General features: G+C 30.8%; 1 long non-coding RNA gene and 1 other non-coding gene across 3 annotated transcripts; one reads left to right on the forward strand and one right to left on the reverse strand.

The window, feature by feature from the left end:
* The first annotated feature begins 26,695 nt into the window (after positions 1 to 26,695).
* Positions 26,696 to 102,259, forward strand: LOC148284524 (uncharacterized). Of its 2 annotated transcripts, none has more exons than XR_015824608.1 (3): positions 26,696 to 27,051; positions 32,556 to 32,955; positions 102,155 to 102,259. It is a non-coding gene; the product is annotated as an uncharacterized LOC148284524 (long non-coding RNA). The 2 variants fall into 2 exon arrangements; XR_015824609.1 differs by lacking the exons at positions 26,696 to 27,051; positions 32,556 to 32,955 and adding exons at positions 59,450 to 59,779; positions 90,182 to 90,391.
* TRNAS-ACU (transfer RNA serine (anticodon ACU)) lies at positions 71,979 to 72,051 on the reverse strand. Its single transcript has one exon. It is a non-coding gene; the product is annotated as a tRNA-Ser (tRNA).
* Positions 102,260 to 127,711: the final 25,452 nt, after the last annotated feature.

A 127,711-nucleotide genomic window follows, 5' to 3' on the forward strand; every position in this document is an offset into this window, starting at 1 on the left:
AGAGAAACTAGGCGTTAGAAAGTTACTACTGTAAAATATAAATTTCGTTATTATATTTTTTCCATCTCTTTTACTATCTTTCTGAGAGAACGTATCGAGAGTCAGCCTTGTAATCGCTCAGTACTACCTCAGCATATTAATGCCAACGATCGTTGAGCATATCGTTTTGGCAATGGTTAAAAGTCATATAAAATCATATACAAGCGAGCTTCTTTTTTAACCTCAACTTATTTCTCATGTTCTAATAGTGAATTTTTTACAACTTGTTGAAAATGGCTACAAAATTAAAATATTTGGAATCATAGAAACACAAATATTTATGTTATTAAGGTTTAAAAAAACTTTATTTTTTATATTCATTGTTCAATAAGTACACTTATATTCACTACACATTGTCACATACATACAATACTTACACACCCATACACATATACACACACCCCTACAAACACACACACACCCTCACCCACCCTAACATGTACAATAATAACACTGATACACTAAAACAAGTACATAGCATAAATATAATCATGTTATAGTGAAAGTTATCTTCATAATGTAATTGAAACACATTTTATATATTTATTTCTACCGAGATATTGAAATCATTGTATGAATACAAAAATAAAAATAAAATATACATATATTTCTAACTTAAACTATAACTGTAAATAAATCGATCCATGGGGCACAAGTCCATAGACTCAAAGTTTGAGAAACTTGATAAAAACTGTATCTTAATTTTTTTTTAAGGAACTTGTCATATTTTTAATTAATAATTTGGGATAAATAATAAATAATAATGATATAAATTTTATTAAAAATATTATTTTGTTGGCAAATTTTTTAATTACATTTTTTTAATCCACGGACTTCTTCCCTTTTAGCATCTAAATATTTTTCTAATGAAACAAAAAAATTGGAATCATGGTTTATTATTTTTCAGAAAAAAGGAATACAATTCGGCGTTTATAATATCAAGTCCACTTCCTACAGTTAGAATAAATAATAGTTATCATTTATTTTCTATCATCTCGTCAACACCGTGATCACATTCGACTGTCTAGATTAGCAGAATTTTGTTTAAGCTTTCTAGTCAGATTCTTCTCTTAATCCATGTTGAAATGATTTTAATATCCTGCAGCGTGTCACGTTGGATTGTTAAGGTAAAACTATTAAACTGACAGCTGTCGTGTTGCCAGGACACTCATAAAGTGTTGCCACTAAATAAAACGTTTTATTCTTATTCCAAGTTATAAATGAACTTGTCAATGGACTAATCTTCTTTTAATATGGAAAGATTTAAGATTCAATATTGAATGAGGACCAAAAGATGTGTATTTTTTTAGTAATCTTACATAAAAATGTCGAAATCACCAAAAGTGTGACTTGTATTTTTTTCACATGGATCGATTTAAATAGCGTCTTAATTTCCAACCACCCATGCGCTCTGTAGTTGCAGAACATATAATGTAGATACTATTTGTAAACAATTTTTTATTCGTTTGAATTCAAACACTTTTTTGTTACATGTAAATGGGGTCTAGATTTCTAACCGTCCAACAGCATACGATTTAACTAATCTAAAGAGACCAATGTCCTGAATTGGAATTTTAAAATATTACTTTTCCTTAATATGACTATGCCGTTCAATATTTCCTTCAAATGGTTATGCACATAAAACTATTTTTTTGCGCCATAATCTCTTCAAAAGCAATGAGAGAAGTTACCGTTTCAATTGCATGTAGCCGGCATCCACTAGGGGTGATCATGAACGTTAACTATGGGCATGCATAACTGTGTTTTATGTAACTTTAAGTACTTTTTAGTGATAAATTTTTCAACTCAAGATTATGATTGATTGATTGTTGCATTTTAAATCATCAAAATATTCGTGAAAATATTCGTCAATCCTGTCATAAAAAACACCATTTTCAAAACACTGAAAATAGCATAATTTAATTTCGGATACTTCTAAAGTATAAAGTTAGGCTGAGTCGAGACATGAACAAAATCTCAACATATCATTGCATCATTAATATTTGTTGAAGATATAATTATTTCGTGTGATTATTAGCGATTTTTTTTATTTTTTTTAATCATGTTCCCGCGGCGAATGATAAAAATGGAACTTATTATTACTTTGACTCGCGAACTTGTATGTTAACTTTTACACAAAGAATAAAATCTTAGTGCATAAAACAAAGATAATAAGACATTTTGTCATACCAATAGGACAAGTAATGTCCGAAAAGGCTTAAGATGTTGACAACCAAGAAATTAAGAAGGTGAGATTGAGTCACACATCAAAAACTTCGCGGGTTCGTATGAATTGTGGTTGAATAAAATATGTTTGAATGTGATCTGATCGCTTAATTTCATTGTAGCGAAAAATGCCTAGGAAAAGCAGTAAAAAATATTTTACTATGGTAAAAACATTTTTAAAATGAAAATAAATTGAGCAGAATCAACAAAATTATGTTTTATTTGCTGGCACATCTATAATCTGTCACTTTGAGCCATTTAAAATGCCACAAGTCTGATTTTTGTCCAGCTAGATTGATCAAATCGTATACTGTGCGTAAAAAAAATATGCCTTAAGAGTTTTCCAGTGTAAATAAATACCCCTATAGATAAGGACATTATTACAGTACAAGAGTGAACAAGTATACTTGTAAGTAGATACTAACTAAAATTAATATGCGATCAAAGTTTAGCTAATAGTCTTATAGTTACCGAACTTAAGCAAATATTTCACTGATACTATTATCTGCTATTTGAATTTACGTATGTTTATGATACAAATTTACAAGTACCACATTGAAGTAGAATCAACATTATAACTTAACTTTGTTAATCTATTATCTATTACGTAATAATGTGTGTGGTATATTTGCTAAGACTATTATACCCTTCGTAAATAAATCGGGTTGTGGTCCCATGGCTAGTACCTCGGACTCGCGGCTCAAAGGTCCGAGGTTCAAACCCCACTATACCCGAACTTATTTCGCATTTTCCAATAGTAAGTTATTTACAACTCGTTGAAAATGGCCCTCAAAATTAAATATATGAATACATCATAAGAACGCAATTTATTTTTTTTTGTAATATATTATTTTTTTGTAGATGATTTTTTATATTATATTATATTATTCTTTGAATTTATTAAGCATCATTTAATGAAATTAAAAATAAAAAAAACACATGAATAAAATAAGGTCCTTCCTAAACACAGGAATTTCCTAGCTAGTCGGGACCTGAAACAAATAAACTCTGTACATTTTAAAACTGTGAAATACTAAATAAATAAATAAATGTATGGATGATTATAGTACCTACCTTAAGGCAGGATAATATTGCCATGTCGTGTTATGGGGTAGTGTGTTGGGGAGGTATCTGGCTCATATTACATCAGCTGTGTATTTTTATATTTGATAGAAATGGAAACGTTACCTAAAGAAATGGTACCGACCCACGACAATTTATTTTGCCATTACATTCTACAGAGTTATCTCAACGATTTAGAGAATAGATGGGTTTTTCGAAACATTACTTTACTCTCACAGTTTTGAACTTCTGCCAGGAGAGCATTCCATGCCGTATGGCAAATGGGTAACCTATGACACGCGTGTCAGAGGTGATACGCCAAGATATTTTGAGTGACACGCGTCGTTTACGAACTATATTCTCTCAAGAAAGAGCGATGTGCTTTATTTGTTTGCTAGGCTTACTTCGTTTCTCTTTCAACATGATGTGTAGTAGGTCAATTTTTCTCAAAGTGAACGATAATGCCCCTTGTGGGCGCTGAAGTCCTTCAGAGGGGCGGTAGAAGGCCCAGAGTGTGGGAGCGTTAGAGCAGTCTAGGAGGGCGATGGCTGATTTTAAAAAAGTTTAAAAAAAGTATTTTTGTCATATTTAAAAAATAATAATTTCTTTCTTATTTATTTGTAAATTCTTGCTTTATGTTGACAAACTCGTTTAAATGCATCAGGCTCTTCTTTTTACTTAAAAAAAAAACGTAACGTAGGCATTCAGGGAGACTTATGTAGAGAAATCGTGTATATTTATCGATTGCTCACTCTTTCTTGTCCTAGATTTGAACTAAAATCACATGAAGAAAAAATGTACAAAGAAAGTAGATTCGTTGAAATGGCATTGCTGACCAGAGTATCTCGCAGGACTCTATAATAGCTGCGGGTGGAGGTGGGGTTTCTCCCTCATCTTTCACATAAGATAAGTTTAAAAGTGTTTTCTTTTGGTTTTAATAAAAATGAATGCGTTTTAATTTCTTTTTTCAAAGAAGCTCTTTTAAAATGAAAACTGAAATTCAGAAATAGCATGAAGCATGTTTAAAAATAATTATTGGAATAGCTGTTTTTAAAATATGAAATTGAAGGGATGTTTTAAAAAAATGGAGGGCTTTAGAAAATTTTTCATTCTCAAAGTGGGCGGTGATTAACAAAAGTTTTAGAACCTTTGATGTAGCTGATCTAAGCATAAGATATCTATCAGCTATTTCATCAAAAATACATAATTTTTTCAAATGTTTTAGAGTAGCATCATGCAGTGACATATTCAAAGACCAACGGAGTTTCCACTCTTTGTGGAAAACTTAGTCGTTGTAATTCCCGAAGTAATGGAGTTATATGAATGAAATCAGAGATTTAAAAAAAAAATGCAGTGGCGTTTAATGCCCCAGTTCTTAATAACATATTTACTTTTTTGTTATAGAAATAAATAAATGAAAAATTCAGGGCATTTCATGCCACTCAGTTGAAACACACTGTGTTTACAAATAGTTTTTACATGGATATATTTATGTAATACGTATTTGCCAAATAGAACAAGCTAACAAATAACAGGAAAAAGCCGGTAAGAAATTACGGTGAAAGGGGTCATAACCGGAACAAAGAACTATTTACGAGCGATCAGGATTTTATTAGACGTACAATTAACTTTGATTTACTGTCTACGTCCATTTATAACTATCATAAAACGTACTTTAGTAAAGACTTCTAGATTTAAAACTGTACTGGAAAACTTCTGTTAAACAACGCTTGTTGGAATCTTTAGTGAAAGTTATGCCTAATATCTGTCTGGGGTGATGAACTCTTAAAACAGGGGCATTCTCGTACATTTATTTTCCTAAATTACCCTGTCTGGTTCTGAGATTCCCAAAATGTTGCTCTCTTTCTTTTTCGTTTGTTTTATTTCTCAACAAACATATGGAGAATTAAACTTTTCAAATTAAATTTATGTTAAATACAAAAACTCACAGGAAACTCGAGCTGACGAGGCGTTGATTGAAAAAAATCAACCCTTTATAGATCTTGTTTATTTTACTTTCGGTCATTTTGATGGTGATTAATTAAATTAAATAATTGTAGAACAAGTTTGTTTTTAACCACTTATTTTTTGTTTTTTCTACAGACGGGTTTCAAAGCGACATAAGCTTCTTTTAAGCAAAGTATAACTAACGAATGTTTTCTATCCTATTTTATTTCAACAGTGATTACTAAATATTATATAGATTACATATCAGAGACAAACAGTGGTTTATTTTATGTGTGATCTACAAAAAATGTTCATTCATTTATGCCTACATGTAAGTACATAATATAAGAGTGATATAAAATTAAATAGCTATTTTTTCTGTGGTTCTGTGGAAATCAACTCAAAGGACAATTTATTATTATTGACTTCACTATATACGTAGCTTTATCCTACACTATTTTAATGCAACACTTGTTTAAGTTTATTGAAAAATACCCCAATGGCATTCATCAGATATTTACATAATTGAAACGTCAACATTGAGCACTGGCCGATTTCGTTTAAAATGCCAAATACTGCCAAAAATGGCAATTTCGAACGCCACTATCCAGTATCAACGGTATCCTTTCTAAGAAAAATAGTCCTTCAGAAATAATATTCAAAATACTAGTTTCCAAATGAAGAATCTTCAAATAATATTTGTAATCTGCAAGTTTGTTTTGTCAGGGAAATCGAATATAGAGTGAATTATTTTATAAAGAACTATTGGGTCATCACAATCACTTTTTTAATTTCTAAGATTTTCAAGTTGTCTAATTTTAATATTTTATTTTCAACGTGAAGAATTTTTAATCCAGTGTCTTTATTAAAATTAAGATTTTTCCCATCTGATGTTTTGCGAATTTAGAAAAATGATTGTTATTTAGGCACTTTAAGTGTTCTTTTACTCTTATATTTTATTTTATTTTATTTTATTGAAATAAACGGCACTTAGTGCCTTTTACATATTAGTTACAAATACAATTAAATATACATACATGTAAGCATAATTATAAGTAATACAGAGCATTTAAAACAATATGAATAATTTAGAAAGTCTAAGAAATATAAACTTTATAAAATAATAAAATATTACCAGTTGTAGAATTATGGATAAAAAAAGATAATTTGGTATTAGAAATACTTTGAACCAATTTAAAAAATAACTAAGAAGCAAATTTTGAATAACATTAAAAAATATATATATACAAATATGTATATGTATTATTATTGAAAACTAATATTTAGGTAAATAGTATATGTTTATGTATAAAAATATATAATGATGTAAAAAAAATGATAAAGAGAAATATTTTTTACTTATAAAATAATTAAGAAAAGAAACGAAAAAAGAAAAAAAAAACACTAATAAAGAAGTTATTAAAGTTATTAAAGTTTCTTTTAGTTTTTCTAATGTAGATTGAATCGCAACCATTACAATTTAATTGGTATATCTCTGATTTATTATATTTAAGGACCTTATCTTTGTGATTTTTTAACAATGTTTCTATATTATTGATTTGGTGGACGACGTTAGTGCTTCAAATACAAACTTTTTTTTTTATCTAAATTTGTTGCAACTGAAAGGGAAACTATCTTTGAAAGGGAAATAGAGAATTCTAGGCACAAGTGTTTAGGCAGTGCTTCAAAAATAAAAAATCAGCCATTTTACGTGATTAAATTGATCTGCGTTGTAATTAATGGAAAAACAATTTCAAAATATTTCTGATAACGAAGTTTCTGTGTATTCAAAAATAATATTTCTTTGCTGATATGCAACGTGGCATTAAAGCCGGTTAAGTTAGGTTAAATAAATTAAAAATTAATTTTAAACTTATGATAGCATAAGCAGACACTTTTCACATATCCTTTGGGTGTAGCCTCAACAACCTGTATTTTTTTATCTCTGTATACGAGTATATATTTACTGACATCTCGTCAAGGAAGTTAAGGAATAATTCGTGGTCAGGGCCTTTTTTCTATTTTTCTTGCAGTAAATTTTTCTTCTCAAGACTTTGCTTACCTCCCATTGGAATTATCTCAAATTTGCAAAATGTTTCAGCAACGTCGAGTCTGAAGTCAGCAGAATTAATAAATTTACCTGCATGATTGTTAATTTTTTGTATTACCAAAAATATCACATTCAAGTTGACTTACTTCCGATATATTAATATCTGCACGAAAACATCACATCCTCAAAATTAATATTGAAAAATATTATTTTAATCATGGTTAACTTATACAGCGCCATTTTCGAAATGTTGGTAAATTCAACTGAAACTTTTAAATTTGTAATTTAAGTGAAACAATTTATTTTGTTATCAGATGCTACGGATTTATTGAAATGACGTAGAGAACAAGTGGGTTTTAAGTTTTTCCGAGACAACACTACACTCTCACAGCCTCGCACCTCTGCTGGGAGAGCATTCCATGCCGTAGGGCCTGCGACTACAAATGCGCTTTCATTGAATTTAGTGCGCAGTTTGCGTAGAGGTATAATAACTTTTCCTCTCGCCGTAGACGTGGCTGATCTAAGCGTAAGACGCCTGTCAGCTAGTTCTTCTGGAATGCATAGTTCCCTTAGATACTCCAGAGCAGAGTTGTGGAGTGACATATATATATATAACCCAACAGAATTTGTATTTCACCCTCTGTAGAAAACGTAGCCAGTGTAATTCCTGAGGTAGTGTAGTGATATGACTGAATATATAAATTCCGAAAATAAGCCTCACTACGGGCATTGAATACAGACAGTGGGCGAGTCATTCATGGGTAGACTTACGTGGATACCATTACAATAATCGACTCTAGACACTACAAACCCATTTATTAATTGACGAGTGGCATCAAACGGGAAATTATACGTAATAAAATAATATGTATGATCTATATAATATTACATGTTATTTTATTTTTATTTTCCCTTTTGCTAGAGTCGTATTTATCGCAAAGGAATCTGAATTTTTTTCACAAAATATTTTTGGGTTAAGTAATGGGTCCGTTCGGATGGGAATGGATCTTTGTGATATAATGTGGAACAACCGGTATTAAAGTATTGTAATGACACCTAAATTAATGTATAAATATAATATATTTGGAGATGTTTTGAGTGTATATGAAAATGTACGTATGTTACCCCTGCTCAGCACAGATTTTCTAGTGAGTGTGGAAAAATTCACAGGCATAAGACGTTTCTGGTTTTATCCCTTGAACCTGTCTTTATTGTATTAATTAACAATATGAACATACTATGCAATGATTAATTAAAAGTAAATAAATCAATCAATTGTCTGCATCTTTAATGTGGGGATATTATTAACATGTCAACATCGTTACTAAAAAGAAATTAAGTCTTAGGTGTTAATGGATTATTGCTAGATAAAGTAATTTTCAAGGTTTTTTCGAGATGAAGCATGATCAATATTCTGGCGTCATAAGAAAGAAGGACGCATCTTACATTTTTTTCGAAAATGAGTTAAATACATATTCGGAATCAAATCAAAAATACTCATCTACTAAAAATACATCTTTCTTCCTAAAATAACCACAACCCTCTTATTTTCACGAATAAATGAGACTAAACTGCAAAAAGTTTTAAAGAATACTAAATATAAAAGGCTGTTCTGACTTATCTAATTATTAAAGGCTGATTAAAATACTTATTTTTTCTTCTATTCCGTTTTTAAAAACATTTGAAATGAATGTACCTACTCGTTTTCAATTAAATTTAAGATCTGCTGGTAATTACAGTTAATTGATTATTAGGTTCGCGTTACTAGTTTGTAAAACAGTAAATGGCCGTTAACGTCTGTTTTATTTAGTTGAGTAGAATCAATTTGCATATCAACACTTAGAAAGAAAGGCGGTTACTTAATTACTAAATAAAAAGGGCGTTTCGCTAGAAACGTCTTTTCATTGAAGTATAACATATTTTCTTGAATTTTTTTGTATTTTTTTTACTAAAAAGAAGAAGAAAATGTCAATTTTTAAATATATAACGTGAATTTTTTAAAAATTAATATATATACTCCGTTAGGGCAAACCATAGTACATACTGTCGCATAATAATATACTTAATTTTTGTAGTATTTTTCACAAAGCGAATTTTTCAATCTCCGAGTTATAAAATATTTATTTTCTCCGTTTTTTGTTATGTGTAGAAACGTCCTTCTTTCTTATGACGGCAGTATTAAATGGCAAGAAAAAAAATCGATTTTAATCATAGTTTTTTTTACGTGAAATAAATAATATATTCTTTTTACACAAACTTTTCCCACCCCTGTTGTAACGTTAATACATTTCAATAAAATAACTTTTAATTATAAATTAATAAACATTAAATAATATATTATTGTTTTATTCTTATTAATATATTTTTTTAGTTATAAATTATTTCAGAATATTGTTGAGTTATAAGTTCGATAGTATTTATAAACGGGAAAAGGAATTCAATTGGAAAAAAACAAAAGTTTAATCCATTGCACTGTCTAGCCGTAGCAACAGACCAGAACACGGGTGTCAATGACTGCCGCAGGATGCAAGTTTCTCGGGGTACTTACCCCGGGTGCAGATATAGAATGTAGAGTAACGAGCAGCAGAGTGCAAATTCTAGGGTGCAATAATAGTGCAACAACCCTCTATTATACTATTCGCGATATATATTTTTTTGTTTTAGTCATTAAAACCGTATTAAAAAACATATTTAGCTGTGTGAAAACGAAAAACGCTTCTCAGACCTCTAATTCGGAGTCCGTAACAATATCCAATTCGAATTTCATTTCTTTCATTGTTGATGTTGATCTTGCTGCAAATTTGTCCAAAAAAATATATTTAATTAAAAATATATTTAATAAGAAACTTTTGAATTTGTGATTAAATTACAACAGTTTATTTTGTTATCACATGCTACGGATATGTTAATACTGTGGTGAAAGTGTACAGTGAAATTTTCTTAATAGTTTAATTGGTGGTCTGACAAAGAGACAGGTACGTCTCGAAACCAGTAGACATGGAAGTCAGTCAGTACTTATATACGAATATTTAATAACATTTAGTAATGTGTTTGACCACAAAATTAATACTTTAAATATTAATCATATATTTATTTTACAGAAACAAACAGTCAACAATGATCGAATAACATAATGAAGATAAGGTTTAGAGACAGACCAGCAAAGTTTCTAAATAAAAACCATACTTTTAAAACTGTGGTACAACAAAATTGTGTGTTTATGTGTATTTGTATGAGAGTTTGTGTAGTGTTGTGAGGGTGTGTATTTGTGTGGGAGTAAGTGTTCAGGTGTGTGTAAGCGTGACCATCATTAAATACCAATTGGGAGCGTACCGCAGTCAGAAAAAATAATTTTTCATTTATTTTTAAATAAATTAAGGGGCATGTTAAATATACCAATAAATGAAAAAATAAATATTTAATTTGAGCAAGAACGATAGAGGAAAGAGTGTTGTGCATAGTTAGTGCCACAGACTGGCGGATGGAATAAATACTTTTTTCTTGTCACGCAAAAAGGGACATTAAAATTAATATTTGGGAGTAGGTTAAAAGAGTCTACTTTATTATTTAATTATTTGAATAAATACCATATTTCAGGTATAATGCGTTTATTTTCAAGCGTAAAAAATCCATTGTAAAATTAATAACGTTTTAGTTAATAACAGAACAAATTTAAATAAGTACCAATTCAATATTTTTAATGGCTTTAAAACATTCTTCTCGTTATTATCTTTAGTATTCAGATAAAAATTGGAAAATTAAGCCTACGGCAATCTATATACCGATATGATAGTGTACACCACTAAAAAGATTAGGGATCTTGTATTTATTTATTTATTTATTTATTCACACTCTTTATCAAAATACAATTCCATGTTCACTTTGCCCAGCTAACAAGGGTACATACCCCGTTCCAAGCTAGGCAATTACATTTTTATATATTATAATAGTGAACAAATTAATATAGAGCACAGACAAACAAAATATAAACTTATTCGGATACACATTTTGATTCATATACATACAGACATACACATATATACACACGTATATATATATAGACATATATACACATGTACATACACACACACGTACATACACCCATGCGCATACATATACATACATTCATAAAAACATAGACAATTTATTTATGCGAAAATTCATGGTTGTCATCTATAAATATATATTTTTTTAATTATTCCTTATTTCTTATATTTTAGTTTTGACATCCTACTGGATTCTGGACCTTACTAGGTTCTCCAATCCGTGGCATGCATCAACTTTTCTGACGACCAATGTCATGTATTATCTGTGATGTTCATATTGTTCATGTATTACATATAGAAAAATAGGTTGTTGATAGTAAATGAGTTTATTTAACAACTCCTGGGAGTATAATATGTACTTTTTGCATTTCGTAGCATACATATTAAAAAAATATTTTTATTCTTTATTATATTATGCCAGGTACGCTCTTGTTTGCCTATTACGCATCCTTAACATTGTAATATAAAAACATTGTATTAACATTTCGTTTAAAAATCTTTGTTTTCTAACGAGTTATTTTATTTATCTCGATTCACATTTCTGTCAAATACTTTTTTTTACAATTGCACCAACAATTCTATTATTATTGAACACTACGATTACTAGTTATTATTGAACTCTATGATTAATTTAACGAGATACTCATCATCAGTCTCTAATACGCACCTTATGGTACATAGGACACTTCATTTACATCTCGTTCACTATCATCATCTTCATCTATCCATGTCCGCTCCCTAGCTAGAGCAGATGGTATCCACAAAGAGCCTCTATGCATCTGTGTCGGCCGCAAACTCCCAAGTCAGGTTCTCGCCCCGAAGTTCTGACATAAACTGCCGGCGAACTGTCAGCAGTGGACGTCCAAGACGTCGAGAACCTGATGCCTTGTAAAGTAGGCAAGCGTGGTTAAGGCTCTCAGGAGGCATCCGCATTATATGGACTAACCAACCGTATCGCCTCCGCTTGACGACAGTTGTCACCTGAGTTTGCTGCGTTTGTTCTCTTATTACCTCATTCCTCACAAAGTCAAACCACCGCAAATCATAAATTTTTCTGAGACACCTATTCTCAAAATTCTGAATTTTTCTATTTTGGGCTCTACTGAGGTGCCACGATTCGCATCCGTAGAGGAGAATAGGTGTAATGCAGGCGTTATATAGGCGGCATTTGATCACTATAGATGACTATAAAAGCTTCGGTGCTAGTCAAGAGACTGTAAAATATTTTGTCAAATAAATATTGCCCTTCAACCTTGTCGGAAATCAACCAATGATCTAACGGCGCATCAATCATCACTCAATTTCCTTTTTCGGTATTTTTACCAGGAAATAGCCATTGAGTCGCACTCGTGTAGGATTTGAGAATCACAATTTAAATTTTTTTTAAATTCTTTTCTTTTGCCGTTTGTTTTTTCCAATTTTTACTCTTCCTCTCATTATTCTACAGTTCAAATTCTACGTATACGAATACGCGACCCCTTTACTAGCGGAAAAATGGCTGGCGACCGTTCTCATTTCCCGGCCAACTTTTGCCTTGTTTAGGAAGGTTGCAGTAGCGAGCAATGCCATGATTAAATTAAAATAAGGACCTGGGGAGGGGAGGTAGCGCCTTATTTCTTGATGTCTCGCACTATCCCCACTCAGGATGTAAGTTTTTCATCCAGTATTTTTTACTTTTGCATTGCTTGTTCCGGCGACCCAGGGGTTAAACAACACTGTTTTACCCATAAAGTGTAGATCTTACTTTTTATTTTGATCAATGTTAAGTTTACAATAATTTAATAAAATACGTATTTTATTTTATTCAGAAAACATACAGTCATACATAATAAGTATTAAAAACAAAAAAAATTTGACATAAAAAGACCAATTAAGTTTTCACAAATTATGCAAAAGATGTTAACATTAAATGTGACAAAAAAATGAATAAATAAGAAATTCAAGTGAGAAAAGAATAACTGTTAACATTTGCGTAAGGTTATCTATCGTTGGTAATAAATTAAAATACCGAATGCACTATATATTTCTACTAAACAAACAAACCACTACGCCGTTTCCCCGTAGGGGTAGGCAGAGAGGATAGAACGCCATATTACTCTATCTTTGCATACAGACCACGCTTCCTCTACATTCATACATCTTCTCATGCACGCACGCCGATTATTCCTACTTTTGGCATGTTCATCTTCAAGTATTTAATGGGCTTTACCGTGCCATGTTTTTCTCGGTTTTATTCGTTTTCTGCATCCATCAACATTCGCATAGTAGATCCTTTTAGCCATTTTTTCGCTGTCCATTCGCTCTACATGTCCAAACCAACGCAGCACCCCTTTCTTGATTCTGTCGATAAAGCATATCTTGAATTTGAATTTGAATCGTTTTACCACACATTCGCCTGAGGGATCGCATTTCGACAGCATTTAACCTACTTTCATCATCATTTTTCCAATTCCATACTTCGCTCCTATACATTAGAGTTGGCACTGGAACTCCATTGTGAACTTTCTTATTTCTAGTGGGTATACAAAATGTCGACTTATATGTAGCCAGGTATGCAGTTAGTAAGAAAACTACTTTCTACTTTGCAATAAACCCACTTTCTATAAATATAAAATGAATATATCAAATAAACATATGTATAAAAAGTGCTTAAATAAAAGAAACAAATAAATCTTCTTTGATCTATATGGGGCAGACTCTATTATATTACAAAAATAACAAAGATCTAGAATATTTCATAGTCCCTGGACTAGTACCTGAAGCATGAGACTGATAATCTTACCTTCATGTAAAAAAAATGATCAAGATACGCTGCAATTTTTGTACCAATGCAGTGCCCTATGCATCATTAAGTACGGAAAGAGAATGATGATGATGATGAAGTAGTTATATACAATAAATCAATTGACTAATCAGTAAAACAGTTCAACAAATCTCGACAAAAGATTTTAACGACACTTTAACTTTTCGACCTGTAGTTTTAAATGACTTAAGCTAAGGTTAACTAGGACAGCGGTGCCCGTATCTTAACGGCCGTAGTGAACGGTGATGCGGTGGACAGCCGTCGCAACGGTGACTAGAGAGTGGTTTCCTGGGAAATCGGTGTTAATCAATGTTATAAAAACCGTTTTCCTAGGAAACCACTCTCTAGTCACCGTTACAACGGCTGTCCACCGCATCACCGTTCACTACGGTGGCCTCCGTGGTGTAGTGGTCAAGACGCTTGACTCACGCACGGAAGGTTCCGGGTTCGATTCCCGGTGAGAACACAAAAATTAAAATGTGATTTTTCTCAAGCCTGGGCGCTCTGTGATGTAATTCACCACTGTAATTAGGCCTCCTGGCCTGTTGTGGTGCAAAAGAAAATGTAAAAAAATGTAAAAAAAACTACGGCCGTTAAGATACGGGCACCGCTGTCCTAAGAAACCCTAGCTTTACTTTAAATTTACCGGCGTCAAATTACGGAGAAAATAATAAGCTGCTTGTAAAAAAAAATATAGCTAATACTGGAAGAAATCACACGAAAAATTGACATTTTGAGTGTCACGGTTGTGGAATTAAGACCCGCATTTTAAAGAAGAATAATAATGTAGATTATGGCTATTTTATCCGCGTTTGCCTACCTAGCAAGACATTGTCACAAAAAAATATCAGCCTCGGTAAATATAATGTTATATTGGTCGCATATTCTAGGCATAGTAGATTGTTTGTAATAGTTTGTTGACGCGTTTTCTGTGTAAAACAGAAGATTTTGTCTTGTCGGTCTAGATGGCACACGGAATAGAAGTCTTTCAAACAGATTAGGAGAATCAATTTTATTATTTATTAATTTGAATAAAAATAACTAGTCTGACATTATTCTTCGATTTTTAAAAGGGTTTATTTCATGGTACTGCATACTTTCAGCATGTTTAGAGAAGTTAATGTTTAACCGGTAGTCGACCGTTTAAACACTACATTCTTTTTTTATTAACAAATTACAACAGGGATGGAGAATACCTTAAATAAAGGAATATGGAAGTCAAGGCATTTACAGGGCTTATGACCTGTCATTGGCTAGTTTAAGTGGCCACTTTACACACTGTGTAACATTCACCATTTTGCTTATGTTTAAACATCTATATTTCTTCAATTCTTCCATCTGTTGATTTTAGTGAAGTCAATGAGCTGAAACCTTTATTGTTGTGAAGAGATTCATCTGACTGAATTATTTCACATACTAGGCAACGCCTGATAACTATTTTTCAATTTTTAATTTTTAAACTTCTTCTTGGACCAGTTGGTTTCATCACAATATTTGAGTTTGTCCAAATGTTCATAGACAAAAGACTGGATTTCACCCCCTCGGAGGTCATTAAGATTAGTCATTAAGATTTTTATGTTATTTGGTATTAAAAACTTGTTCTGAAAAATAAAAAGCTTTTTATTCGATAAATCAAAAAATGTCACCAGCCAAAAACTCAATGATAGTCGTAGAAAGATCCAATCATCCAAATATCTATTTTTGAAAGTGCGCATTACGAAATTAAGCTCTACCTTACTATAAATAGCAAAGGGGTGGGAGATTACTCAATCGGTTCGTTCATTTTCCTCCAGAAATTGTGGTAATTTGAAATTCTGTAATGAAGAGGCAGTAAATAATCTCAGAGTTGGATCGTCTCGTTAGTATCGTATTCTTGTATGTTGCAAACAAAATCGTAATAAAAGGTTTGCTTTCCTATTCATTTTCTTCTTAATATCTCTCAAAGTCATATGAATAATTCACTATTTTGAGAAATAAAATACATACACATTCGTTAACGGTGACCTTTATAAAACCTACCCTCATACTTTACAACTTAACCTTAACCTTAATATTATTTTCGATAATTCTTATCTTTATATATATATATAATATATATATATAATTCTGTACGTGTGATGTCACTGAGCTCCTTCTAAACGGCTTAACCGATTTACGTGCGGTTTTCAGAGAAACATAGATCTTTGCGCTATGCGTATTTGTAGATATTAAAATCTTCAATCTAATATGTAAAAGAGATGTAAAGAGCATAAATGTTTTATTCATCGATCTACCAGGGTTACATTTGAGAAGAATGCATTTACAAAAAGTGAAAAGATGTTGGTTTTTTGTGTATAAAAAAGTTTATTTTTGAATGTTTACAAACAGCATTTGTTTTTTGTGGATCTCAATCAAATTCTTTATAATTCCTACCCATTTATTTCTTTATACTGGATTTATGATAATACTAAAATAATATTAATAAATTCAACACATTTAAAAAATCGTATCCCTACATAAGTACACCACTATGTTGGTGAGAAGACCGGGGTTTGACGTTTGCAAAAAGAATGCCATATTTGAAAAAATATTTATATTATGTTTTGGAATTCAACCATAAACAAGTACCTATCTACTTGAATTCAATATTTGAATATGAAAAATTTTTAGTTTTGGAATTTAATCAAAAACGAGTATTTAGGTACCTACTTATCAATAAAAAGACTTTTGCCAACGTTCGGGCAGGACAACGTCTGTCGGGTCCGCTAAGTATTTATAATTAACAACAACGAGTTACAGAATAAAACGTTCCATTTTTCATCTGCCTGTATTCAGATACAAAACTCAATGTGAGGATAGTACAATCTACTGTCCTCAATTTCAATTTATTATCTGCTTGTGAGACAATAATGTACTTTCCTCACCTTCAGTTTTATCTTTAAATGCTGGAGTAATTGCAAAGTTTTTTTTTATTGCTTGTTTTTGTGCGTTGTAATTTCTAAGAAGATATGTTTATTCACGCAATATAATACTTTTTGATTGGATTAAGGTAAGTCTTAAATAAATCAAAAAATTGGTAATTTTTCACGTACTAAATGAGGTACAAAAATTACATTCAGGCTCTTAAAAGTAAGATGTAATATATTTAAAGCATTTGAAAAGAGTTTACACTTTGTTAAACGTTTTTTTATCAATATTTTTAAACTATTTAAAAATAAAAACATTGTCAAGAATGTTTTAAGTAAGTCCATATTTTATTTTTGAAAACATTTTTGAAAAGGGAATGTGTTGACAATTACAAGGCTTATGACCTGTCAAATGGCTGGGTTAAGTGGGCACTTTGTGAAGCAAAAGTGGAGTGCCTTATGTAAGAGCCGAGACGAGCATAATCGATGATATCGAGATGCAGAAGTAAAAACAATAGGAACTATTTTTAGAAAGACCACCCAGATTATGCAGATGACATAGACCTGATCTCTAGAATGATCCCGGGATTTAAAGATTATATCTAAAGGGCGAGTGGCCTGAAAAATGCTAAAATGTGATATTTTGATGAGATATATTTAAAGTACTTGAAGTAGCTCTAGCCAAATTTTTAAATTTTAAATTAATTTATTTATTCATGTATATGTACATTACAAAATGGAATATCTTAATTCATACATATATAAAGTATTAAAATAATTAGGTAAAAAAAGGTATATTTAAAAAAAAACACATTTACTTATTTATTTATTTAATAGCAGAATTATACATTTTTACAATTTAAAAAAAAAAAAATCACTTGTTATATTTTTACTAAAACTAAAATCCCACCAAGCCACTTTTTGTAGCTTGTTGGTGAAGATTATATTTATACTGACTTAATAATATTATTTACATTCATAAAAACAATGAATAACATATAAAAATTAACAGCCGGAAAGATCAGAATAAACATGTTTATACAAATAATAATATATAAATTTATTTTTTAAATACAAGAAAATATATGAAAAAATAAAATATTTACACCTAAGCTACTCTTCATATATAAACTCTTGATCGAGTAGCCACTCTCTTATTTTGCTCTTGTTACAATGTGAGTTAAATTTAAGTTCTTTTGGTAATAAATTAAAAATTCTAGGTACTAAATATTTTAGAGTTCTATTTCCATATTTATTACATACTTTTGGTACTACCAAGCCATCATTAGACGTGAAGCGTGTATTATGGTTATGTTTGAGAGGAAACTTGAATGTATTACTATGAAATTGTTCCAAAATGATGCAAAGCCACAGTAGTCCTCGAACAGGCAGAGTTTTGATTGTTTTGTACAGGAGATCATTATTACTTCTTTGTTCGTAAATCTCTGCAGGTACAATTCGCTTTACTATAGAATACTGTAGACCCTGGATCATTTTAATATTAGTTTTAGTCGATTAGTTTACATAATATCCCAAGAATAATATGTTTAAAAAGTAAGAGAATCTTGCTCCGAAAAACTCCCTCAGAGACGTGAAAAATGTCAATGTCCAAAGTGATATTGTTCAACTTAGAGATAGCCCTTCCAACAAGCATAACCATTGGCAGGTTGGTCCTGTATATTGAAATGTGAAACAGTCTATGCTGATGCTGTCTAGGGTATAAAAGGGAATAAAAGGAACAGGAAAGGAACAGGAACAGGAACATAAAAGCTAATGCTCCGCATAATTTCAGGGTTGTCAATAATACCGCGCAACAATCGAAAGAAGTGCGTTGTTAAATACACATTCCTTCTAGTCTTCAAACTGCTGTTACTAAGCATACCCTGAAGGAACTCAGTGGGATAAAGCCATGGATAAGGATAGTGGACGTCTTTAGCACTGAGTCCACAAAACTTTTTCAAACAAAAAAAACGGTATTTTAAGTATATTTACAAATAATCGCACAATGGGGGAATCGTTAAAAATAATTAGGAAAAGTAGAAACATGCAGCATTTGAGACTTCTTCACATCTCTAGTAGTAGCAGGAATGTAATTTAATAATACAGAAAATAAAATATTGCAATTCCTAAGTTTACGGGCCTTCTTTTTCTAACGGACTTTCATCATATTAAGATGCTATGATGTGCAAAAATATACACGTCGCGTGTAATGAAAAAAATATTTAATAGCACTGCAATTATTGTGAAAAAAAGTACAGATATATTTTATTTTATGTAAATAGAATAATTTATCTGTATATGGAATAATGAGATAAATTGTACCAGTTTTGACAAACTTCAGCTAGTGTTGTGTTTTTATCAAACCAAATCATCGAAAGAGTAAAAAGTTTCTATAGATACATTTCTCTTTACTAGTATATCTTTTACCAAGTATTTTTGTTTTTACTGTGTATTTTTATGGGTTTCTAAATATTTTTAAAACTATTTCATTTACTACATTTTTTATTATGTTTTATTACTATGTATTCTACTATATTTTTGACTATATTATTACTATGTCTACTACGTTTTATTAAAAAATATGTATTGATTTCTGTTATTTTTTAAATATATTTTTTTATTGTCTTAGAACAAGGTAAATAACCCTAGTTAGACAGTCAAAGCAACTTTGTATAAATGTGTATTTTTTTATTACGTTAGAGTGAGATGGATGTATGACGAACGAACGAACTTACGAAAAGAAATTGTGACAGAATAAGCCTACTGTTTTTTTTTTTCGCATGAATGGTTGCTTTATAAGTTTATCAAATATGAGTTTTTTTAAATATTTTATTGTATTGTAAAAAATTCCCCCGTAAATGATAATATTTTTTAAACATTATTATTAAATAATTCTAAATAAAACGATGTTTTCTTATTTTTGTTTCGTTCCCGTAAAAATGTCCATTAAATACATAAATATATTCATTTCTATTGTTGTGTGTTTTCTCGGAATTGGTGACCGTAGTTCTCTGTATACCTGTGCACGTAAATCGTAAAATAAGTCATGTAAATACGAAAACCAAATTCCATTTTAATTATGCATTAAAATGAAATATGCGTTGTTACTTAAAAATCTCTATGAGCTTGAATAGAAATAGGATATTATAATAAGTCAATTAAAAACGAGTCAATCTTTAACTGTAACTATGTATGATTTATTTTTTTAAATACATGCATTTAAAAAAAAAATTGAAAACTCGATATAGAACGAGCATGGAATTTAAATTTCGAAAGTTTAAGTATTTAAATGATTAGGGTAATTCAATTTTATTCTAAGTTAGAAATTATTTATAAGGTTTCTATTTAAAGCACTAACTTTGTGGTTATTCATTATAATAAAATAAATAAAACGACTTTGTTTTTAACCACTAATTTTTATTTTTCACCGACCGGTTTCAAAGCAAACAAGCTTCTTTGTCATACGTAAACCTTGACAAAGAAGCTTGTTTGCTTTGAAACCGGTCGGTGAAAAATAAAAATTAGTGGTTAAAAACAAAGTTGTTTTATTTATTTTAAATAAAGAAATTATTTATTTGACAGGTAAATATCTATGCAACCCAGGGTGCAACGTGAAACAGTGTGTGTTAAAAAATTGCAATTGTATGCGTTAGTAGTTAGGAACCATTTTGACGAAATTTATTCTCACACGCACAAGTGATGTGCCCTTAAAGCTAGAAATGGCTGTAAGTGACGTAGGTCTTTAAATAAATACATCTAAGGCTAAATATATGTTAGCAAGGAAGTCACAAATAAACTATGCACAGCAGGCAATTGACGCTAGGTCACACTACATAGACAATGTCAACTCCTTTAAATATTTAAGTACTGAAATAACTAATGATAAAAATTATAGTACCGAGATGAGAGCACGGCTATGGGCAGCAAACATATGTTATTATGGCTTGTTTAAATATCTGGGATCCAAATTGCTCTATAGAAAAACTAAGACCATTATTTACAAAACTCTCCTCGGACCGTCATTGCATATGATGCCAAATGTTGGGTTATGACCAAAAGATATAAGATCATGGTATTCGTATTTATAAGAAAAATATTAAGGAATATATTTGTTGCTATCAATCAAAATGAAGTGTGGAGGAGAATGTTTAATGATGAATTAGAGGCACTATATAGCAAACTCAACATTGCACAATTCATAAAAATAAGAAGATTACAATGGTTGGGCCATGTGCACAAAATGAATGATAATCGTACCCCAAAAAATATTCGTTATATCACTCCGGAAGGCAGATGGAGCGGAGGCAAATCAAAATAAAGATGGCTGGATAATGTGGAAAGGGACATTAGAGCAATTGGCCTCACGAACTGGAGAAGAGTCGCAGGGTGCAGTCAGGAATCGAGACATTCTGGAGAAAGTAGGGGCCTACAACTGGCTGTAGTGCCACTGCTATTGATGATAATGTATCCTTTGTAGACTCTTGTTACACCACAGCCACACAAGAGTTAATATAAAAAATATAATGTGTGTCAAGCAGTTGTTTGTGAAGTCAGCCCTGTTTCACAGAACTAAAAGTAATCAACAATGGCTCCAGTAAAACAGATATACAATATGTGCTCGGGCTAAAAATTATGTGACCTCTGGTGCAAGAAGTGGCTTAGCCCAAAACTGGACAGTTATCTGAAAGCCGTGACAGTTTCAGCATGTTTAAGGTCAATGTAAACACGTGCGTTGCTGCATAGGACTAAAAAAAGAATTATCACTTTTTCAGGTTACGCTGTGAACCAAATATTAAAATTCATTTTTGTCATTCTTCTTTTGATACTTAATATATTAAAATATTTCTTTTTTGCTTCCACTTTCCATTATGTTGTATCCAAACCCAAACACGGGGCTCTTGGCGTTATAGAGTTAGGAATACGTTTTACTGTTTTGTAATACGTGTATTTGTATGAATAAATAAATTTAAAAATACATATTTAATCAAGACATTTTTTTATTGAACATAATTTTCATGTAAAGCAAAAATCATAAAATCAGAGTTTACCATGCTCATTTGTACGGTTATTTAAGTATCTGGGCCGCGATTATAAGCTCTATCTTTATCGGTTCATACCGAAAGAGTATAAAGTAAAACCGATATTTATGTACAAAAATGTGTAAGTATCTTTGTTTTAAATTAAAAACATCTTCGTCGATAACTTGCACTTAAACATGTTTAGAAAAAAAAATAAGTATTCTATTTTTCATGTAGAAAACTTATTTTACTTTGAAGACAAAATTGACGATAAATGTTAACTTCCGATTATAATACGGCCTCCATACAAACATATTAAGCTTATCGGGAAATAAATACTTCCAAGTAGTTGTTCTTTTTTATTTTAAATGAAAATATAAAAGTAATATTAATTGTCTTTTGAAGTAAACTGTACCACACGCTATACTATCTTACCTTACATTGACTGATGTAATCTGACTTTCTATATTTCTTATAATCATTTTTATATAACGCAGACTACTTTATCGAGTCAAAGTATGATATAATGATAGATAACAATTCATTTATATTGTTTAACCAAACACCATGATTTACGAATTTATAGTTTACTCATTGAGTTTACTCTGTACATCTGATAAATAAACACATCTTCATTCATCAATGAGCTCTAAAGCTTTACTACGCGGCCTACCGTAGTACGTATTAGTGAGTAGGGAGCAATGTCCTGTCGCAGGGTAAACATTGGCTTCTTGCCAAACTCTAAATAACCCCACAAAAATCGCACATTTACACCCAAAAAGAGACAAACCAACCCCATAATATGATTATCAAGTACATATATTAGAAAATACCCCTTTGTGATCGCACCCCGCAGGTTGTGTGACAATTCAAAACGTCTGGATCAGTTGTTGTTTTGTACAAAACGTTCTATTGAAAAAAAATTACTTTGAATTATTCATAAACTTTACGGCTGTGAAAAATACGCCGGTTGATTTTTTTTTTATTTTGAATAATGTTTGTTTTTTTCTTATTATGATCACATTGAACGCATAAATAAAGATCATTGTTCAATAAAAGTATTCAGAAGCACGCTTTGAATATTTTTGTAAACATGTGAAGCAATATTTTTTTGGTATTTTTCTGTCGTATTTTATTTTATTGTACTAAATGTTTGCGAAAGATAAATAATGTTCTGAATTTCTTTTGAATGAAAAAACTGTTTTGTGAATCCTGTAAATCTATGGTTTATTTACTCAATCCGTTTAAGCATACATGTTTAAAATGTATGGTATGAAATCGTTTTTTTTTGCATATTATTACAAATAATTGTTTACCGTGCGCCTGCAGACATTGGATAAAACTGAGCATCAGACCTTATTTCCTCTTAAGATTAATCATTATTAAGTATACTTACAAATCTTTACTTCACAATTCTTTTATGTAACTACAAAAACAGGTTCGGTGTCCGTAAATAAAACCATCGAGCTATTAATACACATAGACGCACTTGGAACCCTCTAAAATTATAACAGTTAACTCCTGCCCAAACGCTCAGTCTTGCCCTACGCGTATTTAGTCATTCTTCAACCACCAGCCGGGTTTTGACGTGCACTTGACATTTGATTCGAAACGAAAACGCCTGATTGTGTCGTGAAAGCATGTAAAAACCTTTCAAATAAACGTAAAAAAGATGGTGTAACTTTTCATTGATAAGTAGGTACCAAGGTATTTGTTTATGATCGAATTCCAAAAGTTTAGATAATTTATTTTCAAATATAGAATTATTTTTGCTAATGTTTCTTACCAACGGGGGTTGAAAATGTATTAAATGTCATTTAAAATTATTTTAGCACTGCTAAAAATCTAGTAAAATGAAATAAATGCGTAGAAATTATAAGGAATTCAAAGAAAAAATCTGATTGGGATGCATAAGAAACCAATGTTATTTGTAAACATTAAAATACAAACTTTTTGACATTCGAAAAAATAACACCCTGTCAATTTTTTTTTAGACCGACTATCTCACCTTCATGTAACGAAAATCATCAAGATGCGCTGTGATTGGTGTAGCACTGCAGTACCCTATGCACTATTAGGTGCAAAAAGGGAATGATGATGACATACCTAATTTATATTTGATACATTCAGCTTGTATTATATAAATACAACATATAATTTCTTTTTTTGGTCGATTAGAAGGAATTGCCATTTGACAATAAGCCCACCAATTTAAAAATGTACATGCACTAAAAGTTAAACAAATAAATATATTAGTCAGAGCCATTATTGCGGATTCATAAATAACATCCGTTTTATGTCGTTCTTATTTACTTACACGTTTTCTTGTCAACGTAATAAATCCTTCAGGAAGATAGTGGCTGACCTTTTTTGGCTTTCCTCAATACCGAAAATAAATTGTTTGATAATACGCAACAGTTTCTCCTGTCGCAACTGCCTATGGTAAAACACTATATTATTATGTTGTTAGGCATAATTATGGAATTTTTCTTATTTTTTGAAAATGTAACCAAAAATTACCTATTTTAATTAATATTTGAAACTATTTTTATGTTTATTGTATCGTTTCAAAATTTTATGAATGAATTTGATAACAAATAAACTATTACAATTATTTTCTAGAAAAATATTTGTACGTATATCGCTTTTATTATTTTTTAAAACTGTTTTTGTTTATACATATATGTTATATATATATATATATATATAGATTATTTAGGTACCAACTTATATAATCAGGAGCATAATAATATAAACAATGTATATGAATGGCTTCGCACGGGTTGTGCCCAGTGAGATGTTAATATAGAAATGAAAAAAAAATATTCGAAAAAATATTTTGCCTTTAACTGTTTTTGTTGTTGATTAATTAAAAAAAAATATCTGACTTGATGTTCCAAATTTGTTGATGCGAATCAAAAAAATATTAAATGGAAATAATATCATATAAATATTATGAGTAAATTATCATTTTTTTATTTTTTTGAGACGTGGATAAAATTCAGACAACCTGGAAAAGGTTGTTATACAATTATGTTGGGAGAAATATTTTTTTATTAATATTTACTGATAGTAAAATTAATTTATCCGCTTTGTGGGCTAATATTTAGCTAGTTTGCCAGCCATACAATTGGTTTCGGGTTCAATTTCCGACATGGTTGACAGTAAATATTTATTAAATATGTTTTCCCTTTACAATATTTTATAGTCCCCGGTCTGGCACATGAATCGTACAAATGATGTAATTACACTGAGTTTGATAAACCAATGCATTATTATATGCGCTTTTTGATGGGGATAAATAAATAATAAAAAGAATGCAATTGAATTGAAAAGCGGTTATGAATGGCTTTTATCTATTGAATTTCATTGATCAACAACTGGTTTTTTTTTTTTTTTTAAAGAAATGTTTGCGTTCTTATGATTTATCCAAATATTTAATTTTGAAGGCCATTTTCAAAGAGTTGTAAATAACTCACTATTAGAAAATGGAATCAAGTTGGGGTAGAGTGGGATTCGAACCACAGACTTGTAATCCGTGAGTCCAAGACACTAGCCACAGGACCACAACCCGATCACTCCTTTGACATCGTCTAATTCATAATAATAGGTCGACAAAAATAATCAACCTGTCATTTATTCCAGTGTCTTACAATTGTTCCGTATTTGAATTAAAAATATATTTATTTTTCAAAAGAAAACTTCAAAACAATACTTTCGATGTTTTGTTATGGAGCGTCTACCAGGGGTGCAGGAGGCTGTAGGAGGCTATAATGGTAGGGTGAGCTGTAGGGAACGTTCGCGCACTATTCCGTCACGCCGTCCCGACGCGCCGATCGATAGCGTCATATCAGGACGGGCGCCGCCGCCGCGCGTACGCGGGAACGCGAGGATTTTCTCACGAATACTCATAAACATAAAGGGAAAATCTTTAGTACGGATATTTTGACACAAAAAAAAAAACATTAGTATTTTTTTCCCTCTGTTCAATTATTGTAAACTTACAAGAACTAGATGGTCATCATAATGTATCAACATCAATATATCTGTTGAATAATTAAAAATGAATTATTTAACGTCGACATTATTTACATTTTTGGAACTATTCATTTTCAATAACAATCATTCCGACTTGCCAAACTCTTCGTATATTGGACCTATTCCCGATCGAACAATTTATAATATCAGAGTTTTTTTATGCCATTTTCTCTTCAATATATGTGTATGTGTAAATAAATAAATACTAGCCAGCACCTTTTTTTCACTAAGTTAATAGGTTTTAAATTTTTTTTTTTTTCAGAATTTTTTTTCTACTGTGCGTATAAAATGCGTCGTACGTACAAAACATGTAATTAAGCACTTTTTACATGTTTATTTATATTATGGAAACAAAAGGTCAACAATAATTCATTACACATTTCAGATACGGTTTAAAGACGGACTAGCGAAGTAACGAAGTAATTATCATAAATGATGTGTTTGTGCGAAATAATATAAAAACCTTTTTTTTTGCTTTTTTTTTCAATTATTACCTTTATATTATTTTCTTTATCGCCGCAGAGTTCTCCTCCCTTATTTCCTCCCTTGTTGAAGCGAAGCGTTTTGGTCCGCGTCGCCCCAGTATACATCGGGACATGTCCGTAACCGGACTAGGGATCCTACAAAGATCATTTCCAACCGACCTTCAGTGACTAAAATGCCAAACGTCACAGAAAAAATCACTCTTCCATCTCAAAAACTAAACAAAACATATAACTTCGCTATTTGAAATCTAGAAAAATATCTTTCGCACCGGTTCAATGTTCAAAACAAAATGTTGTATTAAAACTTTTAACTTTGTTTCTTTGGTCTAAATTATCCTGTTTTATTTTTGTAAGTCGTATTTTTCTCCAAGTATTTTGTGTTATTCTGACTTTTTAAGCACATGAAAAGCTCTGGATTTATGGGGGAAAGTGACATTTCATCGAGTTAACAGGTATGCAAATTTAAGGTCAATTTGTATCGCTTTTAAATCTATTTTTAGATAGACTTTAGACAAAATATCCAGTATTTTTATTGATACAATGTATACAAAAGTGTTTCAAATTATAATGACAAGTTGAAATCATTCTTAGGGTTTTAAATTATACTTAAACAATGCAGATTTTAAATGATTTAATAAATAATCAAAAAACAATTTCGAACCGATGTTTATATTTTGATTAAATATTAAAATGTAAAATTTTTGTTTGATTTTTCTTAAAGACTTTTCATCGTAAAATAATTACCGTGTTTTTATCATAGGAGACACAATAAAATATTTGTTCACACTTCCACTAATTTATTAGTACTTTTAATTTTGAAAATACGTCATTTATAACTCTAAGTCAGTTGAAATATATTGCAACGGAGATCGTGGATTATTATTCATTTTTATTTATATTTATGAAAATTTATGTACACCCAAAAGAAAAAAAAAATCAATCTACGTTTTATAATAAAATTAACTTTTATTAGTGCAGAAGATAAGTGATTACTAAAAAAAAGCGGCGATATAATTGACAGCAAAGTAACAACATTACATTCGCCAATTTAAAAAAGACTAACGTAGATAAATAATTATCATTGTAAAGTAATATTTATGAAAACGTTTTTTTTTATGTTTCTGGGGTTTTTTATATTCAATGTTCTTTTACAGAAGCAGTCTATTGAGCAATAAAGACAAAATTATACGGTGAAAGTACCGAGTCGATGGCCATTGAAGGGCCATTTGGTTTTTCATTTCCAAGAAACAGTCATGGCACTAAAGTTCTTAATTTCGGCAATTCACAACCATCACCTGCAATTGAATGCCTTAAAATATGTTCCATAGTTGTTTATTATCGGTAATACCAAATCATATTAATTTAAAGAAATGTTAATATTTTGGAACTTAAATAATTTTAGAAACTCCATATGCGATGTTTCCTATTTTAAAGATTGAATGATTAATTAATTATTAGGGAGCCAGAACAATAAATATAATTAAGTTCAATAAATGACATTTCTTAAGCCACCAGTTACATTTTGTAAAATTGTCATTTGGATAAAAGTATTTAAAATACGAATATGAAATACAATTTTATATTATTATCTACTGATTTTTTCATGTCGGTTTGCTTCGCAACGCGTAACTGGTTAAATAAATTTGTAGATCGTATAACTTGTCCGCCTCGTTGTCAAATGGTCAGCGCGTTTGCACCGAGCAAAACTGCTCGAAAGATTCCTTTGTAATCTTTGAATCTTTGTGCTGAAAAGGGGTACACCAAAAGTACATAATATGCAGTTTATTAGATTGAGAGAAAGAGGAGGGAAGTGCTTTCTTCACTGACTGGGATTAAATCGATTGGACATGATCAATAAGCTGAAACGGTTACATTTTTTTTTAAAGCCTTGTAATTATTTTTGGAAGCCACCAGATCTGTGTATCCGATAAGACCTATAACAGGGCCGCGGATAGTAGCGAGAAGTTACATTCGGTAATCATAGGAAGTGGAAAGAGACTGTTAGGTAGTGGGCACTCTTTGCATGCTTTTTTACCCTAATCGTAAGGGCAGAAGGGTAAATGTTAAGCAGCACGTACGTTAATAACTTTAACCAGCCAACGAAAGGTAGTAAAAAAACTATTGTTTTTTTTAAAATTGGTTATGAATGCCTTTAAAAAGTAGTTTTTACACCTGTGTTTTTTTTTCAATGCAAATTGGAGTGTTTTCTTTTTTTAGTGTCGAAAATATTCATATAGTCGTAGTAATGTGTATCTCATTATGTTTTGCGTGAGCCAAGCTGCTAACTTCTCACACCGAGGGTATCCTATATTATTTATTGTCTAACTTCATAATATCACAGAGTACGCAACGTTTTCCAACCCTCTTTGACAGTTTGAAGTACATTCTTGGCGTAGTCATTTTAATAGTCGTGCCATCACAATTTACTATGAAAACGACGCGCCATACAAACATGTGTAAATTAAACGTTAGAGACAAATTCTCGATGGTAAATTAGTGTAATATTAATTATTTTTTACAGTTTAAAAAAACATTAACTTTATTATATTGTTGATGATCTCATTTAATTGGGGTAGTAATTATTTATTACTCGCAGTGGATTTTGCAAGGAAATAATAATACATTTTATTTAAATTTTATTTTCACTCGCGCAAATATTTAAATTTTGAAATTGAATATTCGCATTAACCCTTTTAAGACCTCAATATATTCATGTTAATTTTAAAAATAAAAAAATAATTTCTATTTTGTATTTAAAGGATCAAACCAACTGACACAAGAGGAAGTATATAAATTATAGTTCTTCTGATAAATGCTTTCAATCGTTGCTTAGTAGGTAAAATAATTCAGTCAGATGAATTTGTGAATGAAGGTTTCAGCTCAGTAATTTTATCAAAATCAACATTGAAAGCATCCACCACATACCCGAATTCGTTTTAGACACTAAATGTCTGTCTCCGAATTCACTCATACATGCAAGATTTTTTTTTTTCATTACGAATTGATTATATTTCTTCCTCTGCCAACCGATTTCAGTAAGAAAAACACCGAACAAATATTTACATTTGCAATTTTCAATGCCCCTTTTACTGTCGCTCTAAACCCCCCTTCATTATCAACAAAGCAAAGAAAAGGGGAAGTATAAATAAATTTAATTTTAAAATTTAACGAACAACTCGGTTGGCACAAGAAGAAATATAATTGATACGTGATGAAAAAAAACTGCTCACTTGTATCAGTGAATCCAAAGACATGCAGTCTCTAAAACGAAATGTAGAAATAAGTAGTTGAGGGTTTGATTGGAGTTCCTACCCCAATTAAAAATTAACAGAGAAGACACGGGATTGCTGTTTGATGCGTATTTATTACATGGCGAATAAATAATAAATTATGTCGGACAAGTGTTACGTCGATGATGAGTTGAAGTAACTGTACTTGAAGTACATGCTGGAACTGAGTGACGTCGTCGAGCTGGTCTCTGACGAGAACTAAACTTGTTGGGCTGACTAACTGAACGAACTGACTGACGTTAGCTGCCTCCTGTGGTCTTTTTATAGACGACGTTCCTTTGTAGTTCATTTCTTCATGGTAGGGACGATGTGAATGTACTGTAGAACGATGCCCTCTGATTTCATGTACAATATTCATAGAGTTGCATTATACGTATGTATTGGATTCGATAGAAAATTATGATATGGCATCGTCGGTCATTAGTCTACTTCAAGTGAACTAATTTAACACGTGTGTGTCATCGATTATGGACTATGGACCCTACAGCACCCCCCTTCCAGTGAGGTGAACTCTCGATACATGAAGTTTTTCTCTTGATAACTTATTGAAGATTGCTTTCTTTTTGTAAGACACTAGTATCTTGGTGCGAAGTACTGCTGATGTAAGTTATTCAGTTAATGTGATGACAGAGCGGTTCTTGAAATCGTTGTCGATTTTGAGTCATTCCATGAGTGTTGACGACGCTGAAAATCAAGGTGTTGCACTCTGGTGTGAATAAACTGTTGAAATGTGCAGCGTTGCAGTGTTTGAAATAATTGTCCATCGCAAAAATAAAACAATGCACAATGGAAATTATTGATTTTATTTTTTGTGCAAACGTAAGTGAATTGTTATCACTAAAATTTGAATACAGAAGTCAACCGTTGATTTATATCCAGCTGTTGTTTGTCAAGTGGTCAATACCAAAAAATATCTCACTGTAGATTGACAGGTATCTACAGGGTGAGAGGATGCATTTTTTGTGGCAATAAGTAGTCCTTGTTGGAGAACGAAGAGTTTCAGGGCAAACCAAATATTTGAATGCGTTATGAACATTCTTCCCATGACTTGCAAAGGTTGGATATGATGCTTGCAGGATGCTTGATTAAATTTTCGTGTTGATAAGATGGTTGTTGGTACGTCGATTGTTGCAAACAATGCCGTCATGGCGCGACATTGTTAAACATTGCTGTGCAGAATCGGCGTAGATGAGCAAGTTCTGCGTAGCTTGGCGTAGATCAGTGAATTTGACGTAGCTGTGCGAGAACAGTGTAGATGAGCAAGCTCGGCGTAGCTGTGTGAGAACGGCGTAGATAGGCGAGATCGGCGTAGATGAGTCAGCGTAGAGAAGCAAGTTCAGTGTAATTGAGCGTGTTCGTTGCGGTTGAGCGAAATCAGTCAAACTAGGCGAGATTTGAGAAGACGAGCATAATCGGCGTAGTTGTGTGAGATTTTCGTTTTACATGTTGTCTTCTGTCGTCTAACTTGATACTCCGTAGATGATGCGTAGAGTGCAGTGTTTCCAAACGCGTCGTTGAAAAAGGCTTCTGCACCGTTGAGTTGAGTGTCCCACTGGATACCATCCTGGTATCACGGCGGGTACGTCGGGGTCACCAATGTAGAATTTAGGTTGTTGGGTGTGATGATCCCGTCTCAGTTGATGATGGACAAAGGAGACGTGGTTGCGGTTCGAATGCTGATTTATTACATGTCTAAAAAGATACAGCACTTGGTTGTATAGCACGAGCGTAGCGACAATGATGGGTTGAAGAGACTGCACTTGAACTACATGCCGGAACTGAGCGACGTCGTCGAGCTGATCTGACGTGAACTGAACTTGTTGGGCTGACTAACTGAACGAGCTGATTGACGTTGGCTGCATCTTGTGGTCTCTTTATAGACAACGTTCCTTTGTAGTTCATTTCTTCATGGTAGGGACGATGTGAATGTACTGCAGAACGATGCCCTCTGATTTCATGTGCAATACTCATAGAGTTGCATCAAACGTACATATTGGATAGAAAAAACGACATTGCATCGTCGGTCATTAGTCTACTTCTAGTGAACTAATTTCACAGGCGTGTGTCATCGATTATGAACTATGGACCCTACAAGAATATTATCATTTAGAAAGAAAACAGGAATTTACTCTAAAACAAATGAGCCTGTCAGAATTCATATTTCAAACTGATAAATTAACTTTTCTGTCTAATGCCGACTACTGACATAAACAAAAAGAAAATAAAGACGTACTTTGATATAACTACGATTTCCAATAGTAAAAAAAATCTGTGATTTTTAATTTTGATAACTACGTCAATAAATTAATATAAAATTTCATTTGCACGTATATATATGTATTTTTTTAATATTTAAATATACACCCGGTCCAAAAGGATTAAATTAATTGACATCACATCGAAATGTAGCGAATTTATTGCCTGGCTAAAATGACTTATTCAATTCATTTAGAGCAATTTTGCTCAAGAAAATTGGATTACTCTGTAAAGGAAAGCAAATTGAATTAGTACAAAATAAATAATAATACCACGAGAACGTACGCCTTTTATTCACTATACTTAATATATGTATGAAAAATGTATCAAATCGATCTGCAAATGCAATATGCAAAATAAGAATCTTTTTTTATTGTTATTAATTGTATTTTTTTCTTTCATTGTTTCAGAAACCAAGACAAAATAAATTGTTTTTAGTATAAAATAATACATAAATATAATATCATTCCTGTAGAGTCATGCGTGAATAAATTCGCTTTGAGTGAAAAGTCTAGTCATTTCTTGGCAGCATCAAAGAAGAGAAAGAGTTTTTTGGCCTTTTCAACGTGTTCTTAGCAGAACAAAGAGATATATATTGACTTGTTCCAAAACTAGAGAGATTTTATGGAATGAGAATATAGTAAAAATGGAAAGAACGACGATGAAAATAAGAGTACAAGAAGCAGTGAAATATTGTCCGAGACATGGAATTTTTTGAGAATTTTGTAAGATATTACAAAGACTGAAACGATTTTATCGCCAGAGGAAGAAAGACTTCATTATTTATAAAGAAAACTGCTGACATCTTAGGTATGTATGAGTCTTTATTATATTTATATTCTTAAGGAAATTTCTTTTTTAGTCATGTAACTTACTAGTAGCTACATCCACGTTCATACATCTTGACACACATGCCTTTCGTTTCTATTTTTTTATTTTTATAAATCAGTCGACAGGTCATTAAAAAACCATTTTGGATTGGTATATAAACAAGTCTTTAAAAGTTGATTAAATAAGAATATTAAAAGTATAATCAAAACAACATTAGTCACATATTGTAACCATCATAATATAAGATGAAACATACAAAGAAATAATTATTTTCTGAGAGAGACAAGACAAGGCTGTTGACGTAACCAGATTTAAGATTTTGGTTTATGCCACGTCTTTCTTAGTCGTCCTCGTCCGTCAATTCACGCAACCGTTAATTCTCGCCATTTATACCTGTTTTACCATTATTTAGTCATCCATTCGTTCTACGCGACCAAAACATCTCAGAGACCATTTTTAATCTTGTCAATTATACCTGAAGCCTGATTTTATCATTCGTAACCGTGTCATTCAGTGGTTTCCAACGCACCCGTCTAAGGAATCGCATTTCGACCGCGATCACTCTGCTTTCTTCCTTCCTCGGCCAGTTCCATGTTTCACTTCTATCCATAAGTTTTGGTACTAAAACCTCGCTGTGCACTGCCAGTTTAGTTTCGATTGACATATTTTTATTGTCAATTACTGTGATTAGCGCGCCGTTCATTTTGTTGCCCGCATTCACTCTCCTTTCAATATATTTTTCTACTCTTCCATCTCTTAAAAACATGCTTTCGAGATACATCAATTTTTTACTTGTTCATGACACTCATTGCTTACATTTATTATGCACTCAGTAACCTAAATTCCCCTTTCAAATATCATTACTTTGACTTACTTTCGTTTATCACCATTTCGTTCTCCTGGAATACATCGTACATTGAAACTATTTGTTGCAAATACTCCTTGCTGCTTGCATCATCAGTTTACAACAAACAACTTACTGAAAAATTATTCATGTATTATATTTCTTTCATACAGAGTTGTCCATGTATAGATTAAACAATCACGGTGACATTCCACATTCCTGTTTTACGCCTTTTTAGAACGCAAACCACGATGTGAATCCCCTAAGAACTCTTATTCATACTAAACTCTCCTTATAAAGAGATTATTCGAAAAGTTTACTCCATACTTTTTTAAGACTCTTCACAATTTTATTCTATCAACTTTATTATACGCTTTTTGCAAATTAACAAATACGCAGAATAGTTTCTGACGTTTTGCCAAAAATTTCTTCGTTAACATTCGTAACGCAAAAATTTGATCCGTGTATCCACGTCTACTCATAAAGGCTTCTTGCACGTCCCACACTTAATCTTGCGTCACCTTTCTTACTCGCTCAATTATAATTTTCCCATACAGTTTACCGGCAGAACTCAGAAGACCGATTGCCCTATAGTTTCCACACTCTGCACAACATCCTTTTTCTTTATATAAAGGCTTGACAACTGTCGTCCTCCAATCCAAATGCAATAATTTTATTAAAAACAAACATCCATATATGTAGGAAGTGTCATCGGAAAGCGTCTAAATTTATAAACAATTTTTTGTTTTTTGTTTTTTAATTGATTTTTGTACGTATATTGTTGATTAGTTAAGGTAAAACGTATAACTAGGTGTTCAAATTTCATTTGTACAAACATCTTATTACAATATGCCCTTTCTCAAGGCACAGATTGAAAAATCTGTGCAGCTATGTGCCCGCGGTCTGGTCACCACTTGATATTCCACAGCGACCTTATCATACCTAACGGATTTCTCATTCTTCATACTTTTCAGCCTACTCTTAATTTCTACCATGCTTATCTCACATACAGTTTCATCACTCGTATCTTCTTTTGTACAACCTAACTGTTGCGCAGGGACACTTTCAGTACTTTCATATACTTTCATGAAGTATTCCATCCGTCTCTCTTTCAATTCTTCGTCATTTGTTATCATTGGGCCATTTTTTTTTATTTAATCGCTTTTATGCTTCTACTTACAGCGGATATCTTTATCTTTTTCACCTCAATTCAACAAAATTAAGTGTTTTAGGTTTAGATAGAAAATCATATATATGTACAAAATGGCATCCCAGGACATATTATAATACCTGTATATTTTTAAAAATGGTTTCGAATGAAGGTATTAGCTCTTTAGATCTCTCTTTTCGTTATAAATACACATTTCAAAATATTTTTTTTACTTCCACACCCATGCGTACTTCTTTATTTACATTTAAGTCAAGATTGAAATATCACTATCTAAATATTTACGTTGTTCCTTTAACCTTCTTCTTTCCTTCCCACCCCCTCTCCTCTCTTCATAATTTGGTGTAAATTTTTATTTTCTTAATCTTTGTTTTTAATTTTCATCTAAAAGATCTAAGATTCAATATGCCCATATACTTGTAATTTTCTCAAACAGAACGGTTTGGGTAGGTAGGAAGAAATCGCCTTAAAGCAATATGCCCGCCCTTACGTGTATATAAACTGTTTATGTATATAAAGTGTTAAAATAAATACATACGCACCCTCATATAAATAAATTGCATATTTTCATAGTTTCGTTATTTAGTGTGAATTGCGGGTAGTCAGATTGTTTCTGTTTTGGGTTAACTTTTTATTCAAAGCTATACTCAATAATGCGACATTACATCTCCGTTGTTACTTGAGAGCTACTATATTTCAAGCTTCGCAAATTCAATCTACATAATGTTCTACTGCTTGTTTAGCCGTATTCGACTTTGTTTAATGTAAAAGTCATTAAGTATGTAATATAAAAGTTTAACGGTTTATTAACATACATTCACACTTACATTGGCTTGATTTACAGTGTCACCTTCACCCTACAAGTTTTATGAGTGTAAGCTTTAGTTAGTAGACTTTCCCCGGGAGGAATGAGTGGTAGTACATATTCATGTTGTAACTTAGAAGCCCTTTGTTTCAGGGGTAAATTTCATTAAAAATGATTGCATGATACTCGTGGATTAATAAATGTGTAAACTAATTTATTTTTAATAAAATAAGCGATTCGGGTTGTATTTCTATGGAAGTGCCGAGGACTACGAATAAACTATCCTAGAGGTTCGCTTTTTGCTCTACAAAAAATATAAATACAAAACCACTTACCGACTTTTTATGTCTACCAATTTCGAGACATACCTGTCAACATGCAAATGCTAAAATACACTTTCACCTTTACCATCACCATAATAAACGTAGTATTTAGGGGAAAAAAACACAAATTTCACTCAAAACAAAAAACAAATATCTATATTCCTCCAATTCTTATTAAGAACATTTAAGAGAAGTATTCAATTAGAATGAAAGAATTCAATTATATGAATCGCACTCGCATAAATAAAGGTTTCAGCTCTTTGACTTCACAAACATCAACAGATGAAAGAATTGAAGGAATATAGATGATCAAATATGGGCAGAATGGTGAATGTTACACAGTGTGTAAATTGGCCACTTAAACCAGCCATTGGCAGGACATAAGGCCTGTACATGCCTAGACTTCTGTATTACCTTCTCTTAAATGTTCTTTATCTCTGTTGTAATATGTTAGTAAAATATACGTTTATAACGCGAAGATTTGTGACATTGAGAGATTAAAATTCAGGTCAAACCTTTTTTGGTTTGGAAAAGCTCATTTCAATATTTTGAACCGAGGCAAGGGCTTGCAAACTCTATAGATGTTAGCTGACACGCGAGCCATATTTGCGAGTGCTACGAGAATGTATGAAACCTAGCCTAATCAAATTGGACAAAACACACAATTTTAGGTATTCTAATTGATCTTCATTCTAATTACTACGTTCAGTTTCAACTCTGTAAAAAATGTTCATTAAAGTTATTTAAAGATACATAAGAAAAAAACCTATACAATTTAACTACAAACTAAAAAATACTTCCCTTTCAATGGTTTCGTCAATAAAGGATCTTGGCATTACTTTAGATCGTAAACTCTCCTATCGTGAACACATTGATAATATTGTAAAAAAAAATTCTCAAACTTCTCGGTTTTATCAATAGAACGACGACGGACTTCTAAAATATTGATACCATCAAAACTCTTTATTGCTCACTAGTTCGTTCCCATCTAGAATACGCTTCTCCTATTTGGTCTCCATTCTACAGGACTCAAATTGACCATATTGAGTCTGTCCAACACCGTTTTCTAAGAAAAGTGGCATGGTTGCTCGGATTACAAAGGGGTAGTTATTCCTATTTTGAAATAGAGCAATCTCTCATTCTGTCTTCATTGGAGAGACGTAGAACTGAGATGGACCTTATATGCATTTTTAAAATACTTAATGATATAAGTGATGTCCCATAACTGTTGCAATGAATTTATTTTCATGTTCATAACCATGTCACCAGAAGTCAAAATTTGCTATTTATTAAATCTTCTAAGAGCAGCTCTTGTTTTTATGCCCCAATGTTCAGAATGTGTAGATTAGTCAATTCATCACACGACTTGGAATTCTTTGGGATAGATCTTTCGGCTTTTCGTAGATCTCTTCGCGACTAAACAGTGTGGGATGAAGTTGGATTGGCATGGTTTAGCTCGAAGTCTTATATCTTCCGTTTTTATGAATATATTGTATACCATTATTGTTTTGCCCTTGTTTGTCTTTGCTACACAGTTTTATGATGTTATTTTTGTTCATTCAGTTTCTTGCATTTATGTTTCTTCAGGTAACTGTTGTAATTGGCTTAGGCCATATATATAATAAATAAAATCAAATAAAATACAATAAAATATAATACATAAACTGGCCCTCCGAAACACAACCAGCAGTCTTATTCTATGTTTGCGATAATTTAACACGAGCTGGTGTTAACAGAATACGGATACGTTTACGCTCGAAGTAAAGCGCGACCGTGTTAATTTCAGCGTTAACTTGCGATAGCACGGACTCAGAATCAGACCGCTGATGTATTTTAAGTGCTCCCAAAAAAAAAATTGTTTGCAGAAATTAGACGTTTGAAGATTTTTTTTACATCAAATAACAATTTTGTCTCAGTTAAGTCAAAATAGTCTGACGATGGTGGTCATGACGAAACCTAGTCACTAGTGATAATTACGAATAAAGTGGGAAAAAATTAATACGGTATTTTCATAATCCTCTCTTCATCGTAGAGTGTAGATATTTAATACATTTCTAATTAAAAAAAATTTTTAAAAAACATGTCAACGTATGGTTTTATAATGAAAATATTATAATACGCATATAACATGTTTATATGCTACTGATTTTCTCGAATTGAAAGGTTTGGGTAGGTAGGAATAAATCGCCATGAGGCAATATGCCCGCCCTTATGCATATGTATGTTAACTGAATGTGTATATTAGGTGTTAAATAAATTGAATTTCATTTTCAGACTTTTTAAACGAAATTCTAAAAAAATTACTATATTTTGCATAAAGAATAACTAAAAAAACCTATTTACAATAAGCAAAAAATGTGCAAGACAGCATGACAGAAATCAATACAAATACATACCACGTTCGTTCATGCGGTCTTAAGCACGCTAAATGTAAAAAACATGTTCCTTACTCATAAACTTGGTATAATGTTACGCCTGGGCAAAGTGGTAGAATACGGATGGGAATACCATCTTTATTATATTGGCAAAATAAGGATCTTATTCGCATCCTCATTCTACCAGCCTAGGCGATACATTATACCAGGTTTATAAGTAAGGCTCTCAGTGACTTAATTAAACACAGCAGCGACGTTTAGCTGTTAGTGTGTTCCCGGTGCGCCAAAGAAGTTTTCACTCTAATAGTTATTTTTATACCCGCCACGTACACGTACTTGGGAAACGCTATGTAGTGGGAAACCTTAGGTGTGCAAGGATATCTCGGCAGCTTGTATTGCTAGCAATGATGAACGGAAATTAGTTTCATAGAAGCCTTATATAAAGTTTTCTTAGGAAATCGGAAATGAATATAAGAAAACAGTCAATTTATATAAGAAAACAGTCAATTTATATAAGAAAACAGACTCAGTAACGCAATATCCGTTTTTAGTTTTCTGACTAAGTATCCCGAAAACATTATTTAATTGCTTTTTATCTCAAAAATTAGACAAAATGAAAATATTTAAATCAGTTGCCTATATTTTGTAGTATGCAAAAAGCAAAGCACGTTATTTGAAAAATAAGGCAGAAATTAGGCTAATAGTGCCAAAATGTGATATCTTATACAAATCTGTGTTAAAACTATTTACGATAGGTGGTTCAGCCGATAATTTGTTTCGACATATTTTGGCCAGAAAAATCATATGGAAGTAGACACTGGCTAATTTTGGTTTTGTGAGGTTTCAACGCCTGGCGGGACATTTTTGGTTTGGCTACACTGTTTAGCCCGCGCGCACTTCTCTTTGCTTTCTCGACGGATTATGTACGCACGTCTTTTGAATTGTCAAAAATATTTTCGCTATTTCACCGTCAAAGTTTCATAACTTCGCCTTAACTCGCACAACGCCGCAAACTTATCATCGTCCATCACCGTTTATCATCATCCTTCGCCTCCAGACGAAATTGTGCCTGCAGCGTTTCTGATCACCAATTTCCCTGATAGCTTGAGCTGATTGGCGATAAGGAAGAAGAGTCAACACCAGGTTAGTCAGTGTTATTACATGTTGATTTTTTCCGGTCCGAGTACGTATCTAGTAGATTATTGGCTGCATCCACTAGCTCACATTGTCAGTTTGGAGAATCAATTTACTATCCGATATCGCTAATTTATTTCGAACGCGAAGATGAACTCTATTTACGAGATCCGTGCAGTTTGCAGGGCTAAAACAATCACTATCAATAACAAATTTCTAACGTGGCATTAGTAAAATAGTATTTTTGTACTGTGGATTCCAGATTTAAGGTCCTAGGTTCGAACTAGGGCTTTCAGTCTCGACTTTGAGTCTCGGCCCAAATTTGAGCCTCGAGACTAAGACGAGACTCGGTGACCAAGTCTTGAAATTTTAAGACTTTTCGAGACTTGGAGACTGTTTGAACATAGTTAGGCAGAAAACAGCCAGTCCACAATTTTCGAAAAATGAGGTATTGATGTTATCGGGTGTAGTAAGGTCAAATCTATGTGCTGCTAAAAACAGCCAGACCGCTTTCATAAAAAAAAAAACTGTATCAACCTTCTGAAAATGGTGTCGATCACAAAAACGGCATTTCTCAATTTGCAAAAAAACACCCACAGCACTAGAAAAGTTTTATGGTACTTTAAAAATCATTAAAACTGGTCAAATACATAAAAAGATTCTAGTTTGTAATATAAAAAAAACTTTTGTATTCATTGTTTATCATTCGTGAAAGTCAAAAACATTCCAACTGTTGTGTAGATTTGATAACTCTTCACTCTTTTCACAAAAGTTATATTATCTCAGTTTCACTTTTCTCTGGCTGGCTGCTTTCTGCATAGCTACGTTCGTTTGATACTAACGATAAATCGTATTAAAAATAAGTTCATGTACTAAATAAATCACATCATAGCAAACAATTAATAAAACTTTTTATTTAAATTCCTATATCACCAAAAATAGATCACAATAGCTTAACTCAAATAACATAACAGAAAAATCTTTTTAAATCAACAAGTTAAAAGTGAAGTTAGCTAGCAGACAGCAGTTTTCATGCTTTTGACAAAGCTAAGAGAAAATATGTGCAGCTTTAGCATACATTCCAACAATGCCGCGCTGATCCAGCCGCAGGCTAATTAAAAAATGGCACGTTTGACCTGGCGAGTGTTTTTTTGGTTTGCTGTGCTGGCACTGAGATTGTAAAATTCTACCTTCATTTTTTTCAAATAATATATTTTATAAAGGGTACATGTTTTTAAAAAATTCTATACATATCTACTTTTACACATCTAGTAAATGTTTATTAAGTTAGTCTTCTTTGTTTATTCTCTAATGTAAAAATGTTTTTTAAAAATTATATTTTTTAGTCTTCACGGGTAACCCACGAGAAGTCACATTTTTTTTTCTATTAATTACAGCTTTTTAGACAAAAAATATGAATAAATAAATAAATATAAATTGCTTTGAATGTACTAATACTCTATTTAGTCGTTCCGATTTTTTCCCTTATTTCCTATCAAACTTTGGACCATAATGTATAATGACCTGTCCACTATTTCTGTAAAGCGTATTCGGTTGCCAAATCGAAAAGTTTTGCTCACTTAGAAGTCTTTATTCTTCGTTTTTAGCCATGTTAAATTTATGGTCTCAAGTCATCGTTTCCCTTTAACTAATGTCTTGAAAACTACTGATTTAATGGAAGTTGTGCATGTAACACTTTTTCAAATATTGATACTAAACCACTCAAAGGTATTTAAAACGTTTGAACTTGAAAAAATATCGAATTTATAATAAAATAAATAAAACGAATTTTTTATGATAATTTTTTTTTGCCACAGACCGGTTTCTAAGCAAACAAGATTCTTCGTCGCGGTTTACGTAACTAATGAATTATTATATTATATAAATAAAACACGAGTGATACTTTAATCCACAAATTTGGAATATCCAGTGACCGGTTTCATCACTTTCGCGACATCTTTGAGACTGGTATCTTTTTAAAGAGTTAAATGTATATATACAGAACAGAGGTAAGGATGGATAATTCAAAGTTATATGTAAGTAAATTAAATAAAGTTATTTTTATCTTAAGGATCATTATCAACAAATTTTCTTTTGGTTAACTAATGAATTGATATAATGCTATTTTAATGAGTTTAAGTATTTTATTTTATTTTTAGTGTCCCATCCTTCGTGAGTGTGGTTTTGTAAATATGTGGATTAAAGTATCACTCGTGTTTTATTTCTATAATAAATTATAATGAACTTCCATCAAGAATTTTCACTTACAAACTTAAATGCTTTAATGAATTATTGCCTATTTTATTTTATCAATGTTTACTAAATACTACAAGTGGAGCTAATAAATCAAGTATTTTTTCCCAAAAGGGTGATAATTTCAGATGCATATTTTCGAAGCTAGACAGGAGTGGACTAAAATAAATATTGTTTATTTGTTTTTTAATATTTTTTTCTTGTTATGAATCGCTTTTTTAATTTCTTAAATTTCCAAGTTGTCTTATTTTAATATTTTATTTTCAACATGAAGTACTTTTAATCCAGTGTCTTTATTGAAATTATGATTATTTCATATCAGATGGTTTGCAAATTCAGAAAAACTATTATTATTTAGGCACTTTACGCGTTCTTTTACTTTAATATCAAAGTTTATTTTAGTTTTTCCAATGTAGATTGAATCGCAATCATTACAATTTAATAGGTATATGCCAGATTTATTTTATTTACGGACTCTGTCCTTATGATTTTTCAACATTGTTCCTATTTTATTAGTTGTGTAGAAGGCAGGTTTAATGTTTAGTGGTAGGGAATTAGATAATTGTTTAGAAAAAAAAACATTTATAAAAAGAATCTGCCTCCATTAGTTCGGTGGGTTTGCATTATTTATTGTGGAAGTAGAATCTAATTATTTATTTATAAGTTTGCGTTTTTGATTTAATATTTAATCAATTACGTTCTTACTATAACCATTATTATTAACAATCTGCCAAATGAGTGGTTAAAAAAAAGTTGTGTATTTCTTTTATTATAATTAATAACCTTAAAGTTAGTGCTTCAAATATAAAATTTATACTATCGACTTTGTTCAGGACACGCTTCAAACAACAATTCTGGTGAATGCGATTTCATTATTTTTAACATATTTTTAACCACGTAAATGTTATACACATTCCAGCATATATATAGTATTTAAACCGTAAACGCATATAAGCTTAACACCTTTTGAGAGTGTGTAAATAATAATTATAGTTTGATTTATCAGCTTTTCGTGTCACCATTTCTAAAGAGCTGAATAGTGTACATACATGAATATAGTACGCAAAGAGTAGTGTGGAATAATGAACGCCCGGCAAATAGGTCCTTTTGTGACCAGGGTGCTTTACGCCCCGTTCACACTTCAAACAATCACTTATCGAGCGTACCTACTTTCATAATAACACGTCAATCAATTCAATGAACCAAGTTCCGTGAAACAGACGCGTTACATTACATTGTTACAGTAAACATATCACTTTACGTAATGCCTGTCTCAAATATGATGATTTAATTCAGGTAACATATAGTACATTACATTATTATTTTAAACAATCAAATTAAAAATATATTAGAACTTGTATAGGTTTGGTTTTTTTATTCGTAAAAATGAATGCTATGTTAAAAATAAATATTGAAGGACTTGTCATTGAAAGTATTGTCCATCGCTAGCGACGACTTTCTCCCATCTTTATGGCAGCATGCGAATATCATCTAAAAAAAAACGACTATTTTTTTTTAGATTATCCACGAATTGAGCCATTTCTTGTTATTTTCATAAGAACGAAAGTGCTGCTCAGCTAGGTCATGAATCATCGATCGGAACAAATGGTAATCTGAAGGAGCAATATGCGATGAATACGGCGGGTGGAGAGGGACTTCCCATTTGAGCGTTTCCAAGTATGTTTTGGGTGGCCTTGCAACATGTGGCCGAGCGTTGTCATGCTGTAAAGTTACTATGTTGTATCTCTACTCCTATTGCGGCCTTTTTTTCTTCAACGCTCGGATCAAACGCATCAATTGTAGTTGATAGTAATCTCCCGTGATGGTTTCGTTGATAGCTCATAATACAGTACAACCAGCTGACCATAATGCTGAGCAGGGATGATGATGATGATGTTCAGTGATGATCTAACAAAGCATGGTCACCGTAAGTCTCCACAAGAATTCCATGTGCTTTGACTAAAATTTTTTTTGGAAAAAAGTAATACAGTAAAATTTCCGTTAAATGCTTTTTTGGCACGAAATTCGACATGTTTAACGCTTTAAAAAAATACCCTGTTGAAATTTGGCGGAATAACATATACAGTCATTTCAAACCTAGTAGTGGAACTTCACGATGAAGTTGACTGTAGTATTGTCCAATGTAAAAAGACTAAGATAACATCATCTGATGGAAAACAGCGAGAACTGATTCAAATCCTTATTAATAAACCTAATAATAAAACATATTTATGAACCAACGAAAAAAAACTTTCTCAAAAACCATATTATTTACAAAACATAGCGGTTTAGTAGAAATGTTGAACGAAAATATATTTTCTCATGGTGTACTCAAAATAATATGTTGAATCTGGTGTATTATTCTTCCAGAATTTTATGTAATCTATTTATGTATTCATGTGGATCTGTAGGATTAGGTTCTTGGGGGTTGGAGTTCCAACCCCAGTTAGAGATTGACAGAGAAGACACGAGGTTGCTGGTCAATGCGTATTTATTACATGGCAAATAAGATACAGCACTTGGTTGTGTAGCATGAGCGTAGCGGCGATGATGGGGTGAAGAGACTGCACTTGAACTACATGCTGGAACTGAGAAACGTCGTCGAGCTGGATTGAAGTGAACTGAATTCGTATGGCTGAGTGACTGGCGTTGCGTCCTATTGTATTTTAAAGACGACGTTCTTTTGTAGTTTATTTCGTCATGGTAGAGACGATGTGAATGTACTGCAGAACGATGCCCCCTGATTTCATGTGCAATACTCATAGAGTTGCATTATACATATGTATTGGATTTGATAGAAAATGATGACATTGCATCCTCGGCCATTAGTCTACTTCAGGTGAACTAATTTAACACGTGTGTGTCATCGATTATGGACTATGGAACCTACAGATCCACTCTGCAGTGGCTTGGAAAAGTATGTAAGTTATTAAAAGTTCACATATAAATTTATTTTAACAGAGAGGGAAAACATTTTTGAGAAGGGAATATGGAAGTCTAGGCATTTACAGGGGTTATGACCTGTCATTGGCTGGTTTAAGTGGCCACTTTAAACACTGTGTAACATTCACCATTCTGCCCATGTTTGAGCATCCACATTTCCTCAACTCTTCCATCTGTTGATTTTTGTGAAGTAAAAGAGCTGAAACCTTTATCGCGTAAGTGAGATTCATCCGGCTGAACCAGATCACCTACTAGGCAACGCCTGAAAACAATTTTCCAATTTTTATACTTCTTCTTTTACCAGGTAGTAATTCAATAATATTTGCGAAATCGAGTCAGTCTGCAAGCATTTGGAAATACTCAAACATTATTAAAAGTTCGTTTAAACTCATTTGTATTGGACCAAAATAACGTTAGAAATTAAACAAAATATTTAAGGCGTTACATTGGGACATCTCATCAGGCCAAGAACCCTTGATCGCTCGATATTAAGAAAGCATAATACTCGCAAATAGCAAAACTCTTTGTGTCTTTAATTTTATTTATGTGAAAGATGTCAATCTCCAAACTGATCGTTTTTAGTTGTCTGACTGCTCTTCTAATTAACTTAACCAGAAGCAGTTTGGTTTTGGAAGCCAGGAGGTAAAACAGTATGTGCTAGGATTGAGCAGTTAGGCATTGTTATAGGCTCCAAACTCTCCAGGGAAGTGAAATAACTATTATCATTCTACTTTTATATTTGAAATATTATTAAAAGGTATTATTTTATTCATTAAGTAATTCGAAAAAAAAATAGTTTATCGTAGTAAAATAAAGATATTTATAATGTACCTTAAGGCGAAAATTTGTTACTTCCCTAGTGGAATTAATGTGATAATCTTCTGTAACTGGGTGTTATTATTACTTTCATTATTTAAGTACAGTAATAAAACTCTTAAGTACTTTAATTTAACTATTGTTCAGGATACGAAATCTACTCACGCACATTCTGCTTAGTAAATAACACTAGAATCAAATTAACTGGATATTGGTATTTATAAAACTAGTCGTGGGTATTTAAATAAATAATAAATATTATTTTGTAATTAAAAATCTAATACAAAAAAATATCGTTATGGGTAAAATAATATATTTAAAAGGGCGAGTTGATGTTCAATGGAGAGGCACTGAAGATAACAGAGATTTGGTGCCGTCAACCAAAATGCGCTGATCATTAACCACGAGGTCAGTATTTATTATTTACGTGTCGGCAAGCAAAATACAAAAAGATAAACTGATTTTTACAGCTTTCGAATAAGTTATTTTGATTTTAGAGCTGTAAGACTTTTTAATCTTAAAGCTGACAATGGAAAACGAAAAATATCAATTTTTCCGTACTCGTTTCCGAGCCAGTGTAGTCTGACGATTAGAGAAATTCCAAATTAATTCAGCCTACCAGACTGCACAACAAAATATGTTACGATTATGCATTTAGTCTTTGTCAATAATTTTTATTCGAAATGAAACAAATGGTCCTATAAATATTATAACCTTGAAGGTTTTTTTACAAACATTTTATCTTTTCGATCCATGCTAAGTACATTTTCTAAAAAAAATAAAACTTATTTATCGTTACTTCCGCTAAGTTTAATCAAATTACGAAAACTTTATAAAGACAAATATTTTTACATTGTACCAAATTCATGGTCCCTGGAGCATCTGCATAGGTACAGCGCGGCGCAGCGTGAGGCTAATCTCCGTACCTTCACGTAACGAATTATGATCAAACCGCGCTGTGATGTGTATACCAATGCATTGCCTTATGCATAAATTAATGCGCAAAAGAGCAAGAAAAACAAGCTGTTGAAAAAATAAATACATCTCCGATCAGTTTTTAAATGCTGCTGTAAGCGCAATCAATAATCCACGTCTACAGAATTTATAATTCACCATTTATACTGAAAACTTTTCGTTTTCATCGCACGAATACTTACAAATGTTGCCTAAAAAATGTGATTAAAATCTTTTTCCTTCGGGTTTCAGAGAATTATGAACAATTACGCTTTAATTACAAATACGATTTTCGGAAATTACCTGCGGAGTCATTGACGTCACGCGATATTTTACGTTCCAATTAAACAATTTAAATCATTACCGTCGTTTCATTACTTGTACCCGATGGTGCATAGAGCACCGCATCGGTATTTTAATTGCAGCATTTATGAAGCATTTTATAAATGAAAAGAAAACTTTTATAAATTTTATATTTTATATACTCGTAATAACATATGTCTCGATCAGGTGGTATTGATTTGCATAAAATAAAATCCAACAATATGAAGAATAAGAACGGCACAAGGACGCAGGCCTTGCCTCATTCCAGTGGAGACCCCGAACCAATCTGTCAAAGAGCTGCCAATTCTCCTTTTTAGTGAATTCATAAATGAATCACAACTTATGACACCAAAACAATTATACGCTAAAACAATACTCACTTATAGATTCAAAAACTACTCTTACTCAAATGAAAGACATAACCCCCACAATACATCACATACAAATAATATAAACACTAGATCCTCAACACATAGACAACTTAAACAAATACAAACTAATGTCACTTTCGGACAAAGGGATTTCGAGTATTATTCAATTAAAATCTATAACCTACTTCCACTATCTATTAAAGCAATTAGTAATGAGAAAATGTTTAAAAAGGCTATAAAAAAGTGGATAGTGGAGCTAGGTAGAAGTAAAATGGGTTGTCTCATTCGCCCATACCAATACTGAATTGACTGCCCCACAACTGTATAGCTTATGTTAGGTTTTTGTTATTTTCATTGTGTGTTTTGTAATATAAATAATATAGATGTACATAAATATCTTGTTTTTAAAACACTTTGTTAATTATTTCTGTTTATTAAGTTAGTCTTCTTTGTTTATTACTACTACTACTACTACCATCACGTCATTTCCCCGTAGGGGTAGGCAGAAAGAATGGAAATATAATTTTAAAAAACTAAATTGTTAAGTGTCCTCGGCACGGGAAACCCAGTGAGGTCACATTATTTTTATTATTAATAATAGTTTGTTAGCAAAAAATATGAATAAATAAATAAATTAACGTTTAATTATTTACTGTAACTACATATCGAACAACCGACTCTTAAGATTAGAAGTAACACCAAAAGATAAAACAAAAGACAACGCGCTTTTAATAAGTGTGGGTTTAGTTAGGTATGTAGCACAGTCGGTAAAGTCACAAACATGTCAGTAATAGGGGCAATTTATACAAAGTGGTTATTTTTACGGCTTCCTCTGTATCTAATTATTCCTTATTCGACGGCACGTCGACACTTCCGATGCCCTACGGACTCAAGAAAACGTCTAAAAAAAACTGACTCATTCGAAAATGCACACAGGGATCATAGACCATTTTTGCGAAATAAACAAAACTCATTTTTTTATATTTTACAATATATCGTATATTTTTGTGACAGCTGTTTAACCTAGTACATATTGTGATTGTCAAGTCGAATTGTCTTCCTATCGGATTCGCTCATACTAAAAAACATTTTTTTTTACAATTATCGAGCTATTTTAAAAAATATTAATTGAATTAACCGGCGTTTTAATTCAATTTAAATCTACTGCTTTTATTGCCTCTTTTGCTGTGAGTTTGGCAAATTGTATGGAATGTTTATGTCGGATGTTGTCATTCTTTCTCATGGCCATATTGCAATTACACGAATGGTAGAAAAAACTGCGTTAATTCACTCGAATTTAATTCATTTACAAAAATCTATTTCTATTACTGTGTTTTACATTTTTTATATATATTATTTACAAATCATGTAACACAAAGTATTTTATAAGAATCATATGTTTAATTACATTCCCAGGAGTTACAACAACTCAATTCGGGACATAAATAAATATTAACAGTTAGAAAATAACACATAATGAGAACAAAGAAACAAAGCAAGTTTAGCACCTTTATAACTAAATACAGCACAACAATATATAAGCTAAAAACCTTTTCTTACACAAGCTGAATAAATATATAAAATAATGCTATTAAAAAATGAAAAAAAAAAAATATTAAATAACAACATGAACATAAATGATTTTTATCGTTATTTTAAAAATCTTCTGAACTCCCAACGCCCTTTTTACAAGTCACTAAAATATTGATTCAATGATCATGCAATTGACAACGCTAATTTCAAGGTTATAAACTACCTCAGTTTTACCAAGTCAACAAGAAAGGATTTTTAGTACTACATATTTGACAACAATATTTTGAGTATGTCCAAATTTTTGTAGATAGGGACTGGATTCAACTCCTTGGGGAGCTGTTTATATTAACATGTGACAAAAGAGATGAAGAACATTTTAGAGAAGGTAATATAGAAGTCTAGGCATCTACAGGGCTTATGGCTTGTTATTGGCTAGTTTAAGTGGCCACTCTACACGCTTATAAAAATAAAAATAATAAAGCGCAAATATTTAACGCAAACATTGGGCAGAGTATCTACCTGAAACAGACACGATTCAAAGAAACGGGAGACTTTTAAGATTGGCTACTTTCTTTTTAGAAACGATATTTACTATTATCATTTTCTGGAACAGAAAACAATTTTAAATTATTAAATAATTTACTTACTTCAATTTTTTAATGCATTTTTATAGGCAGTATAAGGCAATATACATATGCATTACCGATAAAATATACGAAAATTTGGATTTACCCAAAATATTGTTGAAATATAACTTTCTAAAGTGACGCCCTTAGTATGGGCATTTATTTTATATAAATATATTTGTTTATTTCTATTTTAAAAAAAAGGAAATATTTGCTTAAATATTTCGATTTTGGGGCCATTTTCAACGAGTTGTAAATAACTCACTATTATAAAATGAAAAATCAAGTTGGAGTAGTGGGGTTCGAACCTCGGACCTCTGATCCGTGAGTTCGCAACACTAGCCACGGGACCACAACCCGATTTACCCCACATCAATCATCATTATTTCCATCTCCACGCTGAGTGGTGCATAGAACAATGGATCAGAAAATTCAACGCAGCGCATCATGAAATCATATATTTAAACCGCCTTTGCTTTCAAGTAATGCTGTATACCACACTTCTATGGCCTGCATGTGTCTGGAATAATATTTAACACTCACTGTTATTTGGCATATGATTTATTACTTTAATTTCATACTACAGTATAGAGTGAGTTTATCGAAACCATATCTCAATTATGATTTTGTATTATTTTATGTTGATTTCAATGATAAAGGTGTAGTGGTTAGAGAGTTTGCCTACCATGCAAGAGGTCTCTGATTCGATTTACGACATGGTCAACATGAAATATTTATTTAGAAATGTATTTTTTCCGAAGCGTAAGATTGATTGACTTACCTACATGTAACAAAAATGCTCAAGTTTCGCTGCGATTGGTGTACTAATGCATTGCTCTATGCACCTTTATGGGCGGAAAAGAAACGATGATAATTTAAGTATAAAAAAAAGTATGAAACATATATAATAAAAATAAAACCATAAAAATTAAAAATATGTGACACATTACGGTAACTAGAGAAAATTTCTTTTTCTAAGGGCTTTACTCGTAAACTTGGCATAAAGTTGCGTCTAGGTATAGTGGTAGAAAACGGATAAAAATACCATCCTCATTACGGCGGTAGAATAAAAATGGTACTCTCGTCCTTATTTTACGGCAATTCCGGTTACGGTCTTTGTTCTACAAGACGACAAAAATTTAAGCAAAAATATTACATTTCTAGTTTTGATTTTACACATCATATCATTCAGGGTACAGATGCCTGGAAGCCATAGTTTGTTGTTTGAAGACTGATTTTGTATTTTGTTATTTCTGAGCCTCCAAGATATTTATAAATAAAACGCGAAACTGTGCCGGTTTATATTCATTTTATAATTTACGTTAAAAGATACACTTTGTAATTTTACGCTTCAAAACACCAGGTGAAAATTGTTCAATATCTTTAGCCAAATTAATATTTTATGCCCCCGGGTTACCTAAACTACCGTAATACAACATATTATAAGTAATATTATTTATCAAACTAAGATACTAAAAAGCAGCGTTTTTCAACCTTTTTAATGCGCGACCGCAAAAAAATCTTGCAACCCCCCAGGACATTTATTTCAATTTCATTTTCGCATGTCCGATGTTTCAAGGACAACGAATTCAATTTTCTTTCTACCGAGACCATGTCGTTGTTAATCGAGAAAACAAGTGCAAGGAAGGAGCGGGCGCAACGGACCCAGCAGGCCGTCAAGAGCAAGATTTTTTATTCAGGAAACATACTACACTATTGAAGTTTCCACATTATAATACATGCTAAGCCAGGCGCCGTGGCGCAGTTGGTTGGACGGCCACTGTGAAACTGGCGTCGCGTGTTCGATTCCCGCCAGTTGCAAGAAAAAAATTCAAGAAAGATTTTTTCTCAATTGGTCTGGGAGTTGTGGGTATTTTAAATCACTTCCTTCCATATCTTCTTTTTCCCACTTCTAGCGAGCCTTTAAATAAAGACTTTGTGAGTTATACCTTTTTAAAATTCAAAAGGTAAAATAAAAATTAATGAACTATTTTTATTATTTAAAGTGATAATATTAAAGGGGGGAAAAAAAGCTAAAAGTAAATAAATGATTAAATTAAAATCATTAAAAACACGCTCAAAGTAAATACAAGAAAAAAAAATATTGAAAGTAACCCAAAAACAGCGGGTAAAAAAGTTATGTTAAAAGTCACAGTTAGAATCTAATCATTATTACATAAGTGAAAGTAACATAATAAATGAAAAAACATACTAAAAGTAATTAGAAAATAATAATTTAAATAAGTAAGTGTAAAAAACATGCTCAAATACAAAAAACATTTTCAAAATGGAAAAAAATATACATTATAAAAAAGAACAGATAGGAAGCAAAATTAAAAGAATTTAACTTTTACCCACTAGAGATGGGTCCGATTAGACCTATTGTAATTATGTGAAAAGTTTTTTATATAATTTTTCTTAACTAAATCATGCAGAAGTGTACACAAAACTTTACCACGCGTATTTTTATGATTCAGAGAATATTGCGATGAAACGTTAATATTATAAAACCTACAAAAATGCCTAAAAAGCAACATAAAAAACTGGGTCTTATTTGATCCAAAACCGCCGTACATGTATTTTTGCGCGAGTTAAATGATAAGAAATTAAAATCAATTAAAAAAACAACTAAAAAAAATTGAAAACTTATTCCCTCTTTTCAAAAACCAATTCTGAAAGTATTTAAAAATAGTAAAAAAAAATACAAAAACATGTAGCAATTATAAAAAAAAAATAGTCTTGCAAGTATTCTTTATAATTACGGGTTATGGAACTTGTTGCTGATTGCATGTATTAAAAGGAATTTAATTTGTATACGATTGACGTCTTTTGGATGATGACAAAATAATAATATCTATGGCTTGCAAGGGAAGCTTTAAAATAATTACAGTCATTCGCTACATTTTTCCATTTTTCCTTTTCCCTTTTTCCAGTTATCGTTAGTTATTTGCATCTCAAAAATAGAACCACGATTTGACAAATTGTTAAAAAATAAGCGAGTTCTTGAGTTTTACATTATTTACCTTGCTTGCGATCGCAACCCTTCAAGCAAAGCTTTGCTTGACCCACAGGTTGAAAAACACTGCTATAAAGACACTCAAATAGAGGATATCATAATATTTGTATGGTTAAGTGAACATGAAATAGAGTACAATATTTCACATGGGTGATGAATCCAAAATGTAGAAAACGCTTTTGCTACGATAAAAGCTTCAAAAGCCTTTCAGAATGTTCAAAACGCGGTTACTTAATCCCGTGCGAAAAACGTTTTCTCTTTGTATTCGCGTACTAGATACACTATAATATTAATATTCTCGGTTCAAGAATTTACTAAAGCACCATTATTGGGCAATGTGATTTCCTATATACAAGCATTACTCAAAGTCTTCCACTTGCTACTTTTTATATATCAGGCACACTCGTATAGTATAGTGTACCAATGAATAAAATGACTCGCTTACAGCCTGTATTGAATGCCGCAGAGATACTTATTTTTGGAATCTCTAAGTTCAGTCATATCACTCCACTACTTCGGGAATTACACTGGCTACGTTTACCACATGGGGTGGAATACAAATTCCGTTGGCTTACGTATAAGTCACTGCAGAACTCTGCTTCAGAATATCTAAGGGATTTCTGCATTCCAGATGAACTAGCTGACAGACGTCTTACGCTTAGATCAGCTACATCAACGTCGAAAGGAAAAGTAATTATACCTCTACGCAAATAGCGCACTAAATTTGGCGAACGCGCATTTGCGGTCGCAGGCCCTACGGCATGGAATGTTCTTCTAGCAGAGGTCCAAAACTGTGAGAGTAAAGTGATGTTTCGGAAGAGACTTAAAACTCACTTCTTCTCTAAATCATTTGAATAAATTCTTACCATGTGGTGACAAAGTTCATTATATTTCTTAAATTAAATCTATATCTTTATATAATCACTTTGTAAAGCGCCCTTGAGGTATTTATTATATTCCGAAAATGGCGCTATAACTTATAAGTTATCCATAATTATTATTATTATAACTGAAAATAGTTGCACAGTATAATCGGATGTTATTTTATTGTATTTATATAAATTAGAAAATGTTTATATGGAAAACTTGCCAAACTTTTTCTTAAAGGCTTATCTTGTATTTTACAATAAACGTGCACATACGCTTTTGATAAAAAAATACACGGATCTTGTGTACATTAAAAAAAATCCTTAACATTAAAATTGTCATCTTTAAAGTAATCAAAATCATCATCATCGTCATTCCCTTTCCGCACCTAATAATGCATTGGCCACTGCATTGGTTCACCAATCACAGCGTATCTTGATCTTTTTATTTACATTAAGGTAAGATGACCAGTCTTACGCTTCAGGTACCAGTCCAGGGATTATGAAATATTCTAATGCAAAAACACCCTTTTAATAAATGTTTCTTATAAACCATGTCGGGAATCGAACCCGAGACCTCTTGCATGGTAGGAAAACGCGATGACCATTACGCCACGAAGTCTAATCACAGTCAGATATGATATACTTATATCAACGTTTTTTCCAATCCTCAAAACACTTCCCTGGCACACTTTTCGGTATGGCTTTCAGTTCCCTCAGAGATTCGATTTTCTCCATGGTCGCGAAACATCGTCATTTCGTAGTCCTCTTCACCTATGGGAACAGAAAAAATTGCAGCGGGCGATGTCCGGTGAATACGGTGGCTAGCCATAAATGCGGTCTGTTATTTTGTCAAAAAGTCGCGAACGACGAGCGAGGCGTAAGCGGGCGTCTTTAATTTTCGCTCTGAAATAATCTTGAAAATTCGCCGATTACAGCGAAACACGTTTTACTAAGTTGTCTGTTGAAAACCAACGACGTGTCCAATATGGCCGAAAATTAAGCGATTGTTGATTGTATGAGTGTACCAATCTAGGAAAACAATATGCTTTTACAATTACGGATTTTAAATTTGAAATTCAAATACTCTTGTATTTTACGAAGCACGTCATATGAACGGAAAATTTTATAAGACGCAGAATGCATTTTACTACTGATGTAACTTAAAATGGCGACCGACACAGTCGGTTAAGATTAAGAGCCATTACTAAAAATTTAATTTAGAAAATATGCAAACGAAGCTAGATGTACCACACATTGTTGAATTGAATCTTTTTTTTTAATGTGCATAGAATTAATTTTCCAATGCTGCTCAATATGGTGGCACTAAATATGCACAAAACCTCATCATTGACGATTTTTCTATGGTTTATCTTTAAAACGTGTCTAGTGTGTAGATATGCAAACAAATCGAAAACAAACATTTATTTAAGCAGAAATACTTTTTGAACGTTGTGTAAATATTGAGAGAATTTCTCTTAAAAGCACTTACTTATCTATGGCGGCATGACGCAGCGGCTTTTTGTATTCTCATAAATAATCAAAAAATAATTCGATCAAGTGTAAACCTTCATATTATTATGTTAACATAATGACGTTGTGAGCTTGTCTAGGAACCGTTGTTCACAATTTATCAATAACATACTAAATAGTATGCGAATAAATATGCAAAATAAATTTATTTAACTTACAAAATTACAATAATATTCGAGGTTAGAGTGACGGTTACCATCGCAACGGTTGAAAGAGTCTAATTGGCAGAGTGCGATAGATATATTTTGCTAACCTCTTCTCTTCGAGTTTATCGTTTTTTATTGTATTTCCTCAATAAAAAATAAAACACTATAATTTATTTATGCTCAACCTAGATCCCATAATATCTATCTTTTATTTTATTTTACAAAAAAGCTGCTTAATATATGTCTCCTAATTTCCCTATCCCCACTCAGTGATGCATAGGGCACTATAATGGTGATCTAATTGCAGCGTATCTCGATCATTTTTGTTACATAAAAGGTAAGGTGATCAGTCTTACGCTTTAGATACCTTTCCAGGAACAAAAAAACATTGCATTGACGAGATCCAAAAAGCCTATCATTCACCCGCAGCTGTTATATGAATCTTGGGAGACTCCGTCAGCTGCGTATAGAGAAAACCAACCAAAAAATCTTCCTAAGGATTCATTTATTTATACATACATTTAATATTGTATCAAATGGCACGAAAAACACTCCGACAAATTTTGCTGGTACTAGGAGTAGGTTCAGTATATAAGGGGTCGGCAAGACAGAAATATAAGTAGGTATGCCTAATGTTGCAATCGGTTCCTATATGGGCAAATACCTGTTCTAAGAAACCGATTTTTTGTGGCAAATATGGTTATCGAATATGTTTCTCATAAATGAATAATATTGAAGAAATAAAAAAAAACAGCTCTAGCCAAACAGAGAAAAAAAATAGTTCACAATAGTATAATTTTTTTTAATGCATATATTTAAACATAAATAATCCAATAGGTTTATAAATTATTAAATGGAATTGCATAATATTTGGATTACTTTCCTTTATAAATTTTCTGATTCCTTACTTCCAAAGTCAGTCAACCAAATCGTAATTCTTTTTTCCAATACTGTTGGTTTATCAGATTTCCAAATACACTATCAGGTTGTATAGTTTAGGTCCATTAAATAGAAATGATTTTTGGAATACCGCTGTACGAGCTATTAGAATCACTAAATCGTTTCTTACTTTATTCCTGGTCACCTGAGTGCTCCTACTTTTGTGAATGTCGAGTATGACGTTTTTTATGTATAATTGTTTCAATTCAAGGACATCTAGGGATTTGAATAGGCCTTTACTTGGATGATTGTACGGTTTTTGCAATATTATCCTTAATATTGATTTATGTACCTTAACCAAGGGATCAAGAATAGTCTTGGCAGCTCCTCCCCAACAAATACAACCGTAGGCTAAAACAGAGTTGCACAAACCATAGTAGGTATATACTTTTAGTATCTACAGTGGACAATATATTATGCAGTGTTATAAAGATATAGATTAGTTTCCTTACTCTACCTACTAAATAATTCATATGTTTTCTCCAGTTGAGGTGTGCGTCAATAAAAATGCCCAATTATTTTATGTCTTGTACACATTCCAGATGGTAGCATTTAAATATTTATCGCTTACTTGTAACGAAAAACTTAAGACGCCTATATAAAATATTATACATTTTATTTATTTCTAGAAAACAATAGACATTACAACAAAAATACAACGTTTACAAATAAACCAAAATTATAGTAAAATAGTAATAAAATAACACGTAAATATGAAAAGAAAAGGTGTTTTGCTGTTAACTCGGTCTTAAAAAACCTAACCGTCAACGGATCCACACGGAGTAACTCCAAATTAGTCTTATTTTCTTTGAAACAAGATAAAATAAATACAAAATAAAAGGGTACAAAAAATAGAAAATATGCAAAATAAAATTATTATCAATGAAGGCTCTAGCATTTTCTTTATAGTTGTTTAGAAGGAGAAAATATAATATATATCGATTGCATATGGTCAATTGTAATAAAAATTTAAGATTCTGAGGAAAGATGCATTCATATTACTATTTGTGCTTGATATACCAATCTGAAACAATTGTTGTGAAGTTGAGGGTTGAAGTTGTTATTGACTATTTTGTAAAGCAAGAAAGGATATAATACTGTGATTGAGAAAAAAAACACTGTCATTTTAAATACTACAATAAAAATTGTATGCTATTATTATAATTTAATAAAAGTTCAATTAAAATATAAATAAAAATAAAATTATTCGGTTATTTTGATGTACAATAACTTTGATTTCGAACTTTACATAGAGGAAATCTTGTAATGTAAAAGTCGTAATTTGTTATTTTCGTCTCTGATTTTTCTAACATTTCACTGTTAATAAAACAGTTAACTAGGTTACCATATATTAATTCTTTGCAATTTAGCACAAATTAGTACTTATCAGATAGTAGAATACACACCGTCGTATAATAAATATACCTGTTATTGCTATACGAACTGCATCTAAGCATAGCAAATATTGCGTTGCCACAACAATTTGAAAAATGGGTGATAGCAAATTACGATGCGCGTGCAATCATTCATGTAACAATGATACACAAACTTTCTTTGTTCGTATTTATTTCAATGTAACTCGTTACCATAGAAACGACACTATCTGGCAGTTGTCAGAAAAAAATACTTCAAAATATTTACTTATTCCATAAATTAGATTATATTTACGAATAAAACGATATATTTGTTCTATTTTTCACAGTGGCAGTGTTATAAAAGATTTTTTCAATCACACATGATGCCATTTTTCTGCATTCCATCAGGACTGATCATCATTAAAATCAGTTTGGGATTGAAGTCACAGACCACGAAATGAAATGCTTTTTTTTTTCGCGTTAGTAAGATGTCTATTTAATTTTACGTCATTGAAACACCATTAAATTAATATTTTAGAAGAATGGCGTAACTGGAAAAATATTTCCGAATTAATAACTACACCGTTATTATCATTTCGTGTTACTAAAAAAGTAAGTAACGCCGTTGATTTACGGCAAGACTGTGCTATATTGAGTTTCAACATTCTACATAAATTTGAATATAAAAATGTGTTATCAATATTAATTATAACTTAGTGCATAAGTACCTGCCCTTAATCGATGAAGGTTGTTCGGAAATTCCGAGGAAGTCCCGCGAATAAACTGCAAATGAAAATGGCAATAATTAATTCAATACTGGAAACGTATTGCCAAAGGAATTTAGCAAAAAGCCATGGCGCACCTTCGAAACTCTCTCGTGTACTAGAAAGTGAAGATTATTTTCTTAAATTTAGTTTTTTGAACAGTAAAATGGTTTCTGATAACAAAAATATTAAGTATGGTGAAGCGGAAGACTAATCACCTTACTTTCTGTAACAAGCTATCAAGATGCATGGCATTTTATTGACAATGGAGTGCCTTATGCACCATCGGATGCAAATAAGAGTTTGATGATGGTGATAGTAAAGTTAATTCCATCATCACACATATGACACGTGATATGTATTTTAATCTCGAATTTGTAAAAAACAAAAAAATAATCACATTAATACCCGTATGCAGAGACAAACCTTAAGGTGAGGAAAGTACATTCTATTGTCTTCACCTTTGGGTTATTCTCTGCATTTGAAATTAGAATGTACTTTCCTCACCTTAAGTTTTGTCTCTGCATACGGGTATAAGGGTCATTGTTACATGCTTTGTATCATTCCAACAGAAGCAATATTACTAATGATTCAACTGTTAATTCTATACGTATAGTTAGATAATATCTAAGTTGATTGATATCTCAAATTATTTTTTTTGTCTCATAAAAAAAAAATGTAGGAACTTATGTAAAAACTCACGCTAATGCCTTTTCTGTCGCATTCCGTGCGCCTAAAACAGATATTTTATCATAAAATCATTTTATCATCCCATATAAAGTAAGTTAGATATTACTCCAAATGCATTAAAATTACTTTAAAGTAATTCAATGTTTACTCTTATTCAATTACATTTTGGAAATATTTGGAAACCCAAAAGTCGCTTGTCTCCATATAAATTTGTATTGGGGTTTTTATTTATGGTCGGCGGTAGCGCGCCGAAATAATTCTCAGAATATATTATTTTTTTGTCAGTTCTGAGAAATACTTTGAGCTGGACGCACGTCGGTTTAAATTGAAAATGTGTTGAAAAATATTACAAAGGGGGATGTAAGACTATGTAAGTATATAAAATAGCTAGCTTCGACGGCTCGCTAGTTTGTCTTGGGCCTGAATGATCCAATGACCGCCGTCGAAAGAAAATTCATTTCATAGGTATGTAATTTGATTTATTAATATAAATTCACGAGCACATTCATACGAAAAAATAAAAAAAACGAACTGTTTCCATCATTTTTGTTTATTCCGTTCGTTCTCGATTGCCCTCAAACATGGAAAATGTTGTTGACACCCGCCACAGCGCAGCGCCGCACGCGCCACGATAACAAAATGTCAGCAATGAGTCAAGACAGATGCCCCTTGGAGCAACAAAAACAGTTGGCGTTAGTTCTGGGTCAGCCGGTCACAATACTGGTCAACACGCGAGATTTAATAACTAAATTAACAAGTAACATACAGTGTTTGTAAAACAATAAACGGTTCACGCGTGTATAGTGCAATTTCAGATTTAAATACTAGTATAACCTCTTTGTGTCTGATGTCACGGCTGTCAGGAGTGAAAATTTTGCGCGGCAAAATTCACCGGGACCTCTTTAAAAGTTTCCGCCTTCTATTTAGTGCTGTTTTTGACATAAGTGACCTCGATATTTTAAATTGTTAACACATTGTTATTCCTGGTGGAAAAGTTGATATTAGATCCAATATTTATCGTTATTGTGAGTACTTACACAACAGTTATCGACGTTTTAGTATTGAGAACTGTTATCAATTTCAAACACTCGCATTATGATTAATAAAGTGATAGTTGAATATTTATTGGAAGAATAAAATGTAATTCTAATATTATATTTTATTTTTCATATTCGTAACTGATGACGTAATTGATTGCCTCCCTCGATTTACCCGAATCCGTTTTATATACACTTTTCATATAAGTTTCTTTAAATTTCTTCGTCAGAACAAAATTATGTTAAAATTATCCTCCTACGCAACAGTATTGGTACCGTTTTTAAGTACAAGTAATGTGATTCACACTAATCACCCTAATCTAAAATTACTTGAAGTTAGATGTTTAGTCGCACACATTACCAAACTAAGAACCAGGGGCAAATCGTCCAAATAAGCGATTATGCACAGCTTACTTTTATATTTTACTTTTAATATTATAGTAACTATGTTTATGGGAAAATCAATAAAATAATTATTATAAATCACTGAATCCTTGCTACAAAAAATCATACAAAAACAATCTATAAAGTGCGCCAGCGCCTAGCCCGTTCCCAGTGAACGATGCAACTAACTCAGCTTATTTTTTCATACAAAAAAAGTACGCTATATTTTTCGTCTTTAACCGAATCGTGTTTTTTCAGTACTAAAACATGCTTGCAGATTAAAAATATTTATTTGAAAATTCTCTATTTGGGAACATTATTTCGGAAGGACTATATTTCTTTGATAGGATATTATGTATCATATACGACATGTGGCGTTCGAAGTGGTCGTTTTTGGCATTATTGGTTTTAAAGGGAATCAGTCAGTGCTCGGTGTTGACATTTTAATCATAATGGAAATATCTGCTGAATGTTATTGTGGAATTTTCTAATTAGCTTTTGTACATGTGTTTCATTAAAATAGTTTAAAATAATACTACGTATATCGCAAAGTTAATAATAATTGTTGTATGAGTTGTATGCATTTTCAAAATACTTAATGCTATAAATGATGTCCTATCTCTGTTGCAATCAATTTCTTATCATGTTCCCAACCGGGTCACCAGAAGTCGAAATCTGCTATTTATAAAATCTTCTAAAAGAAACTTTTGTTTTTATGTCGCAATATCCAGCAGAATGTGTAGATTAGTCAATTCATCACACAACTTGGAATTCTTTAAGATAGATCTTCCGGCTTTTCGTAGATCTCTTCGCGACTAAACAGTGTGGGATAAAGTTGGATTGGCATGGTTTAGCTCGAAATCTTATGTTTTTCGTTTTTGTGAGTATATTGTATACCATTATTGTTTTGCCCTTGTTTGTCTTTGCTACATAGTTTTATGTTCTTTTTGTTCAGTTTCTTGCATTTATGTTCCTTTGTGTAACTGTTGTAATTGGCTTAGGTCGTATATTTAATGAATAAATAATTGAGTTGATTTCTACAGAACCACAGAAAAAATATCCATTGATGTTGAGAAACTTCAACCCTACCGGAAATCGGATACAAAAATGTTTTATTACTCGCGGTAAAAATTAGAGCATCAAATTATACGGCAAAGTTTCTTGAAAATGTACGAAAAAAATCGTCAAAAAGACGTCACTAGTTCATATGAATCAATTAATGATAAGAGAGTTATTGAAGATTTACGGTTTACTAATTGTCAACGGACCAATCGGCAGAACTGACCGAGAAGAAGCGGAAGAGAACTTGAGACGTCACGCGCGGAGCAATTTCAGAAATACAAAACTTTAAAAAATCATAGCGCTGATGATACGAGACTGATTTTTTTTTTTTTAATTTTGGCTTAGTCCATTAACAAAAAAAACTCTGATCTTGCTCATTTTACCGGATAAATAAAATTGAATATAAAATAGTTATCTTCTTATTAATATGTAAAGCATTAACTTTGTAGTCAAAATTTTTACTTAGTATGATTAAATAGTGTATATGACTGCTTACCGACTTTTCTATGTTTACCGGTTTCGAGACGTACCCGTCTCTTCGTCAGGACACCAATTCAACCAATATGCAAAACCCACCATACACCTTCGCCATAGTTGTTGTGAAATACATCACATCAGAAAAGCTTTGAAAGATAATGTTCTTTTGATCAATAATCAAACAACCTTTAATAAAGCCGATGTTCCATTGTAATGGTCTTACCATACCTATTCAAATTACGCCTCTCCCTTCATTCCTCACCTCTTTTTTTCAATTATATCTCCACCAACATAAAATATGTTCATGACGTAATCAGTGCATGTGAGGGTTGCTTACTAAAATGCATGTCGTGTTGGTTTTATATTTTATGCAACAACTATGATGAAGGTGTATAGTATTATCTTCATTTGTCTATAATGTAAAATCGTATGAAAAATATAATAGTTATATTTAAAAAGTTCAAATGTTCTAGTTCATGTAACGGGCGAGAGATACATAAAATTTTCAAACAGAACATTCCTTTTTTACTTTATAGGCAACTGAAGATAACTCTGTTAACTTTTCATTGTGATTAGGGGCCTTGTACCCCCAGAGACAACGGTAAAAATACTTTTGTATGTACGATTCGTTCCTATACATAAAATTCTCAACGTTCACGTTGCTGTTAACTTTACTTTTAGTTACACGACATAATTATGTTACATACTTTCAACGCGCATTTTTTCCAGTGTTATTAACTCAATAATCTTGTTAAAAATAACGAGACTGGGATTACTTAAGAGTGAAGCAGGCCTGGTAATGGTTTTTTCAAAATCACTCTTAAAAACAACTAAAATTACTTGCTTTTGTAGCCGAGCGTAGGCAGGATGTTTCATTAAACAAGTATTGCGCAAATAGACAAATTAAAAAAATATCATATACGGGTGTTTTTTTAACCCTTTCACATCCGGAACCACGATGATCAGTATGGGCAAGAAGACATATTAGCATATTTAAAAAAATATTAAGAACGAAGAAAATTTGTAAAAATAAAATATTAAAAAGAACAAATGGTTGCTTACTTCTGCAGGGGAGACGCGAGGGGGGCGCGGCATCGCGGTTAACGGTGTGTCAGACTCCCCTCTCCCCCTCCTCGTTTCACCCCTGTAAAAGTTAGCAACCATTTGTTTTTTTTAATATTTTTTTTTTTTTAATTTTATTCATTCTAAAAAATTACTTTAATGTGCCAATATATCTTCTTGCTCATACTGATCATCGTGGTTTCGGATGTGACAGAGTTTAAAGAACACCCTGTATGTTTTATAATTATTTTTTTTCTAAGAGAGTTAATTGTTTGTATTGTCGCAGTGCCATATGCACCATTAGGTGCGTATACGTGAATAACGATGGCGATTAGTTTTTTTAGAGATTTATATTGTTTTATTAACTTTTCCGAGCCTGAACGTGAAAAAAACGCGTATTCCTGAGGGTGCACCAGAAAAACCTCAGCTAAAATGCCATTAATACGAATGAAAGTTGTCACGGTAGGGTTTATAAAACTGTATCATAATATTTCAAGTTTTCTTCGAAATTCGAGGAAAGTTAAATGTTAAGCATGAAATCCGGATTTTTTTTTTAAAGAAATATTTGCGTTTTTATTATTTACCCAAATATTTCATTTTTAGGGTATTTTCAACGAGTTGTAAATAACTCACTATTAGAAAATTAAAATAAAGTTGGAGTAGAGTGGGATTCGGACCACGGACCATTGGTCCATGAGTCTGAGACACTAGCCACAGGACCACAACCCGATTTTTGAGTATAGCTTGAAAAACGCGAACAAATGGCAAGAAGCACACGTTCAAACTGACCAACATGTCAAAGATTATTAATATTTATTGTTTGCACGTGGGGAAAGCAAAGACAAATGCGAATTATTATTGAAAGGATTTGTTAGAAAAATATTTTAATAATTTTAATATGGTCTTAACAATATGGGGTGGGATTATGTTAAAAATAAATTAACATGAAGAATAAAAATACTATGATACCTGCGGGACCCTAGATTCTCCCCCTTAAGCCGGAGAGGTATAATATATTATGAATACTTTTTATTTGGAAAATAGTTTCGGACGAAAATCCGTTAATCAGTTATCTATAATACATAATAAAGATCCAAACTTACCGCCTTTCCTTCATTTAGCAATAAATAATTGCAATAAATAAATCATTTGGTTAGGATAAGGTGATAATATGAATTAATCATTTTTAACATCCTGTATTCTTTTTATAGATACAAGTGCTTGATTTGATTTTAGAACTGTATCCGTGAAAGCTTTATTTTCCGGCCCAATGAGGTTTCTGAGTACCTCCTGGGGTGGGGTGATGGTGAAGGGTTGGGGATGACAGGAATGGGAGGGGGGACCATTACACATTTATTATCCGTAAAAGAAGATTTATGTTCACCACATTGGATCTACAGATAAATTAATATATGTTAACACAAGGTGTTTCAGTATCATAGATATATGTTTCAAAATATTTTTGCCTTATTATCTCAAGTTATTTTAATATTTCATAGCTACACTAATGATGAAACGTCAAATGATGTGTAAAAGTGTTTAAAAAAATAGAAAAAAAATACGGTTCTGTCAATTCAACCTAATAAGGTGTTTTTGGGCAATAATGTTCCAAATGAAAATCAACGCGTTTGAGAAATCAACGAATGAAAATTCGTTCATATTTATTTGACGTTTAATCATCAGTATGGCTAGAAATGAATCAAACTTTAAACGCATGAAAAAATATAAAAGCCCCAAATTAATCCAAGGTTTTTACATGCAGGCATTTTGAATTCGATTCTAAACGTCACACCTGGCTGAACGACTAAATACGCCTTGGGCAAGACTAAACGTTTGGGCATGAGTCAAATGTCACCGTTTAAGAGGGCTCAGGCATGTCTATGTGTATTAATACGTCAATGGTGTGGCACAAGTGAGGCACTTTAACCTTATTTCGGAACATATTTTATTATAGCTCGTTATCAACCTTGGCCTACATTATGTATAAATAATATCTACAAAGTAAACAAAAAAAAACAGCTGAAGAGATGCATCATAAGGAAATACTAGAAACATTTATGTATGTTGCGCATAAGTCCAATATTTTATTTATTTATTAATAATTGAAAAGGTATATTAATCCATTTCTTAAAAATACGAATAGTGAAATATGTACCTATAGTTTAGTGATACAAAGAAAAATTAAATAAAGTAAAAAATACAAACATATTTTTACCGAGATAAATTTTCGGATTATGTTATTTTAAGTTTTTTTTATTGTTTGTTTATAAATCACATAATACAAAACAATGACGATGTTTTACATTTCCAGGATTTACTGGTACTCGATTCGGGGCCAAAATAAGATTTTAACATTTAAAAAAAAAAAAAAATTTAAAAGTAATAATCACATGGAATATTCTATGTGATATGAAAGATATGAATAATAGAGCACAACACCCAGACTCATTGAGAAAAAAACATTTCTTGGATTTTTTTCTTGCATCTGAGCAGGGACGAGGTTGTCAATATTTTTAAAGTTTGAGATTAGCAATTAACAAAAATTAACAAATCTGCTTTCCTTCCATACTTTTAGTTTTATTTTCTTCTTATATATATTGATATTTTTAAGTTTTTTATTTTGTATTTATGGATTACTTAATTTAGTACTTACTCTTATTTGGCATATTATTTATTACTACTATTTCTTACAATAGTATAGAGTGAGTTTCTAGAAAACATAATATCTCAATTATCATTTTGTATTATTTTAAACTGATTTCAATGATACTATTATTTTGTATATTTGAATATGTATGAATCTAAAATTTGTATAATATATATTCTAATTGAACCTGATTTCCTACCTTTTTTGCATTGTATTCTTTGGAATTTTATTATTTTTTACTCATACCTTGTTTTTCTGGATTGTTATTATTTTGCATCACATTTCATTATAATTTAATTAAATTAATTTTAATATGTATTTTTTATTGATAATTATTATGGCTTGGCACGGGCATAGTATTATTTTTGTAGCATTAATAAGCTCATTAATATTTAAACGAGTGTAATTTTGAATAAATAATTAAATCTGGCGGAAATAGAACCCGCGATGCCAGTTCTACGTTGGACATCTAACTAACTGCGCCAGGGCACCATTAAAAATAACATAAAAACAAACAAACAATTATTTTTTAATATAGGTATCAATACAAAATATAAATCAAGGATGTTCCATGTTTAGTGGGGAAATTCAGCGATTTTTTTTTTGTTATAGACTCAAACTAAGTTAATTTTTAAAAAACGTAGTGTATTATTATTGCTACGATTTTTTAAATAACTCTGCCCGTGACGTCACGAGTTATCGTCGGCGAGTTGTGATAAAATTCAAAAAGAGAACCCCGTTGCTGACAAAAAACACTCAACGTGAAAAAAAATTGCTACTGGAAGCCAGAAATTTATCACAACGCATAAAAACGCTATAATTAATTGATTGTTCACATGAACTTGTGACGTTTCAAAGTAGTTCATTTTTATGAAAACCTTTTTTTTTCTAATACATGTTCGAGAAATTTCGCCGCACAATTGAATGCTCTGTTTTTACCGCGTGTGAGAAATCATTTTTTAAATCTAATTTCCCGTAGCACTAAACTTCATCATTGCATAAAATTAAAGTTAAATAAATCGGTATCTAGTACAGTATGTTCGTTCCCGCGGAGTCTTGGGAACACATAATTATCTGCTTTGGTCTCAAGTCTCAATGTCCTGTTACGCACATTACACGGTATTTAAATTTATTACCTACAGAGACACACCTTATAGTGACACTGACACAACCAGGATTGACTCCTGCCTGTGAACTTGCCCTGACTTGTATGAAACATTAAAACATTTTGCATACACGTACATATAGATAAAAAATGTTTTCCATTAAATCAGGAACATAAAAAAATAACTTCTACAAAACACCAATTCTAATATTATTCTTACGTCCATAATTTTAATAATTATTGTAGGTATATACAATAAAAAATATTGCAGTAAATGTTTTTTACCTATCTTTATATATATAATTCCTCTGTACGAGTGATGTCACTGAACTCCTTCTAAAGGGCTCAACCGATTTACGTGCGGTTTTCAGAAAAATGTAGATCTTTGCGCTATGCGTGTTCGTAGATATTATAATCTTCACTCTAATGTCTAAAAAATAAGTAAAGAGCATAAGTGTTTTATTCATCGATCTACCAGGGTTGCGTTCGAGGAGAATGCATTGACAACAAAATGGATAGATTTTGTTTCTTTGTGTATAAAACAAGGTTTTTTTTTAATGTTTATAAACAGCATTTGTTTTTTGTGGATCTCAATCAGATTCTTTCCTTAAATTCCTTATAATTTCTATTCATGTATTTATTTTTACTGGATTTTTGCTAATACTAAAATAATATTAAATTCAATACATTTAAAAAAAATCATAATAAGTACACCCCTCTGTTGGTGAGAAGACCGGAGTTTGACGTTTTGCAAAAAGAATGCCATATTTGAAAAAATATTTATTTTATGTTTTGGAATTCAAACAAGTACCTACTCAAATTTAATATTTGAATTTTAACAATTTTTAGTTTTGGAATTTCATCACAAACAAGTACCTAGGTACCTACTTATCAATAAAAAGTATTTTTCCAAGGCAAGCCAACGTTCGGGCAGGACAACGTCTGTCGGGTCAGCTAGTTAATTATATATTTGTAAAAATTTAGCTTGAAATTTGTAAATTTGAGAATTTGAGAATTTTACTTAGATTTTGATGAAATGGATTTAGAATAATTAATTGTATTTCCAAAATCAATATGGATATTGTGGAGAATTGTTTTCACACATAAATGCAAAAAGAATTTCAATAAAAATATGTTAGTAGAAAATCACGTGTTCGGCCTTGGTAGTTGTGACGTCAAGATTCATTAAGTTGTTGTACACAAATTTTAATGGCAGGAACAAATAAACACGTATTAGGAGCGTGGCCAATGGAATCACCGTTTTTTGCTAGAATTCAAAATTACAAATTTAAAAGTATTTTTTATGCTACTAATAATTAGCAAAAAAAAAATTTTTTACGGGACAGTATTTCATAGACCTTTTTTACTTTAAAAATGTTTAAAAAATGTGATATTTCCCTATGTGATAGGGCACTGCATCATCACTCCTAATGCGGGCAAGATGATCGGTCTTACGCTTCAGGCGTACAGTACAGGGACTATGAAATACTGTAGTGTGCGCTAGGCAAGGCACTTACCCGTGCAGCATGAGACGGACTTAAAAATCTCCACTCAATACCTTAGATGGTCTAAAGTGTGGGAGGTAGATACTTAAATAACAAGTTTGTGTTTAAATTTAAAAACAACATTTGTAAATTGAAAAAAAAAAACCTATTTTGTTTAGATTTCAAAATTATTAAAAACTTGTTGCTGGGGGACATATCCCAATTCCAGTTACCTAATAAAAACTCCGCTTTCAACATACTTTCACATACATTTTCTCACTGGTTTAACACTCTTTTCATATCAAGACTGTTAAATCAGCTAATGAAAGGCCATAAGCCCTGTAAATGCTCACTTTTTGGCGAATTTCTTTCTAGATTTAAACAATCACTAAAATAGACGAGATAAAAATGCCCACTTTTTGGCGAAAGTCTTTCCAGATTTAAACAATCACTAAAATATACCAGATCTTGTCTTGAGGTCATGATTTTTATCTTTTGTTCTATCTTTATTTTTTTTTATATCATTTTAATCGCACCTGCATAAAAATATTTTTTTTACAGTAACTCAATGGACTTAATAGGCCCGTTAAAAAATACACAATAAATAAATGCGATAGATTTTTATAAAGTAAGTTTTCTATATTTTTAAAACAAATATCAAAAAAATATGCATTGATATAAGTACTATTATTTTATGAATACGTGAAAATGTTTTTAGGAACTTGAAAAAATTAAGTCTTAACCGCCAAATTAAGCACGTTTGAAAACTATGTTTTTTCATGCTTGTATTTATATTTACATAACAACTTTTTAAAATTTTAAATAACTGAGTAAAAATATTGAAGGTCAATGCATGCTGTCATAATATTCAAATTTATTATAAATTATTATTACAATCATATGTTAACGCAAATAATGTTTGTAATATCTTTCAAACACGCCAGAATTCACTGATTAAGTTGTGTTTGTATAACCGAATAAACATTTATTTAAATTATTCGGAAAGTACTGTAACTTCCTTAATTATTGTTCAACTATTTTGCAGATAGTTTATTAAATTTTCAAACTTGGCAAAGTTAATCTCGATAATGACGTTATGTTACTTTAAATACATACAATTTATGTTTTATGTTTTACGTTTTTGATTTACATTTTTTAATCGCAGAACTTGTTATATTTTATTTTTCAATAATTTTTCTTGCGACATTATTTACTGAAACATTGACGTTTTGTTTATTTATATTATGTATTTGACCATTCAAAAAGTATACAAATCATACAGACAATTTATTGTACACAGCAATTTTTATGTCTCCATAAGTAAATACACATTTATTTATTCATTTCCAATTCATTTTATTTTTTTACATATTTAGGAAAATAATCATAACTTTTTAGGTTTTGCCCTTTTCAATTATTTTAATAATGACATAAAATAAATTATAATTACATATCATACAATAATAATAATACTAAGCACAATCCAACAAAAAAGCGCTAAATAAAAATAGAAATTTAACGTAATTACTAACATAATCCAATAAACAAAATGATTAAACCATATAAATGAATGTAAAATAACACAAATATATAAAAGTAATTGTTTAGACCTTTTATGGGCAGATTTCTAGAGATATTTAAATTTTGTATTTGGCCTACTAGAGTATTCTGATAATGTCACTACGCGTATGCACAAATGCACATGGATATTTTTTGTATGAAATAATGAATACTAACATTTTCTTTTTACTCGTATTTAAGTTTGGAAGTTGTAAATATGCACTTTTGTCTAATTATCACATTTCCTGACTGTTGTGTAATGAATAAGAAAGCTCTAAACATTTTGATTTGCTGCGCGGTAATATTTATTATAAAGAAATACTTATTTCATATTTTGGAATTATGCGGCTTGTTTGGGTGGTTTAAAGTTTGAACAGGCGCGTCTTGGCACCGGCCATTTCATAACCAACTAATCTGTTCTCCTATATAAAAGGGAAACACATTGGAATCTCAATTAGATTTATATTAATCAGACATTCAAACAGTTTGTTAGATCAGTGGAGAGTGTTACTCATGCCGTTCTTCTGCAGAGGTAGGTGGAGAGGATAGAACGCCTTATCACTCTGTTTTTGCATACAGACCTCGCTTCCTTTGCTTTCATAGGTCTTATCTTCGCAATTCACTCCCAGTTACATTATTCTAGACATCTCCCCGGAGAAATTACTATTGTACTACTAAATCTCGCAAAAAATTAAAGTAAATTTTACTTGTTTTTTCTTATTTTTGACTTACACGACTGCTAAGTTCCAGAACCAGAAGACGAAACAGTAATAATAATTGAGATATGGTATTTAAAGTGTACATTAAGGTTATTAATAAAGTAACGCAATAACAGTTTATACAATATTAACAAAACTAAATAAACAAAATTAAACTAATCGTAAAAAAGTATTAAAAGAAAATAAAGATAATAAAGGAATGCAATTGGATACAACTATTTCATGAATTTAATGAATCAATAAGTGAATAATGTAGATTTTTTTAAGTTTATTTATTTCGACGGCTTACGCCTTTGACAAAGTATAAAATAAAATTTAAAAACAATTATAATAAACGACACACTTGTACACAAGTATAAAAATATATATACATAAAATAAAATCAATAGAAAATAACGAAATAATAATGGAAAATTCAATTAAAAAATCTAACATGCAGCAAATGAACAATAAATAATATAAGAGTTTAAATATACAGGATGTTATTTAAACTCAGTCACATCCGAAACCATGATGATCAGTATAGGCAAGAAGATATATTAGCGTATTAAAAAAAATATTTCGTCATCATCATCATCTTTCTCTGTTCGCACCTAATAGTGCATAGGGCACTGCATTGGTACACCAATCGCGACGTATATTCATCATATTTGTTACATGAAGGTAAGATGATCAGTCTTATGCTTCAAGTACCAAGTCCAGGGACTATGAAATATTTTAGTGTGAAAACACCCTATTAAATAAATATTTCCAATTGGCCCTGTCGGGAATCGAACCCGAGACCTCTTACATGGTAGGCAAATGCGCTGACCATGACACCTTGAGGCCGACAAAAAAATAATAATAAAAATATTTAGAACGAAGAAAATTTTAAAAAATAAAATACCTATTAAAAAAAAAAAAATGGTTGCTTACTTCTGCAGAGATGAAGCGAGGGGGGCGCTGCCGTGTGGTTCAAACTCCTCTCTCCCCCCTCCTCGTTCCTCTCCTGCAGAAGTAAGCAACTATTTGTTTTTTTCTATATTTTGTTTTCAAGATTTTAGTCGTTCTAAAAAAATATTTTAATGTGCCAATAAGCGCCATATAAGCGGCCTTGAAATATATATTACGAAAATGGCGCTATATAAGTAACATAGTAATAATATTCATCATCATCATCATTCCCTTTCCGCACCTAATGGTGCATAGAGCCACTGCATTGGTACACCAATCGTGGTGAATATTATTATTTTTTTTACATAATTGTAAGGGGATTAGTGTTACGCTTCAGGTACCAGTCTTAGGACTATGAAATATTGATGGACAAACTCAAAATATTGTTGATCAATCCACCTGGTCCGTTAAGAAGTATAGAAATTGAAAAAATAACATTTTCAGGCGTTGCCTAGTATGTAGGTGAAATAATTCAATTAGATGAATCTCAACCGCGTAAATAAAGGTTTCAGCTCTTTAACTTCACAAACATCAACAGATGAAAGAATTGAAGGAATATAGATGTTCAAATATAGGCAGAATGGTGAATGTTACACAGTGTGTAAAGTGGCCACTTAATCCAGGCATTGACAGGTCATAAGCCCTGTAGATGCCTAGACTTCTATATTACCTTATCTTAAATGTTCTTCATCTCTGTTGTAATATGTTAAAATATTAGTGTGTAAAAATCCCCTTTTCAAATAATATTTCATATCAACCACGTCGGGAATCGAACCCGAGACCTCTTGCATAGTAGGCAAGTGCGCTGACTATTGCACCACGAGGCTAACAGTATAATAATAGTAATAATAATGTACAGCAACCAGTAATAGATTTTTTCATTTGCTCAATTTAAGATTTAAGCAGCATTTTTAAACACGGATTTTAAAAAAGTAAGGATAATGGCTAAATTATTTAAAAATAATTAAAAAACATATATGATAACACGGGTACAGTCTATAAAAACATATTAAGTTAGTTAATATGTATCCTTAAAAGTGTTATTTGAAATGAATACACAAACAAAATTGTATTTAACATACTGAAATGCGTTATTCATAATAATCAGTTATTCTGAATGAAATATTTATATTTGACTTCTAACTTGTAAATAACGCGAGTTGAAATATTTATAATATTTCTGTTGATAAAATGGCCATGCTGTGCACATTATACGGAACTTATCTGGATATTTCAATCGTTGTATTGATAAACAATGTCATCGTCATACAGTCATAGTCATGTGATTTATAATGAGACTTTAATCATCGCACGAACTTACGATAAAAATGCCATCTATTTTCTCTGTCAAAAAATAATCCATTGAAATTAATTACAACACGCTCAAAATAATTATAACATTAGAGATCTTTAATTGAGATTTGAGAACGAAAGAAAATGGTTATTTGTCAACATTGTGGTAATTTAATCCCGTGGAGAAGTATCTAGCACTTTAGACTACCAAAATCACAATATACAGGGTGTTCTTTAAACCCTGTCACATCGGAAACCACGATAATCAGTGTGAGCAAGAAGACAAATTGGCATTAAAATAAATTTTTAGGACGAATATTTTTTTTTAAAAATATATAAAAAAACAAATGGTTGCTCACTTCTGCAGTGGTTTGAGGAGGAGGGGAGAGGGGGGAGAGGGGAGTCTGACACACCGTTAACCACGCGTCCGCGCCCCCTCCCCTGCAGAAGTAAGCAACCATTTGTTCTTTTTAATATTTTATTTTTACAAATTTTCTTCGTACTAAATATTTTTTTTAATATGCCAATATGTCTTCTTGCCCATACTGATCATCGTGGTTTCGGATGTGACAGGGTTTAAAGAACACCCAGTATACTTCGTGTATAAAATATAATCAAATTAAACTTTTTTTATTTCATTAATGTAATTATACATTTGTTCAGATTCAACATTTAAATTTTCATATTTTTTATTGAAATTAAAATCCCACTAAGTCATTTTCTGTAACTTGTTAATGGAGATTTATATTAAAAAAAACTTCTTAATTTTTTTCTAATGTTTTTATTTATCAATATATTTCATGAATGGTACGTGTTTTTTTTTATCCATACAAATCTACTTGTATACATCTAGTAAATGTTATAACTGCAACTCACCATAAAAAGAGACCAACTCTTGTGCTTGGAGAGTGACTTACAATGTAATAGTTATTTATTTATTAGAATTTATACAATTTTGAATAAAAGAGTAAATGAGAAAAAAATACTTATATTATATTATCTACACTTATAAAAACAATGCATTAACATATATAATTAACCGCCGGAAAGATCAGAATATACATGTACATACAAATATATATATATATTTTTTTTTAATAGTAAAAAGAAATATTAGCGTTCTTATAATTTTACCCAAATATTTCAATTTTAGTGGCCATTTTCAACGAGTTGTAAATAATTTACTATTAGAAAACGGAAATAAGATTGGCGTAGCGTGGGGTTCGAACCTCGGACCTCTGGCACGTGAGTCCGCAACCCGATTTAACGAATAATATATAAATATTATTTTTTTTCATACAAGAAAATATATGAAAAATTAAATTAATTACACATAAGCTACTATTCATATCTAAACTTTTGATCTAGTAGCCACTCAACAATGTTTGAGTATGTTCAAATGCTTGCAGACTGGCTCTCTAGCCACTCCCTTATTTTACTATTTTTTACATTTTGCGTTAAATTTAAGTTCTTTCGGCAATAAATTAAAAATGATAGGTACTAAATATTTGAGAGTTCTATTACCATACCATACCTTATTACATACTTTTAGTACTACCAAACCATCATTATACGTGAAGCGTGTATTATGGTTATGTTTGAGAGGAATTTTGAAAGTATTACTCTTAAATTGTTCTAAAATGATGCATAGCCACAGTAATCTTCGAACGGGCAGAGTTTTAAGTGTTTTGTACAGAAGAACATTCTCACTTCTTGCTTTGTATTTCACGTTGTTCCTTCTTCTGGTTTAAATCTTCGGCATTGCGCATTGGTCTACAGTAAACACGCGCATCTTCTTCTCCAGTCATTTCAGTCCTCAACGGTCCTATTTAAGTGGCCATATGATGTGGAATGTGTTGTTCATATCGCCTTTTATTTTATCAAGATACCGGCTCTTGGCATGGGCTTCCTCCCTTCTATCATTTCTTCCAAAATCGTATTCAAGAAATTTACAAAGTTCAAAATGTGGCGGATCCAATAAAGAACATTAGTGACTTTTTATTTATTATTTGTTAATATACTATCAAACTAAGTCAAATAAAAAAATATATATCGAATTATCAGCGCTATGATTTTAAAGTTTTGTAATTTTGAAATTTCTCTTCGGTGAGTTCTGCTGATTGGCGAATTGGCTTCCCGTAAACCGGTAATCTATCACAACACTCTATCATTCGTTGATTTGGAAGAACTATTTACGTCGTTCAAAATATTTGTTTCATACGTGTCCAAGAATCTTCACCGTACAATTGAATGCTCTAATTTTTACAGCGCGTAAGAAAACATTTTTTGTATCCAATTTCCCGTAGCACTGAACCTCCTCATTGGTACATTTTTTTTTAATGGTGCTTAGTCGGCCTCGTGGTGCAATGGTCAGCGTGATTCCCGACATGGTTTATATGAAATATTTATTTAAAAGGGTGTTTCATACCAGAATATTTTATAGTCCCTGGACTGGTACCTGAAGCGTAAGACTGATCATCTTACCTTCATGTAACAGGGATTATCAAGATACGCTGCAATTGGTGCAATAATGCAGTGCCCTGTGCACCATTAGGTGCGGAAAGGGAAAGATGATGATTATAATGTTTAGCAAGTGTCGATCGTAATTCATTACGTCTATACAGTTCATAATTTGTAATGTGATCTCTCTACGTAATTTCTAGAACCGTTCTGTTCGACCACATCTCAAATACTACGCCTCTTTTTAAAACTAATGCACCATATCTCTCAGCCATATAATGATATCTTATATTACAATATTTGAGTTTGTCCAAATGTTTGTAGACAAAAGACTGGATTTCACCCCCTCGGGAGTCATTAAGATTAACAAATTACAACAGGGATGGAGAAGTGGCCACTTAAACCAGCCAATGGCAGGTCATAAGCCCTGTAGTTGCCTAGCATATTCCCTTTCTAAGGTATTCTCCATCCCTGTTGTAATTTGTTGATATATTATATGTTTAATAATATATTTTTAAGTCCGAGTAAACAATTTATTTTTTTTAATTATTTTTATTAGTATTTTTATATTTTATTTAATTTTTACATGTGGAATAATGCGGAGTGGCTATTTCAATGTACGCTTTTTTTCTTATTTTTTTTATATTGTATTAAGTAATGTATAGAAAACTATAATTGGCCTATAATTTTGGTTTATTTGTAAATATTTTTTTTTGTAATGGCTGTTGTTTTCTTTTAATTTAATTTTTTATAAGCCCCTATTTTGAGGCTTGTCAGCAGGCGGGATAGAGGGGATATGGAAGCAGGTAACGAAAAATACTCCACAACACCCAGATCAATTGAGAAAAAATCTTTCATGGATTTTTTTCTTGCAACTGGCGGGAATCCAGTTCCACAGTTGGTTGTCTAACCAACTGCGTCACGGCGCCCGTCTCTTTAATTTTAATTAGTCAATAATAATTGTTTTATTTGAAGTAAGGTTAGGTTAGGATAGGTTTGGTTAACCTTAATAATAAAAAAATAGTTATTTTACAAAACTTAATCCAATATATCCTAAGCTAACTCGCCGGCCTTTGCTTTAGCTGTTTCCAAGGAGCTAGATTTAAACCAGCGAACATGTTTAATATTGAGCTAACTTAATTAATTCAACGAGCGTATAAAATATATTGTAAATCATAATGAATAATAACTGAAAAAATGTGTTTAAGGACTGCTTTATTTTATAATCTCTAAAACGGTATTTAAAGCGTAGGTAAGTCTTGCATTTATGTAATAAAAATGATCGAGATGTGTTGCCATTGATATACCATTGCATTACTATATACACCATTAGGTAGAAACAATGAAAAAAAATGTTAGTTGTTTCAGTTTACCTATGCTAAGGATATTTTTTATCATGGCTGGAAACACTTCATATTAATTTGAAAATCGCAAGGCATTATTACGAACACTGTGTAACCGTTTTGCAGCAACAATTCACGGACAGTGTATACTTGTAATGCCGTACTAAACAGACTTTATGAACTCGGCAATAGTTATTCCCACGTATCTGATATATTTAGTGTAGGATATTGTTCCTATAGAACAAACCTTTTGAACTTTTTCAAAGATGGTGAATAGTAATTATATTTATTTATTCATGCATTTCATAATACATACAGTTTTTTGTTCACTTTGCCCAGCTGTATGAAACAGTACTTATGATTTTCTTTTTGTATTACTGTAGAATGTTTTATTATGTAAACTTTTTACTGAATATGCTGCATAATTTTTAGGTTAATTTTTGAAATATAAATCTTGTATAATTTTTAGGTTTAATTTTTTTTTTTAAATTTGGGTACAAGGAAATTTTTGTTTAAAAAAAAAATAATAACCCAAATATATTAGTATTTTAAAGGTTTTTAAAAGGCTGATTTGCCGTGTATGTTAATAAAATAAAATAAATAAATAAATGTGATTCATACATAAGCCAGTATTGGCCAATCGCCGTTATCGTTTTAACAAGATAAAAAAAAAACTCGTACGCACTTCTGCATCAATTGCTTTCGAGCAAACTTGCGTTTTTGTTTATCTAAGAGCGTTTGGCACACGGTATTATGTTTTAATCAATCGTAATATAACTAATCAATAAAATGGAAATCTGCTATCTACTTTTAGGTAATAATGACGTATTTTTTTACGAGGAGTACATATTTTTAAAGTTATTTCATTAACTCATAATTATTTTTATTTTTATTAACTTTTGGTATGACAAGCCTAACAAGGTAATCTTGTGTCGCGGCAGGAATTTACTATTTTTTTTAAAACCAGTATCATCTGCCTTTATTGAAAATGTTCCCTTTGCAGTGTGATACTGGACCTCCCTCACTTCACTTGCCATCCTCGTAGACATGGACCCACGTCAGTTAACACTCTCTTAGCCATGTGGAGGTCTTCCCACGTACCAAATCTTTTACCAAATTTTCTCCCTGGGTGACACTAAATTATTATTTTTTTTACAAACTATGTACATTTACCTTCTTCATTGATATTTCATGGATATTTACCGTCTTTATTGTTTCGCTTTTTTGGTAAACTGTTTCTAATGAGAGCTAGGACTATCCAAAAACCCAAAAAAGCGCTCAGTTTTATCTAGCGTCTTCGGGCGTACGCTTTTCAAATATGATTAATAATTTTGAATTACGGAAAATGTACCAATACAAAATTTATTCTGACACTCTTTCTAAAAAAAATATCAACATTGGCTCAGTTTTGAGGTGCAGAAAACAGGACAACAAAACATCGATTTTTTCGATTTTAGCTGGCCAAAATCGGTCCGTCGTATGTTTTCTTTTTTGTGCTGTAACGGGAAAGTACATGCAAGAGGGTGACGAAAGACAATGATTAAATATTTATGTATTCTGTGTGCAGATAATTGGTAGAAATCCACAATGAAATTTGGTAAGGTATCCAAAATAAAACACCTTTGTTAGACTTATTTTTACTTTTTTTTCAAATATATGTGACGCGTTTTGTCTTGATTTCATCCTGAAACGCGTTACATACATTTTTATGAAATAAAAGGAGAATTAAATTCGACAAAATTGTTTTATTTTTGATCCCTTACCAAATTTAAAAAAATACTTATTTGACAAAATTCTTACCTATCGCATATTCTCTTAACATGGTCAAATTCTTAAGTTCCAGTGAACATGATTATAACGTTATCATTATATTCATGTAAACTTGAATAATATTCATAAAATTTTTCTACTTAATACAACGGTTTTAATTATTTTTAATTATTACGTTTTGACTTAATGATGCAAGTTTTATAACTGTTAATTATTAAATATATTTAATCAGAGTTTTATATTGTTATTCATTAATAATTTCTAGTTATTCATTAAGATTTTCAGCCGTAACCGAAAACGAATTTCGGCTTTTGTTCTAATTTAGTCGAAATCGAAACTTATTAAATTAAGTTAAAAGTCGCTTCAAGACGCCTAAAATTAGGCGTTTTGATTGTTAAATCTTACGAGTTGATAAAAATAAGTGTTAAATAAAATATGCAATGAAATAAGATGAATAAATTTAATTAGTGAATTAGCATATTTTAAGAGCTTTTATTTTAGCGTTTTGGTTCGTTGTTATGTTATTCATAGAACTTATGTATAACATAATATAACTCTTAAATATGTACAACATAGTGTTTATGTTCTATGTTAGACAGTGGAAATACAATAACTAATTATTTGAATGGCCAACAATCGAATATCTCTAATTGTGCCAATTTTTGGCCGAAACCGAACTCGGCAAAAACTCGTTTTATTGTAAACCAAAATTTCAGTCGGTCACTGAAAATTTAGATCAGTCACTGAAAAAAATATATACTGACTTTCTCTACAATTTATGTCACAATATTTTTCTATTTGGTGTGTATTTCATGAACAATTTGTTTATTTGTACCTAAATGTACCTAAAATTATTAAAACAAAATTAAATAAACTGTTTTTACAAAACACAGATATTACCAATTATTTTTTCATATAAGAAATTAGCTGGTTGGCTATTTGGTATAATACTAAACGCACGTGACCAAGCCAGAGGGAAGTTATTATTTTTTTATCCTATATATAAATATATAATAATTTGCCATCTTTTTCCAACAATTTTCATCGAATTTATAAAAATAAAATAAAGTTTTCAGTAAACTCAAATCAGTGTTTGATTTCTAATATTATAAGTTTTAATGTGGAGTTCTACAAAATAAACACCAAATCAATCAATGAATGTATATTGCTTAAACTGAGAGATAAACAGTGTATTTTTGTCATTATTTTTTTATTATTAAACATCAAATATAATGATATTAGATTTTATCAATCTCAAAATCTATATCAGATCAGATTTTATTAAAAGTGTTATGTTATGATATAATATTATAATCATTAAAATAACATAATTAGGTACATATTCAAATATTTAAGTAGATTAAAACATAGTATACCTATTATTACAATTTTACCTTGATTTATTGGTAAATAACAATTAATATCGCGGTGTGTTATTATTTTTTTATACAATATCAAGAATTTTTAACTTGGTATTTAATAAAATTATATCTTCATCTTCAGCCTTCTGTCCTCCACTGCTGGATATGGACATCTTACATTATCATTCCATTCCTTTAGGTCGGTTGCTGCTTGCTCCCAATTTTTACTCTCACGGCGGCTCTATCGTCGGACCGTCTTTCTCTATCGTCGGACCAAGGTCTCCATTTTATAATTTTAGGGGTCCATCTTGAGGGATCTTGTCTTGCGATAAACAATAATTATTATTAACTATAATCCACGCCTTACAAGAGGCAAAAAATTCAAGTAATTCTCACCTTATGTTAATTTTCCATTTTTTCAAATATTTTTTTTATTACAATAAACGGCACTTAGTGTATTTTACAAATTAGTTACAAATACAATTAAATATACATACATGTAAGCATAGTTATAAGTAATACAGAGCATTTAAAACAATATTATTAATTAACAAATTAAGAAGGTCTAAAAAAGATCAACTATTTAAAATAATAAAATATTACCCGTTATAGAATTATCGATAAAAAAGATAATTTGGTGTTAGAAATACTTTGAACCAGTTTAAAAAAAAAAAAAGAAAACAATTTTGAATAACATTAAACAAAAATTAAAAAATATATATGTATTATTGTTTAAAACTAATACTTAGGTAAATAGTATGTATTTATGTATAAAAATATATAATGATTTTTAAAAAATGATGAAGAGAAATATTTTGTACTCATAAATTAATTCAAGAAAAGAAACGAAAAAGGAAAAATTATAAAGAAGTTTAATATTTAACACCTAAGTGCATTTTTCAAAACTAATATTTAACCTTTCAGTCCGATGTGCATTTAAATGTCAGCATTAGTTACATGTTCGTTTTTAGTTTAACAACTGACTTCTGACTAATTTGTTTATTTTGAAGCACAATTATAAAATGTCTACACCATCAAAAAGTAGATCTCAACTGATTTTAAAAGCGAATGAAAATGTTATTTTATCAGTAATTGTATTGGTGTTCAAAACTTTACCCCACATATCTCTGCTTTTTATTATTGTCGCATAAGACCTTTATCCACTCATGTCTTCAATCATTTTCTTTTATTAGCTTTGACTATTGTCTTTGGAAAACGTACATCAATGTCACAAGCGAATTTTTTTTATTCATAAATATTCCCTTATGAATTTCGGGTGCAAATATTATATTAAAGATAAAATTGTAATGGGCAAACTTTTGATTTGTATGGCACAGGGGTGTATTTTATTCGAACAAAAGTTATACTGAATACTTACTTGTTCACGCGAAGTTTTGGTAATCTACACAAACTCAAATTTATTTCTGTTGTAAGTGTCAAATGAAAAAATATCAAATTATTCGGTGATAAATTTTACTACTAATTTGATCTAATAATTGCGAGTACATCTTACAATAGTAATAAAAAAAACTGTATACTCCGTTTGACAATATGCAGATTATATTGAAATACACTTATAATATTTGTTTTAAATAAATGTATTTAAATATTTGTTACCATTTCATAAACACACAGTAATAACAACAATCATTTGAGAATATCCAAATGCTTGTAGACAGGCTGCATTTCCTCCCTGGGGAGTTATTTGGATCTAAATTTGTTGCAAAAGAAAGGGAAAACATTTTTAAGAAGGGAATATGGATGTCTAGGCATTTATAGAGCTTATGACCTTATGACCTTAAGACCGCGATGCCTAGTAAGTGAAATGGTTCATCCGAACGAATCTCACCCACATAATAAAGGATTCGGCTCGTTTACTTCACAAAACTCAACAAACGGTAGAGTTGAGGAAATGTAGATGTTACAACATCAGAAAAATGGTGCTTGTAATCAGAAAAGTTTATAAAAATCAACCAAAGGAAATATTGTTTATTTGAATTTTTATTTTTCAATTTTTATTTGTTGCTTTTTTTCGTTTCTAAGACTACTTGTATGTTGTCTTATTTTTATGTTTTATTTTCCAAATCAGTCTTTATTAAAATCATGTTTTTTTTTAGCAGTTTATTTGCCAATTAGGAAAATAAAATTGTTCAGGCACCTTAAGTAAATATTTACTCTAATATTAAAGTTTAAAAATCGTGTGAAAAATCGGATATTTACTCAGTGAAAACCAAATGCCGCATATATAATGCTTGCATAACACCCATTCTTCTCTACGTATGCAAATTGTGGCACCTCACTAAGACCTAAAATAGCATAATACTGAATTTTGAGAAGACATGTCTCAGAAGAATCTCGGGTGTTTGGTGGTTTGACTTTGCAAGGAATTAAGTAATAAAAAAACCGGGCCATATACAAATATACTGCGGATGCCTCCTGAGAGCCTAATCAGGCTTGCCTGCTTTACAAAGTATCAGGTTCTGTGAAATTACTAGAGTCAAGCATTATGCTAATACGATGTCAAAAGGTCAATAATCTCAATTTCGTCATTTTTGCTAATGGTCACTTTTACTTGTATAACCACGATATCTGGAATATTTCTTTTATTTGTAAAAATTACTCGAATGTTGTTACACAAATTCGATTATCTGTCAAAAATAACCCATTTTGCAAAATATGAGTTCTGTAGCTAAATAATTGGGTTGTTAATAAAGTTTTTTTGCTCTACCGAAAAGTTGCACTTTTGCAATTATACTCGTATGTCCGCCCATCAAAAATATATTCATGTTTTTTTGGTACAAATTTTTTAGCAATCTCTTCTTTTGACCAATCTGTTTTTTGGTTGGCTGGAAGATATCGCTTTTAGCAATTAGTCCACCAAAGTACTTATTCTTTGAACGTGATGTTTTAAATAAATAAAATACGCCGTACTGTTAAATTTAAATTATTGATGATTCTTTTAATACCGTTATCATGTCTATAAACTTAATAACCACATTATATCGACGAATGTTTTTGCGATTTTCCGTCATTTTTGCCGAAGTTATTATTTCGTGCGTTGCGATATGTAGGTGCGGGATTAATATCAACGCATTAAGAATATGCAACAAGAGTCATAAAACCACAATCTATGTAAATTCCTTCCGAAGTAGTCTTGTATAATAATTTATTCTCAACATGCTGGGGGCGTATTATTACTCGAAATTCTGGCGTAATATTGTTGCTATCGAATTATGACCAAAGAAGTATTTATCATATTCTTTTCTTCGTTTTTTAATCTTAAAATAGTACATATTTAATCAAAATAGTTTTATTCGTGTTACCATTTAACACATTTGTTTTATAAATCAAAATCAAATCCAAAAAATCATAAATAGGTTATAATTGATTTCTTTGAAAACAAATTGTCTTCTTTCATAAAATTAATGAATCAATTTTTTTTTCAATATTATTCTCTAACCTTTTTATGGCAGTATAATAAATCGTATTTGAATATTTTTAGTTTTTTTTCTGAACAACTAAGAAATGGATCTATTACCTTTACCAAAAAATTCTAAGTATTGTCTAAAACTCTTAAATTCTTGTTTTTATGTTCTGATTGTCATTCCATTGGATTTTTTTGAGAAAATTAAATTTTCATTTTATTTGCTTAAAAGAATGTTTGAACTTTAATCGGACAATTGAATAAATTAATAATGAGTATTTGCTTTTATTGACCAAAAAATCATAAGTGTGTCGAAAAATATATTGATTTGCGATTCTTAGGCGAGATTGTTTTTTTAATTAATTTTTTTTTTAAATAATGCTGTTGTCTGAATTCTTTTACAACTTATTTATATTTTTACATATCTTTATTTTTCATTGGTAATATAATTTTTTCATGCTACGGTTATAGGAATTAAACATTTTTAAGATAGTTCGATAGAATAAATAAGTATTGTATTGCGAAATTTTTTTAAAAAAATTTTTCAGGATTTCTAACTCAAATATTTCAATTATTAGGTCATTTTCGTAAAGATTTTTTTTTATTTCAAAATACAAAACATGTATAATACATTATTGTATTCCCATGAATTAGCAAACTCATTTTGGGAGAGCTATAATTTATAAGATTATCAAATATAAAAATTTATAGTTATCCATAATTAAAATAAAAATGGACAAATCTCGGAGATTTTTTCAAAAAACAAATTATAATATATTATTAAACATGTTTAGATTATTTTAATAAGTCATTTCCTTGAGGAATAGTGTGTTAAAATAGGATTTAAGCACTGACAGATGTCTAGACAAAAAAAAACATAACTTTACTTTTCCCATTGATCAATATTTTTTTAAATTTATAAATACATATTTTTAAAAATATATTTGCGTTCTTATGATTTAGCCAAACTTTCAATTTTGGGCCATTTTGAAACAATTTGTAAATATCTCTCTTGAGAAAATGGGAACCAAATTGTGGAAGACCGGGGTGCGAACACTGCGAACCTTGGACCTCTGATCCGTGAGTCCGCGACACTAGCTACTGGACCACAACCCGGTTCAAAATTAGTAAAAAACATTACAATACAAACTATTAAAATACCCAAATATAAACTTACTTCTACACAAATACACATAAACACACATCTACACTTACTCTCATACAAATACACATTAACACACCCTTTTGTTGTAACACTATTTAATAATATGTATGATTCTTATTTAGAAACTTTGGTGGTCTGTCTTTAAACTGTATCTTTTTTAATGTAAGTATATCATTGTCGACTGTTTATTTCTTTAAAATAAACAAATAAATAGGCATTCGAAATTGTGCTAAATTTATTTAGCTCGACCTCAAAAACGTTTCTTAGAAAAGAAATTCCAAAACATTTTATGAATGTCACCTTTGAAATCTCACGGTACCTTTTAATGGCTGACCCTTTCCAGCATTTTTATTTGTATTACAAAGAGATTTTTAATTTTATGAATTTAACACTTGCAACGCAGAATAAAGAAGTGATAAAAAAACATAATAAATCAAGTTAATGCAACAAGAAAAGCAATTAAAAAATCTTGACAGCACAGATTTTCACAAGTCACCATTTTTAAGATTTTTCCACTAAGATGATCATGAGACGAAATATTTACCTTTTTTTAGCGATTAACCCGCTAAGCCTCTATTTAGAGGCTTGTCAGCAGGTGTGAAAGAAGGAATGTGAAAGGAGGTTATGAAAAATAAACCACAACACCCAGACCTATTGAGAAAAAAATATTTTAGATATTTTATTCTTATACCCATTTAAAACAAACAATAATACGTAATGCACATATCTATTCACAAACACACTTTTTTTACAATTATATAAACTCAAAACTATGGTGTTCATTTTATTTAGCACTAATATGTGAGAGGATCTGTCATGTATATTTTTTTTTTTTTGCATTAATTTAAAGTCCCATAACATGCGATCATTTTGTCAGGGGTATTCTTCTTGCAATTGACTTTCAGCAAAATATATGGATTTTTATGAGTGTTGTGTCATCCACATATACTTACATAATGTTAGGTATACTTAAATATTTTAGACATTGATGATACATAGTTAATTATACAGTAATACACCCAGAATAGAACCCTGAGGTACCTCCCAGCCTTCGTGTATTTAAGATTATTAAGTGTTTGATGATTTTCTAATATCATTATATTTGTCAGATGGGTTCTCTTAATATTAATTAAGTAGTCATCTAATCCAATGCTTCTTAAGATAAGATATTTAGTAGTGTTTTACATAGAACACCATAGAATGATCGATAAACATACATATTATGATTCCTACTTTTTAATTCACTATTGATATCAACGAGTTATGTAACTAGAAAACTATTCAATTAAAACTTCAGTTGATTCTTGTTTTCGGAAGCCATATTAATTCGGTTCTATTTAATTATTTTTTTTAAATATTCGTTAATATTTCAACGTGAAAAATTCTCAATAGTAAGTCAAGTTTATAAACATATTACAACAGAGAAGAAGAAAATTTAAGAGAAGGTAATATAGAAGTATAGGCATCTACAGGGCTTATGACCTTTCAATGGCTGGTTTAAGTGGCCACTTTACACACTATGTAACATTCACCATTCTGCCTATATTTGAACATCTATATTCCTCCAATTCTTTCATCTGTCGATGTTTGTGAAGTTACTTGAACCAGCCATTGACAGGTCATAAGCCCTGTAGATGCCTATACTTCCATATTACCTTCTCTTAAATGTTCTTCTTCTCTGTTGTAATATGTTAATATAAACAGCTCCCCAGGGAGTTGAATCCAGTCCTTGTCTACAAAAATTTGGACAAACTCAAAATATTGTTGAAGTTTATAAACGTCTATAATTATTAGTCAGGTTACTGTGAGCTAAATAAATAATTAATAAAATTTGTTCAGTTTATTTCAAAGCACTGCTAATTTGAAAGACGTAGTTTCTTCCATCTACAAGTGTTACTTTTAGACAGAAGAAACTGTGCCTTCGAAACTAGTAGTGCTTTGAAATAAACTCTAGTGGTCTAAAACAAAGCGTTTTATAAATTATATATTCAATCATGTTATTCCACAAAATTAATGCCGATTCAATAAATAATGTATATTTATAAATTGGTCTTATTTTACCCATTTTAAGCGAAATTTCTCATTGAGTCATTATTGTATTTATCAAATAAATAATTAGGGAACCTAATATATTTATATTTCTTTATTTATATCCCTACAGAGATGAGGTAGATTTTTTTTCCTCAAATTCAGGATTATGGATATTCGAGCGTTTACAGGGCTTATTACCGCTCATTGGCTGGGTTAAGTGGCCACTTTAAGTACTACAACATTCCCCATTCCGCTTATTAGCGAATATCCATAATAATATATAATTAGCGAATATCCGCTAATAAGCGGAATGGGGAATGTTGTAGTACTTAAATTGGCCACTTAACCCAGCCAATGACAGGTCATAAGCCCTGTAAACGCTCGAATATCCATAATCCTGAATTTGAGGAAAAAAAATCTACCTCATCTCTGTAGGGATATAAATAAAAAATAATACCTACTCCCCCTTGGGAGAAATCCAGATTTGTGTACAAATACACGTACCAAAATAATGTTGTATTTATATTTCATTTAACATCATCCATGTTTATTCCATCTTTATCTGGAATATGATAATTTATGTTTCTTTACAATATTAAAAACATAAGTATAAAAATATTTTTACTTTACATAAATGGAAAAAAAATAACTGCTAAAAAAAGACACAATGCAATACAATATTAAACTTTTTTCTTTATACACTACATTTTTTTTGCACGACAACAGGCCAGGAAGCCCAATTACAGCGGTGAATTACATCACAGAACAACCAGACTTGAGAAAAATCACATCAGATTTTTGTTTTTTCACCGGGAATCGAACCCGGAACCTTTCGTGAATAAGTCAAGCGTTCTAACCACTACACCACGGATACCGTCATTATTTATTATGGTTCATAAATAATACATAACACAAATGAATAAATTTTATTAAGTTTAGATATTGTTTATCAATTACATGTAAATACAATATGCACACATAAAATTTAAAAAGTTTTATCGTATTTTTATGAACAAGCTTATTGAAATTTCACTAAATTATGGCAACGAAGAATTTTAGCCCTACGGGGAATTGGATACAATAATGTTTTTCTTGAGCGCGGTAAAAATTGGAGCATTAAATGGTACGGCAAAGTTTTCTGAAAATGTACGAAAAATAATACGTTTTCATAAAAACGGACTACTTTGAACAACGTCTCTGGTTCATATGAATCAACTAATGATAAGGAAGTTGTGGAAGATTTTCGGTTTGCTTGCCGTGAATGGACCAATGGACAGAACTGATCAAGAATAAGCGGAAGAGAACCTCTGACGTCACCCACGGAGTTATTTCAGAAATACGAAACTTTTAAAAATCGTAGCGCTGATAATACGATATATAAAAATTAAATAAAAAAATATATTTCTAGTCTATTAAAGTATTATATTTTTTTAAACCACTAAACTTCCTCATTATACATGAAACTTCATGGTTTAGTTTTTCTTTTTCTTATTTTGACCAACGAGCGCTTTCACTAGTCTTGAAGATGCATACTAAGGCAAAAACGCTCGTTGGTCAAAAAAATTAAAATTTAAAACTAAACCAAGAAGTTTCATTGATAATTTTATTTTAATTTTATCAAAAGCATTGACTATAGAATTTTATCAAGAAATATCAACAAAAAACATCAATATTCTAATTACACATTTAAGCAATGACAACATTTTAATTTTTAATTAACATAAGGGCCTATTTTTTTATTTTTTTCATTTGATTTCATTAATTTGTTAGTAGTCCCATTATTTATTTTTTTAAATATTTTTTGGCGTTCTTATGATTTACGAAAATTTTAAAATTTTTGAAATTATTTTTTTTAGTCGCAAAAAACGTGCTAGAAAATGGGAAACAGTTTGTGGTAGAACGGGGTCGAACCTTGGACTTCCTGATACGAAGTCCGCGACACTACCCATGGAACCACAAACTGAATTTTACTTATTTTTTATCGCAAATGTAAATCACATACTCCTCTGCCAACTCTCTAGTTGTCAGTTATAATATACTGGTATGAGCGGAATCATAACACGAACGTGATGATTGTATATTTTTTATATTAATCATCATATATCAACGCAAGCTTTTATTGACATGTTCTCACAATTCCTTAACGTTTCAATTTTAATCTTCCCTTAATCTGTTGATTTCCATCACGTTACCGCTTATCATTTTGTGTCACGAGACTACCGTACGTGGTTATACTAGAAATAACTCAACGTCCATTTTCTCTAAATATTTCTATGATGAAAATTATTATCGTAAAATAAATATAAAACAGCTGTGTTTTTAACCACGTATTTTTTATTGTTTCTTCCGACCGGTTTCAAAGCTACACAATCTTCTTTATCAATGCATAATTAACTCATTTATCTTATCCTATTTTATTTTTACAGTGGTTACTAAATATTATCGAATAAATCTGAATCGAAACACATGAAACTAATGCGGCAAAATTTTTTGTCATGTTGTTCTTGTAAAAATAGAAAGCCTAAAGTTAGATGGATACGATCTTTAAAATTTTATACGAGTGGACTAAAGGACATATTGTTTATTCGGTTATTTATATTATTTTTTTATTGATTTTTTAATTTATTAGACTCCCAAGTTGTCTTATTTTAATATTTTATTTTTAATGTGAAGAACTTTTAAGCCAGTGTTTATATTAAAATTGTGATTAGATGGTTTGCAAATTCAGTTTTTTTTTATAATTATTTATGCACCTAAGGAATACTTTCCTTTGCTCTAATATTAAAGTTGTCTTTATTTTTTCATGCAGATTGAAGCGCAATCATTACAATTTAATTGGTATATGGATTTATTATATTAAGAGACTGTATCTTAGTATTTTTTAACAATATTTCCATATTGTAAGTTGTGTAGAATGTAGGTTTTATATTTGATGGTAGAAAATTGAATAATTGTTTGGAAAAATTGTCATTTATAAAAAAAATCCGACTCTGTTTTTTAGGAGGGTTGGTTTTATTTACTGTGGGGGTGGAATATAAATGTTTGTTGATAAATTTGCGTTTTTGTTTTTGATTTAATTTTTTGTCAATTAAGTTCTCATTATATATATTATAAGCAACCTATTTTTTTGTATTAAGTTCATTTTTAAAATTAGTATTAGCAAGTGGAACATTAATTAACCTATGTGTCATTGAATGGAATGCGGAATGTATATGGAGACTTGAATGTTTTAAGGAATAATGAATAACTCTGTATATATGTGTTAGTTTACTTTATGAATTTAGGAAATTAAGGAATGTCTGAAGTTTTCGGTTTATCATGTAAAAAGGAAAAAAATATTGTCAACATACCCTCGCCATAACATGATACATTTCGGAAGTGGTGAATTACTTTTAAAATTTTCATTTCCAATTCGTTCATAAATATGTCAGCAAATAGTGAACTTCAAGGCTGACTAATTAGCAAACCTTGTTTCTGGCTATAAATAACATTATCATACTAAAAAAAGTTTTGATCTAATTAAATTTAAATTAAAACTGAACTTTTAAATAATTCGGAGATTTTTTTGTATTTGTAAATGGAACATTAGTAAAAAGGTTAACTACTTCGAACGAGATTAGTTTCATATTATTTGGAATTTCCATGTCCTACAGTATTTTAATCAGTTGAAAGGAATTTTTAAGTGTGTACTATTGATGTAAAAACGTTTAAATTATTAATTATTTTTTAAATGAAAGGAGGGATGTGGTTATGTGATACTACTGGACGAACTGGATTTTTTTCTTAGTTAATTTTAAAAAAAAACATATAATTTAGGGGATATTGAACTAAGAGAAATAAAATGATTTCTGATTTAAAAAAACACTTGAAAAAAGGTCACTTTTTAAGTCTTTTACTGCATTTTTTATATGGTGCTATTTTACAATTTAAAAACTGGACTTACTTATTTTATCCTCTAAGTAAAGGATTTATTTCTAAAATATTTATTTTTTTTATACAAAAAATACGTAAATTAATTATTCAACTATAAAAAACAGAGATAGTGGTTCAAATATCATCTTTTAAAGTTATTAAAAAATATATTGTAAGTTTTTAGTAATCTGAATTTAGGTCGATAGAGCTACAAGCGCCTCGATTACCCGTTTCCTAATAAATGACAAGCTGATTGTTGTTCCCTTCAAACGATAAGTTCCAAGATCACTCAGTGTATTTGTGCCAGTCAAGTAAAGTGGTATAATACCACATTGTTCTACTATTTGATAGACACACATACTACTAGCCTAGAAATCGGATGGACCAGTACATCAAGGATTATTGGACGTGAGTTTATTTATTATTTATTTTTACTATTAATAAAATTGTATGGTTCTTTCCCAAAGTTGACTATTTCCAAAATACGGAAAATCGAGTTTTATATTGTAATTTGATATTACATCTTAGAATAAGCTAAGCCATGTTACATGAAGACTTACCTAACCGCGAACTCTCTGTATTAATGTCTAAATGCTTAAACGTTATATATGTAGATTTCCTGATAATTTATATGCAATCAATTCAGAAATATTTCATCGTATGGAATTAGAGACACAAAACATGTTGATGTATTTAATTAAGATCAGCAAAAGATTATAAATCAATATTATCAATTAAAACATGGTATAGCTCATTGGTTAGGAGTCAATTAGAATATAATTAATATGGCATAAATTTCTCCAGTTTATAAATTTTAAACTGCATGGCGAGAAAATATAAACTTTAATCTTCTCTCATATGCATTGAATTTATTGATATGATTGATGGAAGAATAATTTTTGTTCTGTTTTTTTTTTATAACGTTGTAAATAATCTTGGTTTGATAAAATGTATCTATTTCAATGTGCCTAATGATATCATATTTATTTTAGATAGATATATATCTCAAAGTTTAATTTGCATATTATTATTTGTTCCCGAGATAGTGAATTCTCAGAAACAAACACCAGACGTCCAAAAAATAAATGTTTGGTACAACTCTAACAAATTTTAAGAACCAATCATTCTTGAATTGTTAATTCAGTACTTTCATTTTGAATTATATTTGTAAATTGTTTATAACCTCTATCTATATTAAAAGCCCTATGGGCGTTAGTTAATAAAAAAATATTTTTTGCCAAAACGCACTAACTTTAGTCGATTTTGCAGCTTTTCAAATATTTTTTAAAACAAACTTTACAAAAAAAAGTTTACCAAAAAATAGCTTTTTTCGGGAATTAGTCAATTTTGGGAAAAACAAAAAAACATATTTAACAATACATTTATTGGTGTATTTGATGGACAGTCCAAATATTATCGAGAAATTAAAAGACTCGTTATACCTTCTTCACTATATCCACATTTTTTTTCCTTTAAAAAATAAAATATCTATCCTGGAAAAAGTTAAAATTTGGAAATGGTCCGTTTTGTAAAAGAACCCTACAATTTCGGTATTATGCTTTAATCAACTTAGTTTTCTTGACAAAGTACCGGTTTATTTCCCTCACTCTAAAACATCAACTTAAAATTTGAAATTTATTGCAACAAAGTGGAAAAACATATTCAGATAGGAATATATAATTTACAGAGCTTATGGCCTGTCATTGGCTGGTTTATGTGGCCACTACACACAATGATGAACATACAAAACTTTGCTTATGTTTATGGAAATTATTTAATATATTTCTTTTCAATCTTGAGGCACTAATAATAGTGTTTGAACATCCGTATTTCTACAATCTTCCGTTGAAATTTACGCAGTTAAAGTTTATTAATGCAGGTGAGGTTCATCTAACTAAATTATTTCACCTACAATCGAGGCATATTTTGAAAAAAAATCCGACCAATCTTTCCAAAAAAATATATTTGCTGGGTTTTTTTCCGCAAATGGCGGGAATCGAACCCGCGACGCCAGTTATACTGTTGGCAGTCTAACCATCTGCGCCACGGCGCCTGAATTGAGGGAGAACATTTGAACAAATGGAATGTGGAAGTCTAGGCATTTACAGGGTTTATGACTGGTTTAAGTGGCCACTTTAACACTGTGTAACATGCACCATTCTGCGTGTGTTTGAACATGCACATTTTTCATGACAGGCATTCAATTTTGGAGTCCAATCAAACTATCAGGTGAAGAAATCTTTATCAAAGAAAAAAAAAATTCTTTAAAGAAATTCAAGTTAATTTTTTTTTTTAAGATAGTTTATTTTAGAACGCATTATTTTGGTTGCTAGCCTATAAATGTATAGCATAGTGCCTAGCCTATAAATGTCTAGGATCTAAATGAATTTCTGTTATTTTCTCAATTATTCCATTGTTTTATTTTTGGTTAAATGCTAAAGGATAAAGACGTTTTTTGTTTGCACTTTATTTAAAAATAATAAATTAATAAGCATACGATCCATGTTAAAATAAAAACAACTATCAAGTTGATAATTGAAATGCCAACGTACTGTAATATTTTTTTTGTTTGAAGTCTTGGAGTCTCAACAGTAAATCGTGTTAATTTTAGCCTTGGCATTCTGAAATATATAAAAAAACTTGTGCTTTTACAGAAATAATGAAGGTCACATTATTTGAAACAGAAAAAAATGCAAAATAAAGAAATAAACCATCACGCCATTACCCCGTAGGGGTAGACATGGAGGATATAATGCTATTTATAATTAAACTATTATTAAAAATACGACAATAATCGGAATAAGCGCGCGTGCATTAAAATATGTATGAATGTAGAGGAAACTGTATGCAAAGACGGAGAACATTTTCATAAATAAACAACTTTATGCTAACATTTTTTTCAGTTTGTCCAAATTTTTGTAGACAAGGACTGCATTCAACTCGCGAGGGAGCTGTTAATATTGACATATTACAACAGAGGTGAAGAACATTTTAGAAAAGGTAATATAGAAGTCTGGGCATATTCAGAGCTTATGACGTGTCATTGGCTGGTTTAAGTGGCCAGTCTACACACTGTGTAATATTCAAACATCAACAGAAGAGAGAATTGAAGGAATATAGATGTTCGAATACGGGCAGAATGGTGAATGTTACACAGTGTGTGAAGTGGCCACTTAAACCAGCCAATGACAGGTCATAAGCTATGTAGATGCCTAGACTTCTATATCTTCTCTAAAATATTCTTCACATATGTTGTAATATGTTAACTTTATGCTAATTAAATTTTGTTTTTAATAAAATAAGTATGCACATTTGTGTCATATTTTCAGTGGCACAGATAATACAAAATGGTCTCAGTAATAGAAGTAGACTCATTTCTATCATTCGTTGAGTAGTACAAATAGTATTAGTCGGTTCTAGTAGTGTAAGAGACTTATGTCTGTCCCATCTTTTATGGTTCAAGTAGTATATCTGGAATATTTCTGTTATTTGTACAAATTACTTGAATGTTGTAACACCAATGAAATTATCTGTAAATATTTGTAAATAAGGAATAAGCGCTCGTGCATTAAAATACAGGGAACATTTTCATAAATAAACAACTTTACGCTAATAATATTTTGAATTAGTCGAAATTTTTGTAGACAAGGACTACATTGAACTCCGTTGGGAGCTGTTAATATTAACATATTACGACAGAGATGTAGAACAATTTAGAGAACGTAATAAAGAAGTCTAGACCTCTACAGGGCTTATGACCTGTTATTGGCTGGTTTAAGTGCTAGATGATTTATCTAAAATGTTCTTCACTTCTATTGTAATATGTTAAAAATACAATATACCAATGGTTTTGCTTTACATTTATGCGTGCAATACCAATGCATATAGTTCTACACTCGTATGCAGCTCGCTTATTTTATTTTTATTTTCTTTTATTTAGGAAACATACAGTACAGTTACAAAGTTTTATATTTTACACAGCTAGACTTAATTCTAATGGACCAGTGAAGTTTCCATATTATAAAGTAATTATATGTAAGGTTATTAATTAAAGTACAAAAAAGAGAAGGAAAAAAACATATTTAGAAGTTCCAACTCGCTTGTGGATGGGTTCTTGATTCGTAGCATAAATATAAAAACCAAAAATGTTACCTGGTGTGGATATTCGCTAAACAAGCGTAATGGGGAATGTTGTAGTACCTACATAAAGTGGCCACTTAACCCAGCCAATGACAGGTCATAAGCCCTGTAAACGCTCGAATATCCATAATCCTGAATCTTGAATTTTAAAAAAATCTACCTCATCTCTGTAGGGATATAAATAAAAATATTTAGAAGTTGTTTAAAAACTAAAATTAAAGTAAAAAAATGAAGAAAATTTGTAAAACTAATTAAAAGTTAAGAATTAAAATAAAGAATGAAAAACATGCTCAGATGTAAAAATAAAATAAAATAAAAATAACTTTTTTTTACAAAAAGGAAAAATATAAGTATACACATACATATTTTAAGGGATTCAAAGAAATTGTGAGACGAATCTTTTAAGAATCTTTAAATAAGAAAATAAATTAAATAGCTTAAACGCATGATGCATTTTAAAGAGCACGAAGGGGTCTAGAACAGACTAGGAGTGTCTGTGTCAGTACACAGTTTGACAATACGCTAGCAGGCTAAGTTATTAGAAAATTATTTGGATGCTTCAAAACTTGTGGCATTGCGATCTTAGATTACGAATTCAGTGAGCTGTTCGTATACCTAATACGTTTAGAATTACGGACCATAATGAATGGCTATTCGTAATCGATTCCAATTATGTATTAATAAGGATGCTCTCCATTATTCTCATATAGGAGTAAGGTGCAGCATCAACGTGCAGAAATAAACCATTTATTTTATTATATGAACAAGTGTTATATATTAGATATGCATATTTAAGAGAAACTAAAACAATAAATTGTATTCATAAATATGTTATGTATGTAATTATTTTTAAACACTATGATTCACAATTGGCCGCCCAACTAGAGAGAAGAGCCTGTTCTAAAATTAACGGATTATACATTTACTGGTTACAAAATTAGCGGAACAAAAAGTTGTACAAAGAAAAACATCTATTAGAAGGATCGAAGAAAGAATAATGAATTTTAATATTTGATTCACTGCGTGTGAATGACGTAAGACGAAAAGACATCTCGCATCTTGAGTATCGTCAAGGAAAACAAAAGTCAACATCTACAAAACACTATTACGCCCTGTACAAGCGTATGGCTTTGAATGCTGGATATTGATTAAAAATTGTAATTATTATTATGTATAACTTATATAGCGCCATTTTCGTAATATAATACCTCAAGGGCGCTTTACATAGTAATTCTGTAGTTAAATTAATTTAATTGAAGCTTTTAAATTTGTAATTTAATCATAACAATTTATTTTGCTGTCACATGCTACGGATTTATTCAAATGATTTGAAGAACAAGTGGGTTTTAAGTTTTTTTCCGAAACTTCACTTCACAGCCTCGCACCTTTGCTGGGAAAGCATTCCATGCCATGGAGCCTGCGACCGCAAATGCGCGTTCATTCCTCTGTGGAAAACGTAGCCAGTGTAGTTCCCGAAGTAGTGGAGTGATATGACTGAACTTGGAGATTCCGAACATAAGTCTCGCTGCAGCATTCAATACAGATTGTAGGCGAGTCATTTTGTTCATTGGTAGACCTGCATGATACCATTGCAATAATCGACTATAGACACTACAAACGCATGCAATATTATCCATTTTGAATCTAGAAAAAAATGACACAAAGTAGATGCTTACATGAATAATGAACGACTAACTGAAATTGAACATGTTAAATACTTAGGACTAACAATAGACAGGCAATTGACATGGACAATTCATATCAACAATTTAATTAGCAAAGTGGCGACTTTATCGAGTCTATTTTTTAAAATCAAAAACTTTGTTCCAATAAAGGAAAAAAAAATAATGTATGAAGCCTATGTAAAAACTAAAATATGTTTTATGCAACTACTATGGGGAACAGGAAATCAAAATGACATAAACAGACTACAGAGACAGCAAAATAAAATATTAAAGTTAGTATATGACCTTCCCTATCTAACAGCAACTAAATAACTTTTTGAACAAACTAAACAATTAAATGTAACTGAACTCTTTAAACTAGAATCTTTAAAATTTATTCATAAATTATCCACTGATGTAATTGTAGACGAAGAATTAAAACTTGAAAAAAACTGTAGTAAACATGAACACAATACGAGAATATCAGAAAAATATCATATACAATCTTTTTAAACAAGAAAAGAACAATCGAGACTAATAAACCATGGACTGAAATTATACAATCTAACTACCAGACAAAACTAAACAAAAGACTCAGACAACCTTTACAAAAGATGTTAAAAATATTATTATTAACAGTAGAATGTGAATTTTAAAAGTGAAAATATTTTGTTAAATGTATGTAACCCATAAGGGTTTATCAATGAAATTTAAATAAAAAAATTATTAAATAAATTTAAAAAAATAATTAATTGACGGGCGGCACCAACCGGCAAATTTTTGCGTATGCATTTAATTTGTCTCAGCTGGTAAAAGCATGAGCTTATCTCTCCTTATATTTAATAGTAAAATACTCAGAAAGATATTCGGAGATATGCAGATAAATGAAGTTTGGAGAATATAGTACGATAAAGAGGTCTATAATATATCTTTGATGGGCGACATAACAGCAAAAGTACAACTTTTCAGGAGAGCAAAAAAGCGTTATTATAAATCCAATTATTTGACTACAGAGCTCATATTTTGCAAAATGAGTTATTATTTACAGATAATTACATTTGTGTTACAACATTCAAGTAATTTGTACAAATAACAGAAATATTCCAGATATACTACTTAAACCATTAAATATGGAACAGAAATGAGTCTACTTAAACTACTAGAACTGACTAATACTATTTGTACGACTCGATGAATAAAACAAATGATCCTACTTATATTTCTGAGATCATTTTGTATTATTTGTGCCACTGAAAATATGATACAAATGTGCATACTTATTTTAATAAAACCAAAGTTTAATTAGCATAAAGTTAACATATTACAACAGATGTGAAGAACATTTTAGAGAAGGTATAGAAGTCTAGGCATCTACAGGGCTTATGACCTGTCATTGGCTAGTTTAAGTGATCACTTTACACAATGTGTAACATTCACCATTCTGCCCGTATTTGAACATCTATATTCCTTCAATCCTTTCTTCTTTTGATGTTTAAATGTTACACAGTGTGTCCAGTGGCCACTTAAACCAGCCAATGACAGGCCATAAGTCCTATAGATGCCTAGACTTCTTTATTACCTTCTTTAAAATGTTTTTTATCTCTGTTGTAATATGTTAATATTAACAGCTCCCAAGGGAGTTGAATCCAGTCCTTGTCTACAAAAATTTGGACAAACTAAAAATATTGTTTATAAATCCACCTGGTTCATGGAGAAGTATAGAAATTTTAAAATAAAAATTTCAGGCGTTCCCTTGTATGGAGATGAAATAAATTAATTACATGAATATACCCCCACATAAATAAATCTTTCAGCTCTTTAACTTCACAAACATCAACAGATGAAAGAGTTGAAGGTATATAGATGTTCAAAAATGGGAAGAATAGTAAATGTTACAGTGTGTAAAGTGGCCACTCAAACCATATTTCTTTAATTCTTTCATTTGTTGATTTTGGTAAAGTTTAAGAGCTGAAACCTTAACTGTTGCGTAGGTATTAATATGATTGAATTATTTTACATACTAAGCAACGCTTAAAAAAAAACAATTTCTGCATTTTTCTTACACCAGTTTGTTTAATTACAATATTTTTCATTTTGTCCAGGTGTTTGAAGACAAAATATTGAATTTTAGCCTTAAGTGGGTTATTAATATTAACAAATTGAAACGGAGATGGAAAACATTTTAGAGAAGGAAATATGGAATTATTTGGTTTTAAAAAAATAATAAAAAAACTCATATTTATTCAAGTTTATTAATTCATGTATTCTGACAAATTACATAATCTGAATAATTGATTAAGAATTCCATTCTTTACGATTTGTCTTTATATCTCTCACAGATTACTTTATTATCCCATAAACTAGAACTTTACTGTTAATAATTTGATTATGATAGCTATTATTAGGCAGAAGTGTCTGCCAAAGTGTAGACTTAGCCATATTAGATATTAAGTGATTATGACTGTCTATAAATCAGTCTGTCATTATTGACAGACATGTGATAAGAGCTAAATATCAAGATTCCTTAAATAAGTAAGTTTAATAAACTGTCGTACTGTATTTGTATACCGTGTTATCACATATTAATTTTTATTAATTTATACGACAAATCTTGGTATATATGTATGTATGCAGTACGTACATAAGAACTTAATTATAAGATTCGTGCTTTACTAACAATGAATCTGGATTATTTTGGAATGAAAAAACAACTAAAAAACAAAATTTCTTAACCTTTTAAACATAATTAACGTAGGGTAAAGTGGGTAATGATTGCCCGCTTAAGTAAATTTTGATTTTAAATGAGTGCAGGTTTGACCTTGCCCATTCAATAACAATTAAATTGTTCCTTATCAAATCTGTATCATTTACCTCTTATACTTTTGGATTAAATTTGCCAAACTGTAAACAAGTCTGGGTTAATCGGATTGTGGTCCCGTGGCTAGTGTCTCGGACTCACGGCTCAAAGGTCCGTGGATCGAATCCTACTCTACCCCAGCTTAATTCCCGTTTTCTAATGGTGAGTTAGAAGGTAACAGTTGGTTACCGAAACTAGTTGGTAAAAATAAAGTGAGTGTATTAAAAAACAAAGTACAAGTTTTATTTCTCCAAATTTAATTTAAAATGATACACAAAGTTATTGCAGAAAATATTAAAAATAAAAATAAAAAAAATAAGTTATTTACAACTCGTTGAAAATGGACCTCAGAATGAAATATTTGGGTAAATCATAAAAACGCAAATATTTCTTTTGAAAAAAAAAATTGCCATTTTTTTAACAACAAAAAAAATCTCCTAAAATCACAGCGATTGCCCACTTAAGTATTTATGTTTAAAAAATCTATTTAATATTAAAAAATATTTAAAATATTTTACGAAAAAAACTTTTTTATTTATTATTAAAAATAAAAAGAAGAGGAATGTATTTTAAAAAATTACAATGACGACTGTTTTATAGTTTAATACATTTCTTCAATATACTTAATAAACTGGAAAAAAAACGATGGACTTTACAATATTTTTTCACGTTCCAGCAGTGTCACGTATTTTGTTGGTAAATCAGGTTTTTGTTTGTATTGAAACATTAGAGATATCCTTAATGAGTAAAGATGCGTTTTTTAAAAAAGAACCATCAAAGTGATAGCGAGCAATTGATATAGGGTGGGAAATTATTACCCAATTTACCCTATTTTTTTTTCCTTACTTACTGTTATTTTTCACATTCTCATTTTTTATTCTACCCTTCAAAATATTTTTGTAAGAAATCTCTGCTTATATGAACTTAGCACCTACATTTGTAAATTAATAAAGTTTGAAAAAAGAGTTAACTGAATAAAATAACTTACTAAAAATAAAAACCGTTGTTCTTTTATTACCGTATTTTCAAACCATAAGCCGCACTTTTTTACTATTAATAATTCAACCGAAAATTGGGGAGCGTCTTATGGTCCGATGCGTCTTATCATCCGCAAAATACAGTACGTAAATACCGTATTTTGCATTACTGTAAAATTATAAAACACAATTGTATATGTAATGATTAGTCTTATTTATTTGGCCACAAACAATCTTATCCGCGTATTGTAAGTGGGATTAAGTTATATATTGTAGCACCTGCTATAAATTGTACTAATTCCGTTCTTATCCCCAAGATAAAATATTCAAGATAAAATATATATTTATTTATTATGTACTAGAGCATAATATAAGAATAATGTTAATGAATGGCTTTACTTGGGTTATGTCCAGTTTATATAAAAAAGAAAAAATATAAAGTTTTATGTGAAATATATTTTTTTTAAATAGCATTCTATACTTTATCTTCATTTCTCAAATTCAATAAAAAATCATGAAGCAGTAAGCAAACCTCAGACCCTTTGTTCAAAATCCACGAAGCTAATGCCGTACCACAATCATTTACAATGATATAATATAATATTATGCAACTTACTATTTTCTTTGTGAATTTAGTAGGTAGCTACATATTAAAATTCCTAATTTGAACATTTAAAACAATCACTTTTATTTTATAAAGTTTGTCTGCTGCAAAGCTTTCCATACAGAAAAAAAAATCCGTTATAACTTTATTCCGTAATAAGGAAATTCAGTGCTACGGGAAATTAGAGCCAAAAAATGTTTTCTGCAAGCGATAAAAATTAGAGCATTTAGTTGTACGCCGAAGTTTCTCGAAAATGTATGAAAAAAATACTAAAAATGAATTACTTCGAAACCCCACAAGTTCTTGTGAAAAATCACAAAGATGAAGTCCTTAAACAAAATAAATCTGGCATATACCAATTAAATTGTAATATTTGCGATTCAATCCACACTGGAAAAACTAAAAGAAGCTTTGAATAAAAGATCACTTAAGGTGCCTAAATAAAATATTTTTTCTGAATCCGTAAACCATCTGATAGAAAATAATCATAATTTAATAAGGACACTGGAGTACTAATTCTTCGTGTTGAAAACAAAATATTAAATTTAGACAACTTTGAAACCTAAGAAATCAAAAATGCGGTTCATAAAAAGAAAAACTAAACAAATAACCAATTGAACAATATTTCCTTCAGTCCACTCCTGTCAAATGAAAAAGATCGTATCCATCTCACTTAACACTTCCCATCTTTACAAGAACAGCATGACAAAAAACTTGACTTATTAGCTCCATTTGTTTCGATTTAATATTTAGTAATCACTGTTAAAATAAAACAGGTTATCATTTAATAGTTAACTATACCTTGATAAAGAAATGTGTGTAACTTTGAAAAGAAAAAGTTAAAAAAATATACTAAATCTTTGTTCAGGGATTAGTTAATTTTTTTTAAAACCACTGAACTTCCTAATTGGTTTGCACATCCCACTAGTACGAAGAATACCTTAATCGTGATAAACGTGGCAATTATTATATGCCTGTGTTATAAAATATTAATGTTTATATAAATATGTAAATTTATAACCTGACTGATGGCATAATTGTTTGTTTTTAAACTTGTTTGTGAATACATCCATATTAATTATTACACACCTGGAGTACATATTAGTTCTAACCACTGACGTATGTATAGCAAATAGACACGTTATTTCCTTACTATTTGCATGCCATATTTAGCTAGTATTGCGTTGCCATCAACAATCCGCACCCTGAGTGTAAAACGGTAGTGTCTGCAAATACCGTAGTTCAGAGATATGGAAGTTTGAAAATTCCACACTGCTTGAAAATATTGGGTTTTTAAGAAGTATTCTACATTTTTTATGCATCAAATTTTTAAAAAACTTTTAAGTTTGTAAGTGAAAATTCTTGATGGAAGTTCATTGTAATTTTATTTATTTTTTTAAATAAAAGACGAGTGATACTTTAATCCACAAATTTGGAATATCCAGTGACCGGTTTCATCGCTTTCACGACATCTTCGAGACTGGTATATTTATTAAGGAGTTCAATGTATTTATACAAAACAGAGGTAAGGATAGAGAATCCAAAATTATATAAAAGTAAATTAATTTACTAGTTTAGGAATTAGCAATAAAACATGCTTTAAAAACAAAACATTAGGGTTTAAATATATAAAAATGACGTAAAATTGGTCAACAATTTCTTGCCTTCATTTACCCTATAAAAACATAAAAATTTAAACACTTTTTCCCTATTTGGTCTGATCCACTCATCAATCCGTGCGCAACCCCCCTCAAATATCCACTTCTTTATTCATTTTTAGTTAGAGAACTTACTAAATATCCTCACGGTCAATATAAGTAGTAAGTGCTAGTTTCGGAACACACAGAACTAGAATTTTATTTTCTTGAACTGATAATCTATACAATACATTATTATTATTTCATCAGTCTTATTTCTTCTCTTTTTCAGTTCAATGCCGATGGAGACTCCTCGGGCTGAAGATGACGAAGCGCCTAAAGACCCGGCGGCTCGCCAGTCAATCCACCAGGAGTACACCGAACAAGACTTCGAGGGTAAACATGCATTTATTTTAATTTTTTTACTTCGGAGAAAAAAACAGAGTGTAGTTAGACGATAACTCAACAGAAACCAAGAAAAGATTTATGAAAATCTAAACATTTACATGGTTAATAATATTTATTAATAATTAATATTTAGCCGCTCTGAATAAAGATTTGGAGCTTACAACCACTCTCTTGAGTTTTTAAGCCAGGAGATACGTTTTCTTCCCACACTGCGTTTTCCTTCATTTTTGTTCATTTTTCATTTTTCAACTGTTTTTAACTTCTCCCCTCGCTAAAATGTTCTAAGAACTCTAGATTTCTTTTCTTATTTGTATTTAGTATTTCTCATTTTCGTATTTTTTTATTGGATACCTGTTGTTTATTAAATCCCCAACTCAACACAGATTTTTAATGAGTCGGAGCAGGTTCATAATGACTCTTCTCTTGTTGTGTACTAGTCTCCACATATTTCAAATTGGTCAATTCAGCTTCTCTTTATTAATCTTTTTTTTTTTTTTTATTATTTGAAGTTTTATTTATAAACCCTTACGGATTACATACATTTAACAAAATACTTTTGCTTTTTAAAATTTATACTATATTATAAATTATTAGATTTTTAACATCTTTTGGGAAGGTTATCTGAGTCTTTTGTTTAGTTTTGTCTGGTAGTTTATTGTATAATTTCAGTCCCTGGTTTATTAGTCTTGATTGTCCTTTTCTTTTTTAAGAAGATTGATGTTGAATGATATTAATCTGAAATTCTCGTTCTTTCTTTCTTGTAAGCTTTTTATATCTATCATTATAAAACAATAATTGTTAATTAATATTTTAGCGATGACTTTTATGGTGTATTTGTATTTAAGTAAAAATGTTTAATGATTTTTCCTTTATCATATTAGATTATAAATAAATTAATAATCCTTAACAATTACTAGTTTAAAGTATTATTACACCGCTAGTTATAACTTCAGGGCCCTGATTACAATAGAAAGTCAACATGTATCTTAAATTTTATCTACAAAGTAAAATTAAGTTGTCTGTATAAAAAGCAGAATATACACCCATTTTTTTCTTATAAACATGTTCAATTATAGGTGACCAATGAAGGCACTTTAAATGTTTACGTATCTCCTATAAAATATATTCGATTAGATATAATATAAATACTTGATACTTATACATATACACTTGTATAGAAACGTTGCGATCTATATATTATTTCAACTTCTAGAGGCTCCATATACCATATTACTGTTGATATAGTATATATACATAATAATATTGCCAGGTAAGCTGAATAGTTTTCGTCATACATAAAGACTTGATTATTTTGTGAAAAATCAACAAAAATTTACCAAACAAACACATTTTTTTGTAGATATGAAAATTTATTTGTAATTATTGCACCATAATACCAAAATTTTAATTACATACTCAGTGTTTTTCAGTAGTACGAAAGAACTGTCCAGTTCAATTATTTTGGCCTTGGAAAAAAATAATGAAATTTCGATTGTATTATTCATTTGCAATTTAATTTAAACCGATATTATGTAACATTTTTTATACATATAACATAAATAAATCCCTTATGCATTTTGCACTCGGAAAACTTCCTTACAATGTTATTTGTAATTTTGTGTTTTCGAGTTTTACAATGGAATTGACGATTTGATTTGTTCTTTTTATTTAGTTTTCTTACGGTATGTATTTTAGTATTATATGTATTTCTGCCCCTGGCCTATTGTAGTGCAAAAAATATACTAATGTCCGCCTTATTAGTAAAAGTTGCGTTAATTCGGCCAAGCAATTTATTAAATATGTAAAATTATTGCTATGTCGGAAAATGATGGACAAAAATTTAATAAAGAAAAAATATTGCACAATGAATAGTTCAGATGCCTACTTACGCATTCTCAAAGAAACCATACTGAATAATCAAATGAGTGACTCTAGTTTTTTATTTTAGGTAAGCCTAAATAAATGTATGAAGATCTGTTTTATATTATTTACTCTAATTGTTGCATAGAAATTCCGAGTTGTCTATATCGACAAACATAAGTAATACTTTTCCTTTTTTATTAAACCCTTCTCATTATACCAATAAGAATGATTTTCTGATCGAACAACGATAAAATAAATTCTTATAATATGTCTCGAATTTATATATTAACATTTCAAAACATACCGAACATTTTACTGGAAAATATGCATTATCAAAAAAAACTATAAACCTGCGGATTCTTAAGAAGAAAAACCACGCATTGAAAAAAAGGCATTAGTGCCAGAGGATGCTAATCAATTTATGTTTATAAAATTGTCTTCACAAATATAAAAAAATATAACTCTAGCTAAACAATATTAATTATATTATCTTTTTGTACACGATTACTAAATTCACTTAAGAGATTTCATCGAGATTTATAGATTCAACAGTGATGGAGAACCACTTTGAGAATGAAAAGCGAATTCGCAAGATATCTAGACTTCCATATTTCCTTATTAAAAAATTTATCATCTCTGTTTAAATACCTGAATAGTCATTTCCCTATTATTGAAATTACAAGAAAAATTTCACACTCTCCTACGTTGAATCGTGAGCTGGGGATGACAGCGAATTTAATTCAGAATATAATATAATATACAGCTAACCTATATAATATTACAATTCATACACCTCAATGCATGTCAATGAATATCAACTAGTACATTATCATTGTGTAACAAAATGTTCCGCTTTAGTTAGCTGCAAGCTGAAAATGACGGGAAAATTAATCTGAAAATACTGCATTGTATTGTAGATACTTGCATACAATTTCCCCCGGCGGTGTTTTATAAAGGAGTATGTTTTTTGAGTAAAATCTCGTTGAAATTCTACATTACCAATTGGAATTCCCATTAAAAATGTTATGACACGAGTTTGACCGTCGACGTCGATGAAATGGAAATTTATATTCAACTCTTGTAGAATACATGACTATGAAAAAAAAAATGCATAACTGATTTTTGCATACGTGAACTTAATAAACTTTTTATTTAACATAAATGTTGTGTTTTTTTTATCGATAGTTTTTTTTTGTCGTCAGAAACCTATTATTGGATATTGTTATAATTAAGTTTCTTGAATTTTATGTGTTATTGTGTGAATCCTGTGAATGTTCATGAAACACATACGTTACAAAAACATTTCACAAAAAAAACTCATCTACTGTCATAAATAAATAAATAAAATAATGGTGGATAAACAAAGCCTTTTTTGCAACACAACAGACCAGAAGGCCCCATTACTGTGGTGATTAGAGCACAAAACACACAGGTTTGAGAAAGATCACATTTAATTTTTGTGTTCTTATCGGAAATCGATACCGGAACCTGCCCGTGTGTGAGTCAAATATATTAGCAATAAATTACACCACAGGGGCCACCATTAAATTAAGGAAAGTAAATGCAGCGTATTTTGAGCATCTATTACACGAAGGCAAGGTGGGAGCCAGTCCAAGGGCATAAAAAAATTGTAGTTTAAAATCACCTTATAAACAAATATTTCCTTACGATCCTCCTAGGAATCGAACCCAGGATCTCAAGCAAGGAAGGCGAACGCTCAAACCACTTCACTACTAGGTGGATTTATCTCCATCCAACTCGATTTCTTTTTTTTAAATTTTGTGAGAGTAACCCCAAATACATCATTGTATTCTTCATCTACCCGAACACAGACTAACTAATTCGTTAACGAGTAAAATTACCTGCGTTTATTTTTATTTAAATGGTTGTAATAAGCTGTTTCAAAAGTTTAAACGTACTAATATACCGTTCGTTGCATTATTTCAAATTTTTTAACTACCTCACAGATAATTTTCGCTTTGTAATGAAACTGTAGGCATTTTGAGCAGCCTGCTGAAAAAAATTACAACTTTTTGTACAAACACTCAGTATTTAGAAAATACTTTAACGTGTTTGCGATTCTTTTGTTACAAAAAACTTGTATAATGTACATTTTTTGCTTTAGCTAAGCATTCAGCGGAACATTTTTATATTTATTTATGTGCGTTGTTCAATCTGCCATTTTTCTTCTTCCGTGATCACCATCCTTCTGGACGAGTTTCCTTCATCCTTCTCAGTTCTTTATCATTCTCAAGGACTCATATAGTGTGGCATCTGTTACTCTCTTGTTACAAATGAGGCGGACAAATGTAATCAAGAGGGTCATTGTCATTATTAATAGGAAGTGAAGTTGATTTAAATTAGTTTATATTTACTCACTTGCTGTGTATGTTTTTTTCTCATGTAACTTCAATTTAACTTTTTTTTTAAATTTTCAATATCGTATTATCAGCGCTACGATTTTTTAAAGTTTTGTATTTCTTAAATAACTCCGCGTGTGACATCGGAGGTTCTCTTCCGCTTATTCTAGATCAGTTCTGCCCATCGGTCCATTCACGGCAAACAAACCGGAAATCTTCCATAACTCTCCCATCATTGGTTGATTCACATAAACCAGTGACGTTGAAAATAGTTCGTTTTTTATTATTTTTTTCGTACATTTTCAGGAAACTTCGCCGTACAATTTAATGCTCCAATTTTTACCGCGCAAGAAAACATTTATTGTATCCAATTTACCGTCGAGCTGAAGTTCCTCATTGCTCTAATGTCATTTTCCACACTATCCAGCCATTTTAATTTTGCTCTGCCTCTGTTTTGTCTGTCTTCTGGAGTACGATTATCATTCATTCTGTGCACATGGCCCAACCATTGTAATTTAATATCTAAATCAAATCTATAAAGGTCCACAGCCGAAATTCCTTTCATTTTCCAACACTTCTCAGATATAGATAACCAGGAAACCAAATCCACTTTTGAAATAAAAGCTTAGAAATATTTATTTATTTATTCTTAGATGTATTTATTTTAAGACCCATGTCACTTGCAGTCATCTCTTGTTTTAAGAAATCATTTTTTAATCCCGGAATAGTTCTGGAGACTAAGTCTAGGTCATCTGCACTTGCTGCATATTTTTTCTCTTCTGTAACTTTCCTCAGAGCAATACAAACTTCTGTGTTGATATCCACATTTATTTATTTTGTTGTGTTTTCCGGCATTTTCTACCAGGTAAAAATTTTGAGCTCGAAAAAGCCGAAGTCAGAGTAAAATAAATTTTGGCATTCAGGCATAGGCAGAAAAGTGAGTGTTACGCTGTGTATAAAGTGGTTACTTCAATCAGCCTAGTGGCCTTATTCTTCGTTAATTCGTTTCGTAAATTCAGTCGTATCATATGAGAGCGACATACAATTTTGATTGCGTTAGAGTGAGATGGATATATGGCGAACGAACGAACTTACGAAACAAAATTGTGACAGAATAAGCCTCCTGTGAGACTTTCACATTCTCTACACAATATTTGTCAATCTAAAAATAAATATTTATGTAATTCCAATATACATATGTAAATATTATTTTAATAATGTCTTTAACTTATATTCTTTACGAGGAACATTGGAAACTCACATTTGGTTTTATAATTTTAACATCCGTCTGGAAAATCGCTAGTGGCCTGCGTCGACTCCGCAGTTTCCAATGAAATTAACTTCAATTTGCTTTTCCCTTGTTTCTGGCTTGAAAAGATTTTCCTTTTACTGTTTAAGCCCTCTTGATTAATTTCACATTTCGTATCTCGGGAGGAGTAATTTAACTGTACCATAAATAGATTTTAATATCAGAAGTTTGAAGGTACAGCACTTTTGGAAATCTTGGAACTTCAACAATAGTAAGAGACAAAGTCTGTTATTGCTTTTTTTTTACGGATAAAATTGGACTTTCGGAAAAATAGTCATGTAAACCGCGTTTTTTTTACTATGGTGAGAGATGCGCTGATATTATTAATGATCTTTATACATCGCAGCAAGATTGTCATTTTGGCTGGAATACATATCGGCTAGCAAAATTACAAAACAGATCTGTATCTGTAACAGCCCTATTTTACAATTTAGCCGCCATGAATATTGGGATTTTTTTTTTCTTTAGATTGAATTAGGTTTGGTTTGTTTGGGTAAAATTAGGATTATATTTACACATGATGATTGGAAATTCTGAATACATTAAACTTGTTGTGTTCTAACTTTATTTGTGGGTACAAATACTTTTACAAGTACTTTATAATAACAAAATCATTGTTTTAACTTGGAGATTCCACACATTTGTTAAAACTTAACGATAAAAGAAAAATTATAAACCTTTTAAATTTAATCAAAATTGTAAATTCAATATGCGATTGCTCTGAACTATTATCTCTCATCAACTTCAGGGTGCTTGGAAGAATGACTAGACAGGTGCCACCGTTTTGTAGCAACAATTCACGGACAGTGTATACTTGTAATGCCGTATTAAACAGACTTCGTGAACTCGGTGATAGTTATTCCCACGAATCTGATATATTTAGTGTAGGGTATTGTTCCTATAGAACAAACCTTTTGAACTTTTTCAAAGATGGTGAATGGTAATTATATTTATTTATTCATGCATTTCATAATATATACAGTTTTTTGTTCACTTTGCCCAGCTGTATGAAACAGTACTTATGATTTTCTTGTTGTATTACTGTAGAATGTTTTATTATTTAAACTTTCTACTGAATATGCTGTATAATTTTAAGGTTAATTTTTTTATATAATTCTTGTATAATTTTGAGGTTTCGTTTTTTTTATATATCTTGGGTATAAGGATTATGTTTTAAAAAAATAATATATTAAGCCATATATGTAAGTATTAATATTTTTTTGTAAAATGCGGATTTGCCGTTTATGTTAATAAAATAAAAATAAAATAAAATTAGCACTCGCAATATTTGATAATATTTGCGGTACAGTTTTATTGCATGACGCTATCTTTACGTAACGACAATGACGTGTGCACGCAACGCCTCGAGAGATCCGAAAAAAACTATCGGGCGCGATTTGTATCTAGCCAAAACGTTATGACTGATCGTTGGGCGAGCCGGTAAGAAATATATTATTCAATGTGACGTAAGCCGTTTTATCCAAAACGCAATACGGTCAATCGTCGATTAGCTCTTTTACAATACGAAACCGTTTTGTAATTTGCTTAGCCAATATGTATTCTGGCTAAAATGACAATTCGGCTGCGACATATAAATAGATGCAAAAGGCCCATCATAACAAAAGAAATAAACTAATTTCAATTTAATTTAATTTGTATTGAACATTTACTGATCTTATATGTTCACCGGCTTCGTCAGGACCAACATGCAAATTATACTTTACACCTTCACCATAGTAGTTGCACAAAAATATGAATCCAGCGTGCTGACAGAATACATGCTTTTAGAAGCAAACACTAACGTCTACTGATCATAATAAAAAATATTAAGTGGGAACAACATTTGAAAAAAGGGAGTGGGGAAAGATAACTTAGTCTAAATTTATTATAACCATTTTTAAAAATTTATTGCATAAATTAGTATTCATATTTAATACCAAGAAATTAAAATAAAACTAGTAACTTAAAAAATGAATACGGGGAGTCCTCTAGTTAGAATGGTCTCCATCTAATATTGCTATTTTGAAGAAGGGAGGCACCAAATCAAGTAGGAAAAAATCAAGAAAAATCAGAGAAATCACCATCTCAGAGAGGCGAGCCCAATGCATCGGCCACATTATGCAGCATGCGGGTCTCGCCATAAGAGTCTGCATGACATAATAGAGGAAATGGCTAAGGGGACAAATCACAGAGAGCGCCTCCGACGAGAGTATTTAGAACAAGCGTTCGATTTGAACGGCCCCTCATATGTTGGGCTGAAGAGGGCTGCTGATAATAGACCGCAATGGAGGGTGAGATGCAGGACTTTGCTGCAAACCAATCCCCAGGATTGAGACAGAAAAGAAAAAATAGTATAAAGTGACACCGTAGTATTAAATTTACAAATTCTAATTCATTTACATATTCCAATCTTTATTGCTTTAAAAATACATACAAAAATGCACATTAATTTGCGAAAATGCCAGTATAATGGGGAAAGAAAGTATTTAAAGTTTTATCAAGAGACATAGTGAGCTACACTTAGCCCAACGAAGAGCTGCAATTGACCACGTCACGTCTGCTACATCACACTCCCTTTATTATAAACAAACGATGCAATGGGCAGCAAATAATATTGAAAACGTAAATGCCTTTTCAAATTCGGAAATCGAATTGTGAATCACAGCACAGGAATTCCTTGTATGGATTCCACTTACATAAATCCAAACTTTTCTGAATTCCCATACTTCACATGGAATTCAATAAACCCACAATAATGGAACTGGAATTCAGAATAAGGATAAAATTACGATATTCAAATGTATCGTGTCGATAAATTGGGTTTTCGTTGAGATAAACTTATCTTCTATATAGGTATTTATATGGCATAAAAATGTATTTTTATCTACCTGTACTAACCGTTCTATGACGCTTAACTTTGAAATGATGCTGGTACAATTTTAACAGTTAGTACATAAATGTAATATTTTTTTGATTTTATGATATTTTCGATACCAAAAGTTACATCGCGTATTGAAAAAATATAGAACTTGGGTACATCGTACCTAGAATAACAAACTTTTTTTTTGTTTTCTCAGGAGGGGAATCCTTCATGGATACCCATATTAGGTAGTGCCGGACTCTAACTGGCTATAACCCCTCCTGACTCCTAGGCAACGTAATTCCCGCCATTGGCCTTATCAAGCCGACTTTTTTGACAATTCCAGATTGTCTTCACGTAGTCAGCTATGTGTTTCCATTTTTCTTTTTTTCTAGCGTCTTCTCCATTATGTTTTCTGGAGTCATAAATCCCACCTATTTTTCTATTTCTTCTCGCAGCGGTCTTCATTTTGGGCATATGAACAGAGCGTGCTCCGCGCTGTCTATTTTATTACAATACATACAGTTTGGTCCGTCTCTTTTGTCTATTCTGGCCACGTACTCCATAAAAACTCCATGTCCGGTTAGACTAACAAACTAAAAAGCACTCGAAGTACTAGGCCATAGTAGCGAACGTTTTGCGGAGGGGCGCGGGTACGATAAACTCAAACATATGGTAACAAGTGTAGTGAACATAGATACATAGTGTAGAAAAGACGCTTATCACTGTGGCCAAACACTCAAGCTAAAAATTTTAAAACATATCGCGTCGTATATTTTTTAACATGAAAAAAGTAGAGCGCTTGTTTTTTCCTTACAGGGCACTGCAGATTGAATAAGCACCTTGCTAGAATGAACCTCTCTGAAACATCTAGATGTAGGTTCTGCAATGCAAATGATAAAATACTTTTTCGCATAGCATGTGAATGTGATGCTTTATATGAAAAAAGAAGCCGTATCTTCGGTGGACAACATTGGTTAAACCTAAGGATATGAAAACACTCGCCCATTACCTAATGGCCGGATGCTTAAAAAGGAAACGCAGTCTTACTTTTCTTACAAACGTAATCCGGTATTTTCTCCCTGGATTATGACGCTAGGAGCAATGTTTTCTTTTACACACTATAGAGATTTGCCATTAGCGTGTTCATATCGTTTTGCTTTTTTGATTATTTGTTTCTTATGGGATATAATTTTAATATTCATGTTTTGTATTTCTTTTTTAATGTTTTATTTTTTATCTTATAATTGCGATATCGTGTACTTATTTTTTTTTTCAACTTCTCGCTACTTTTAGTTAAGTTAGTAGTTATTATTATACAAATAGTGTAATCGTATATTTTAATGTAAAGGATCTTTACTGACAAGCATACAAATTGGCCGGCGAGTCCTGTAAAAAATAATCAAATATGTAAATAATAAAAAAATACCTTTAAAACTGAAATAAAAAAAACATTGTTCTTCCCCTGCCCACCTTATCTATTTTGGTTGGTTAAAATATTACTTTTAACCTTGAGCAGGTAGAGTGTACTGTAAACTTTCGTATTCCTGTATCCTTTGTCAAAAAAACTAGGAACAACAAATCTAGTATTAGATACTCCTGAAAACTCGGGAACTTGGGAACTCGGGAACTACTGAACTCCATTGGTTTTTCTCATGAGAGTCAAATACGGGAAGGAAACATTATTACAACGTAAAAAGTAAGAGACAGTATAAAAAGTCTAAAAGCTAAATGGGGACTGTACTCTTCGTTTTCTTGGATTGATTGAATTCCCTTTCTTATTTGTGTATTTATTTTCAGCGTTAGCTAATTTATATTATACTCAAAAGAAATATCTATTCTAATGTAGAAAGAATGCACAAAAAAATTGGCTTGCTCACAGTAAAGAAACAAATTAAATATAAGGTAGCCATTTTTAAAGATAAAATAATTAAGGGGATGAATAAAATAAAAACAATAATAAAATTTAACCAACAATGTCGTACATATAAAACAAGGGGTAAAAAAAAGATACGATTACCAATGAGGAGAAAAACAGAATCTCAAAACTCACTGTACGAGGGATTAAAACTGTACAATGAGTTACCTAAAGAAATAAAGGAAATAGAAAATATCTAAATATTTCAAATTAATTTGAAAAAATATGTTATTGAGAAATTTTGATAAAAAAATTGTAATATAATTAAAAGTTTATATTAGTTCTTAAGATGTTATGAACTAACTTAATAAAGCATAAATAAAAAGATAAATAATTACAGCAGTAGAAAATATCAAAAGTAATAAGACCCGTAAGAAATAAATGTTTGTCGCAAGAAGCAAAATTAGAAGTTCACAATGGAGTCCTGGTCCCAACCTTGATGTATGGGAGCGAAGTATGGACTTGGATAAATAAGGATGAAATTAGGCTGAATGCTGTCGAAATGCTATCTCCCAGGTGAATGTGCGGTAAAACTATGTACTACAGATGCACAAATGTAGAGATCAGTACATTATGTAAGGCTGAGGCATTATCGACAAAATCAAGAAAGGAGCTCTGCGCTGGTTTGGACATGTAGAGCGAATGGACAGCGAAAGAACGGCTATGAGTATTTACAATGCGAATGTTGATGGATGCAGAAATAAAGGAAGACCGAGAAAGACATGGCAAGATTAAATCCAACAAATACTTGAAGATGGACATATCAAAAGTCGGAATAATCGGCGCGCGTACGTGAGAAGTAATGAGAAGTATGCAAAGATAGAGTGATGTGGCGTTCTATCCTCTACCTACCCGTACGGGAAAACGGCGTGATGGTTTGTTTGTATGTTCAGTTTAAAAAGAAAATAAATGTTCTAAACACTGCACCGTTTAAAAAGATAGCTTAAGTAATTTGTTGAAATTGCGTTGCCTAGTACGTAAGTGAAAAAATATAAGAAATTTGGATGTTCATATATAGGCCACGGTGTGTAAAGTGGCAACTCAAACCAGCCAATGACTTGCCATATGCCCTGTAAATGCCTATACCTTCACATCCCCTCTTATAAAACGCTATCTATCTCTGTTGTAATATGTTAGTCTTAACATCTCTCTAGAGAGTGATATCTAGTCCATATCAACAAAAAAATTTACAAACTCAAAACACTGTTTTATAAAATTATGTATTAAATATGTTATTTAAAATATAACAGAAAAAGGTTTTCCGTACCAAAATTACAGTGGTTGCGTTTTTTTTATATTGTACTGAAGTTACGTCTTATTTATTATTTATTAATTCGTTTTTATTTGGGTTGTTTTATACATTTCGCAATTATTATAATGTACCTAGTCTAAAATAAACTATATTAGCAAGTTAAAAAAAATATACTCATATCTTCAACATAATTAGTAATCAATCAATTTAATATCATAATTCAGGTGTGTAACAAAGCATTAAACAATTACCTATATAATATTTTTAATAACTAAAAATACTTTGTTTTGTGAACCACTTTATTTGTTTAAAGAACACGTTGCACCCTCTTTGGGGTTAATTTACAAAAAAAAAAAAAACTCTGAAGAAGGCAACGTGTTGCTGCCGAAGCAAGTCGGTTTAGTAAACAATAAAAGTAATTCACAAAACACAGTACTTTAATTTTCGAAAATATTATATATATTACAATGATCCACGAACTTTAATTTTTTCAATAATATTTTTTAATTGATATTAATATCAACAATACTTTTAGTTTTTCTAAATTTTTGTAGACAGGGACAGAATTTAACTTCATAGGGAGCTTTTAACATAAACATATTACAACAGAGATGAAGAACTCAAATATTGTTGATAAATCCACCTGGTCCATGAAGAAGAACAGAAATTGAAAAAACAAAATTTTTAGGCGTCGCCTAGTGATAATTCAATTAGATGAATCTTACCCGCATAAATGAAGGTTTCAGCCCTTTACTTCACTAACATCAACAGATAAAAGAATTTAAGGAATATAGATATTCAAATATGGGCAGAATGGTGAATGTTACGGTGTGTAAAGTGGCCACTTAAACCAGCTAATGACGGGTCATAAGCCCTGTAGATGCCTAGACATATATATTACCTTCTCTAAAATGTTCTTCATCTTTGTTGTAATATGATAATGATATTATTATGTTCTACCACAGTGATAATCCACAAAACACATCATATTATTAATTATTTGACCCTGAAAAAACTACGAGTAAATTACATCTTGCCAAAAAGTCTCTCTTACTCTTATCAATTTAGGATTTTCTGTTTACATTTGCTTTATTTTTAATTGTGTCTGGTTTTGTCTTTGATCAACAAATAAAGAAAAACACCCAATTTTCCACCCAAAAGCTGGTTTTTAATGAGGAAGTTTTGAGCTACGGAAAACGTTTTCTTTTGAAAAAATGTTTTTTTTCGCGCGGTAAAAACTCGAGCTTTTATTTGTACGACGTAATTTCTTGAAAATGCATAAAATATTTTTTTATAAAAAATTATTGTCATAAAAACGAACTACTTTAAGCGACGCCGACGTCACTAGTTCTTCCGAATCAATCAATGATAGAGTTGGCAAATTACAACAGGAATGGAGAACATCTTAGAGAGCGGAAGATGGAAGTCTAGGCATTTACAAGGCTTATGACCTATCATTGGCAGGTTAAGGTGACCACTTTACAGATTGTGTAACATTTATAATTTTGCCTATGTTTGAACATCCATATTTCTTCAATTCTTCCATCTGTTGATTTTAGTGAAGGTAAAGAGCTGAAACCTTTATTTTTGTGAAGAGATTCATCTGATCTAATTATTTAATATACTAGAAAATGCTCAACCATATGCAAATTGGTGAATGTTACACAGTGTGTAAAGTGCCCACTTAAACCATCTAATGATTGTTCATAAGCAATATTTTCTTCTCTAAAATGTTCTCCATCCCTGTTGTAATTTTTTAATCTTAATGACTCCTTAGGGCATGAAATCCAGTATTTTGTCTTCAAACATTTGAACAAACTCAAAATATTGCAGTAATAAAATGTTGTGATGAATTTCCGGTTTACGGGAAGCTAATTCACCAATCATCAAAACTCACCGAAGAGAATTTTAAGTCACATGCGAAATGATTTAAAAATTACACAACTTTAAAAAATCATAGAGTTGATAATACGATATATACAAATACTTTTTTTCAATTTTGGAAAGTAAAAAAACACTAAAATTCGTATTTGATCATAGAGAGCTATTATTACCTTATTTTAAAGTACGAAAAAGTATTTCGGTATTTTTTTTGTATGCAAATAGGGTTTTTCGCGTTTTTTTTATTATTTTTGTTTTTAAATAAACAAAAAATTAAGATTTAAATGGTTTAAATATTTTTTTCGGGTGATGTCCGACTTCGGATAATTTGAATTATCCGAAAACGAAACATTATGCGCCCTGTAAGATAAACGGCACATATGATATTTTGGCTCCAAACTTGTACGCAATCTTTATTAGAAACCCAGTTGCCGGTCGTAACGCGTGACGTGAAAATGACGTGAAGCCAACTGAGAGTTGTTTTCTATGTGCTCATTTTTAAACCCTAAAATTATAAATGGGAGCTCGCATTGAATGCATTGATAGTTATATCATTAGTATCATAAAAATCCGCCTTAAATGTATATTATATTTTCAACATTCCCGACTTGTGAAAATACCCTATTGACCACACGAAGCCATTGTATTTATTTCATCACTGATACAAAGTTGATTTTATTATTGTACCTGGCTAATTTATGCATTGATATGCCGAGATAAAAGTTTCGTGCGAGTTTAAAAAAATGTCAAAAGCAGGAAACTAATCATAAACTAATAAAAATTCAATATTTTTTTAAAATTGAACTATTCGGATTGATGATTTTTTTCTAACGTTGTTTTACGGAAGGAAGAGATTTGCTTTTATACTAATATCCAGCAATGAAACCGGCATATTTATGAGCAGAGGTCACAATCTTCTTTTTTTCCTAGTTTTGTACCGACTAGGTAGGCAGCTGTTGAAGTCGGCTTTTCTCGTTCTTAGACTATATATTCTTCGGTTCTCGGTGCCGCTTTCATCTTATCCGTTCCTCTGCAGGATTTTGGAGCATTGAGTTACCCAAGAGTTCTTTGGTCTTCCTCGGATGACTATCAAGGTGTCAAAGAGTGGTCACGATTAAAGAACGATATTTTGTAGTTTGTAATCTAAAAACAGCAAAATTTTGGCTTTTAAATTAACAAAGAAATGAGGAAAATGAAGATTATTTATCGGAGAAATGAGAATAAAGCGATAATAACAAAAATATATATATTATTATTACTAACATATTAGTGAAATAATTATGTCAACCGTTATAATACTTTATTTACTCTTTAATTAAATATTGCAAGAGCTTTCTGAGCGTTTATAAATAAATAACATGAATAGGAAATTTCGAGGTTGTAAATGGATACATTTATCTAGGCTCAATAATCAATATACTGAGAAAAGTGTTATACTAAAAACAGCAAATAATTTTGGTCTAAAAATTAACAGGGAAAAGACCGTAATGACAATTATTTACAATATTTAAACGATTATTTAAATAGACATATAATAACTCATATAGGAAATTTCGAGGTTGCAAATGGAAACATTTATCTGGGCTCAATAATAGTATACAGAGGAATGTTAAAAATCGAAAGAAGAAATGAGAAGTTGAAAAAAGTTTGTTAACAAAGAAGTATCACTAAGTCTAGAAGTATAAAAATTATCAATACCCTATTTTTTCCTATATTCTTGAACGCCCTAGAAACCTGAACCTTGAGAGAAGGAAAACGTAGGAAGATAGACGCGATCAAAACAGTGCTGGCGTAGAATGTTGCGGATACCACGAACAGCCCATGAGACCAATCTATATTAATATAAACGCGAAAGTGTGTTAGGCTGTTTTGTTGTTTCCTTTGCGTCACAATGAAGCGACCAATTTACGTGATTTTTTGCATAGGGATAGCCGAAGACATGAGAGTAAAATAGACCAATTATTTTTCACGGTAAAAAATAAAATATAACAACAGAGAGCAACGTTATTTGTAAATCAGTAGGCGATAAGGTCGGGTGTCCAAAATAATCAATTTGAAATTAATTCTTAAAATTTCTGTAATTGACTTGCTTTACTTGTGGTTAGTTTGGTTTTCTTTTGGTTTCGGTTTTGTAGTGGGTTTCTATATGGGTACTGAACAGCGTTTTTCTTCCACTGTGCAAATCCGTATTCTCAGTACACGGCCATATGACAAGGCGAAGAAATAACGTGGAAAAATGGTGGTACAGGGACGAGTAGAGGGAATTCGGTTTCTTAAGATAAACAGACTGTGACCCAGAAGAAGAAGACTCCAGAAGCTACGAAGGCCACGTGCTTACCTTCTGCTAACGTGAGTACGACTGCTCTACCAAAAGCAATTGACTTTTTGGTGACCTCCGTGGTTTAATGGCTAACCGGGTTTAAAATTAAATGTGATTTTTATCATGCCAAGCTGCAGAACACATCCTGTGGCAGCGTGACATTATGAAAGATGAAAGAGGCATTATGACCGCAAGTCTGAGTGAAGTGATGAGACCTGTGTGTAACATAGATCCTTTCTCTAACAAAAAAATTCAAGGCCTCTAAATTATTTGTGGGACCTTGGGTATCACGGTGGGAGAAGTTAAGGGGTGTGGCAAATAAACTCAAACATATTGCTCCTGTGAAGGCAGAGTACGAGCGCTGTTAGATCATTTGACCGTGGTGGGGGCGAAGTATTGACTGTTTGTGTTGTTCACTCCCTCCGGGGGCGGGTATGTAAAAAAACATCCCTTTTGTCTCCGTGTCTCGGTAACCTTTGATAGGGGTAATATTTAAGTATATGTGTAAAAACATGAATAAAAAAATACTTAAAAAAATTAAAACTCATATCTGTGTGTATTTTGATATGTATTTTCTATATCAATACGTGTAATAATTGATAACTTTGTAAATATTTTTTATGTTTATTTTTTAAATATTTTTTTTCAATTAAGTTGTAACGGAAGCATTAAGGAGACTAGGGTAGAAAAATCGTTTATGTTTATTGATTGCACGCTCTTTTTTGCCCTAGATTTTGACTAAAATCACTTGAAAAATAAAAGGTGGATTTCCTCCCTCAACGTTATGGTCTGAAAAAAATAAATGGTAATAATAAAAGAGAAGATACTGAAAACTATCTTACCACATTTTTTTTCGTTTATCTGAGTGAATTCATCATTAATTTTTTTTAAAAGCACCGAGGAAGTTTTTCTCGTTTACCAACACTTCCCCTCCTCATTAATTTCTATTTCCTGAAACCCTCGCGGGCGCAGAAATGCAACGTGTAAAATCTTACACGTTTAATTTCTGGGTTAATAAACCCCCCCCTATACCCCCGCTAAGGGTTGGTTGTGAACTGTCAAGGGTCGGTCTTGAAAATTAAGTGGGTTAAACTAGAAAATACGGAAGCGGGTTGAGTACATATACAGATATAAGTCTATTTCAGACGATCTTAAAAATCCACACAACACGGTATATTGTTTTTTTAGAAAAAATATTTACTAGCAAGAAAACGCACTACCTAATACACTATGAGACCGACTAAACTCCACTCGATTTCCGTTTGCAGGATTTTCAATAATAGTATAATATAAATTAATTAATCTTAATTTAACGTATCATTACTTCTAAATCTTCACTGGCTACATTTTCTAGAAAGGGTCAAGTGCGAGTCAAGCTATTGGTTTATACAAAAGGCAATACATAAAACGGCTCCTCAATACCTGAAGAACTCAGCATTCCGGACAAGCTAGCAAATAGGCGCCTCACTCTTCGCTCATCCTCCCGTTCTGCTGTAAGGAAGATAATAAAATTTCATTCACGGAAGCAAAGTTCCAAATTTGGCGATAGGGCTTTTGAAATAGTCGCACCTTTGGCGTGGAGCGCCTTCCTCACAGATTCGCGAAATTTTGCTACAGGGTTGCTTTTCAGAAAAAAATATGTTTATTTGCCAAATCGTTTTCTTGCTAATTGTAAAGTGCTTCTGTTTATATGTATATGTAAAGCCATTTATTCTGGATAATTTTTGTACCGCCATTTTTGTGAAAATGACCTCAAGGGCGCATAACTCAATATGCCGCTCTTTATACTCGTATATATATATATACTTTATTTTTCTAAAATGTGCTTAAAGATGGTATATAAATAGATGGAAGGATCTGATTTTCTGATAATTTATTTATCCAAAAATGTTTAAATATTTGAACATTATTTAATCAATAAAACAAATAAAAACAACTTTGTTTTTAACCACTTTTTTTTCTACCAACCGGTTTCAAAGCTTTACAAGCTTCTTTATCATAAACTTAACTAATGAATTCTATCCTATTTTATTTTATCAGCATTACGCTGTTATTATTATAATGAATAACCACAAAGTTAATGCTTCAAATATATATTATTTTACCATGTATTTATTTTAAAATACCTACAACACTTTATTTAGATGTGTTATATTAAAAATTCCTACGCAGAATTCCTGTCAAATGTCAAATATTTCGAAAAGGAATTTATCCGAACGCCTTCTCGTGCATTTCTTACATTCAACGTTTTTTCAAAGGGTTATAGTCTACGTTTAAATTTTTTAGATTTAAAATTCGTTAAAATAAATACATTTTCTCTGTTCAGAAATTTCATGGATGTATATTTTCATTTAATAAATACGTTTATTTAATATTGTAAACTGATCGCTTATAATTTTTGCTTTGAAACTTGATACGCTTTTATTTTTATTCACTTTGAATTGTTTCAATATAACCAGTTTACTTATTACACCGTCTTGTTTCTGAAATATTGTTTACCTATTACGTTACCATTAAAATGTGTAATATTTCTTTTTGCGTAAAAAAAAACGAATATTTTGTACCATCGTTATATTCGAGCTCAATAATAAAAACTGTGTAAGGAAATTATTGCGTTATTACTTACTTCTTCGTTAACATACATATTACAACGGAGATGTAAAACATTTTTAGAGAAGGAAATATAGAAGTTTTAGCATTTACATGGCATATTACCTGTCATTGGCTGTTTTACGTGGCCATTCACTGTGTAACATTCACCATTCTGCCTATGTTTCCACATTTCTTAGATTCTTCCATCCTTTGATTTAAAAGAGCTGAAACCTTTATGTATGCAGGTTGGATAGATCTTATCGAATTATTTTACCCACTAGGTAACTGGTTTAAGTTAGTTAGTTAGTATGAAAGTTAAAAAATGTTTTCATGCGTTACCTAGTGGGTAAAATAATTCAGTCAGACACATCTCACCCTCACGTCTCAGCTCTTTAACTTCACAAAAATCAATAGATAGAAAAATTAAAGAAATATGAATGTGTGTTTTAATAATGTTGTATGTGCTATGCCGAAATCTTGGTAAAAAGAAAAAGTTCTGGGTTTAACCTTTGCGTCACGTCTGCGCAGCGGCGTCGTTGGATCATAACTTTTGAACATTATTTATAGCAAAGAGTGTATTTGCAAGGCAAGCACTGCCCACCGGGATCAACCCGTAAGATGGACAACTTTACTTTGTGTTTTTCTGTACTTCCAGAGAGTTTTTTTACACAATAATATTTTTACTTATAAAATACGAAATCAAACACTGATTTGAGTCTGCTGCACACTTTATTTTATTTTTTCAAATATAAAAACAAAAATTTCGTGATTTCAATCATGTATTAAAATTAAAAAGAACACCAACCTGTTATAATATTATTGATATATTTTTAACAACAATTATCTAACGATATAAAACAATAAAGCTTCATTAATTATCTCACAATACATACATGTATGTCAATAAATACTTACTTTATTGTAATTTTTTCCAAAATTAAGTATAAATACCTAAATTCCCCATTACCTATTAAACAGATAGCCTTGCACTTAACTATTGGTTCTTCCCACAATTATGATTAATGTGCATGCTTTAGTTCATAAGATTATTTTTATATTTTACTTAAGTACCTTGAAGTATATAACTATATAAGGACATTCAATCCATCTAATCTTCACATTCGTTTGAAATGCCCTAACAAGGCAAAAAAATCGTCATGACATTTTTGTTTTTATATTCGTTAAAATAAAATAAAGTGCTCAGTAGACTCAAATCAGTGTTTAATTTCTTAAATTATATAGGTAAGTTTAAATATGGAGTTCTACAAAATAAACACCAAATCAATCAAAAATATTATTTTAATCAATTTTCTTTTTTGGCACACGCCATATAGTAAGAGAATGGGTCATGTCGCAGTAAATAGTATCCAACAACCTGCACTTGCTTCAGTAAATGAACTAAATAGGAAGCATCAAAGCAATTACAGACTAAAACTCATTAAAAACTAGCACACAACTTTTATTGTTCCTGACTTCATACGAACAGAACTTTTAACTTTCATTTCAATCGTAAAAGTTTTTTATCTAAGCTTTTTTTGCTGAGAATTATACCAAGTTTTTAACATGGTATAATTCTCAGAGAGAAAAAAAACTTAAAAGATATGTTCCAATACATGAAGGTGCTGGATATGAGACAACTGTACCTAAAAGAAGCACTTACACACTTCTGGTCGAAAATAAGGGGAGGTCTCAAAAACGATTTTCAGGAAAGTAGTTAAGGACTGGATTTTCCTTAGTGGGAGGGATTTGAGTAGGAAACTCCTTGATGATTTTCTGAATGTTTGAGTTTACGGTTTACCATATTGATATGCCACATATATATTTTTTTATGTTTCTAATCCTATATTTGTGATATACTCATGTGTCTGTGTCAACCAATTGCTAGTCCCATCTTGAGACCCATGTTGACACAAGACTTTTAGTCCCATGGAGTTGGGAACTATGTCTCAAATAATGTATGTACAATAAACTTATGTATGTAAATAAATAAATATATTTAAAAAAAACAGAAAAAATAATATATTCATACTAATTCAAATTGAATGCAGTTTTTACACTTGTTCAAAAAATTTCATTAGATTTACTTTGAGTTTATTTATTGATATATTAGTTTTAATGGTTTTTAGTTCACTTGGGAGATTATTGTAATTTTTGACACCTTTGAAGACAAAGCTATTTTGACCACGACTTGTGTGGAATTTAGGGATTTAAATATTATTTTGGTATCTGAGTGACTTATTCATCTTATTTTTTTTTCGTCTTTATATTTTTGTATAATGGAATTTATTTTATAAATAGTGTCGACTATATGAACTTTAAATAATTTGAATAGAATTTCCGTGTTGAATGTTGAGGGTTTCTTCAAAATTACTTTTATAATTAATTCTTGTACTATTTTAAGAGGGTTTAATATATTGCCATATGCACCACCCCATCCAACAATACCAAATTGTAACAAAGCTTGTACAATTGAGTAAAAAGCTTTTTTTAAATTATTGATTTTTTAAATATTCCTTAATCTAATTAATATGTACATATATTTTCTAATACGTTTAACAAGTTCACTAATATGGTCTTTCCATTTTAAATTTTGGTCTATGTATACACCAAGATATTTTATTTTATCTGTTGTATCAAGTACTGAACATGTTAGATCGTAGTTAGTTTTGTTGCAATTGCTTTGGTGAATAATTATTTTTAGTACTGAATCTAGATTTGTTTTGTAATAAAAAATGGGATGATTTTTGTCTTTTCCGTATTTCAAGTATATTAATTTATTAATTCATTTTTGTGTTTCGGTTTACAAAAAATGTGAGGATAGAGAATTTTGATAAATAGATATTCGAAAATTGTTTTCCTGTCACTGTCTTGCAAATGCCTTCCTGATGCTATGTGAAAAAAACAAATGCATTTAGGACCTTTTGTGTGGCCACCAAAAATTTTAATATTTAGGTAAATTATAAGAACGCTTATATTTATTTTAATAAAAATTTTAATAAAGTAGGTACCTAAGTACTTGTTTGTGTATGAATTCCAAAACATAAAATTATTAATTTTTAAATTTAGAATACTTTTACCAAACGTTTAATTCTGCTCTTCTACCAACAGGGGTGCACTTTATGTAGGATTTCGATTTTCAAAAATTTATCAAATGTCAGTTAGTATTATTTTATTATTACTGAAAATCCATTAAAAAGAAATAAATAGGTAGAAATTATAAGGAATTTCAGGAAAGAATCTGATTGTAAACATTGAAAAAAAAACTTTTTTAAACACTAAAAAAACAACATCCTTCTATTTTTTGTTGGTGCATTCTCCTCAAATGCGGATAATGAATAAAAGATGAATAAAACATTTACGTTCCTATTTTTTTTTTACTTAACAAATTGAAGATTTTATAAGCTTTAAATTTGCTAATGGCAAAGCTCGTCATTTTGTTGGAAACCGCAAGTAAATTGGTCCATTCAGTCTATCGAGCCAAATGGAATTGAAATCTTGTTATTACTGACTCTAACTCCTTCAACCGTGTTTAACGAGTGATTATTTTTAATATGTATTTCTCTTAAAAAAGTAAAAATAAAATCAAAGCCATCGCTGGTTGTGATTGCATGGCGGAATTCGAATCAAATATTTGAGGTTCGAAGCCGTTTACTCTGCCAGGAATCGAACCCAGGACCTCAAAAATATAATAAGTACACATTGATAATCAAGAATATAATAAGTATACTTAATATTTTTAATCTTACTCAAGTAAATACCGATTATTTTTTAGGAAAATTCGTCTCATTCAAAAAGAATTTATTTATTTTTTGAAACTTTTTGGTTTGTTATGGATTATACGAATGAATTAACTAAATATCACAATAATGAAAGCTGCCAAAAAACTTTCTTGGTTTATAAACCAAGGTCTCATTTACTAAAATGTTCTGAAAAACAAGAAACCTTGTTTCTCATATAAATTAACAACGTACGCGAACCATTTGTTATTTCTACAGTATAAATGTGTGTATGTGAGAGGGTTATAAAAGGCTTTGAGCATCAACCATATCGCACGGTGTGTCATTTGTTCTCCTTAAATAGAAACCCACGGTAAATATTACATACTCCGGATCAGTATTGCAACCAGACGGTAAAGGCTTTACCAATTTTCATCGATAAACTCGAATTTTCCAAACACGATAACTAAATGTGTGCGCAAAGTATATGTATGAGTGTATAAGTATTTATGGGTGTATGTATGTATATATATGTGTGTGTTTATATATATTTATGTGTATATGTATATACACATGTATCAATATGTCTTTACTAGAAAAAATATATTTCTATTAAAATATAATTGCCTAGCTTGGAACGGGGTATGTACCCTTGTTAACTGAGTAAAGTGTACAAAAAAGTGTATAAATGATAAAATGTATGAATAAATAAATTCAAAATATGTGCGAAAATTCATCAGTATAAATAAATTCCATACAAGTCATGGTCAAAATCGCTTTGTCTTCAAAGGTGTAAAAAATTAAAATAATATTCCCAATGAACTAAAAAGTATTAAAAATAATATATCCATAAATAAATTTAAGGTTGATCTAAAGAAATTTTTTGAACACGTGTAAAAACAACATTAAATTTTAATTAGTATGAATGTATTACTGTTTTATGTTTTTTCTTTATATATTCAATGTTTTTATTTTTCTTTCTTATCTACTCGTATTTTAAAGTAAATAAACTCCTATAAATAAATAACTAAAACAGTGTAAGTCACTCTCCAAGACCAAGATTTAATCTCTTTTTTTGGAGAGTTACAGTGATATCATTTACTAGATGTGTAAAAGTAGATATGTTTAGAATTTTACAAAAACATGTCTTTTTATGAAATTTATTAATAAAAAAGAAAACTAATAATAATTAGTAAGTATTACGCAACTGATAAAATAATTTGTGCTCTAAAGTTTTTTTAACATTCGTACTCTGTAACAATAGGTAGTCAAATCTATCATGAACGCTTTTTCTCGAACAATGCTTGCAAATTATATAAATTTACTTTTAAAATCTGTGTTCAGTTTACCAAACGTAAAGGGCTCTTCGTGAAACCACGAATTTACTACATGTCAATTTTAGCGAAAACATTATTACTAGAATTGGTCCTGTTAATTGGCTTCTACGATCTTGCAATTTGTGGCCATTTTATTATTTCCTATGGGGCTCCTTTAAGTCGGAAAAACTAACAACTCTTCCAGTATTTAAGGCCAATGAAAAAAGCGTTTCGGAAATAATGCCAGAATAGGGAAATATCACATACCATAAATACCAATAAAAATATATGAAATGGGTTTTGAATAATTAATTGTATTTTCAAAATCAATATCGATACTGCGGAAAAATGTTTTCATACTTAAATGTAAAAAAGAAATTTTACAAAAATACGCTGCTAGAAAAATGCGATATTTTTGTCCTTGGTAGTTGTGACGTGAAGATTCGTGATAATGTTTTAAGCAAATTTGAATGGTCAGAAACAAATAAACAAGAATCGTGACGTATTAAGGGCGTGACCAATGGAATGACTGTTTTTGCGGGAATTCAAAATTATATTTTTTTTAACTTTAACCATCAACATTCGTGTTTGCTGGATCCGAATCAGATTATTTCCTTAAATTCCTTCTAGTTTCGACCCATTTATTTATTTTCCCTGAATTTTGGGGAATACAAAAATAATATTAACTAAAATTTACAATATTTTAAAATCGTATTTCTATCAGTGCGGCCCTGTAAGTAAGAAGAGCTTCTTAATTACTCCGCTAGGCGTAGTTTGACGTTTACAAAAAATAATATTTATATTTGGATATAATTGTTTTAAGCTTTGCTAATCACTCATGAACAAATATTTACTAATGAAAAGACACAATCCTTTTTACAACGTTTATCCGAATGGTTTTTACACGCTTTCAAGACACAAGCGGGCATAGAACGACTAAATAAGCGTTGGGCAGGATTAAGCGTTCGGGAATGAGTTGAATGTGTTCATTTTTTAGGGCTCAGAGCATGTATATGTGTATTACATGTCAATGATTTTTAAGCCGTATCATGCTTTAAAAAAATTGTCGCTCGTCAAAACAAAGGATCTGAAAAATGTTAATATTTAAAAGTCACAGTGGAGTAAAAAAACATCAACATTTTTAAAACCTTTCTTTTTCTCGCTTCCCCCTATCCTATCCTATCCTCATAAATTTATGTTCTCAATAGATTTTATATTTTGACATGTTTTATTTTTTGTAAAACCACCACGCTTAAATATTATTATGCCTATACGTATATTAGAACGTTATTTTACATTGACTCGAGGAAAGCACTTTAGCTCACAAATAAATTAATACCTTTACGATTAATAAAGACAATGCAAAAACGTGTTTAATGGATCAGGAAATGTTGCTTTGCATAATTCACGGATATAAAGTCTGCTGAAACAGTATATTATAATATTCTATACAGTCGTCTACCAAAGAAAGTCGTTTCCATAAAGAAAATATTTGCATTAATGAATGTCTAAGGAATCTTTTATTTCAGAGATTTCGTAATTTACACATCCATCGTCCTTTTTTTGAATAAATGAGGTATTTAAAAAAACTATAATGGTTTTAGTCTCAATACAGAATTCAAGACATGCTTTTTGTGAATGATTTAAAATTATTTATTTATTTATGCTTTACTAAGTTAGTTCATAACATCTTAAGAATTAATATAAACTTTTAATAACATTCCCATTTTTTTAAATTAAAATTTCTCCATAACATATTTTTTCAAATTAATTTGGAATATTTCGATCTTGCCTATCTCCTTTTTTTCTTCAGGTAACTCATTGTACAACTTCAATCTCTTGTACAATGAGTTTTGAAATTCTGTTTTTCTCCTCATTGGTAATCTTTTTTTTTTTATCCCTTGTTTCATATGTATGACATTGTTTGTTAAATTTACTTTTTTTATTTTTTGTTAACAAATTTCATAAAAAGTACATATTTTTGTGAAATTCTAAACATTTCTACTTTTACACATCTAGTAAATGTTATCATTGTAACTCTCCAAAAAAAGAGA

This window comes from Micrasema longulum, unplaced genomic scaffold (genome assembly GCF_059751315.1).
Source record: "Micrasema longulum isolate JH-2025_06_02 unplaced genomic scaffold, ASM5975131v1 h1tg000113l, whole genome shotgun sequence".
NCBI lineage: Eukaryota > Metazoa > Arthropoda > Insecta > Trichoptera > Brachycentridae > Micrasema > Micrasema longulum.